At 38.9% G+C, this 144,179-nt stretch overlaps 4 protein-coding genes and 1 long non-coding RNA gene across 5 annotated transcripts; 3 read left to right on the top strand and 2 right to left on the bottom strand.

Annotated features, from left to right (window-relative positions):
• Positions 1–475: 475 nt before the first annotated feature.
• Positions 476–16,846, top strand: ivns1abpa (influenza virus NS1A binding protein a). Its single transcript, XM_053322623.1, has 15 exons — positions 476–683; positions 6,148–6,444; positions 6,653–6,787; positions 7,525–7,694; positions 7,795–7,870; positions 7,992–8,165; positions 9,818–9,943; positions 11,552–11,662; positions 12,213–12,354; positions 13,032–13,256; positions 13,576–13,697; positions 14,766–14,892; positions 14,999–15,130; positions 15,236–15,409; positions 15,610–16,846. Exons 3-15 carry the CDS (start codon positions 6,677–6,679, stop codon positions 15,870–15,872), a joined length of 1,953 nt encoding a protein of 650 aa, XP_053178598.1. The 5' UTR covers positions 476–683; positions 6,148–6,444; positions 6,653–6,676; the 3' UTR covers positions 15,873–16,846.
• A 2,793-nt stretch (positions 16,847–19,639) lies between these two features.
• Positions 19,640–38,972, bottom strand: swt1 (SWT1 RNA endoribonuclease homolog). The gene is made up of 17 exons (XM_053322606.1): positions 38,852–38,972; positions 38,610–38,682; positions 38,135–38,208; positions 36,772–37,984; positions 36,475–36,604; positions 35,702–35,803; positions 35,378–35,569; positions 34,548–34,641; positions 33,624–33,865; positions 33,058–33,206; positions 32,618–32,756; positions 30,294–30,433; positions 30,003–30,130; positions 29,478–29,624; positions 26,376–26,442; positions 26,216–26,283; positions 19,640–19,905 (listed from the first exon to the last, which is right to left on the bottom strand). Exons 2-17 carry the CDS (start codon positions 38,676–38,678, stop codon positions 19,809–19,811), a joined length of 3,051 nt encoding a protein of 1,016 aa, XP_053178581.1. The 5' UTR covers positions 38,679–38,682; positions 38,852–38,972; the 3' UTR covers positions 19,640–19,808.
• A 6,603-nt stretch (positions 38,973–45,575) lies between these two features.
• anos1b (anosmin 1b) lies at positions 45,576–96,109 on the top strand. Its single transcript, XM_053322620.1, has 15 exons — positions 45,576–45,902; positions 57,801–57,848; positions 72,368–72,430; positions 73,143–73,350; positions 77,066–77,250; positions 79,355–79,484; positions 82,701–82,794; positions 83,324–83,561; positions 89,053–89,191; positions 90,779–91,021; positions 91,934–92,028; positions 93,087–93,249; positions 93,722–93,954; positions 94,651–94,794; positions 94,965–96,109. Exons 1-14 carry the CDS (start codon positions 45,690–45,692, stop codon positions 94,789–94,791), a joined length of 2,193 nt encoding a protein of 730 aa, XP_053178595.1. The 5' UTR covers positions 45,576–45,689; the 3' UTR covers positions 94,792–94,794; positions 94,965–96,109.
• LOC128362022 (uncharacterized) lies at positions 87,467–92,808 on the bottom strand. Its single transcript, XR_008321609.1, has 3 exons — positions 92,693–92,808; positions 88,067–88,158; positions 87,467–87,953 (listed from the first exon to the last, which is right to left on the bottom strand). It is a non-coding gene; the product is annotated as an uncharacterized LOC128362022 (long non-coding RNA).
• Positions 96,110–99,970: 3,861 nt separating the features above from the next.
• On the top strand, positions 99,971–106,986 carry senp5 (SUMO specific peptidase 5). The gene is made up of 9 exons (XM_053322631.1): positions 99,971–100,920; positions 101,400–101,505; positions 101,758–101,905; positions 102,538–102,585; positions 102,783–102,860; positions 103,558–103,695; positions 104,896–104,979; positions 105,387–105,437; positions 105,522–106,986. Exons 1-9 carry the CDS (start codon positions 99,978–99,980, stop codon positions 105,630–105,632), a joined length of 1,707 nt encoding a protein of 568 aa, XP_053178606.1. The 5' UTR covers positions 99,971–99,977; the 3' UTR covers positions 105,633–106,986.
• Positions 106,987–144,179: the final 37,193 nt, after the last annotated feature.

Genomic DNA, 144,179 nt, shown 5'->3' on the forward strand with positions numbered 1-144,179 from the left:
AACACAAAATTGAACAAACCAAAACACCACTTTTTTCTTTCTTAAAATGTATTCACAAAACAAATAAGACGATGTCCACTTAGATAAAATAATATGATTGTCAGTTTAATTTTTCAGTTCAACCCCAAAAAAAGTCACTCTTAATCCTCCATAAGAAAAAATGTATATCCGTCAGAGCAGGGGAACTGATAGTAGTGCTATTGCAAAATTAAAAAAAATTCAATAGAACTGCGAGCAGACATTTCTGTCATACCGACACAATCCAAACAAGACAGTTTCCCAGCGGCCTCTGTGATCGTGGATGTGATTCACCCACATTTACTGTATCACATCCTGGATTTCATCATTTCCACTGTAGTTTAAAAAAAGAAAAGAAAAGTAGGCGGAATAGGGGAACGCCCACGTCGCCTACGTCACACGGCGTGGCGGACTCAGAGCTTTTGTCGGGAGCGCGCTTTCCTCCGTCAGAGCGAGCTCAGACCGGGAACGGACGTGCATCTCTTGTGTGTGAAGAGAGAGAGAGAGAGAGCAAGAGAGAGAAAGAGAGGGGAAACAGACACACTACTGCCAGCCCCACAAACCGTGCCTGTAGCCGCGTTGCGTCGTTTGCTCTTTAACCAGAACCAACCGACTCTGAATTCACATTAAATATGTCTAATATCATTTGTTGTCAAACGCCCCAGGTAAGACCTTTTTTTGTGTCATCTCTATTGATATTTGAAAATAATAACGTCTTTTTTGGACATTGTAATGGGTTAAATCTGTTGTCAGTTCTAGTTTAAAACGTCATTCTTTAGATAGAGTTGGGACATTTATTTCTGGCACTTATAAAATGAATGTTAGAAGATGTCTTTGGTGGAAACGCCTGGAAATGGCTCCACATCCATGTGGCGCGGACAATGTCATACACGCACGAACCGAGGCTTTCCGCATTACATAGCATATCTATTGTCGCTGGTATTTGGCTATTTTAACTCAATTGTGAAGCAGCTTCTTGTGTTGAGTGTGGTCAAGGAGCTACCATGGTCCAGTTGAATCAATTTAACCCCCGGCATGGCGCTCTCATGTCTCCACCGTCGTGTCTCAGCAGCAGGTTGTGTTACCGTAGCTTTGTAGGCTAACATGCACTGAGCAAGCCAGACCACTCCTCTGATTTGTGAAGCTAAAGTGTGCGTAATAATCCGTGTGAAAGCCGACTTGCAGACAGGCGGGTGGGCTCTTGTTGTTTCGTGACCCACTTTCAGATGGCGGGATGTATGCACACAGACTATATGACTTCTTTGGCACACCGCCAGCAGTCATGGCCCTGGCGCATAACCCTACTAGTAGTCAGAGGAGGAGAAAGGCGGATGAATAGGCACGCATATACTTTAGGTGTCCAATCGTGCAAAAGACTTGCCCGCTTGAGGGGGGTGGGGGGTGGCAATGACAGGGTGGGTAACATACTATGGGTACACCCTGTCCTCTACTCAGGATTTATAGTGCCATATTGTCTCAGATTTTAGGGGCTTTTTTTTGGCTTAAGATTGATGCCTCGCTGTTGCGCATTATTGGCTCTGCTTGTATCGATTGTCTTGTTTAAGTGTTGAAGGAAATAGTCTAAGCCGATTCTTAAATGTCTTTATTAAAGTATATAATATATAATGTGTGTCGGCTGCAGGTTGTCTCAGTCTCCACATAGTATTTGACCTACTGTGCTGTTAATCCGATTTTGAAGCTTGACAACCACGTGGAAAATTTCCCAAATAATCCAGATTGATAGTTGTATAAAGAATAAAACATTATGCAGGTGCTTTTAATGCTTCTGTACATTATTAATAGCCTTACTGCCGGTTTGATCATGCTTTTTAGCTATTCTCCTTTGTACTTCCTTATATGGTGTAGAAACCGCTATTGGTTGTCTTATTTCGCATAAATTATCTTCAATATTCCTCATTTTAATTGTAATTTAATCTCGCTTCATTTGAGATATTATTACGTGTTATTGCTTTTGATTTTATGTGTTAATTAATAATAGACACACTATCAAAGCACACGTTTTTTGTTGTTGTTGTTATTGTCGCACCCTTACAGATATTTCCTTTGCTCAGGACTTAAATTTAAAGCAGTAAATTTCCACACAGTTATAGACTGGGTTAAATATTCTGCAGTGTCTCTTTTTCGCCACCGGAGGGGTGTCTAACAAGCATTGATTGTTCAGTGTCAGGCCTGCACTTTTGTGTCAGACTAATCAGAGGAAAAAATTGAGAGTGTGTGAGAGAGAGAGAGAGAGAGGGAGAATACATTAAGAGCTGTCCTCTGTGACAAAGTTGGGAACAATCTCACTCTTTCTCTGTCAGGCCTTTGTTTGGTCGTCTTTGTTCCCTGGTTGTCAAGCATATGCACATGCATCTATCTACATTTACGCTCACAAAGTCTGCTTTTTGTTGTTGTTTTACTTAATAAACTTCTATATTCTTAATGTGGGCACTTGTTATTTCTGCAGGAGCCAAACTTAATTGCTTGATTGCCATTTGCTAGTTTCCAGAGCCCTAATGGTGTAAGATGTTTATCAGTTTCCAGAAGATTGTTGTTTAAATCGCAGCTACGATTAAAGGTGGGCGGATGTGTGTGTGTTTGTGTGTATATTAAGGCAGAATTATCTGGAAAGTTGAGGGCGTGGCATGCCTGAGCAGTGTGTTAAAATACTACCGCTAAGGTGGAGACAAGGGGGGGATCGAGGCAACAGGCGAGCAAGTTGGATCAGGCCATGTGGAGGAGTTGAGCTTCATAAGGAGGGTCTTCTGCCAGATGTTGCATAACATAAAAGTGGGTCAGTGTTTCCTCCGTCCATACACACACTACACACACAGGGTGAATTATAGTCTTTGTTGCCAAACCCTGGTTTGAAAATGTGGCTCAGTGCAATATAAAGGCTACATTCTAGCATGTGCCATTGTGGTCGAGCATTTACCCATAAAAAAAATCTCTGGCAAATCTCCAGCAGTGCTACGCTTAGTACTTTTACACATCCGCCTTTCACAGCATATATGCATATTTGTGTGTGTGCTTGATACTGCACACTATTAGCATCTTTTGAGAATAAAAAAACAACTGGCTCCGAAACATCACGACTGACTGCCTGATCCAAAACAATACATTTTTCATAGTTCCTCTTATTCCATCTCCGCCATCAGACTGATATAATATGTGTACAGTTTGTCCTTTTTGTCTCTTTTGCGTTATACTATGCAGATCATGCTTTTTGAGCAAATTGAGTCAAATGCAGCCTGAGACTAAGTAACTGGATCTCAACATTATTCAATTCATCATCATTAACCAACATAATTTTATTTTTTCTCTGATATGTGGTTGAGTGTTGTTTTGTTTTGTTGAGCTGGCTAAGTGCACAATTATATTTGTGCTCTGTGGGTTATTTTTAATGCTTAAACGTACATTGTAGTTTCACACGACAGACAAATAATAGTTGCCTCAAATTAATTTGTTCAATGTGGAAATGGTAGTCTGTTTTGCTTGCTTGCTTTTGGCACCTTGTGTTGTTGAACCAGTCTGGCATCATGAATTTAAATGTTTTTATAGGGCTAATTTATTGAATGGGTGTAGCTGAGGGCAGTTCATTTCTAAGTGCTCGGATCTCTTACAATGCAAGCACTTTTTTTTTCTTCAGTCGAAGACAAATTTCCCCGAAATATCTTATTAAAGCAGCTTTCGCACACGGCTGTGGGTTTGCAGTCTTGCAGTATTGAGCTAGTAGATAACTTTAGTCTGCATTGTACTTGTGGTTTGTGCAGAGTTCAAACAGATCTAAAAAAAAAAAAAACTGTGTGTATATATAAAGCTCCTGCAAGGTTAAAGAATCACTTTATAAGGTCTTTTTAAAAATATTCTCATTGTCTGACTAACTTGTCTCTTTGCATGTTTCTTTTAGGAGTAGCTTGCAGTTATTTGTTGCAGGACTTTTGTGCTTCAGCATTGACAAGTTCTTTGTATGTTATCTAAAATCTGCAGCAGGTGAAGCAACAAATGCGTTATGTGCTCACCAGTTGAGTAACAGCTGTATAAAAATAATTTGTCACATTTCTTTATTATCGTCACAAGAAAAAGAAAACATAGCAATCTAAAATGAATGAATGAATAATCACGAGTCAGTTACACACTCCGGAGCTGGTCTCCTTTTGTAACTACTGGAGTTTACAGGTCCGCTCCACTAACGTAAGTCTCTGTCACAGCTTAGAAAGTTCAAAATATACACTTTTTTACATTTGAGAAAAAAATGGATTAATCATGAATATAATCATCAGATCATTTCATAGCTACAGCCCTAATGACAGATGCAGATACATTTACTGTGTCTGCTATTTTTTTTTTTTTTAGATTAGATGTGTTGTATATTATAAAAACCCACGCTATTTTTTTTTTTGCCTAATCTGCTTCAGCTCACTGTGCTGTTTGAGAGACAGATGGATGGGTGAACGGGTGGGTGGGAGGCCATTTGAAGCATCTGTATCTGCCAAACACATTTATATTTTCATGCTCCTATGGTGTAAATGCAGATATAACGAAGTATATTCTTTTTTCTTTTCTTTTTTTAACACATAAACTAAAGTGACATTGTTTTTATTTAAAGTTGTTTTACCCGAATAATGGCTGTCAGAGTTAGTTTTCAGGCAGATAGAAAGTATCTAGAAATGAGTACGTAAAGGGAACGTCCCTGGACCCCTTATTTGTGGTGGGTTTTCTCAGTCCATTAACCTTTTTAAATAATGTTCTGACTCATAATTAGTCTTTACAACAATTCACATTCATAAATTCCCCATCAGTCATTAATAACTGGTTGATTAATCCTTTAGTGAAGCTGTGAGAGAGCAAACAGAGTGTATTCTGGTTATCAATGGGGGAAAAAATATATTCACAATCACTATATTATGGTACAGAAGAATATTTAAATTTTTTTCATGAACGCCGGTCAAATTTGGTCATTTGCATACAAAAATGTGTATCAGCTGCTGCATTGTATTTCCATTTTTTTGTATATTTGCGGTCACATTGGGAAAAGTCCACCTAAAAGACATGTACGTATGTTTTATGGCTTTTTATGGCTCTCTAATTTAGCAACGGGTCAAATTTGACCCTGAACACTATGTAAGAGTTTTTAGCCTTTATCTGTTTGTGTCTCTGACCACTCACACAAAACTGGACTACCCAGGAAAGCTCTGTCACATGGAGTGGATATGATTTCAGACTGGGGCAGCTGCTGTCTGTCTGTCTCGTCCTCGCTATCTCTCCACGTGGGATAGTGATAAAACAGCTGGAAACAGATGGTAAAATTCAAACTTTTTAAATAGCAGAATGAAATAACCTGAGATAGACAGATACAGCATGGGGATGATCTCTATCGGATCATGTTTCATGGGAGTGTTGGGTGGCATTTGTGCGCCAGGGAGAAATGGCACATTTAACTGGCTGGTGAAACGCAGTCTCAAATTGTTCCCTCCTGCGCTTTCCTTATAGGTCAACGCTAGTATGAAACAGTTCCTATAGGGTGGAGCTAGTTGGAGGGGCTTGACCATAAGGTTTAGCTGGAGTGGCTGGCTTCAGAGAGAGTGGAGACGGAGCTGAAGGCATGAGACAGATTAAACAGTCTCGTGTGGCCCACTGGGACGTAGCAGCAGGTGTGGAGATTTAAAGCGCTAAATGGAGGGTATCGTAAAAGACGAGCGTGTGTGTGTGCGTGTTTAGCCACTAAGTTATACCACTGTGTGTATTTTTGGCGCCCAGTATATTGGGATAAAATGCTGAATTCAACGAGGATTATTTAATCAGCTGAAGTGATTGTTGTATCCTGAGTCAGATCACCTTTTTTCTTGAATTTTGTGATCATGTTGGGAGTGTGGAAACATTGTGAGCTCTACTGCATAGTTGGAAAATGACTGCCAAATGAGTTGGAAGAGGAGGGAAGGCGGTGTTGTCCTTTTGTTATTCCGTGTGCAAGGTTGCCTTGACAGACACGTGGAACTGACTCATGCTAGCAACGCAGTAGTTCGAAGAACAGACAGCATCTGTTTCAAAATGAGCAGTTTGTCCTCTCTCCTCTTATATGAAACAAAATTAATGTGTTTTTCTCTCTTTTCTTCTTTTTTCTTTCAGGTTATAATGTATGACCAACAGAGAATAAGTACAACTCTATAGCCAACGGGTTCCCGAGGACTTGATTACAGTCGCTTCAAGCCTGATAGTTTGTCGGTGCGACTGCTTTCCCTCTCCCTTCCGCTCACGCCCGTCTAGTCAACTGGCATTTCTTCTGACAACCCCCTTCCCCAATCCCTCTCCTCGGGTGAAGAAGATCAGAGTTTCCCTGTGATCTCTGTCTACTTTGCCTATTGCCTACCTTCGGTTCTACTGTCAGCAGTGGTGCTCCCCTGGATTTGCATTATTCTCTATTAGGTAAGGCCACGACTAATGCATACGACAGATTATAATGCACAATGCACATTAAAGGCACCTAATCCTAATCCTTTCTCTCTGGTCCTCAATTAATAATGCTAGCTGTTACTATGTTGCACAGCTGAAAGCAAGTTGGACAGAGTATGCTGGGTGTTAGCCTGACCTGACTTGGTATAGATTTATTCATTTTTATCTGTCTTTTCTTCAGACATACCAACAAAATTCAACCAAGATGATTCCAAACGGTTATCTTATCTTCGAGGATGAAAGTTTCCTGGATTCCACCGTGGCCAAAATGAACGCTCTGAGAAAGAGTGGTCAGTTCTGCGATGTTAGACTGCAGGTATGATGCAATGCAAACACACACACATAGAGACAGCGAAGGGTACAGTAGGGGCTAAAATAACAAACCTGTTTTGGTATAAAGAGTACAATACAGTTTGAAATGCACAAGATATCAGTTCAAACCGGGGGTTGAATGTATTTTATATATCGAATTTTGAATATATATATATATATATAGCACAGTTAACTGGGTCTAAGGTATGAATGGTATGTTTTTTGTTCAAAACCCATGTGAGTATCAAACTTGGAAATGAGAAAACAACATGAGTGTTTCCTGTTGTGACACATTTGTGCAACCTATCAGACTTTGACATTGCTTCTGAGATAGGAAACCTGGGAGCTTTTAACTTTTAATTGTCAATTTTTAGTTATTGATCATGTTGCTTTTTCAGTAGACATGGCTTTTAAGGACATTTTGACATGTTGTAATGGGAAAAGCACAGGTGCAGATAATAAAATATGATAGCTGAATTCCATTTAGCTGCTTCGGTTTATGGTTCCTGCCTGGTATAGTGCATGTTGGCTCAGGGTCACACTGTCGAGGCGTACTGGGACACTTGAATATAACGGTCACCTTTAATTTTACTAGTCACATCTGTGCTTTTCCTACAATTAAAGTCAAAATGTCTGGTGTGAAAAAGGCCTGTTGTCTCTGATTTAAATAATTATCCTGGATTTATTTCTTTATGTTCCTGTGAGCCTAAAATAATTATTGTTTTTATTTTATTTTACCAGGTGTGTGGTCATGAGCTGATGGCTCATCGTGCTGTGCTGGCTTGCTGCAGTCCCTACTTGTTTGAGATCTTCAATAGTGACATTGAGCCTCATGGAGTCTCTCATGTCACTTTTGAGGACTTGGACCCAGAGGCTGTGGAGATCTTGCTCAACTATGCCTATACTGCCCAGTTAGTAACCTTTATGGCCTTTGACCTTTTGCAGTGTTTCACCCAGAAACTTTCGAAAATGATTGACAACCTCCTTTTCTATTTTGTGTGTTTAACCCAGGCTAAAGGCAGACAAGGAACGTGTCAAGGAAGTTTACTCTGCAGCCAAAAGGTTCAAGATGGAGCGAGTCAAACAGGTTTGTTTTCTGTTATCTGCCTCCATTTAATTCCCCTCAGAAATCCCGGGGGACCTCTGAGGAGTATTGACTTGATGATGCATGTTGTAAATAACTGTCATATCTCCTACTCACTCCTCAGATTTGTGGTGACTACCTGCTGTCTAAGATGGATTCCCAGAACGCCATCTCCTTCCGTAACTTTGCCAGCTCTATGGGAGATGCCAGAGTTTTGTCCAAGGTGGACGCCTACATCCAGGACCATCTACTGGAAGTGTCTGAACAGGATGACTTCCTCAAACTTCCCCGCCTCAAGGTAAAACTCGACTACCTTTTTAAACTTGCATGCATGCTAGCTTGTTTACTCTTTAATCAAGATGTCTGTACAAGTATGTTATCAGTGTTGCCAGAGGCTGCAAAGTAGAGAGGTTTTTGTGGTCTTTTGGGTGGGCGTGACCAAACAATCCAATCAAAAATACATGCATACATTATCTGCTGATATCTATCTATTGCAGGGAGTTCCCTTTTCTAGTCCCTATTTGCTTTTTGCACTTAAACTAGGCAGTAGTGGATTTTTTTAGATTGAATAACACTGGATTAAAGCTTTGTATTTTTAACTTTCTGACTTTGACATGAGCTTAACAATACTTACGAAGGTGTGCCTCCTTACAGATTTTCCTACAGCTAAAGCCTACTGAGGTGGATTTAGGGCAGGGGACTTAGAACATGTTCAATAAAGGGCCTGGCGTGGGTGGGTTACAGTGTGTGTCAGCTTTAGGTTCAACCTCAGGACTTAATCTGGTGGTTTCCCCTGGTCCATCTCTGGTTAATGTTGTGTAAACCTGTATCCTAATGGGCCTCCCTTTTCATGTTTTAGACCCATGATTTAGAGTTGTATAGGAGTTGGGCACAGTACTGAAATGATAAGTCAATTGACAGAAATACATCAGGGATTTTTATTAATTTATTTACTAAAATAACCTAACTTTTGTTGGTTACAGATTTGTTGCTTTGTGGGGTTCACATAATCTCATTGAATACCCTTTTTAAAAAAAATAAATAAATAAAAAATTAAGGTTTTTTGATTGTTGGATATTAAAAATCCTTGTGGCTTCTGACACTGACAAAAAATACTTAATTGAAAATGTATTCATCCATTGGTTATCTGTGTAATTTATAAGTAATCTCCTAGTTGGCAACTAAAAATATAACTGTTAATGTTGAAATTCTCCTTATTTGTAAGACAAATCTGTATTGATCATTATGGGAGACACTGACAGCTCTGAGTTTTTTGACCACTTAGCCAATTTGGTGCTGTCTCTATTGAGAGATTTAAGAATTTAAGATAAGACTAGACATGAATTTGTAAACCCAACCTGAGCCAAACAATTTGGTGAGTGTAACCCTAACCCTAACCCTAACTAAATTCCTGTTGAGACATTTGAAATACAATTAGTCCAGTGATGAATTCAGCTTTGGTTAAAGTTTGCACCTGGAGCGTACTGGTTTAATATGTGGCGTGGGTGATTCCCCAGCAGTTTACGATAATACTAAGATCAATCTTGTCAAAACTGAGAAATTGTATACAGGCAAAACAAACAAACAAATGTGTCCAAGGCTTAGGTAAATGAATACCTCCGTGTGTACACACACGGCAGAGCAGAGACAATGAAGCACTACAGTTGATGACAACTGCACTCATAATGTTAATGTAAGTGCAAGAAAGGCTTTGCGAGTAAAAAGCCTAGAAGGGTACTTCAGTGATAAAAGATATTGCAGGAATATAATCTGTAATGATAAATGTTTTTCTATTGTCACACATTAGTCATCATATTGAACAGCCCTTGCTACTAAGATCACGGTTTCCAATGAGCAATAAAAGCTATTGTATTCATTTCCTCAGTTATGCACTTTATTTCTACTATGCATGATTTTAACACTTGTTTCCGCCGCTTTGTGTGTTTCCAGTTAGAAGTAATGCTAGAAGACAACCTGACACTGCCCAGCAATGGCAAACTTTACTCCAAGGTGCTCAACTGGGTGCAGCGTAGCCTTTGGGAGAACGGAGACCAACTGGAACGACTGATGGAGGAGGTCAGTACCAGGGCGTACCGTCTAAACTCATTCTTACCCTTCCCCTTGCCCTTCTTCTGGCTCCTCCTGTTTTTGACGTTAAGAAGTCATTAAGGGGGCTGAAATAGAAATAGCATGCCACTGTCATGCTGCCATGTCAGGATTGTTCTTTGTTTTCCTCTGATTTGTTGAGGTTTTTGCAGTAAGAAACTGTACCCCTGAACCATACTACAAATTAGAGGTGAGCCAAAAAAGAGCTGCTGTTTGCTCATGTTTTTTTGTTTCAGCTGTTCTCCTTTTGGGTTATTGTGGTTGATTTTTACATACAACCCCATCTTGAGTATGACAGTGCTCCTCTCCTCTGAAACACAAAAACAGGTTCTCTAAGGTCTGACCCTTGATTCTGCTGTCTCACTGCCACTTTACTATCTGAACAGCTGCGTGTTTGTTGCTCCAGCACTAACAGGCCCTCCTCCCCATTGATTTATCTCTCCTGTAGGTTTATTAGCAGCAGCAGGAGACCCGACTGAGGAGCCAGGACTGAGCCACCAGGGTAATGAGTCAGAGAAAAGAGAGGGAGAGCGGAGAGGAGCACTACTGCCTCTCAGCAGCCTCTCTTTGCAGCCAAGCAACACAGTGCTCCCATCTGTCCATGCCATTTATACAGATGCTTCCCTATTTTGCATTTACAACACATTTTAGCAATAAATACATCTAATTGAAAGCCCCCTTTACTGCACATAACAATACATGCTCATGCAAATACCTACTTATCCAAATACCACATTCAACAACCACTCAAATTAGGCATTGGACAGAAAACAGCATTGCACATAAGCGCAGGGATTTTCTCTGACAAAAATAATATTTCACTGGCCCACAAATTAAATATTAACCCTCCAAATGAAATTGAAATATTAAGCAAATATTTTTCTAAAATGAGAAAAGTCTTCTACTCTTTTTTCCGCTTTTTTTTTTTTGCATAATTTTCCCCAGAGACGGTCAACTGTCTGACAAATAGTTTCTTTTTTTCTGGCCTCACCAGAACAGACAAATGTGGGTTTGTTTTTATTTCCTGTTGGATGTAATCTATAATTGGAAAATGTTCACGCATTAGCTTGATAGTTAGCATTTCTGTTTTGTCATCTGGACTTGACTGCCAATTGTGGCTGCCATCACAATGACCAACTTCTTCAGCTAGAGGACCAGTTTCCAAGCAGCAGAGGTGAAAAGAGGGCAGGCCCCTCCTTTTCCTCTTCTTCATTCTTCACAGAAGATCTTTCCAGATGCAGCCTGTCATTCTTCACCAGCCCCCTCTTTTTTTTTTTTAGATGGAAATTAAGGGGAGCCACTGTCACACGCATGGCAGATACCTTCTTGAGCGCAAACATTTAACCCACTCTGTGTGGTGGCAGCAGCGTGTGTGTCTTTTTAAAGGAAGCTTTGCATCCAAGCGACTGAAGATCCAGTCCTTCATCCCTTCCCCCCTTCTTCCTCTTCACAGCACTGCCCTCCCTCTTCCTCCTCCTCCTCCTCCTCCTCCTCCTTCCTCTACCCCTTATGCAGGGGCTCTCAGTGTGTTGCTATGGAGACAGCCACATGGGTGTGTTGTTCCTGTTTGTCTTGCAGGTGCAAACGCTGTACTACTCACCTGACCATAAGCTGGTGGATGGAGGGCTGGTGATTGAGGGGCACAGTGAGGTGTTTGGTGGCGAGGAGGACCACCTTCAGTTTGTGCAGGTACTCAACAGCTTGTGCCTGGCTTCACCGTAATGAAGTCTCTACCACATAGTGCTTGGCAGTTTGTAGCTTTATTGTAGAGCTTGTGCCAGGCCATGCATAAAAATACTACACAGCTTGCGCCTGGCTAGAAGTAGATATGGCTCATTTAAAGCCATCATTTAGCCACAATGAACATAACGGATTAGGAAGAAATGAGCTATAACGCCTATGCCTTCGAGCATATATTAAACCATATTTTGACTTTAAGCTAATCTCAAACCAGCAGGAAAGTGGGCAGTGATGACTGTCTTAGCTTTTTCTTCTCGATTTTGAGTTGTGACTGAACTGTGTGCTGTTAGATTTTGATGCAGACTGGTCTTGGACTTTACTTTGCAGTGCTGTGTTGTTGGCTTGTACTCGGACAAAGTTAATGTAGGCCTATAATGTCAGGTCTACATCAGACCAGATTGATAAAGTGTAGCAAGGAGGTATGATTACCTGGTGTTGTTGGCCACTGGTGGGCCTGTGGTGCAAGCTTGGCTTCTGTAGCTGCACTGTGCTCTTGCAGAAGAAACCCGTACGGGAGAGTACCCAGAGACAGATGAGCTGCAGCTCCTCAGGAAGCCTGTCGCCCTCCAACCAAGCAGCAAATGCCCCTAAACAGACCGCCAGGAGAGAGTGGAAGTACATCGCCTCTGAGAAGACTACAAGTAAGTGTGTTTTATTAACTGCATGTTATTTGTTACAGCACAATCACAAGAGCAGAGGACTTGTCAGTATTTGTAAACACAGAGATAGAGAGCGAGAGTGCGCAGTGGTGGCACATGTGCTTTGCTGTTTTGTAATGATTGGACTATTTCTGGTTTATAGTCTGTGTATAACAACATTTTTTACGTTTTTCGATTTAAATGAAACTTTCAGGGTATGTTTCAGTTTTGTGATCATTGGAGTTTTGTGATCATTGGCTCAACAGTTGTTAACTTTGGTCTATTCATGTTCTGGGCCATACCCTTTTGAAGTTCATTGGTCGATAACTTGAAAACTAAGTAATAAATCAACAAGCTTTATGCAGCTTTTGATAAACTTGTTATTCTCATGGGAATTGGTGCAAACATTTCTGAACAAGAAAAGTAATAAAACGGCACAAAAATAATATGGTTTCAGTCCTTTGGGCTTGAACCCCTAATAAGAAAGTACAAACAGAGGACAGATTCTCTGAAAATGCATACCCCACCACATATTTCTAGACAGGTTTTTATGAGTGATTCTATACATTGTTTTATAGGAATATCCTCCATAGTATACCTTTTTTTTTTTTAAGTGAACTTTTATTAAAAAGAGTTTATTTTCTCATGATGTCTAATAACAACTTTCAATCTTCCCTCAGACAACACCTACCTGTGTTTGGCTGTGCTGGACGGGATGTTGTGTGTGATCTTCTTGCATGGCCGCAGCAGCCCTCAGACCTCTCCCTCTGCCACCCCCTGCCTGATGAAGAGCCTCAGCTTCGAGGCCCAGCCTGAGGAGCTGGAGGAGCACCCGCTCTCACCCATGCAGTACGCTCGCTCTGGCCTGGGCACCGCGGCCCTGAACGGAAAACTCATTGCGGCAGGTAGGTCCTCAACAAAGGGTTACAAGTTAACAGTAAACATACAGACATATAATTGGTAGACATACATGGAGGTTACATGGTTTGATGTGATGGTAGACCCAAAGCCTTAGTCTTTAGTGAAGCATGGATAAACCATGGATGAACAATTTAATCTGTGTATAAGCATCTTTAATTTTTGCCACTAAATGTGGGGATTATTATTATTATTATGTTTTTAAAAAAAAAAAAAGGGGGGGGGGGGGTATAAAGGAAACACTATATCATCAGATGGACCTCAGAGCTCCAGTGTATAACCTTGATGGATGTTAATGTTTTGCAGGAGGTTACAACAGAGAGGAATGTCTGAGGACTGTGGAGTGTTACGACCCCAAAGAGGATCGCTGGACTTTCATCGCTCCCATGCGAACTCCAAGGGCTCGCTTTCAGATGGCTGTGCTTATGGTAGGGCTTCCTTTTTGTCTTGATCTCAAATTGACTTACTAAAACATTTCTGGGTTGTTTTAAATCAACACTATATAATATCAAGAAAGCTAAAAAAAATCTATGAAAGTATTATTTATTAACTGGATCGCCTTCTGATTGTGAAGTGAGTCATTTTGCGGAGGTTGTGTTTCTAAATTTAGCTAAAGGAGACCGATTATACTTTTCCTTATTTTCTGACATATATATATACAATGTTACAATGTCGGATGTTCATATTAAATGTGGCCATGGTTTCAGATAATGAAGTAAATATATGTAGAAGTAATCCCTGGGAGCAAAAAGCATCGGCTTCAGACTCTCTGAACACTTGGTTTCCAACTGTTTTTTTCCACTTTCAAACCGAGCTGAAATAAACTTGTGACGGATTTCTTTATATGGTTATCTGCTGCAGTGCTGCAGCTGCTCTGGGTGGAGATCACTGCTCTGCTCTGCTAACATTATGGCATTTCTGTGGCGGTTGTACTATTGCTGCTCGTACTATTCCTCCCTGCATTCATTTTAACTGAGTTGCTGAAATCTTTAGATCTTGTTGTGTCAACCGGTTTTATTGGAAGAATAGCACTGCTAATGAAGCTCCACTGAAATGGTCGATAAAGCCCCATTCCTTTCTTGTAAATACTCAACAATAAAAGTCTCCTGTAATTTTGTCATATAAAAGCTTTTAATTTGAAGCAGGAAATGTTGGGTTTCATCAGCAGTAACTTAACACTACTCCTGATATGTGCTGCTATCATACAAGTACTGAGAGCTGAACATAAGGGGGGGGGGGGGGGGGGGGGCTTTTTAGGGAGAGGACAGAGGGGAGGGGAATCCCAAAATGTTCTGTTTAAGAAAAAGGCAGAACTTAGGGGCTGCATAAATGAAAATATGGAGCTACAAATGAGCTTAACAGGTCCCCTTTAACTGAATATATGTAAGTCTTTGTAGTTCTGAGTCCACGAGGCAACCAAAATTAAAATGTAAGTGTTAAGTAGCTGGTTGATGTTGGTTGATTATCTAATGATTTGTCTATTTATAACCACACAGGGTCAACTCTATGTGATTGGAGGTTCAAATGGACATTCTGACGAGCTGAGCTGTGGGGAGACATACGATCCACACGCTGATGAGTGGGTTCAGGTGCCAGAGCTCAGGACAAACCGCTGCAATGCAGGTCAGCCTTGTGTAAAGATTGACTTCCAGCATCTCTAACTAGGAAAATGTTTAAATTAGGAAGTCAGGCTGCTTTAGCTCATTCTTCCTTTCATCTCTGTTTTAAGGTGTCTGCTCCTTGAACAACAAACTGTACGTTGTTGGTGGGTCAGACCCCTGTGGGCAGAAGGGCCTGAAGAACTGTGATGCTTTTGACCCTGTGACCAAAACCTGGTCCAACTGTGCCTCCCTCAACATCAGTATGTGTCCACACAGTTATTTAACCTTCAGAATAAAACTCAAATGTTTTGTCAGAGGCAAAAGGGAAGTGAAGAGTTGTACTTATAAAGTGACTTTGTTTTCAGGGAGACATCAGGCAGCACTGTGTGATTTGGATGGCTTCATGTACGTGATCGGAGGAGCGGAGTCGTGGAACTGCCTGAACACTGTGGAACGCTACAACCCTGAGAACAACACCTGGACCCTGATAGCCCCCATGAACGTGGCTCGCAGGGGGGCCGGCGTTGCTGTCCATGCTGGTAAGTCAACAGTCACATGGTATAATGTGGGAACAGTGGAGCCAGATATTTGTTTTGGAAGTGGCAGCTTCTGTAACGTGTAAACAGTACACAGACATGTTGTGTAGACAGTCGTGATGTCGCCTCGAGATAAAAACATGCATAATAATTTAATGAAGGTGATTCACACAATGCTGATGTCTCTTTCTGTCTCTGTCCAGGCAAACTGTTTGTCGTTGGCGGCTTTGACGGCTCCCATGCGCTCCGCTGCGTGGAGATGTACGACCCCGCCCGCAACGAGTGGAGGATGCTGGGTAGCATGACATCTTCACGCAGCAATGCAGGTGTGGCCATGCTGGGCGACAACATCTACGCCGTGGGCGGCTTCGACGGAAACGAGTTTCTGAACACGCTGGAGGTGTACAACCCAGAGACGGACGAGTGGAACGACTGCACCAAGGCCCTGTCTCCCCTCTCTGACTGAAGAGGGGGGAGACGGGGAGGAGGTCGGCGGAAGGGACGAGGGGTCGCGGAGTTTCACAGTGCTTCACCTATTTCCAAACTAACAGGCTTAGTGACGTAATCGTGTTTCGTGATGTTCCGTGTGTGTATGAGCGGATATGTGTGGGTGGGGAAGGGGGGGTTGACGGGGATGAGGGGTCTTCAGTGAAGACTGGCTTATATTTTGCGGGTGGGAGGGGTGGGTGGGGTTGTTGCCCAAAACAACATGACGCCTTTGCATATTGCATACAATGTTTTACGTGCTGTACATATTTTGTTTCTTCCTCATTTTTTGTCATATGCCAACATTTAATACACATTTAGTGCTTTTCTTTTTCTCTTAGAGTTGAAAGGTTTGTCACTTTTCATTGAGGGTTTTCAGATGAGCTAGCTACTATTCGTCAGTTGGAAGGTAGCAGTATGGGGTGTTGACGAGTGACTTTTGGAAGTTCAAAGTTTATTTAAGAATATTTCTGTTGTGGAAATGTAATTTTTGCTCACATATTTAAAGGTCAGTGGTTTGAAGCCTTATTCAGAGTGCGAGTTGTAAAAAAAAAAAACACCTGTCATGGCTTTTTGTGTCATTTAAACAAGCTGAATTGCTTTTTGAATCTTAAATGATGGCCTTTTTTATATTTTTTATACACTGCTGATTTACCAATAAAATTAAAAAAATAGTAGCAGACAGCTTAAGTCAATGAATCTAACCAGTGCCAGTTTTAGTTACCTTTTTGTGCACACACCACACACGCACAACCATGCTTCTGCTAATCTAACTTTTGTTATTGTGATTTAACTAATTGATGTATGTAGAGATGCAGTTTACTGAGAATCCTTTTTTTTCTCTCTTTTGTGTTTTTAAAGTGTCAGGCATTGGCAGATTCTTCTGGAAGGAATGTTAGTGAGAAAATGATCACATTTGTAACATTTCTTAATTAATAAATCATTTAAATCTGATTTTTGTCTCCAGCACTTTTCCTCAATACATCAAGTGAATAATATGCATATGAACGTATGATGATGATAGTATTATTTAAAATTGTGCACTGCTTGCAGGCTTTTACAGGTAATATTCAGGGTGGTGGCTCTATCCAGAAGTAAATCAGCAGCTCAACTAACTGCCACAAGTTTGGACTAAATTACCAACAGCTGAACCACCGATGCTAAATTTAGAAATGACTGCCACCTTGTCTCACTCTTTCCCTGCTCGTAGTGTGGAGTAATTACTGTGTCCTGGTCTATGCTGTCTAAGCTTCCATTGCCACCAGTTTCCTCTGGGACTACCACGCTAAGCCAGGTTTTTTCCTGCTCCTGTAAGTGTCTTTCAAGGGAGATTATACTAAGCTGGCTAACAGACCTCAGCAGGAAGGGACGACGACGACGACAATCAATTCTGGAACGGGTTGAACCGGGACCAGCTGGGCAGGCTGCATCTGCATGACCCCAGACATCACCGGCAGTCAGAATCTACTAAATCCCCCCCCACCCTGCGCTTAGTCACATTCAGCTCATTCATAAGTTAGCCTCAGATAATCTCTGCTGACACACCTGACAGTCATGGCCCCAAAAAAAAAAAAGGCAGCATGTGGGCCCTGTGCTACCGGAAACGGGGACTAAATACTTTGATACTAATGAGCCTGTTATGTTTTTTAAATTTTTCTGGCTAAATCTATGCAGACTGACACCCAGACACTCTTCTGCTTTACACAGTAAATTAGGAACATTACAAGATTTTGCAGCTTCTTTTTGCTTTTGATTTGTACCACTCAGAGCATGAGACAAAACCAAAGGCATGATCTATTAACATGGATAAGCAATTACACAGAGAAGACTATAATATATTTAGCTCTCTAATTCTTCCTGTTTCACAGTTTACAAACCACATTTTGACCAGGCATTCTGAAAACAAGATATGAAAATGCTCAGGTGGTTGTTGCTTCACTGCACATACATTTAAATTGTTAGTTGGATATTTCTGAGTTAGCATCTGAAACAAAAAGTCAATGTCTGAGTCCAACATTACAACTGAACAAAATGTCCAGTAACAGGACTCAGAGTTCAGATCGTCATTGGGCCCAGTTATTTGCCCTCTCGCCCTCCCCCCCTCCGGCTCCTCCTGCATGACGTCTGATCCTTTAGCCTATCTGTGTGTCAGAGCAGCAGGTGTAATCTCAGCCTGCCTGCTGGCGTCACCTGCGCTATAATCCCCTTAGTCACCATACACACACACACACAGGCACATGCATTCACATTCAGGCTGTCAGTTATGATCACAGCAAATTTACTGTACTACTCTGGTTTTTAAGGATTTTTGTACCAGACAAATGAAAGCTGTACGGTTTTGAATCTTATCTTGTTCGCTGTGCGTCCTAACAGGCTGAAACTGTTTGGAAATCTCTTTAATTCACCTCTATGCAGAGATCAATGGAAGGAAATGCAGATCAAAAACAGACATCTATAATAAGATAAAGCATTTAATTTATCCTTGTAAACAATAAACTCTTTTACATCAAATAAATATGAGTTCTGAAATTATGTACATATTACCAAAACTGAGAAAAGCTGAAAATGCAAGTTCAATTTTTGCCAACCTTATTAAAAATGTTGTTGACTTAAAAAAGAAGTGGATTGTGAAAACAGGAAGCTCATGGCATAGTCAGATATGTTCACAGTTTCCACTGCTAAAAAAAAGATTATGTAAAAGCATGCTGTCCATTAAACAGTTTTTGCTTCATTTAGTTGTGTGAAAATAGAACTACAGTATGACTAGTGAACCTTTTAACATGCAAAACAAATACTGCACTGAGAGCCTTCTGTTTTTCAACTTGGTATGAAGCTGCATGCAGCTTCTTCCAACTCAAGCTTTTGGTGAGGTTTAACAAACATAAATACATATTTTAAAGGTGTCCTGTGGAATATTATTGTAAACAAACAAAACAAAAAGTTTTGTTTACATGAAATGTTTCAGACTAAAACAATTTGTGTATTTTTGAAGTACAAATAAGTACAACGTAGTTCCCTCCATACAAAACATCTGCAAAGCCATTTAAAAAAATGGTTTATATACATGCTAGTTTTACATAGTTGGTTCATTATTAGGCTTCTGTGTGTCTCAGGTGCATACATCTGTGTACAGTACTTGTATTTGTGCACAAAACCAACTTAATGGGTACTAATTGGTACCAATTAAAAATAAATACTTGGCTCCATTGCACTACAAGTGGTCAAAAACTCCACAGGACACTTTAAATATGGTCTAATTTGAAAATAGTGAACTTATCCTTTTAAAGAAAGTGCAACAGACATTAAAATAATGTTAATTGTAGTCTTTGTTTCTTTTTTAAATCTGTTGTCTGGGTCCTTCAGACACATTCAGCCCTAAAAGATGAAAAAATAAATATATAAATTCTATGTATGCCCAAAGTGTAACATACTTAGTTTCAAAAAGTAATTTCAAGTAGTAATATAACATTTTTAAATAGCATATCATATATAGAAAAATATTGTGATTCAACATTTTACGTGGATGAATATTTACAGATTTAATAATCTAAATCACACTTGAAATACAGAAGAACTGTAATAGCAGTTCAACTATGATTATTTGTTGGGAGGTATGAAGACCAAGTGTCAAACAGCTCAGTGACTGCTAGAGAACACTGAAAGCAGAACCTGGTGAACCTGAACTACTAGTGTAATAGCACCACTAAAATTATCTTTTTTGACTATCATTCAGGGAAACAGAATGTTTCTGCCACTGAACATATTTTTATACATAAAAAATATAAAAGGGTAAACAGGGCCTGTAGCAGGAGGCATGCTCAAAGCAAACATCCCTTTAACTTACTTTAAGTAAAGGATCAACTTTATTCAAGCATTTTGTTTTGTTGGAAACCTCTGGAGACTGGTCCAATCAAGGCTATGTGTATGTGATCTGTTGATGTGTAGTCTCAACACAACGGTCCAGGGCCTCTTTTAGCTCCATTAACTGCATCCCTCCAACTCTCAGCTTCTCCCTATGAACACACATAATGAGATACATGAGATACAAACGGAATAAAAAGACAGACAGAGAGAAGGAAGAGAAACGTTCAGTGTGCCCCTTGTATCAAACATCATATAGAAAACCTGCACATCAAAAAACACCATATCAAAATATGAGTCTCATACTCATACTTTAATCAGGGTTCCCATGGTCATGGAAAACCAAGAAAAGTCATAGAATTTCACATTTTCATTTTCCAGGCCTAGAAAAGTCATACAATTTTGTGTTTGAAAAGTGATTGCACCCTTAGTGTTCAAGGGTCAAATCTGACTTGTGTTTGAATTAATAAACAGAAAAAAATTTGATCTATAACCATAATATATGTGTACTTATTTTAATGATTTATTTACCTTAGACCACATTATTGCTCACAATGAACAGAACAGAGAAGACTAACGCTGAACAAAATCATTCCCAAAATAACTGTTGTATTTTCTTATACATTAAAAATGATGTCTGTTGTGTTATAGAGGGGGAAATGCCATATGACATAATGCGTATACTTTTCTATGGAAAAAGGTGAAAAGTGTTTGGTATATAAGCTTTAATTCTATAAACAACACTTTACTTTGATCAAAATGTGTTTTATTGTATTCAGTTCTTGTGGAGCATGTAATCTGAAAATTTGAAAACAAAAATATATGTTTATCTAAACTTGAAAATAGGTCAAATCTGACCTGGACATAACAGGATGGTTAATTTTGTGCCTGTAATGAAATTATTTAAAGGTTATGAACGGTCATGGATATAACATTTTGGGTCTTTGAGAAGTCATGGAAACGTTTTGAAGTTTTGTCTGTGGAAATGTGTGGGGAGCCTGTTTAATTTAAATCTACTGATGGGCTTTAATAGAAACAAGGACCAAAAGGCTGGTTGGAAAGGAAATACAAGCTGATATTTGAACATCAAATTAGAAAATAACTACTTTTTTGCTGTGAGGCTGAAGGCATTTGTATGTTCATCTGTCTTTAGGTGCAATGGCAGGTGGAAAAGTTTCTTGTGCTGATAAGAGATCCTCTAATTAACAAGAACACTACTGGCGGTTATTTGACTGGATGTTAGTATGTACTTTTACATGGTCAGCTCATGTTAGCTGGACTAGAAGATGGGAAGTCTATGCATCAGCAGTATTGCAGATTTTAGGAAAATGATCTGGCTGGGCCCCAGAAACAGGTGTAGCATTCTGTTCAAAATACCCCTTGGGGAAATACTTTACATGCTAGCATCACTACATAGACCGGTCCCTCAACCACTGTGAATCATCATCATACCCTGTCTTTTTGAATGCTCTGTTTGCTGCTTATGATGATCCGAGCTTGAATTAAACCATGTATAGAGACAGAATTCCTGATTTGATTCATCTCGCATTATCACTGGACAAGCCAAATGCCCAGAAAGCACTAAAAGTAAATATACTGTCTCCTCTCCAGGTGACAGCAGCTACATATGACAGTGTGGCCCAGCATTGCATAAGTTTTATTATTTGATATTTTCTGCTAACATATTTAAGGTTTTAGCAAAGGCCAAAATCCTGTAGGCTGGGCTTCTGTTTAACACCCCGAAGAATCCATTTATATCAAATGTTTCACATCTTAAAAAGTTTCCAAGTTTTAAACACAAGTTTTCCAAGTCTGTCCTAAAACACCAGTCAGATTTCAGCCTATCCTTTAAGTTTACTTCACTTGTATTATCTGGATGAACTCAGATGACGCTACAGGCATGTGGATCATGTTCAGCACAGAATGTCCGTAACAGACAAAAGAGCTTGTGTGTGTGTGTGTGTGTGTGTGTGTGTGTGTGTGTGTGTGTGTGTGTGTGTGTGCGTGTGTTTGTGTGTGTTGCAGTTTCCAGAGTTCATAAGTGTCAATTCCAACTATGCATACACATTTCCCTCCAGCTGAATTACATTTTTCTGATTACAACACCACACTTTTCCACGTAGTTACAAATGCACAACTGAAAGAAACACACAACAAGTGTTCACCATGAGCACAAACGCACACACAAACACACACAAATTGGCTGCTACAGTCTTGGCAACGGCTACTTAGCGGCGGAGACACTGAGGGAGCTTGTTGCTTGTTTGTTTCCTCCTCTGCTTTGTTTCCATTCAATCGTTACGTAACCACTGGGAGGAGAGAATGAGGAAATAAAAAGACCAGAATTTTCCTGGCTGTTGACGCCTCCTCCTCCTTTCACCCTACAACTATCCATCCGCTTCCACTTCTTCATCCAAGTGTGAAGCTGTGTGTTTTCATAACCTGTGTGGAAACAGCAGGTTGTTTCACCGACTTTTCACTCTTGCCAGGTTTCATGGCTACTCTCAGGATGTGTTGGTCTGGATTAGCATTCCAACATGCTCCGCAGACAGAGAGGTTGTGTGAAAGGCTTCCTGTCAACGTGTTTACACGGACGAGTACGGACTCATTAGTGTGACACGCGGGTCACGTCAAAATGCAGCTCTGAACGCAGTCACACAAAAGTCGGAGTCACTGACCCAGATCGACAATGTATACACAAAGAGGGAGAGCTGTGCTGCTGCTTTCTGTGTTGAGTTACATAACAGCATATATGTGTTTGACAGGTAATTAATGGATATCCCCAGGAGACGGTAATGATTTGCACTGCATTGAACACAGAACCACATGATATGCAGCGATGACATAACTGATTAATGTTCTCAGCTCCCAGTATGTTGTTAAGTGTAACAGGAAGTCCACAATTGGACTCAGACAGATCATCTCCATGGCAACCAACGTTTGTTCTTCACAGTCGACTGTTCAAAATCGGTTTGAAGAAGAAAAAGAACAGTGGACTGAAATGTTCAGGAAGATTCTCATTTACGGAATATTATTGATTGGCTATCTGGGAATGTTCACACTAGTTTATTTATTTTTTAGCTGGACTTACACAAGCCTTGAAATTTCCTCTTTATACTTTCCTTGACGTACTGCCAAAAAGCACAAGCAAATATTAACAGCGTGTCCCTTTCTGTCACTGCACATGTTGCGCACTAACTGTGCTGTGATGGCGTTTGTGTAGAACTCTTACAGCAAACCTTGATAATATGGTTTACATAAAACTACGTCTTCTCTAAAAGTCAGTTGTTATATTTGTTGTTAATTCAAATTTCACTTGGAAAGTAAAACATTGACCTTTCTGAGTGTGACTAAGCCTTGCATGGAGGCTAATGAAGAAATGCCAGTAAATGATATCAGAGTGGCACTGGGCTCGCCTGTAAAAGGTTTGACAAACAAAGGCATGCAATGTGGTTTGATGCAGTCCAATTAGTACACGATGAAATATTATTATACGCCAGTAAAATAATGGTCTAGTAAAAAGCTTTTCTATTCTTTCCATCTGTTTGAAAATGGCTCTATTCAATTCTTCATTTAATTGTTGGAAAATAAAAAGGGCTGAACTAGTGAGAAACAAAGCAGTTTCTCTTCAGTGTAGCTTTTGAATATAACGAGCAAAAATTAAAATAATGGAAGACCTTAGGCTTTCTTTTTGATGCAACTATGAAATAGCAGGACAGCGTTTTCCCTCTGATCGGTTTAAGTCATATAAAACCAAAGTGTAAATATTATGACATAAGATAATACCAAAGGGGCGACCGCTAAGGATCAGGAGCTTGTTTGTCTGAGCCAATGGATTACATAAGAAATGATACGCAAGTTAAACACTCGTGTTAACTTGTATTCACATACTGTACATCAGTGCTGCCTGGACAGCTGATGCGTTTGTTCTCACCTATCAGCTGATGCAACCAACAGCTGAACTGTGACTCATTAAAAGTCATTTGTCAACTGCAAAATCAGGCTTGTGTGTTTGTACACAGCACATTGTGTGAATATGGAGATATCTGTACACATGCACGTGTTGCTGACACTGAAAGAAGTATGAAGAAAGAGACTCTAATAGAACCAGGGCTGCTAATATTTAAATAAGTCTTGGATCTGAAAGTCTACTAGAAGAAGAAACACAGAAACATGAAAACAACTTGCTTTGTTGCTTTTCCTCCCACTCTCTTAAAGATACAGTGAAATTAAGATGGCATCCAGAAAAGGGATTATGCAAACATACAAGTACATGCTTGTCATTCTTGACAAAAACTGCAATCCAGTTAGTGTGAAATATAATACTATAATCCTTCCTAAACACAGTATATCTTTGCCTCTGTATGTTTAGAACCAGCTAAAAACTAGAAGAAACATGAATATAAATGAAATAAACATCTAAAAGACAGACCATTAAAGACACTGATGAGGCTTGTGAGGTTTTGAAATGTTCCTGTTCTTTACAGGTTGTTGTGTAACTGGTAATTCTACAGTTTGTAAAATGAAGAATCTCATATTAGAAATATGATATTGGTCACTTTTTCATTTGTTTATTTTTAAACCAACAGGTCTTATCATAAAAAAAAGAAATCATTTTTAATCTGCCATTTGTAAAATCCTGAATCTCCGGAAGTCCGGCAGATTATCTGCTATTGAGGCGCGTTTGTACTGAAAGCTGCCCGTCAATGACTGTTAATGGTCCTGAAAAGGCCCCCCTGAGGCTTTATATAACTCATGACATCATACCGCCACTGTGTGCACAGATATCAAATATTTAACACCAGGGATAATGCACTCGCTAAGTAAAGGCTTAGATCACTTCTCAGTGAACGTAACAAATGAAACATTTACAAACACAGTCAGCTTAACTACGTTACTCAGCGGTGATCCTTTGTAACAAAAGCTGCTGATGCGACTGCCAAGAGCCCGAAAATCTCTTCCACGAAGTGACACAGCAGATGTTGTCTTTAATATCAAATAAACCTTTGCTTCCATTTGCTTTATTATTCCAAGAAATAATGTAAATCTGTAAAATGTAGTTAAGTATTTATTTGGTCTGATGATCAAACGTCTCCACAATAAGAGCTGGAACGATGGACTTTGTGTTTCTGTTTGTTACTGATGCCTGCGTTCTGGTGCATCATATTCTGGTTCAATGTAAGTGACAACGTAGTTAACATAGCAGATGAATGTCCCCAGAAAGTAAAACCACACAATATTAAAAAGGTGATAAATAGAAGAACACAGTCAAAAATAATCAGGATTAGGAGGATAACCGTGTATTTTTATGTGTTGTTAAAATTCAGTCTAAAGACAGGAAAGATAATCTCAAAGAAGGTCTGCATGTAAAGCCTGTGTTACATGAGAGACATGAGAGGGCAGAGGTCATTTAGTAGTCCTATATTCAGCCATTCAGGTAACACTGCTGCAGATAAATCCCTCCTCCTTCCATAAGATACTTACGCAATTTATATATAACGAGATAACAGACAAAGGTTTAAATAAGCTACATAGATAAGCTAAGAGAGATGACATCAACAGAAGCTGAGTCAAGAGACTTTAACTCAGCTCAGCTCAGTACGGTAGATAAGTCAACATTTAATTTATGTTACAAGAGTTGATAGCTGTCTCTTTAAAATCAATGTTTAATCTCTAATCTTCAAACAAAGTCAGTTGGTTAAACAAGTAACTCTAGTTCACACTGCCCCTACAAAAATGACTCTCAATGCAGAACCAGCATTCATTTTTGTCCATGCAGCAGGGCGATTATGTTTCAACAGCTAAGAAGAATGACTGATAACTGCTTCAGGTAACTACGTGTAGGCATTAAAATTCCCTTTATGTGCCAGCCTGGTCATTACTGTACCGTGCCTAGTAAATTATATACAAGTATAAAGATCTATTGTGCGTTTCTTAAAGACATATGCTATAAATGAGTGTGGGAGTTGTTTGGAGTTGTTGGCATGGCCACCATCATTGTTAGAGCTCTTCTGGTGAAATTCATGGGGAGGGTTTAAATGATGGAGCAACAGTTCTGAGACTGAAAAAACATAGCACTTCTACCTGCCTAGGCATGCTGCAACAAAGAGCGCGAGAAATCTGAGATCCTGTGAATGTTTGATTTGGCAACTGAACAGAAGCAGGCTGTTGTTAAAGGCATATACATCAAACTCAGTATATTCATTCATCTCAGTAAACCTTATTTTAATATGTTTAGCCTCTATAAGAAAATGAGAATGTAATAGGTTTGTCCTGAATATTATCTATTATCATATTACCCAATATTGCTAAGATTCAAGTGTCAAGTAAATCCAAAAATCCCTTGAAAGGACGAAGGTCATAATGTGACAGCAAAATCATATGCTCTATAATATGCACAGATATAGTATACTGTATATGGCATTTTATGTGTGTGTGTGTGTGTGTGTGTGTGTGTTTTACCTGTAGTCTTGTTGTGAGAAACAATCAAGTAGGTCTTTGGCTGCAAATCGGGAATCCAAATCAACAATCTGAAACGCAACACAAGAGCTGAGCAAAAACAAAATAACTTTAATTGTATGCATTTTTTTTTTTAAACCAATATTTGTGAAAAGGCACCAACCTTATTAGACTGGATGATATCAAGCAGTGTCTGCACTTCCTCCAAACCAGGAGCTGAGGACAAGACACTGGGATCAACCCCCCCAAAAAAAAGAAAAAAGAAAAAGGAATTATTAGAGATGACCTCTCTTCCAGGTGAAGCTTGAAAAGTTGTTTGACATTTTAATAAGGACCTCAGTACAGCTCGGGCCAATCCATTCTTTCACCTTTATTTGTAAGAACCTTTCATTCAGTAAATATAAACTCAATGTCATTTTATTCTCCTGAGAGTAAAAGCATTTTTAGTGTAAGTGTACTTTATGCAACATAGAAATTTGTTGAATTTCTTCCTATACTGCCACCCTTTCCACCCTCTTCAAGATTCGATTCCTTTCTTTCTTTAAAATCTTTTAAAGAAAGTGAAAATCACCCCCATCTCCCTGGCAGTAAAAGGAATGAAGAATGAAGAATGGAGAATGGTAAATTAAGCAGAGTCGTGAATTATCCATATCCAGTGATGTGATCGCAGAATGAGAAAAATGAGCGAGAGGGAAACGGAGGGAGATAGCCAGTATGAGTCATAGCTCTGCTCCAACACGCGAAAATGAGTCTGGCTGTCTCCTAGGCAACTGTACTTGAGCAGCCCAATACACACATGCATGTGCATGGAATAGTGCGCGTGCATGAAGAAGCACACACACAAAGTATACACAGTGAGCCCACATTCCTGCAGAGAAGAGATGAAGGTAGCATGGTACAAAAAAGCTGATTCTAAAACAGTCGCAGCTGGAAAGATGTGTAACACATCTGCCACGTTCATAATGTGCTAATGCAATAGTGACACAAACGCATACGCCCAGTAGCTGCAACCTTGGGAGAAAAACAGGATCTGAAACATATCAGATTTTGAAAGAGGACAAAGTTGCGGCAGAACTTGTCAACGAGTTACAAAGATTACAAGTTACAAAATCACACAAAGACCCACTTAAGAAGCTGCTGGTGCTCCATCACATGACAGTCATTACAGATAAACATCCTGACACTGAAAGACTCATAACAATACATTTCAATCAAATCAAAACACATTCATGAAATTACAAACCATCAGGTGATAAAGTACCAACATATTGAGCATTCTTTATGGCACAAACAACAAACAGGAGGCCTCTGAGAAGGAAGTGGTGATAAGGTGCACTTGTTGTGATATACAGCACATACATAGTGTCTTATGATCTGAAAGGTCTGTTTTGTCCGGTTTAAAGCGATTGAGCTCAGAACACGCTGTACAACAGAAAAACAATTTCCCTTTGTCTTATCTACACATACACTCGTCTTATAGCTACTACATTATTGTTCAAGTACTTGTAAACATTTGTATGTGGTTGTACAGGATCTCCGCCCTGCCGTACATCCTGTGTAAGCAACAGAGTACAGATTCAGGGGGAACCACATCTGACTGAGAGATAACACAACAAAGCGGCAGCAGAGGCTTAACACAGGAAATAAAATATGTCAAGATGTACCATCATGAGTATTTTGATCAATTATTAACCACAGCAGGATGACACGGGGATGATCATAAGCTGACATTTCAAACAGACTGTCTTGGTTGATGTACTGAAGTGTCCTGCTTTAACTAACAGAGAGAAACTTTATTCAAAATTGCAGTTTGAATATATCACGTCTTGAAATGATTCATATAAGAGGTTGTTTGTCATGTGTGACAGCATATCACAATCAAAGAAAAAATATAATATTGTCACCTAATGTCAAAATCTATCTCTCTCTATCTATACTGGTTTTGAGAGTAGGAGTTCAGAGTTCAGAGACAGCTGGATGAAAGCTGGATGAAAGCTGGATGAAAGCTGGATGAAGGATGTCAGCAGACACTTTTCCCTTTGGGTGGCAGGAGTTTATAGTTACCTGCCCTCAAAGAGACCCAAATGTCACAATGAATTCCACCAAAGATAATAATAAGCTGACTCTGACTGGACATTATATTTTCTTGCTGTTTTGTTTATATGTACAGTAGCGGTGAAGTTTGAACACACAAAGAGAGAAAATTCAACTTTTTACCCTCCCGAAAGACAGACCCTGCTGGGAGAAGATAACAAGATTTTGTTCAATGTAACAGACTTTTTACTTTCCTTTTCTCTTTTCCTTTATGTCATTTTGAAATTGAAAGAGACTTAAATTGTTTTGTGTAATATTAAGTCAACTGAAAAAGCTCAGGATTACAGGATGGTTTTCTGCACATGCCGTGACAGCTATCCGAGTCATCACCAAGTGAAAGGGAAGTTGGAAGAAGGATGTGACTGCATACAATTGATGTCAGCTTGAGAAACGCCATGATATCATCAAGTTAATGAAGAGAAGTTAATAGAGCATATAATCCATAAAGTGCTCCACTGATATGTCATCTTGCAATGCAACACTATCTATTCTTTATTGAATTACTTCAAATCTGTAAGTCTGGTGTGAAATGTTAAAAAGTTTGAATATTTTCAGAAGCCAGTTCAGGCACAAGGGAAAGCTGGTGGGCGGTGAAGATGTAACTTCACATATTTCTTTACGAAAGCTCAGTGAGAAACTAAACAATGCTACGGTTCTACACTGTTTGTTGCGTAATGGGAGAGATGATAAGTTAGAAGGTCAAACAGATTACAGCCTGAACAACAGTGCAAACCAAACAAAGCCTGAGAGTTATAAGAACATACATTGCAGACACCTACATAACAAGGGCAAGGTAAGGAGGTGGTTGGTAAAGGACAGGACAAGGACAGTTTAAAGCAGCTTCGTAAAGAGACTGCCTGTTGAAACATAATGTGAGACACACCTGTGAGAGCACGAGGAAGGTTAAGTCAGAGGGTTGGAAGTTGTGTGGAGATTGGAGATTGAGATGGAGGGTGTTCACAAAGAAGCAACAGTGACCTAACAACACATAGATTCCTGCTTTGACTCCCTCTCCAGTCATTTTCTTATGTTTTAAGACCCAGACTCTATAAACACAAACTATGACAATAATTGACTAAATACAGAATAAAATTGACCTACCGGACATAGTGGCTAAGAGGTAAGCACATTTGTTTAGAGTGGGAGCAGTGACATGAGTGGGATGAGATACCTGCTGAAGGCTTGGAGCAGCTGTGACACCATGGAGGACAGTTTTTGCAAACAGGCCACGGCATCCTGTGGTGGTGGAGGACCTCCTGCTGGTTGAGCAGTCTGCATGGCGTGAGGGTCAAAGCCCAGAGCTTTGAACACTTCAAAACTGGAACATGACAGAAAAAAATGACCTCAGGGGTCAGTGGAATAGAGAAAACTAAACGTGTTGTTTTATTTATACAAGTTCATTCATGTAACCATTTATTGTTGTTTTAAATGACATTTTCTCCCCATTTTGCTCCCTACTCTTTATTACCAGCACATTTTTCAGCTTTCCTTATTCACCATAAATTATGCATTAGCATGAAACAACAGCTTTTGGATGTGTGTGCTCTGCTCCTTTAAAAAAAAAAAAAAAACCCTGGACAGTTTTCAGTGAAAATCAGCAACAACACACAATTATTTTTACAGTATCTGCAGTATAATCTTGAAGCCTGTAAGTGGAAGCTGCACACTGCATCCATCAAAAATCCATTACACTCACCTTATTTGACAGACATTAGACCAGATGTTCTCAAACAGGGCCCACACTTCCTGGTGAGAGAACTGAGTGGACGTGGATTGTTTTTCTTCATCTTCATCATTCATGACAACATCACATGTAGATCCTCCCTACGCAGACAGATGTAGCCATTATTCAAATTGAAAAACATCAAATAAAAGGTCATGTTTAATAATAAAAACATCCTGTAGTCTTAGATATTGTTGTTTTGGGATTCATTATAAGAGTGACCAGAGGTGGGATAAAAAAAGTGAATGAAGTACACTCGCACACCTGAGGTTGTAGCTTATGGAAAATGTTGTCCATTCTGGAGAGGGCACTGGGAACATGGCTTGAACGTTTTTCAAATGCTTCAACAAGCTCCTTAGCTTCTTGGAGGGCGGCTAACGTAGAGCTACAGTCCACTGATTTACCTGAGAGAATATAGAAGATACAAACAGCATGTAAAAGATAAGGGACCAAGATAGGTAAATGCACACAGACGCACATAAAGGTAGATTTAATACTGGCACTGTGCAAGCACTCAGTTGCCAGTTTAGGTAAAACTAATGCTTTTTTTTTGGACTGGGGCAGACAAAAATAAACACCTGAGTATAATGCAATTCAATTTAAAAGCATTACCAACTATAGGCATTAACAATTAACATAATGTTGAATTAGAGCCTCTCTAAAACAGTTTAAAAAAATAATAATTACGACCTTACTGAAGGTTAAGGTTTTTCTGCAGGGCTGTTGTATTGACTGCATTAGGTTTAGCTGAATGTATTTAATCACACATAAATAGCAGACATATGAAAATGAGGTAGTAGGAGGAGGATGTTTTGTCTGTGTAAGCTTGTGAGAAAGACTGTGAGACACTCTGGCTGACAACAGACCTGCTCAAACTAGATGTATGTGTGTCTCATGTAGAACTTTCTAGACCAGTGAAACCTGTACAGAACATGCACGACTTACGCTGAAACATGTGCATGCATCTGCATGCCAAGTATGCAACACCTCAACATGTTGCATAATGCACACGCAGCTTTTGCAATAGGGTTGAAAGGATATTTTATGGACTTGCATTCATTGTTTCCTTTAACCTTAACTATATCAGCTGCATACCTATCTATAACCCTTAACCTAACAAAACTGAACACTAGCACTTCAGTTCAGCTTTTCTCACTTTTTAGTGGGCTGTGAAGTGCCTGTCCTCACAAGTATAGCTACAGCTGGCTCTACACACACTAACAGTCTGCTCAGTGGAGACCAGAAAATCGCATGCAGTACTTTTCCACTCCTAGATTTGTACTTAGCCTCACATACAGTTTATCCCTCCTTCCTCCTCCTCTTGCTCAGCCTACTCTAGCTGTCCTGGCACAGAGCCAGGCTGCGTGGGACCAAGCAATCGAAAAATCATTCTTGTGAACCAAGGACACACAGAAAAAGGGCAAAACTCCATTGTTTTAGCTATTAACATTCCTGGATGGATTAAAAAACATTGTGCCACTGGTGCAGCAGTCAGCCCCACAAAGATGGACAGAGAGAGAATAAGAGGCTGACACACACACACACAGGCACACACTCAGCACTGTAAGCGTAATGTAATTAGATCCAGTGATAAGATCCAGAGAAAGAAGTGCTGCAGAGGGCGACTCAGCATCTTTCTGACACACATTTGAGTGTCCTGTTTTAGCAGATGACCTAATTATGCATGTAGTTCTGTAGGGTTCTAGCGCAGTGCGGGGCAGACTATGCCATACCCCACTGGAGCAGGACTTTTATGTGGGGGATGACTCATTATCTCATCACCACTGTCCGGTGAAACATAAATCATTTTTGGATACAGTTCTGGGACATTTGATGATCTCATTTATCAGTTGTGTGATTTTTCATATCATTTCAGTTTATAGCCTTGAAACTGTTACAGTAGAACAAAGAATATATTCACATTTAGAGACATAACGGAGCTCAGTTTGGCCATTTTCAGTACTGGATTTTTATGCTTTTCATATCTCAAGTTTGTTATTGTCTTTCAAAATCTACTGATCGCATTCAAAGGAAGATTAAAATCAGCTGATAGAAAACTGGCAGCAAATGTTGTCATCTGCAGTGTATGATGATATCAAGCCTTTCCAAATCCCAGCAACAGAGAAATAAATAAATAAAACATTGCATGAGGTTAACATATTGAGAGCTTTCGGGTGATGCACACATCTGTAAATAAATAAATGAATAAATAAAATATGTTATGTTGGTTACATTTCTGACCTCTAGTAGTGCTAGAGGTCAGGTTGCTTGCAAGAAAACTGCACAAGGCATATTTAAAGGTGAAGTGTATAGAATGTAATGGCATCTGGCAGGACAGATTTGACAAGTATGTTTTAATTACTGCATAATCACCTGATATAATAAATGTTGATGCCACTAAATCCAGAACACTGGTCAGTCATGGTTGCTACAATATTTCTGACACAACCCCAAACATTATTATGGACATTTTTAACCAAGTAGAGTCCAAACTCTGCTTATGTGGAGAACCCCGCCCACAACTTTTTTAATATATGTGTGCATTAGAAGACATAATGAAACAGATGTTAGCACTACCACCTACATACCTGAGCTGAAGAAGTTGATGAGATTTAAAACAGTTTCTAGCATTTTCCGTGGGACAATGAACCCAAAGACAGCTATCCAGTGTTTTTTCAAACACTGCAGGACATCTTGCAGATTCCAGGGTGGTTTTACATAAAGTATCTGGTAAAAGAAAAAAAAAAAAACCCAAATACCATCAAAGACTTTCATAAAAAATGCAGTGTTCAAACTGAAAATCATTCTGGCCCATCTGACCCACCTTCTAGAAATTTCCATTCAAAGCACACACAAATCTGATCTACAGTAAGATGTCTGAGCAGATCTCACTGATTCCCACATTTATAATATCATGTTGAGATGAAACCTCAATGAATACCACGCATTAGTCATCAACACTTCATATTAAAATATAGCCTTTATGTGTATGTATGAGATTATGTGAAATTCCACAACACAATTTTACCTCTTGCCAGAGGTCTTCGTACGCAGCCTTCATCTCCACCTCTAGCACATCGGACAGCACCTCCCGGAGGCAATCTTCTAGCTCAGAAACACATGTGCTCAAGTCCCTTTTCTTCCTCTCTTCATCCCCTTCACTGAGTGGCTTTCTATCTGTGATCAGTAACATAAATGTATATGAGAAGAGGCACAAGATGCAGGAGTATAGGCATGTACTGTACGTGCAGCAGGAGCACATGAATGCAATATACACTCTCTGCATTATGGTAGTGGTTTCATTAAAAATGTATCTTTCAGCATCTGTGATACTAACTGTATACAGAGTAGGTGAAGTTTTCATCTAATTTTCTTCAAGATTTTTTTTTGTTGTTAAAATTGTTTACAAATGCAGAGAAGCTCTCACCCAAATGTAATATGGATGGAATTGATGTGAAGCAGAGAAAAACAGGAAAATAGGAAGTTGTGGGTGGAAAGTACACTGATGGTATGTGCTGTTAATTATTGCAACGTGATGGAGTACGCCAAGCAATTTCCTGTTTTGCATGAAGAACACATTCATCCCTGGCTCACCTTTCTGTGTGGCTCCTACAGAAAGGCTTGTTCTCTCTTGACTGTGTGCCTGCACTGGTATGAAACTCCTGCTCGGCATTGGTGATGGGACCTGGGAGCTGATGTGAGGCGGCGTGGGAATCGGACTGTTTTTAGAGTAGGGAGGGTCAAGTCTCGATCCCCCAACCTCTGCCTCCAGGTCATTCTTGCTGTGGGCCTTCACCCCACTCAAGAGAGCTTTACTGCACAGGTTTTTATCATTACTAGAGATGAAAAAGGGTTAGAAATACTTTTTAATCAGGAGTGTCTAAATAGAAAACACACACACAGTTAACATTTAAGGAATGTGAAAACAAGGTATAATGTGTTGATTAGTGAGCTTTGGAGGTGCTGGTAGGTGAATTTGGTTATCTTTGGACTTTGGTGCTAACTGTTTCTCCCCCATTTCCATTATTGATGCAAAGCTACACTAACTGACTGGTGACTGTAGCTTCATGTTTAGCGCTCAACTATTCATTAAACATAATCCAATCACATCCCTTTTGCAGCAACCACGAGGTTTGGTGACTAACACTAAATCCAAGCCAAGTCCCTGTATAACACCTATCCAATGTCTGACAATTGATTTTTCCTTTGATTTAGCTAACGTATCAATAACAGACTGTGAAAATAAAGGCAGACAGAGAAATAGGTCAAAAGGAAAAATAATGTAAAACAATACAAAGGCAACACCTATTGTGGGCAAGAAAAAAAAAAGCCTAAACTCAGAATCCCTTGTTCAGCACATCTATTCTTACCAAATTACTCTGCCTGGCCCTCTCTTTCTCTCATCCCAACTGGAACTATCTGGCTGAAGCCACTCACAGTCACATGCATGTGCATTATTTGCAGAGGACACACACTCTGCAGCAGCAGCAGTATAACGAAGGGGGAGGGGGAACTCACGTGCATAGGATGAGTGCACACTCTGGGTACAGACTCTGGTATTGCAGGCAGCACTGCAGCACTCGGTCATCATTATTCTCAGTATTCAGACCATCTGGGGACAAGGAGATACAGACAGAAAGACTAAATGACAGGAGTGACAGAAAGGAACGTGACATTCCATTAAAGCGCATAAGGGTATGTTTAATTCATGACTCTAAAAGCACATGGTAAGTGCTTTATTCAGTGTATGACACAGCACATCAGGTCCTTTTCTATTTTATAGACAAGAAGGAAGATACAAAGTTGGAGAACACAAAATGGAGAGTTCTTTTCCAAGAGATACAATAAATTAGAAATCGGAAGCAATATCTTGTTTCTCCTTTATTTCACATCTTACTGAAGAGATCCTACTACCACTCTTGGAAAATTCATATCTGATCAATATTAAATACAGCTAAGAAGTGGGTTACCTTAGGCATGGCTGCTAACCTGCCCTTGAGATGCACACCATGCATACGAAGATGAACTATGGAGAGCACAGCATAGTGCTAGTGCCACCCAGTGGCTGTAAAGTGAACAGTCAACCATTTACTAATAAATAGCTTGACAGGCACATCTCTGCCATTTCTGGATCCATATACACTGTTCTTTAAAGAAGAGACAAAATCAGCTCACTAATGGACTACAAAAACATGGCTTTGATAGGAAAATAAATCATGTAAATTCATCTTCATATAATATTTTAGAGGCCAATGACCAGGCTCAGATGTTGTATTTTTAACTAAAAATGGTAACACATTTTTACTATGCATCAGAAATGCAGATATTTTCCTTAAATCAGCACTCACTGCTACTCTGGGTGGCCTGCTGCATTGACTGTCCCCAGAGGTAAGGATCCCGGCTCTTCAGAGAATTGTAAATGTATGAGATGGCGGGACAGGCCAGGTGAGCCACAGAATCTTTCAGGCCTCGACCCTTTTTTAGTGAATCCAGCTCCTGAAGCACCACCCAGGGGATCAGGACAACAGGGAAGCCCAGGGCTACGAAAACAGTAAAATAAGAGAGAATGGTATGATAACTCCATATTTCATAAATGCTCACATGGTTTTCACTCCACCATCCTGCTCAACAACAAGAAGATTAACATTAAGTATAAAAATCATTTTAACCACCTCCAAGACCGTGAGATCTCATCTTTTTCACATAATCCAGATGACTAAGGAGAATGTTGGTGTCCAAAATGAGGATTAGGGCTTGCTGAAGGGGTTGTTTGCCTGTAAAAAGACACGTTCATGTTAGATTAATTGCTTATTGTTGGTTATCAAAATTAACAGGTGAATTAAGTATATTGTTTGCAAAATACATTTATTTTACTTGTAATAATGGTTATTATGTGGGATGAAAGGAGCAGGCAGACCATTAGCTGGGACTTAACCATTCATATAGCATTCATCAACAGTAGATTCACTGTCAGCTGTGTATTTCTGGGGTTAGTTGGCTTTTGTGGATTACTTGTTTTTTTTTTCAAATGTCACAACTTGTATGATGTGGATCCATTTGACTAAAAGTATAATGTCATGCATGTTAACAGTTCATAAAGACTGAAATGATGCAATGCTTAACATGACACTTTTTTTTCTTTTTTTACATTTTCTATGGGTCTCTTTGATATTAAAATCATATTTCATTCTCAACTTTTCCAGAATGGGTGGGGTCCCTGGTTTATTTTTGGTGACCTGAAACCTGAAACCATATAAATGATCTCTTCATTTTGTTGCCTGTACCAACTCAACAAATTATACCTTATTAATTAATACTTCAAATTAACATTTTGAACTTAACTTATAGTCCTCCATGTAATAAATTGAGATCGTATTTCACAAAAATCTGCTATTTGACTTTTCAGTTCAGATTTATCACCTTCCAGGAAAAACAAAAAACTCACATAGTGTTTCTGTAGCTCCCTCCTCAGGGGGGTCTATGTCCATACAGCTGAGTTCACCATAGCTCTGCATTACATCAAGCTCCAATCTCTTCTCAGAGCGAGCAAGGTGAAGCTCTTCAACCAATTGCTTCTGCAGACCAACAACATTTTAAAACAAACAAAAAGCAACAACAACAACAAAACAACTAAGCAGTTAGCCATTTTAACCACTGCATGACTAGATTTCTGTCATGTAAAAAAGAAGAAAGGAAAATAACTCATGACAACTAAGACTCAGTTCAGTTCAGAGCATCTTACCTGGTCATAACATGGCGCAGTGTCTGTATTACTCGTAGTTGGGAGTTGGCCTGACCAAGATGGCCTCGTATCTTGCTCTTCACTTGGAAAAATAGGAGTAACATCCAAACTGTGAACCTGTTTGACAGTTTCCTGCTTGGATTTGTTCACTGAGGCCACAGAGTTTGAAAGCTCAGTCCCATGTCTGATATTTCTGCTTGTTGAAACAGCATCACTACTTTCAACTCTGCTATCAACTGGTAGTGACTTTAATATTTTTGGTATCTTAAATTTCAGAGGCAGACGTGATGTGAAAGAACACATTTGCTGCTGGGTGCATGATGATTTAGCTGTCTCATGGGACCCTGATGTGGCCTTCTCTGGGATTGAGGTAACATTCTTTAACACGTTTGAGCTCCTCTCTGAGGTAGTGTACTTGGCTGAGGTGGAAGACTGCTTTTTGGTAGTAGCAGAAGGAGTTTTTGCTTCTAAATAAAGGCTATTTTTGTCATTTAAATCCTTTTCTTCATGCCCCTGGCCCATTTTCTTGACCAGCTCCTTTCTCTCCTTCCTTTGAGAGTCCACGCAGACAGAGGAGGTCTTGTTTGATTCCCTGGATTTGATAGTGTTGCTGTGTTTACCAGTTCTTGGTGGTTCCTCTTCTTTGCACTTCTTTTTCAGTGCATTCTGCCTCTGTTCCTTTTGTTCAGAGGAAACCAAACTGGGACTCATTAGCAGCTTTTTTAATCTTGATGGACTCCTGTGGGAAGACTTTTCATTAGAGCTGCCTGTAGAGGTCCTTTCTTGCCTCTGAGGAACTGTACCTGTACTGCCGATGCTCAGGGATATGGATGTGCTCCTTCGCACAGTTTTACTCCCACTGGCAATTGTACATTTCCCTGAAATATCACGCTTTGCTTTACCAGAATAATTATCTCCATAAAATGGCACAGAGATATGTTTTGATTTTGAGCATTCCCCTCCCTTAGTAACAGGTTTCTGGTCTGTTGCTTGCGTTTTTGGCAGTCTGTAGACAGCCTTTTTGATCTGACGGGTGCTTTGGGAATCCTCTTTAACAGTATGAGAAGCACGATCTTTGTGTTTTGTTGCAGAGCTGCATTGGGAATCCTCTTTAACAGTATGAGAAGCACGATCTTTGTGTTTTGTTGCAGAGCTGCATCGGGAATCCTCTTTAACAGTATGAGAAGCACGATCTTTGTGTTTTGTTGCAGAGCTGCATGTGGAAGACGACAAAGAATATGACAGTCAGAGATACAGTAGTAAAAAAAAACCCATCAATTTGAGTGGGTGGTACTCAATGAAGCGATAATCTTACTAATCATTACTGTAATTGATTTTAAAGGTCAAATATATTGTATCCAACCTCTCCCGGCTATATTCATGTTTCTTCCTCTTGTCACGCTTATAATGTCTGGTTACATCTTGTTCTTCATGTGCCTGCAATAATGGAAAATAAACATTAAATCTTGTGTAAGCTGGGTAGTAGATCCTGACATGAAGATATATACAGCTAGACAATATAAATATGACCACTGTCAGAGACCAAATCATTTATACCATGGTGGCTCTCCCTTTTAAAATTTCCAGTTGTAGTATTTTATTTTGTAAGCAATGCTGCAAATGAATGAACAGGACTGTTTAATATCGACACTAGATTTTTGCCTCAGCAGCCGAAAACAGAAATTCCTGCCTGGTTATCATTTCTCAATTTAGATTCATGAAAATGAATGCTATTAATATATACATTTATATCACGTTACATAACTTTATACAGAGTATAGAGGGTTATAACCACATTGCATTCCTAGAAACAACAGCTTTGAATGTACTTTCCTCACCTTCTCATCTTCTTCACTGGAGGATGAAGACGACTTCTTGCGCCTCCTCTTTTTTGACTTTTTTGACATTTTCCTATGGATGTCATTTAAAAAAGAGCACACATTAATCTTCAGCTACTATGCACAATATGTTTGTCTTTATCTATACCTAAACATCTCTTGATAAGGGGAATAAGGTAAGAAGTAAGTAGAGACCACAATATATTAAAAACACAAGTCTATAGATGTGTTATTGTTAATACCGTAAGCAAGCTGTCTTTTTTACTATCTCGGACGTTCTTGTATATTAATTAACTGGAAAGAAGCAGCTATAGTAGGAATAAATGTGTAATTGCCAGAGTAGTAAATCCTCCTGTGTCATCGACCACCTGTTTTCCAAAACATCCGCTAAGTTTCCGCCTCGTGTTGTTGTTCTTTGGATTTAAATGACAACTACAAGCATTAGTGCCACCTACTGGCCTGGAGGCGGAGTGCACTGGCATGACAAGAAAAGATAAACTAATTTCTCACTGTTATCTAGCATATTGTCACGTTTTATTGCTGATTATATTTATCCTCACTTTAATTTTGAAAAGATCGATTGTTTGGTATGGAAGGACATTTCTGCCAATGTGATGAAAAAAAGTAAGCCATTATAATGAGAACATTTTTCAAAATAATGACTTAGTATCTCAACATAACTACTTAGTAACTCAAATGAAAGACTTAATATCTCAAAATAATGACTTAGTATCTCAAAATAATGACAAACTATCTCACAATAATGACTTAGTAACTCAAAATAATGAGAAACTATCTTAAAATAATGACTTAGTAACTCAAAATAATGAGAAACTATCTTAAAATAATGACTTAAGATCTCTTAAGTCATTATTTTGATAGTTTCTCATTAAATTGACTTACAGGATCTTTTTTTGTCATCACATTTGCTGAGATGGGCTTCAATGGTCGGGCTTGACTGAAATCACTGCTCTCAGTATTATTCAGTTAATTTTCTTATCATTGTGACCACATTTTATATTATTCACAAATCATAATTCTTCAGCAAAAAGCTTAGCTGATTGTCCATATTAAACTTTCTTCCATATCTTGAGTGTATAAACCAAAAAATCCAAACATCAGGTGCTCTTAAATTTTTTGGCATTTTGAATTGCCTTGTTGTTGAAAGATGCTATAAAATAAACCTGGCTTGCCTGGACAAATAAACAGTCGTAGATATACATAAAAGAGTAGACAGAGCAGCGTTATTCGAGTATCAGCCTGAGTTGGTTACCTTGATCTCTTTACACAAACATACACAGTCAGAACTTGATCTATAAAACTGCATGTGTTGATTGTGTATTAAACACAGTAAGCAATTTCCACAAAGGTTAAGGTCAAGGTATAGGAAACTCCTTTAACCCTCACATAATGTTCATATACCGACTCATAATTAGTCTCCACACCAATTCACATTCATAAATTCCCCATCAGTCATTAATAAATGTTTCATTATTCTTATAGGAAAAACAAGACATTCACGATCTCTATTTTATGATCTAGGAGAACATTTTATAGAATATGAAGAATACAACATGTTTGAATGCTGATTTTTGAATTTTTTCTTAATAAACACAGGGCAAAATTGTGCATTTTGTACATTTACATATATACTGTGGGTGACATTAGGAAAAGTCTGACTAAAAGAAATGTGTATATGGTGTCCCTTAATAGACCCTTAATAGTATGTAAGGGTTAAAAGAAGAAAATCCAAAATCTCACTGATTCCATTTATATGTGAACATTTTCTGGGTTGTTTAGTCCTCCATGACTGTAAACTGAATGTCTTTGGGGTTTGGACTGCTGGTCAGGACAAAACAAGACATTTTGAGGATGTCACCTTTGGGAAACCATTTCATGACATTTTATAGACCAAACAACTAACTGATAAATCTATAATGAAAATAATTGCTAGTTGGAGCTCAACTTCAAATGATATTCGGGTCGATCCATTGTTGGTTGCAAAATAGTTGTGAGCTGTTGGCGACTTGATATCATCCTTTTTACTTCCAACAGCAGCCTGGTTGGACAACTATATCAAAACTTTTGGATAAAGGGCAGGAAAATTCTCATCATGTTGAAGCAGTGTTCTGTGCTTCAAGGGAAAACTGGATTAACATTTACAGAATGATCCCATTCTTACCACATCAACAAACCATTGCCATCATTTGCCCATCCAGACTGGGCTAATTCAATTTCAAGGCTAAGCGATTTAAGCGCTTGTAAACCTTCAATTGACACAGATAGTTCCTTTATGAATTAATTAATAAATGACCTAATAAACACAAACATAAACAACAATGGATACAAATACATTAATATAATCTTATTGTTATTATAATAATAAGATTATTATAAATGATTATTCCTATCTATCTATCTATCTATCTATCTATCTATCTATCTATCTATCTATCTATCTATCTATCTATCTATCTAGGTTTTTATCTCTCATATTTGTTATTCTGCTGTCCTATACTATAGCTACAATATATCCCAGTCCTTTATGATACTGACGTTGCAATTACAATTGTCTGCCACATAGTGTCAGTGTTGCTCCTTTCAGAAACACCTTGCCCCCATCACTTTTGACAATCACTGTATACCAAACAAACATAATAAACCACCTTTAAGTCCCCGAACAAAAACTTAAGAAACAAGGCTGTTGAAGACTTTGAAGGTGATAGAAATCAGACGACTAACAGATGAGCTGCCAGTTGTTCCAGCTGTAGGGAATAATCTCTGACCACTTCAGTAATCTTGGACAGGAATGATAATAACATGTAGGGATTGTGACAAAAACAGTTAAATACAGCAGGATTCAAAAGATGACAGAGTTCGGATTAGATCTCTGACATGTTAAATACGTAAAGACTATATTTGAAATTGGAAACAGCTTCTCTGTGTTGTAGTTCATAGAGATGGTTAATTCTTAGGGTTGAGCTGTGATTAAAGAAAGTGTTTATGTGATGTGCAGCGAGTTGTGATGATGGTCCAGAAGTCAGATCTCAAACAGACCGATTCATACGATTACATCATTAAAGGGCTACTTGTAGCGGACCAGCTTACCTTATTAGCATTAATCATGAAACTCAATATTCTCTGTGAACATTAAATAAAACAGAGATGAAACACATGGAAATCTGTCCTCATGTCATCCTTGGTGAATAAGACCAGACATAACAACTAGACATACTACTGCCCACACAGACTGATTCAAACTAAACAAACGTGCTCAACCCAATCTGACTGAATTTGCATTTTGTAATCACTTTATTATTGTATTTGACTTGATGAAAGCTTTTTTAGATGTGAGCAACTTTTTAGATGTGTTGCCACTGTTGCTCATGTGGGAATGTTGGGTCTCTTTAAAGTTAAAACCTGAAGAGTTCGGTTTAGAACCTGCTCTTAAAGTGCCTTGAAATAACTCTGTTGTGATTTGGGCGCTATACAAATAAAGATTGATTGATTGATTGCAATGATACAGAGGTCTGTGACTGAGCCAGAACTTACAGAACTTGCTTGGGGTATAAAGGTATTAAATCATGGTGAAACTGTCCAGAAATAGTCTTGACAGGTTTGCTGTAGCAGATTTATTCAACATCGGATTCAAATATTCAATAGATAGTTGAAAATAACTACTTTCATATTACTTGGAAATAAAAAATATAAATAGTTAAATACTTGTTTGGATTAACACTTTTATGGATTAAACAACCAAGAAGTGTAAAACATAGTTAAAATCAACATCACTTTGATCAGCTACAACATTAAAATTTTGCATCAAAAATAAAAATGCAGTCATAAAATCAATACTGTACACTCATATAAAGTTGAATTAATAATGCTTATATTTGTGGTGTTTAAGTACATCTTCCTGATAATACTTTTGTTCATTTTTGAATAACAATTGCGTAACATGAGGAGATTTTAGGGTTCATTAATGTTCATTTATGATTCATGTAGCTTAAGGGAGAGGTTCACAATTTTTCAAGTCCGTCTGAAAACAACAGTCAGGTGCCCAAATAAACATTGAAACGGTTTTTGCTCGCACTAATCATTCCTGCTGTTCATACTGACCTTTAGGAGATCTTGTCCACATGCGCTTTTAATTTTCAGTGATCAGGGACAAAATCTACAGTCCTAGTATAGATCAAAATGTGTTTATAAAAGTTTATCTAAAGATAATATGAGGCTTCAACTGGATGAGTCAGTCAAATGAAGTGGATATCTGCCACGGTTAGTCTTTTGTAGTTTTTTTTTTAAAATCCCTCTTTGTTTCTTGACAGACAGTTTTTCATGATGGAGGATTGTTACAAAATAGAACATTTGGCACCATCACTACTGTAACTTAAAAGATATTGAATTTATTTGACTAATTTGGATGTCTTAAGCCTAATATAAGCTTCAAACAGACTTTTAAATACATTTTTGGACAGAAGAAGGGTAGTGGATTATGTCCCCCATTACTTATATTTAAAGTGCATTATGAAAGAATCTCTTAATGGTCAGTATGAACAGAAGGAATGATTACAGCAGGGAAAATGTGTCAATGTTTGTTTGGGCACCTGACTGTTGTTTTAGGACACAAATGAAAACCTGTGAAACTATCCTTTAAGAGCAGAGCTTCTGCCAAACATCTGTGTGCCTCTGTCTGTCTGTCCCACTTTCTGTCTCTCCCTCTGTTTCTCCAACTTGCTCTATTCTTCTTTCAAGCCAATTCAAAGACATTTGGCTTCTGTTACGTGTGTGTCTGTGTGTGTGTGTGTGTGTGTGTGTGTGTGTGTGTGTGTGCACGTGTGCTTGTGTGTGATGTTTGAGTATGTGTTGGGGAGGGTCTTTACTTCACTAATGGTTTGTTCAGAAACCTGAGCAGGGTGTTTTATGAAAATATGAAAATATTCTTTCCGTCATTTACTTAATGGGTAACTACTGTGTGTGCATGTGTGTGAGAGACAGGGGGGTAAAGAGTGTGTGGATGTGTGCACATGTGTAAGAATTGATTTTACGCTTTCTGATTTAAGGACTGCCAAGGTCCTCTCAGGTCAGGTATGCACACACACACACAAACAGAAGCTTTGTACACAATGACAGCATGACTTCACGCACATTACTTATTCACATTTTGTCTCATAATGACTTTGTATATCTCTCTCACAGTAGTAGCAGCAGTAATGCAGTTCTGATCAGAGTATTGTCTAGACTAGTAGATCCCAATCTGGTAGTTGGCAATCCCAAGGGTCCCAAAATAAATATGTGAGGCCACGAGACGTATTGTAATGAGAAATAATGATTTTGGACTTTTGGTGGATTTTTACCTTTCTTTTGTGAAATACTAAATATGGTGACCTCCCCTTCAGGCCTGTAGAAGTCTTTCAAATTGACTAAATGACTCATTTGGCTGATCTGTTCAAAACTTGTGTCCACACTGAAGCCATCATCTATGAATGATACAAAATTAGCAGCTGATGTCTTAATTTTGAGGGTTTACAAGCCATAACGGTTGGGAACCATATACTAACCTACATTACGCAGGCCTTTCCACAGTATATGAATGAGGAGCCTGGTTTCCACTACAGGGCCAATATCTTGTCCTGCCAGTACTTACTAAATATTTATATGACTTAATTTCCCTAAATCAAAATATAGGTGATTCTTTCTACAACTTGTTGCCAACAGAGATGACTCCTCTGCTGGTTTACAGTTTCATATAAACAAATGTGTCTTCCAACTCTGCATCCTAAACATCTTGACAGTGGCCCCACAACTTTTCAACACTTTTCAGTTCACTGAAAAGTGTTGAAAAGTGGTGACTAACACACTGACTGGCTCTTTGACAGGCACCTACCTCAACACATTCTTCAAGTCTCTTTCCCATTAATAAATACTATTTTATTAGTCTGCTCTAATAATTACCCTTGGAGAGGATTCCTAGACTATAAAGAAAAGTTTGTTTTTCAGAATAGTAATGGTAAGTGTTAATAGGTCTGGAAGCTGCCATGCAAAGCATTGGGCTATAAATGCCATCTCTAACTTTACTGCATGGTCTCCACTGATATTTTATACAGTTTCAGCAGCATGTATGTTGATCTTCTTCAACAGACTGTTTCTTTCTGTCTGTTATCTCCAGAACTGAGTTGATCCTTTTTTTTAAATTCTTTTTTTTACTTTACTTAAAAAAAAAAAATCTGTAGCCTATAGATGATAAAAAAAGAGAAAGCTGATAAAGGTGATGCCAGAAAAAAATGTATGATAAAGTGATGATAAAAGTAATAAAAGTGAGAAGGTGAAAATAGGTGAGGATAATAATTCACAGTTCTGGTATCAGCAAATCAGAAATCAGAATTGTCAATCAATACTAAACACAGTTATGTCAGTATAAAATGTTGTGTTTCTGCTAAAATTCACATGTTAATTTATCAAGATGACTCAGTACTACATTAATCCCAGAGTCATGAGCCTAACATGCATTGAGGAATACACATTTTACATTTGTGAATCAAAGGAAAACACAGGTATTGGATCAGGAATCAGCAGATTCTTTAAATTAAGGTATCAGAATTGAAATTAGAAAGAACAAAGTTGGATCAGTGCTTCCTTGTGTGAAAATCATCAAGATAACAATTACGATGATGACGAATAGTTGCATGAACACCTGTGATACAAATTGCATGAGGATGAAGGTGAAGATTAAAATGAGGAAGATGCTGAAAAACAGTATTGTGATGATGATGATTATGATGGAAGTGGGTAACTAGATGCATACATGTGGTGGGAGAATTGGTGTGAGTGTCAATAATGATGATGGTGATGATTTTGAGGATAGTGTCATGTTAGATGATGAGAGATGAAGACTCTGCGTGGCTGCACTTGTACCGGTGGTGGGAGTGTCCGCGAGGGGGGTAGAGCCGCTCCACTCCCTGCTCGCGAGCAGGCAGGAGAAGCACGCACATGCTTCATTTCTGAACTTAAGGTCGCTCGAGCCGGAGGTTGACGCTCTGGAGAAGAAGGAGAAAACTCTGCCGTTTTAATTGACCGTAAATGATATATTCTGTTTCGTACATACATCCCGGTGCCATGTCAGTTCGTCGGGCCGGTTTGCTGCTCCTGTGCGCGGTGTTGGCGATGACGCGTGCTCGCCGGAGTTCACCGGAGCAGGAGGATGTTCAAGAGAAAATCAACAGCGCTAGATGCACGTCCAGGTGTCTCACTCTGCACATGACTCAGCTAACCGCTGCCTTCAGACACATCCAGGTAAATGTCTGACACATTATGTCCCTCATTAAGAGCACCAACTTACCATCTTATTAGGCAAATTGATGCTGTTTGCCACTTAAATCCATAATTACATTAGTTTGATACATAAAATAACGTTATATGACCCTCAAAGGTGTTTGTATTGCGCAAATGTAAGCGCAAATAGGCTGCATAATTTTAGACTAAAACATAAACTCTTGCTTTAAAAGGTGCATTATATATTCTGTAATTTTACAGGCCAGTTGCAGTTACTACCTGTATTGTTGAAAACACACACTGCAACTCTATAACTGTTGATCCATATAGTTCAGTGGGATTCGCAGGGATTCTGTTTACAGCAACAACATTTTGCTTATTTGTTTTACACTCAAAGCAGCTTATCCTAAAATATTTCACTGGATGATATTGGAAAAGTGAGCTGAAGTGGAGAGATAGAAATGAGCATCTTTAGTCAATCAGGTGCAGCCAGTATTTAAATAGCTGAAATAAAACTGTGGAATTTAAATTGAAATTATTTTCACACAGAGTAGTAACACACAGACATAATGACTTTTAGGTGTATTTGCAGATCCAGTAGTGTTCAGTTTGTGATTTGTGCGTGATGACGGCGCACAGTGATGGATGTGACCACAGGCATTTTCGTCAGACCTATGACATGAAAGTTTAGAGGCCTCATTAAACTCAATTTCAAGAATACTAAACTGCTGTTATTTTCTATTCTGATTGACACACCAGATGCACACACACCTATGATGACCGTTTGTAGTTGTGCCATTTTTTGTCTGTCACTCTATGTTGCTTTCTGAAGAAAATATATTTATTCATTTTATAACAATGTGGTTTCTTTCAGATTTATTTTGAATTTAAAAAAAATATGACAATGATTTTAGGTCAGCTAAGAGATGTTGTTGTTATGCACACTGGAAAAGCACTTAAATGATTAATCAGAAGGAAAATTCATGATCTTGACTGTGTTTTTTCCAACATGGCTTTCATCAGGGTGTTTTGGACAAATGTTTTGATCTTGCTCAGAACTTGCCCTGTGCCAGTACTTAAAGGGGCAAAGGTAGACTGAAAATGTTAGGTTATTAGCTTATAGTAGTTGACAAAATTGCTCATCTTAGTGAAATCGCTGGCCCATGCACTGAAGCCTTTGTAGTGAGGAATGTGAGATTAACGGGGACATTAGGACGTTACCAAGTACGAAAAGCCACTTATCGTTAACGGCTTCAACATGTGCATGCTGTGTAGTGGGTGGGAAAGTCATTAACCACAAAGTTCAGCCCCCATGGCTCTGAGGTGTGTAGAAAAAAGTGTATGTATGTGTGTGTGCATGTGTGTATATGTGTGGGTTTGCATATGTTCATGTATAAAACGAAGGTTTGGTCTGGTCCTCGGCCATCCAGAATATACTCCCGCCACCTGTGCATTGGGTAATGAGGGTGGCCCCTGGATGACTCTCTAGCTGTAAGATGTGGGTGTGTGTGTGTGTATGTGTGTGAGTGTGTGTGTGTGTGTATGTGCGTCTGTGTGTCTGTGTGTCTGTGTGTTGGGGTTTCTGGAATGGAGGTGTGAGAAAGGGAACATTTGGTTTAAACTTTATGAAGTGGAGTGCAGTAGTCAGATGTTGAGCAAACAGCAGCGATGGAAATGAGACCAACTTACTGGGAGGTAGCAAACAAGCCAGGCATTCATTTTCTACTTGGGTTACATGTTAGGATGTGGACAAAATGTTGCATTCCATTCTGATATGACTCTTAAATTTTTCAGTAAACATAGCTTGTGTGTGTTCTTGGCTTTAGTTGGTGTCCATGGTGTGTTTACACCACCAGGATTTCCTCACTCTGCCTGCTGACATCTGCAAACATACCTGTTGATGAAATATTCCAGAATCCAGAAAAGGGAAAAAAAAGGTCATTTATAGTTTGTCGATTATTTGCAGTAAATGGTCCATGTCTGTGTCCGAAATCACTCCCTATTTACTTTATAGTGCACTGTATTTACCCTCCGCCATTTTATTTTTGATTGTCCGAGTGTGTAAAATAATCCAGTATGTAGTGTCCTCAAAAACTCCACTATGGAAAGAAAATGTAGTAGAACCATTGCATGTCCACTCACTAAAGATCCAGTGCAATTTGTCATATTTTATGCATGCAATAATTACCATTGTGCGACTCTACTATTGAGGTATTAAGAGAGATTCAATAATACATAAAAGTACTCTGCAGCTGATAGTGACGACATCTCAGATTGCTGCTCAATATAGAGTAAGCTTTAAAGGACCAGTGTGTAGGCTTTAATGGCATCTAGTGGTGAGGTTTCAGATTGCAACCAATTGAATACCCCTCCCCCCTTTCAAGTGAGTAGGAGAACCTAAGGTGGCCACGAAACTTGCGAAAAATGCGAAGGCCGTCCTCTAGAGCCAGTGTTTGGTTTGTTTGTTCTGGGCTAGTGTAGAAGCATGGTGGTGCAACATGGTGGGCTCTATGGAAGAGGACCCATTTCCTATGTAGATATAAAAGAGTCATTCTATGGCAATGAAAACACAACAATTTTATTGTCAGGTGATTATACACTATTTAAAACATACTTATGAATAATGTATTCCATTTCTGCCAAGTCCATTCTGTTAGATGCTACAAAATGTTACATACTGCATCTTTATTATACAGGAAGTAGTGAATGAGTGAAAGATGGAGAGTTTAGTGATGTGCTTCCTCCTAATATCTAAATTAGTTTTGATAATTCAACTTGTTTCCAACCTACACATCTAATTTGTTTTTAGTTTTTTTAGATTTCAAATTAAATGTAATGACTTCATAAATTTTTGCTTTAAATTTTATTAAATTAAGTGCAAATTAGTTGGCTATTAGTGAATCACTCAACAGCAAATTCATCAACAGTAAGTTTGATTGCAAATAAATAATTAACAGCCATCTATCAAGCACACATGTCAAACTCTTAAGTTTGAGCCTCTGTAATAAGAGTATAGTTTTGTATCATTGTAAATTGAATACATTTGGGTTGGATAATTTATCTGTCTCAACAGTTTGAAAATGTCACCTCAAGATCAGTGAAACCTTGTAATTATTTTGCTTTTTTTAAACATCACACAATATAGATCAATCAAAAATGAGAGCGAGAGAGAGAGAGAGAGAGAGAGAGAGAGAGAGAGAGAGAGAGAGAGAGAGAGAGAGAGAGAGAGAGAGAGAGAGAGAGAGAGAGAGAGAGAGAGATTGATCCCTAATTAATTAATTTAGTTACTATAAGCTGCATCTCAATTCAAATATATCTCACAGAAAGAAGTCAGCAATGGTTTGAATTGCAGAACAGGACTAACAGGAAAGGACAGTGCTAATGTGTTACTCAGAAAATCATTTTAGGATACAAATTATGTACTGAAAACATTATATTGTAATATATAAGTAAAAAGAGGCTTTGAGCAAACAAGAAAATAAGTTTTGTCTCAGCCACATCCTGGGAAACAGCATCACTCCCTGAGCCTATTATAGGACAGTGTAAGGGAACACAGAGTGATTGATGGGTGGGGGAGTCCGAATGTTAGAGCATTCAATTATTTAAGGAACATAATGTTTAAAAGAAAAAAGCCTTTTGATAACAGCTCCACTGACTATAACATCAGCAAGGGCAAATGGAGCTTTACTCATCCTCCACTGTCACCACAATCAGACACAAACACACACATTGCTTCCTCTGGCTTCATGTTGGTGAACCCTGTGTTTTTGGCTCCTTCTGTCTCAGTGTGCGTGTGGCTAGTGTGTAGCCACTAGAATGTGAGTCACCAGTTTTCTATTTACACCTCTCTTTATGCTGCTTCCCTGGGTTTTCCACTACTTTCCCTAGTATGGTGTCATAGCTTAATTATAGCTCTTTGTGTGTGTGCACACATGAGCATATATATGTTGTCATATTCCAAAATTCCTCCTTGATGTGAACTCCTAAAAATACAGGGGGAAAAACGGCGGACTAGCCTGCAGAGTTTAAACTTTTTGCACATACGTCGTAGATTAGATTAGATCGCGTGTCTTAAACACTCACAGGTCTGTGGTGCTGATGAGCGGATGGTTTGCGGTTCAAGCTAGGGCCGAGGGCCAGTGTGTGCCTGAATGAGCTGTCTGTGTGAGAGAGAGAGCGTTCATGTTTACGTGTGTGTGCGTGCATGTGCGTGTGTTTGTGTGTCCAAGCTGCTCTGCGGTAGGTAGCACTAATCAGCCCAGAGGTCGGTCAGCGAACCAGTCACGCTCTGAAAAAGAGCAGAGACAACGGTCAGGTCAGGTTGCACAGAGATAGACGCAAAGATAAAGGCAGGTAGACAGACTCGGTCAAGCATGAAGACGGGCAGCGGGGAAAAAGAAAGACGGCAGGTAGACACACACAGACAGGTGTGATAGACATATATGAGGACAGACATCCTGACAAAATCATACACAGGCTAAAAAGTGGACTGATATGAAGGCAGACAGGTAGGCAGAGAGACAGGCATTGGGGTGGGTGACAGCAGGAGACAAAGACTTGTTTGATTCGTTCCAGAGATATCATGCCTCTTTCTGCTGCTTTGTGACTCCCTGTCATTTGATCGGTAGAAGCAGGGATAGATGGTGAAAAATTTGTGGGTTGTGTAGGACTGACTCTCACCTGAAACCAGGACAAGAAATTCCAAGACACTAAATCACAACTGGAATGGCGAGGCACCAAGCAGTAAGGCTTTGTTCTTTCAGCCACAGAAAGCGAGACGGACAGAAAGACACTTTTTCCACATGAGAATGGATGTTATACCTGATCACTCAGCAATTAGATCCATTCTTCTTCTTGTCGGTGACTATTTTTCTTGGTTGAAGCAAAACTAAACTTGATAATTTCAAGTATTCTCTTCGTTGTTGCTGTTGGAACTGAACCGAAACAGAAAGACACTTGCCGACCTAACAGTTGAATGGGACGAGATTGAGGACCATTATAACAACCACGTTATTGTGATGCTTGTTGTTTACAGGATGTGGGCCACCCCAAACACCAACATTAACACACATGCACAGACGCACACACACACACACACACACACACACACACACACACGCACACACAGACGCACACACAGACGCACACACACACACACACACACACACGCACACACACACAGACGCACACACACACACACACACACACAAACACACAGACGCACACACACACACACAAACACACAGACTAATTAGGGTCTTCTGTCGGGAATGTTTAGACCTCAACATGGGCTTTTTGGGAAGAACTTTATATTCTGTTGAGTGGAAGTTAGTCATGTTGCAGTCACATCTGCGTGCACACACATACACACTCACACACACTGTAACTGTGTTTGCTTCTGGTCATCTGGGGGTGATTAATGCCTTGTATTAAACAGACTTTCTACTGCACCTCACCACAAACACTGACCACCACACACACACGCACAGAATATGTACACACACTTTCTTTTTCTGTCCCTCTCTCTCTCTCTCTCTCTCTCTCTCTCTCTCTCTCACACACACACATACACACACACACTTTTTATCGCTGCATCTGGCAGAAGTGTGATTTATATCTCACTCTTTCAAACACTAAAGGGTGTGTGCAGCTGTGCGTGTGCATGCTGATTGTGCACATATATCTGTGTGTGTGTTTTTGCGCGTACGTATGCGTGTGTGTGTGTCCCTGCTGCTGCATCCAGTAATATCAGGTTGTTATTCTTTAGCAATGATTACTGTGGACTCAGCGGCCATCAGAGCCATGTGGAAGTCCTTTAGTGCAAGTGTTTCTTTTCATTGTGGGTCAGTTCTGTTTCTGACGGGTCTCTCGTGTCTCAGGCTCAGAGATTCTCTCTCGGATCCCAGGCAAAATAAAAGTTTAAGACCTTGTGTTTATAGAGTAGGTATAGAGCCATGTGGAAATCCGTCGTTAAAAATGAAATGGGGTTTTGCACATTTTTGTTAAAAGTCATGGATAAAAAGCTGGGCGGAACAAAAATTCTCTTAATATTTTTCAAACATTGTGTCTTATGAGAATTACTACATGGATTTGATTTATATAGGAGCTATAAAATGCACAAAAGCCTTTGGACCAAAAAGTTTCGTATGTCCTTGGGTTTTACATTGAGCTTTGCAAATGAAGACAACACTTACAATTTTCTACACAACCATTACTGAGCCACAATAAAGGCGTTTGTAAATTTTAAAATGTTCTTCCACTACGTATGAACGTACAGTATTTAAAGTGGGCTTTCCATTAATAAAATAACGCTGACGACTAAACCCCAGCCAGACGAGCAGCAGTCACCAAAATTTATTGTATCCTGTTTCACAACTAGTATCCACCACCTCTCGCCAGTCTCCTCTCTGCTCCTATTAACTAATATTTATTTCCATCTTTCACCTTCTTTTGTCAGTCTCCCTCTGCTCTTTTCAACTTCCTCCCTACCTCCCATTTCCTCTCAGTCTCCCACATCCAACTTGTCTTCTCTTCTTCCAATCCTCCCTCTCCTTCTCTCTTTCTGACTTTTTCAAAATGTGCAGCTGTTTTGCCGCAGACAGACACACACACACACACATTCTGAGACCCCATGAAACCCCACTTTGACCACTGTTTAATAGCCATACGGCACACAGGCCCGTCTAAGCTGCCGTGATTGGCTCTGACAGCAAATGTGTCCCATGAAATTGAGTTGGGATGAGTGTGTGTATGTGTACATCCAAATGTGTGTGTATGATTGTGCGTGTCGGGAAAGGGGAAGACAGTGAGAGAGAAGGAAAAGATGAGAGCTGAAGAGGGGTGACAGAGAAGGGGGGATGTTATGACGAGGAAGACAGAAAAAGAAAGACAGCGTGAAAAAGATTAAGAGAGGGGATGAAGATGTGAGGCCAGCCTTGGTGGAAATCTGGAGATGTTTAACTGGCTTCACGGTCCTCAGTTCTTTGAGTGAAGCATCTACAGTATTTCATCACAATGATTTTCAAGTCCTCTCCTGTAATTTTTACAGGAGTTGGCAGCACTGTGGAGAGACTAGACAGAGAGTTGGAGGGTAAAAATCAAAGGCAGAAAGAGTGACAGAGTGACCAAAGTAAGGGCTAATCTGGATGAGTAGCAGAAGGAGGAGGAAGTAGGAATTTAAAGTGTGCGTCTGTGCATGTATTTTGTGTCTATGTATTCAAATCCTCTGACTGTTTTTTCCTCCTCAATACTCAACATTTAAAATCCACCCTAATAGAAGGTCGGGTACAGGCAACTGGCAACTTTAGAAAGACATTCTGGGAAATGCAAGGAATTTGTTTGAGAAGCCAGAAGTACTAAAAGCAGCGAATTATATCGCTCCATCAAAAAAAAAAAAGAAGAAAAGTGGACATTATGAAATGAATGCTCCATATGTATTTGAAGTGGAATTTGCTACAGAGTGGCACCACAAGTGCAAATTTTGCAGTGCTAATGTAAATTAAAGTTACCCTGTGAAGTTTTAGACCACTGGTAGCACTATGGAGCAATATTTTTATGAGTGGGTCCTTGTTTTGTTAACCTGATGCCAAATGGTTACACAGAACCATCTGAGAAATCGTCCAGAAAGCTGTTTGTAAAAGGCACTTTCAAAAAATACTTGTCAAGTGATTGGATGAACCATTTGTCTATCACTATCCATCATCTATCTTACCATGCGATGATGCGAGGCAGCTGTATTCACAATGATGATTGGCCCGAACTGCCAACACAAGTTTTTAATTTGAAGCCATACAAGATGGATTGTCGCATGATTTTGCACATTCAGGTGCCTCCCAAGGTAATCGTTTTCTTTCTCTTATGCACAAGCATAAGGACACACATGCATGCGTTAACATGTAGTTGTGTCCCAATGTTTTTCCATAATTACACTGATTGACAGGTGGGGGTAATATGCCAAGGAAAGCAGCAAAACACAGTGAAGAAGAAGTAAGTAGTCAAAAAATCTGACTTACAAATGACTTACAAGTGTTTTCAGTATGTTTGTTAGGCCTCTTGGATACGCATAATGTGTACAGAAGAACCCCGCAGGGCAACTTTAAGTATATAACAGTATATTTTAACAATATCCAGCAAAGCACATTACAGTTAAACATGTAAAACTTTTACTTCTCTTGATTTCGTTCTGGACTCATTTACCACATGACCACATCGCAAAGGAACACATATTATGTTGTTGAATGTCTGCAAAAGTTTGTCTCCCAGAAGTGAAGCTGGTGAAACTTTGGCGGGTGAATTAATGTCTGTTAAAATTTTAAGCACAGATTAGTAAAGTTGTTCCTGACTGTGTCATTAAACAGCATTAATGGGAGGAGAATGTGATTGCCTCTTAGCTATACCAGCTGCTTAAAAACATTTGAGAGCGAAAATAACTCCTCTATTTGTGTGAATTACACTGCTACTAAAGACCTGTATCCATGGTGACTCTGTCACTTATTGTGCAATCAGCAGCAGCACCTGGGCAACCGCACTTTTGGCTTGTCAAAATTGCCTTTTAAAGAGGAAAGACAGGAAGAAACATAAAAATAGTGGGCAAAGGAGGAAGGTGTTTTTTCTGTGTCTCTTGAGTGATACCATGACACCCGTCTCTATGTTTCTTCTCTTATCCATTCCTCTTTCCATTCATCCTTCCCCACAGACTTCTTACTAATCTTTTCATTAGGGGTTTAACCAATGCTTTAATCCTCCACTGCTTTCTTCTTCTTCTCTCTCCCGGCCACCTTTATAAGAGGCTGCTTTTTCTGTCCCCAGTATTATCCCTCGTAACAACTAGCACAGATTTCTGTTAAGCCAATGGTGTCAACCCCACTAGTACTCATTTAGTCTTAAAGGCATACTAACACTTGTAAGTAATACACTTTTTAAAATGTATTTACCAAATTTCAAGTTCATAGAGAGAATTTCTCTGTAGACATTGTGAAACTCAGCCACACTCATTGTGTCTCCTCTCTGAAATCTGACTGCCTCTTCACTGCTGCCAACAGCTGGATGACTGAAGCAGTGGTGAGCAGCTGAGCGGTGGATATGGACAGTTGTGAGAGTATGAGAGGAATGAGGCAAACAAAATTTGGGGAGAACTTGGAGCTCTTCCCATTTTCACACATATTCTCAATTGCAAATCTCTACAGAAAGCAGGCGAGGCCGATGATTTGTCAGTTGTGGAAATGTGCAACACTTGTGAGAGGAAGTTGTCCCCGTGCTACAGACTCAAAGCAGCTTTTAATCACACTTAGACCGTTCAAGCAGCGCATCTTTAAAGTATGTCATAGTCTTAAATCCTTGCCGGCAGATTACAGTGGCAGTGCATGGCTGTCCAAATGACAGTAAATACTTCACTACTAGGCTTGTAAATGACATAAATTTCCAAATTTGTACGTTGAAATCCAATTTGACTGAAATTGCACCTGTTTTGAATGTTAAGAGTGAGTCTCTAACCTTTAATCGCAGCCCTTTTACCCCATTTCTAACCCCTTAACCCCACAATGCTAGCTAAAAGTGTGTGTGTAGAAAGCGATGAACTTGGTTCAGGCTAAATACAGCTCACTCAGGAGAGGGTTTAGGAGTTGTTAACAGGGCTCATCCCACACACCCACACATACTGTACATGCACACACACACACACGCACACACACACACACACATACTGCACTTGCATGCACACACACCTACACATAATGTACATGCACACACACACACACACACATGCAGACATGCTCACACACACACATACACACACACACCAGAGGTTCAAAGTCTCTGGAGGGACACACACATGACAACAGGCCGCTACACAATGTGCACACCCCAGTTTTCTAATGGCTGTTTTGATGTTGGATGATGGCATCATGATTGTGCCGATGATGACAAAGCATTTCAAAGGGAAGGTTGCCACACTGACTATTTAACCCATGCAAGTTAAAACAGCTGGCCCGGATTTCAGCCTGCATTTTAAACCATTAAAATGATTAACAATCTCCTGAAACTAAAAAAAAATAAGATATATTCCACATTAGGAAACCAACAGGGCTAATGGGAAATAGCACTAAAATGATTAACTGATTAATCAACCCATGGAGTGACAGAAAAGTAATTGTTAACAGATCTGATTATTGGTTAGGCATTTAAGTAATTAAATTAAGTTTAAGTTATTAAGCAACCACACAGCCATGCCAGCAGCTCTGTGAGGCTGCAATTAGGCTCAGTGGTGCTTTAAATGCTCACATCAGGATGCTAACATGCTGTTTAGCAGGCATAATGTTTTACCATCTTAGTTTATTATGATAGCAGACTAACATTTGCTCATTAGGACATACAAAAACAACAGCTAAGGCTTATAGGGATATCATTACTTTTTCAGTTACATGTATTTGGCCAAAATATTAAGAGATTTACCTGATGACAACTCTAGATGCCTGTTTTCAGCTTTTCCTTTATCCAACTGTCATGTGAATTTGTAGTGAAACTTGGAAATGTTGCTAGAAATAAAATATGAATCAGGTGTGCTTCCAGCTGGGATGAAGCTGTTAAAAATGTCCAAACCTGAGCAGTGAGCACGGAAACACATCAGTAAGACACCAGACTGAATCTCTCAAGACATCATTAATACTGAGTATGTTCAAGTCTTTAGTACAGACACACATGGTCCCCCCAGAGTCCTGTTGACTTTGGTGATCTCCTGACTTTCCCTCCACTGCTTCCAGCAGGTTGACATTTTTGCTTTTTAGTGACATGTCTTGACGGCTGCTGGATGGATTGCCATGTAATTTGTTGCAGTTAGACATTCATTGCCACCTGCCATCCGCTGGTCAAGGTTTTCACTTAACTTGTGAAATATCGCAACAGACATTCATGGTGCCCAAACAATGAATACTAATAACTTTGTTGATGCTCTGACATTTTCCTCTAGTAAAACCATGAATTTGAAATCTGGTTTTGAGTGAAATGGTTCAATAATGAATGGTGTTTATAACGAGGTACCAAAACTTCACAATGATGTACTGTAAGAAAACCTGAAAATGTTGAGGGCTGCAATTAACGATTACTTTCATGATCGATTAATGATAATTTTTTTCAATTGTTGATCAACCATTTTGGATCAATGTAAGACAGGGAAAAGCAGAAAATACTTACATTTGAGAACCTGAATGCATCAGATTTTTCACATTTTTGCTAAAAAAGGCCTAAATAATTAATCGATGATCAAAATAGTTGCTGATTAATGTCCTGTTGATCAGCTAATTTGATTAATCATTGCAGCTCTATGCAGGTCTACGTTACTTTGTGTGATCAATGAATAATAATAAGTGTGTATGAGTATCACTTTGTTCTGCAGCATTTTATTAATAGAATAAATAAAGATTTTCAAAGCTCGGGAGACTTTTGGTGTTGGTTTGGTTCATCTGCATTTATGCTGCTGTGGTCATATGACGTTTCCCTCTGTCACAGTGGTTATAGCAGCCATGTTTACTGGTGGTCTTGACTCACCAAGTAGTAACTGTATGCACGCACACACACTCACATACACATGCAGACACACAGATACACACATAAACATAGATCTTACCAAGTGACGTGATCTCTGTCTGGTTCAGAAGCCACAAACACAGTATGTTAAGTCATTTTGCACCCGGAGGATGATTATGTAAATAAGAGAAAGGTTGAGTGTGTGTGTATCTACATGACAAGTTTGCTCTGGTTATGTCATTTGGTCAGCAATCTTTTATTAACAATATTTTGCTTTCTGTCTCCCTGTCAGTTACCCTGAACACAGTCAGAAGTCGTCAAACACATGATTTGTCTGTGAAAGATTTATTTCCTTCTCTGTGTTTGTTTTAATCCTCGTCCTTTCCGTTTTACTTCCAGAGTGACCAAGTTCTGGTTTGGTGTGAAAACCACAGACGCTGCGCTCAGGTAAATACACATACACACAAACATGTACTTCTATGAGAATGTTGTACTGACTTGAATTTACACAGTCATTACTATAACCATATCCTAAAACCAAGATAGAGGTTTAACACTTGTTAGCAGCAGTACATCCGACTTGATGGTGTGTGCCAACAGCCATGATTGGTCTTGTTCATGTGTAGTAAGCTGATGAAGGTTCTCCTCCTAGTTTCTGCATCAGTAACTCTCACTGGTTAATTAAGACATTTTAACCACTGGTGGTGGATCTTGAGAGAAAGCCTGTTATGTCCGCTCGGTCAAGCAGCTATAGGATTCCCCAGAACAATAGTAGATTTACCAGTGATGAATACTTGTGCAGAGGGAAACTGTTCATTTTAAATCTGTGCCAAATGAGGCAGAAGTCTGAAATGTCTTGACTCAATAATTGTTAACCTTACGTGACAGACAGATTTGAACAAATAGTTTTTTAGATTGAAACTTTTGTATCTTACCAAACAGCTGTAGTGTTCTTGGCCATCACAAATATTAAAAAATAATTTTGGATAAAAGCATTTGACAAATGGCAAAATGTTAACAGGTGTTGACTGGCTGGCTGGCACATTATTACTATTATTAAGTATTTTGTTTAACACTTTGGATTAGTGCACAAGATATATTAAAATAAAAGCAATTATCAACAGAAACAATGTATTTCTGCTTCGTGCTACGTCACCTGCTATCTGTCACTGGTGTAAGGGACCAAATTACATGTTGAAATGCAAACAAAAAACAATAAAAAATTGATGCTGATTTGTTTTTGCTTGTTGTCCGTGGCAATAAGAGAGGTGTGATAATACACAATAATGTATCTTGTTTCTAGAAAGTAATAAACTTGATGCACAATATAAACAGCCTCTGTCTCAAGGGGCACAGGGACAGAGTCACAGAGTCTTCTGCATCTTTCCTCCCTTCACTTTTCTATGGAATCTTTACACTCACCGCACGACTCCTGTAATAGCAAAGGTTGTGTTTTCAGTTAAAATAATGTCCTCCACTATATCCCCATTATCCATCCTCCCTGGAGCAGAAATTAGCCCCTGTTTATTCACTTAACACTGCCTGCCAGGAGGCTTTAGCATGTGTGTGTGTGTGTATGTGTGTATGTGTGTGTGCTAATTCATTGTTTGATTCATGAGTAGTTTCCATCCTGATTATTTTTAGCTGCCAGTCTGTCCACTCTGCAGCAATTTCAGTTTGGTACAGCTTTCTGGTTTTAGACTGCTGGTCCCACCTCAGAGTCACAGACAGTGGGTGGATAAAACACAGACTGAAGCTGGATCTCCTTAGTTTAATGCCAATGATCATGTTCTAAATCAGAGAGGCTAAAAGGTTGTCAGGGAAAATGTATTAAATATTGTAAAAAATGTAATCATATATTCACATGAGAAGGAACGCATTTTTTAATTTAAAAAAATGACATTTGAAATACTTTTATGGACTAAAGACTGATGCCATTCTCTCTGTAGCCAAAACATGCCTGTGAAATATCTGTCCACCATGACCTTTTACTTACAGACTTTAACTTACTCAGTATTAATGATGTCTTGAGAGATTCAGTCCTGTGTCTTATTGATGTGTTTTCTGCACTCTTCGTTCAGGTTCAGACCTTTTTAAAAGCTTCAACCCAGCTGGAAGCACACCTGAGTCGTATTTTATTCCTTGCAACATTTCCAAGCATCGCTACAAATTCACTTGACAGTTGGATAAAGGAAAAGCTGAAAACAGGCAGAGGGAGCGGGTTTTTTTTTTTCCCCTCTGCAGCGCATATCTCAGTAGAGTGTGTGTTGAGGTCAGCAGGGGTTAATGTCAACAACAGCCAAGAGCGTGTCCCCCCTCCTCCCCCAAAAAAACCCCTACTACCAAAAGGACTGTTGCAGGGGATACCACACTGAGCGAAACATCAGACATCAGCTTTCAACTATACATAACCCCCCACCACCTCAAACACAAACACACAGCTCCTTTGACCTTATAACCAAACTTTTCTCTTTCATTTCTTTACTTGTTTCCTTCCATTGTTTCTACTCCTGGTGTTCAGTGTTCAACAAAGAAACTGAGGGAACGAGAAAGGAAAATATTTTCTAGATTAATAGTGTGTGTAAACTTTATTACCCTGGCTTTGGGTCTTGCTGTTGTACATGTGTGAATACCAGTGTGTCACTATGCTGTAACCGTGGTCCAACAGCAGTCTCAGAGACTGGCCAGTGGGGGCTGGCTCTGCATAGACCACAATTTTCCTCTCAGACAGCCTGATACTGCACAGACATGCACAGTGTCTCCTCTTGCTTGTTTCAATTGCAAACTTGTTAGTTCTTACCATTTTACAGTCTGTTGAAAGTGGATACAGTACAATTTGTAAAAGTCAGTGTGGCATGCCAATGAAAATAAATTAGAACAGAAACAAACGTGTCCCGTTCGTCAGCAATAATTGCCAAGATTAATCAAAATAACGAATTACACAGCAGAGGAAGTCCAACGCTGTTAATGCTCCTAAGGTGTGAGTATTTGTTAACGCAATATGTTTGGATCTTGCTGTTTTTTTGTTTTTTTTATTTGATTATGCACCTTGGGAACATTACACAGTCTGCACAGTTCACTTCATTATTGTTTTATTAGGCTAACAAAAGTGCCACATTCTTCTCTATTCTGTTCTGCATTTGTTCTAGTAACATATTTGATATCAGAGGGAAAACCACAGAACTAAGGGGAGACAGACTAGAGTATCAGTTGAATTTGCTTAAAAAATAACGAAAACATTCCCTCATAAAAATAGTTGCATATTCATTTTCTGTCCATCGGCTAATCAGCTACCAGTTGCAGCTCTAAATAATATATTAGCAGATTGCTATCTCAGCAGATTTCACATAAACATTTGACAATCAGGAACCCTTAAATATGTGGGGTTTTTTTTTAAGAATTGTGATAGAAATGTGTACTGAGCAGAGTATCATACAGTAAAAAGTTGTTCTTAGTGCTTTCTGTCCATGTTACGATGATAAATATATCTTTGCTAATTCTGTGCAGCAAAATTCTTGTTACTTCTATTATCTGACATACCCATTAATGCCAATATCTGTCAATTTACTGCTCTAATAAACAGATGCCAATGTCTAAAATTGGCAAAATTTAAGTCCCTTTCACATATGCAGTATTTCCCTGAAATGTTCAGGAACATTTCCTGCATAGGTCATGTGTGAATGGGAACAGGGATGGATGTTCCAGGAAATCTGTACTGCCAAGATCGAGTCACATTTCTGGGAAAATGTTGTTACGGCTGTGTTGTTGAATGAAAGCAGTAGCATTGCATGTAAAGACTTATGTCCTTCTGATGAAAGATGCTTTCACATGGACCGATTGAAGCGATCTCAAGACTCAACGATGTTTCTGAAGACATTTGAGGCGAGAAAAAGGAAATGCAGTAACAGAATCGTGATTCATATTTGATCAGCACTGCATAGTTTGAAGGTTTGATCAGAGTTTAGTGAGTTTCGTCCTTTTCAGTTATAGGCGGTTGGCATCTGTAAGTGTCGGATTGCTGTCATCTGCTGGACTGTCCCTTGCCTCATGTATATCGAGGTTGCCATGGCATGTGTGCAAAGGTACAAGATAGAAATGTTCCTGAATGTAGCAGCATGTGTGAAGAGCGAAACTTACCAGCAGTGCAGGAAAGGTTATCCCAGTAATTTACCAGGATCTACATGTGAAAGAGGCTTTAGATTCATGTCAGGAACCATCTGATCACCATCTGATCACCAGACATTTGATGCCAGCTTTCATTACTTGAGTTTTTGATGATCTGTGCTACAGAGACATTTCATTTGGTACCAAAACAGTATTGAGGCTTGATAACCAGTTCCAGTTTTAGACCATTTTCTGTAGTACAGTAAAAAAAAAAAAAAAAAAAAAAGAGGGATTAGAGGGAGTGGAGTCCCCCAGTCATTAGCTGTTGATCTGTTGGAGTAAAAAAGCACTCCTCTGCACAGTTTGATTTTTTAACTTTTTCTCAGGGGAGCCACATTTTTCTTATGTTTATAAAACCAATTTTAGGGCTATTAGTACAGCAAATCTAGCAAAATGTGACTTGGTCTCAACCTACATTCCACTGCAGGATCTCATAAAGTCCTTTGGCAGTGTAACATGCTCAATAACGTTTGACAGAGTTTTACTGAATAATTTGGGGACTCATATTAGTTTTCCCTCAACTCCTTTTTTGGTCATGATCCAGACTTTGAGAAATGCTGATCTATATTTTTCTCACCCAGTTGTAACATGCATAACACATTGTCACACACCCACACATACAAAATGGTGTGCTGTGAAACTAAAGGATTACTTGAATTTTCCCACGTCTTCTATTCCAACTAGGAAGCTTCAAACTTGAAATGATTTGTTTTTTCATAACAAAATGTCCAAAAACCCAGTTATATGAAAAATGAAATTTCATTTATTGTCTTTAATTTATCTTCAGTTTCAGAGCCCTGTCAACATTTGTTTATAAAATGTTAAACAAAATCATGTCTTTTAACCGGACTGTATATACTGCATGAAACCTTTGATTACATGACCTCCTCATAGATAGGAGACAATTATATAATGAACAGCGTTGAAGATTAAGTTTACATGATGAAAGAAAGAGGGAGGGACAAAATTAAACAGACAAAGGTAAGCAGTGTCATAGACTGTGCTGTTTTATCTGTTCCTTTGTTACATCAATGCCTAGGGTCTTACTATTGAAGACACATGCACACAGACACACACCCACACACAAACACACACACCCACGCACACACGCACACACGCACACAGCAGGCAGATGTTGCACCAACACATATGGTTTGTGTCACATCATCAGTGGACTCTCTCATGGAAACACACATGGGAGTTGACTAAAACTAAACTACAGCTCTCACTCAAATCTTCCATCTGTCTATTTCCTCCTTCTTTTATCTCTTTCCTTCTCTCTCACACACTCACAGATCACACACACGTACACACACACGCGGAGTTGTAGTAGTAATGTGTACCAGGTGTGTGAGGCAGCGGGATGTCCACTAACAAACAGGTCTCTTAACTTGGTTTTAAGAAGTTTGCATTACTTGTAATACCAGCTGGAACAGTTCTGCATGTTTAATGGCCTTCGATTTATAATCTGTAGATGTCACCTCATACTTATAACTCACAATATGAATTATATTTTAATTACCTGTGAGTCAATCTTTCCATAAGCATACATTATAAGAGGCTACCACAAAAAGCACTTCTACTGTCTGATCTATAGAGGACACACACACACATACATAGAGGATAGGAATGGTTCTTGTGTAACCCCACTACCCCATTTATCTCTCTCTATAAATATCTCTATAAAAATATCTAAGAGAAACATGAATATATTTCTGAAGAAAAATATTCATCCATCATTTTAGGTTTGTGGATGCCACTGTGTTGGAGATGTCACATATTTCAACTCATCCTTGGGGTTTCTAAAGCGTTCCCAGGGCAGGTGAGATATATAGTCTGTCCAACATGTTCTTGGTTTTCCCTGGAGTCTACTTGCAGTCGGACATGCTGAAAAAACCTCTAGAGGAAAAGCGTTGTAATCCTTACAAGGCAAAGGAGCAGCAATTCCTTGCATGGTGTTCATCAACTTATCTCGAATAGGGAAGACCAGAAGCAAAGAAATTGCTCACTTTTCGCTATGGCACTGGCTGGCAAGGACACAGCTATATTTACAATTTTATCAATAAGCAGTATTGATAACAATACTGCTTATTGATACTGATACTTTTTGATACTCTTATTGATACTACTCTCCATAATTGGTCGAGTGTAGGCAACATTTTCTTAAAAACAAAAGCCAGAGACCATATTGTATTAATTTACTGTGAGTTGTAAATTTACCACTTCTGAGCATAAGGCAGACGATAATATTATCTCTGAGCCTGACAAGCCCGGGCAAGGCTTCTCTTCCGCTGGGCAGCCCTCCTGCTCCTGCCTTTGTCTCAGGCTCACCCTGGTCGGCTCCCTCCTCCACCAGCTGCTGGCTGTATGGTGCTACCTTCTTCTTTTTTCTATTTTAGCATTAAGGTGCATTACTGCCACATAAACCAGATATGCTAGAAGAAATTAACATTACAGAAATACAGATAGACTGTTTTTGAGGAGTTGATCAGTATTTCGGTACTGGTTCTCGATACTCATCCCTGTAAGCATTTCTTAGCAACTCTTGTGTTAGTTAAACACTTACTGCTTTCTACAACAATTTACTGATACTTCGTGCCAAGCCAAATTTCTTTTGTCTTTGTCCTTATAATCTGGGTCTTATAAAAGTGGAATTCTTGAATTGGCAACAAGTATTTTCTTCTCCACCTACATCTTCCCATGGCTTCATGGTCCACCAGTAAGCCACTTATTCAATTTCACTGCATCATTTCCAGGTGAATTTGCAAGTTCCTTTCAACCTCTTTCTTTTTTATGTCAGTCCTGCATAGCATGGATTCCACAATGCCTTGCAAAGAGATTTTCTTGGCCCCAAAGAAAATGAATGAGGGTGAAGGTGGGCTGGGCGAAACGGACAAAGTCAAATATCACAATATTTTAGACCAAATACCTCGATATCAATATTGCAACAATATGATAGAGATGGCTGTTGATGCTTTTAAATACTATGAAATGTTTGATAAATAATCATCAGTAATGTGGATATAGTGACAAAGTGGGTAAAAGGTACATACAAGAACAGCTATAACAATCTGTTAAGTTCAGAAAATAATATATTTTACTGTAATGCAGCTTTAAAACCAGGAAAAGACAACTCTGACATAATGCGATATTACGATATCCAAAATCTAAGACGATATCTAGTCTCATATCATAGTATCAATATAATTTCAATATATTGCCCAGCCCTAGGGTGAAGTTTGTGTTGCATCACTGTGCATTCAGTGGGTCATTCAATGCATTATGGATTGTAATGTTTTCTAGTTTAGAAAAAAATATTAATCAATAAATTGCTAGTGTAGCTGCAGATCCTTTACAGCACAATCCCATCCCCAGATCCATGTGTTTTTAATGTGGCTATTATTCACATTGTTACCATGGCAACATTAACTACTGGAGAGACTGTTGTTGATGCCGAGTTCATGCATTAGCCTTACTCTGGAGAATTTGCTATCATCTCCTAAATCACAGATATAGAATGTGTCTCATTTTCTCCAGTGTGAATGTAGTTGTAAGCAGAGTCGGATTGGCCATTGGGAGAAATCTGGGTGGGCCGGTCGCGCTGTGGTCCGCTTGAGCATCCCATTATACAAAAACAAGAGTGAGAGAAATGCGTTGTCGGCCCACTCTGATTATGCACCCCCCTTTGTGTAATAAGTTTGAGAACCCCTGGCATAGAGCTACTGGAAAATCTAGAGCTTTGCCTTCAAGCTCAACCATGTGTTCACCGCAAAAAAATCTGGTACAATGCTTACATCACTACAGACACTGCATCGACCACCCCGTCACGCTTCATGGTTCTGAATCTCACCTCTGTTGTGCTGCTCTTAGGTGAAAATTGAGTGTTGGTTTGAAATGAAATCAACACTCACAGTGTTGTGATCAACAGGTAGGAAGAAATGGATGAGGATGAATCAGTTGGACAGAGCTCCAGCAATCAGGCATCATCATCTCCTTGTGCTACTCTGAACCCCCTCTCTCCCCCCTTAGATTTTAACAGCGTTCATTATCACTTCACTTGCACAACCCAATACAACAGCTGCAAAGACCAGCTTATATAAGCTTGCACATCTTTTGCTGGCATCATTTGAATCCTGCTTCTTTCTTCTACTTTTCCCACAGTCATTTCTATTCCTTTTGCTGTTCAAACTTGTCCAAAAGTTTAATATGATTTCTGGTTGAGATACATTACATTTACTGGGCAATAAGTGGCTATTCTGTCAAAATATTGTCAGAAATTTTAGTTTATGCTCCCACAGCAAAGGGATATACCAAGTATCAAAATCTGGGAGCTAATAGAAATAGCTAATCTGGTAAACTTCAGCATGTTTTATAGATTTTAAAGATTTTGACTTCGACCTGACACCAACACATCAATGTCTTCATGGTTCATACTTCCTTCCTTTCTCTGTCCAAAAATCTTTATTACAGACCACACAATTTAGCATCCTTTAGTAGCTGAGTTCATTTTTAACAGAGGAAACACAGAGAGAGAAAACTGTGGTAGAGTTTGGTTGTAGGCTAGTGTGGGTGCATGTGGTTCGAGAGGTGAAGAAGTTAACCACTGAACTATCTTGAGGCATTTGTCTTCCTTTTACTCACTTTCCTTTGCTCTATTCTCTTTCCTGATGCCTTTCCACTCCTTCCACAAGCTGCCGACATAAGTTAGCTCTGGTTGTGTTGCATGTTTTTCCAAAGGCTTGGCTAAACTCAAACCTGCTTTTCAAAGGGATTTTTGGAATTTGTTCCGCTACTTTTCACTCAATTACCACAAAGCCTGAAGTGTGTGTGTCTGTCTGTCTCGGTGTGTGAGTGTGTGTGCATGAACATATGCGTGTGTATGCATATTTGAAATATAAAGTATAAACATACTTGTACAATCTGAACAATGCTGTAGAATATCATGTATTGTATGAGTTCAAGCGAAATTAATCTCCACCAATTATTTATAATTAAAATGTCATGTACTTTGGACATTGTTGAGGAAAATACTTTCACTCTTTTTACTCTATAGATTTTTAGAATCATAGATTTTTCAGTGCTCATCTTTTTCATCCATTGCACTGTATGTACAATGGAGTACATATAGTTCAACCGACTATGAAGTCCAGTATTACATTAAATGCAACAGTAGTGCATGTAGCATTGTAACATGCTAAACCCAGTAGCATCATCATTCATCATTTATACATTAATTTTAGGCAACAGTATGAACACTGGGGAATAACGGTAGCCTGCAGTTAGTTTAAGTTGAAGTTGGTGAACATGAAAAAGCAGAAAATGACCACAGCGTTATTAATAATGTCATCACATGTGATTTCATTTAGTATGGTATTTAGGAATATGTTAGTTTTTTTCTTTCAAACTTTCTCTAAAGCACATTTCACATATGGGGCAGCTGTGGCTTAGGAGGAGCGGATCGTACACTAACTAGAATATCGGTGGTTTGATTCCCAGCTCCTCCAGTCTGCTTGTCAAAGTGTACTTGGGCAGGATATTGAACCCCAAATTGCTGTGTGTGAATGGGTGACTTAACATTAGAAATATTGTAAAGCATTTCAGATAACAAGGTGTTATCACTCCTGATGAGCAGGCTGGCACCTTGCATGGCAGCCTCTGCTATCAGTGTATGAATGTATGTGTGAATGGATGAATGTTGGCATGTGTTTTAAAGTGCTTTGAGTGGTTGGTAGACTAGAGAAGCAACACATAAATGCAATCTTTTTACCATTAATCTTTTGGAGCAGAAGAAGATGAAGATGATGCTGTTTTTCACATCAAACAGTGCTTCCAGGTTTTCAGAATGGCTGATGGTGGCGGATGAGAAAAACTGAAGGGAAATCACTTTCAATCTGTTATAATGTTCCAGAAAGTGTAAAGAATCTCTTACAGAAGAAGAAAACTTCATACCTGTTGCTTTGTTACAACAGAATACAGTTTATGATTAATTCATACTGATACTGATACAAAGATGATGATTGAAAATCCTAGTAAGCAGAAGCTGTCATTGACTGCCTGGTCAGATCTATAATCTTGTCCACTCATTATTTGATCAGACCTAAACACTTTGCGTACTGTACGTAGAAAAGGTAAAATAAGGACCTGAATTACTGATGACAAACCAAAGACATAAATTAACATAAATAGTCTTTCACGTTGCACCCACTGAACTAGTGACCATATGGAGAGTGAGCACATCTGGTCTGTGGCTGTCTTTCTTTGTCTCTCTCTACGAATTTCTCTCTGGACCTGTTTCACTGTTTGTCTTTCATCTCCTCTCTCCTTTTCAACTGACACTCACTCCTTTCCCCCCTCCATCCTCTCCGAAACCACATCTCTCCTCCCTTCCTTCTCCCGTTTCCTCTCCTCCCTCTTGCTGAGTGTGGCTGTCATCCCTCTACCGTGGCAGGTGAGGCCATTAAGCAGCAGGAGAGCAGGAGGGCTGAGAGACAAGGTGTGTGTGTGTGCATGTGTGAATGTGTGTTTGTGATTAATTATTATACAGATACTTGAGGAGATCCTCTGCGCACGTTCAGGCATATACACAGTGATTAATCTTTGCTCTGTTGTTACAGTGTGTTGGTGTGTTAAACAGTAACACCTCTAACCTCTGACCTGTGCTGTGTCTACTGCTCTCTCTCTCTCTCTCTCTCTCTCTCCCTCTCTCTCTCTTTTTCACTCACACACATAACTCATCATGTCACCTTCAAGGCCGAAAATCTCCGTTTGTCTCTCAGCCCCTCTTATACAAACACAGTGCATGTACTTTAAAGTGATTTACAACATGCAAGTGATATTTGAGAGTGTAAGGTGTATACTGCGTACATACCAAGAGTGTTTTCACTCAAATCCATTAGCCTTGTCCTCCCCCTCTCCCCCCTCTCTCCCATTTCTCTCCGTACTGTAGGACTGACCATCTTTAATAGTGGTGGAAAAGGAATTCAGATTCTTTACATTAGTAAAAGTAGTAATACCACATGTAAACTACAAGTAGAAGTTTTCATTTAAAATCTGCAGTAACCAATTTTTTTAGATCACCAGTGGAAGAAATGTGAAAGTTGTCGTTCATATGTCACCCAACTCATCAGTCTTTTTGGGGATTTTAGCATCTTTCAGCTCATTGTTTTGGTTTTGGCTCATGAGTTGACCGCATTTCAATTTAATTCAACATAACTTTATTTATCCATGTGAAGACAATTGTATGTTTTGATTATGTTTCATTGTTTTCATCTGTGGCATTTCCAGAATCATCTGTTTTCAGAGAAAAAGCTCAGATGAACCCATGTTTGAAAGATCAAAGTCAGTGAGCTGCTTAATATAGTAGAGAGTGAATATTGCTCTTAGATTAATTAGGTCCAGAAACATGACTCTATTTAAATATGGATGTGGTTCATTATCTGCTGACTGTGTAAATACAAAAACGATCTGGTAACATGACATGGTGATAATATGTTTTGCTGGCCTGTCCCCAAGTGCACTGCGGCCAAGTGGCCAAAAAGTAAAAGTACTCATTAGCCAGAAGAATCCCTCTGTGTGTTTCTATATATTATTTTATTATAGGATCATTATTACTGATGCATTAACCTGTAAGCAGCATTTTACTGCTCATCAAGGTGAAGCAAATTTTAACTACTTCATATTTTTTATAGCTGTCAATTACCTATCTACCAGCACAGAACCTACCTGAGAGAAGGCAATTATTACAGATACTAGTGATATACATGCCTGAGAAACCAGGACACTGACCCCTTCTGAGGTTTCATGAGCTCCAGTAACCAATGAAACATGGGTGAAGGGGAGATGCCCACTTGAAAACCCAAAGAAGCCTTTGGGTAGACTTTACTCTAGGGAGGGAGAATGCCAAAGGAGGACATAAATCACGTTTTATGAATACTATTTTTTGCCAAAAGCATCAAGAAGTACATCCAAGAGGGCAACATTTCAAACTGGTCAAGCAGAGAATGCGTGCTGTATTTTCAAATACACCAGGCTTTGGTTTCAGTTCTAATGAAGTGCAGCCACAGTAAAGACAATATTCCTATGTTTCCAACTTAGGATGCCCATGCCAGTTACATTTATATGTTAACACAGTCCCTTCTAGTCTCTTATAAATAATTCTCTGAATATTGAAGCTTACACCAATGCCGTTTAACCCAAAGACAACTCCTAAATTCTTACAGACTCAGTAATGAACTTCAGTAGAAGAGATGTGTTTGCCTTAGCGAAGAGACGAGGAGGAGGAGAGGCAGGGAGATTAAGGGAGCTATGATCGGAGATGAGGCAAGAAAGGAGGCAGAGAGGTGAGACGAAAGGTGAAGGAGCAGAAGAGGAGGAGTGATAGGGTGAAGACAGGAGACAAAAAGAACAGAGGATTAGAGAAAAGGATGGAAGGGGGAGAAAGGAATAAGGGAGGGTGAAGGACGAAAGGAGAGGAATGAAAAATTAAACATGTCTGTAACTGATCAAAGCAAAGGACGAGAGGGGGGAGTGAAGGGTGGGCTGGGTTTGGATGGAAGATTGAGTGGAGGGGGTGTAAAAAAAAAGACAATACTTTCGTTTGTGTGTGTGTGTGTGTGCATGTGTGTGTGTATATATATATGTGTGTGTGTGTGTGTGTGTGTGTGTAAGGTGTTTTTGGGCAGAATCTGACAACCTTAAGCCCTACGCAGCACGTGGTTAAATGAAGACACCCATGGGAGCTCCTTGAAGAAACACATCACACTTCAGGATCTGGTTACAGTAGTGAGTGTGTGTGTGTGTGTGTGTGTGTGTGTGTGTGTGTGTGTGTGTGTGTGTGTGTGTGTGTGTGTGTCTTACATTATCTCTGTGTCTTCTCATACTCCTTCAGGAATGCACCAAAATGAGCAGTAGAGAGGAAAGGGGAAAATAACTTAAAGTGATACTTCTTTCGAAATGTATCTTTTGTGGAGAAAACATCGGCCACAAATATGACTATAAAAAGTTAGTAGTTTGCTTCCTAATGGAGCATAAAGGCTGTGGTCAGCTTGGATTCATGGCGGTTATAATGGATTTAAATGTGACAAATTTCATGGCAGCAAAAGTATCAAATTGTTCAAAAAAGTGCTGCATGTTGTAACACTTCTGTTCATCCTCATGATAAGGGCGTTCCAAAAAATCATATTTTTGCCATGTTGATCAAAGGAAGAGCAGGAGATGGGCAGTCTCACATGCATGTAGTGGTGATTTTAAATACCACTTAGACTGCTTGTGATGTCTAAAGGGCAACCAGCACACATTGAAGTGTCAACCCACAATCAGCTCTTCTGAAAAGCAATAATTATATGACATTTGGTCCCCCAGTCTGGTGCAATGACTACTTTTTCAGTCTGTATGATGTGTCTGGTATATTCTACGTCAGATTTGATACGTCTTCCACTTCAGCTTTGACTTCTAGCTTTAGTCATAATTTAGAATAATCCACTAAACATTTGCTGATCAAAATATACATGAAACTACAACATGAACTTCTACAGAAAGTTTATAACATATGACACCAAAAGGGGATATATTCGCAAATAACAATATGTGACTAACTGGCTTTCACAGCGTGCGAACCAGTGCTTGACATGCCTGCTCACAAACTGAATTGAGGATTGAGGCTTTGTAATAGGCCATATTTTGGTAGAAAAATGTGAGTGTTTGGAACATACTGAACATACAGATGGACAACAGAGAAGGGAGTCGAGTTGTTTTTCTGGAGGTTTTGATTTTATGATGTCAGTTTTGAAATCCTTGCATGAATCTAAGCTGACCACAACCTTTGTTTTCTGTGGAGAAAGAAACTGCAACTTTTTTACAGTCACATCTCAAATGTAGGACTAGAGTGGCAACTGTAATACTGAAACAAGAGATTTAAGTATTACTTTAAGCTAAACTAAATTTATTCTTGATTTAAGTTAAATTAACCAACTGTACAACATTAAACAGCAATCATTCTTCGTGCTGAGAGACCCCAATTTATATCCATCAAGTTGCAAATCCAGCCACATATGGTTTCAACTGACTTTAGTTTGTTGAGTCTGTATGAATCCTTGTTACAAGTCACAATATAGTGTTCATTTTAAACATTAAATTAAAGTTTACATGGTCTCTAATGTAGTGCACAAGTGTGACGATAATCCTAAAAGCCTGCAGTTGTCATGTGAAAAATAGTAAATGCACCTTTTTTTATAACAGCTGAGATTGTTTCCATCCAACAGTAGCCATTTATTTTTATAAGTTGAGTTTTTATGCCTCTTTGTCAGTTCTGTTTGTTCCCCTGGAATCAGTGTGATGGAATAAATTGGAGAAATGATTGAAGCCAGGCGCACTGGGGAGCTGAGGGAGACAGACGGACAGACAGAGCGAGAGAGCGGAGGGGGTGAAGGTTGGGGGGTGAAACCGCAGTTTTTATATGTTGTCTGGTTTTAATTTAGTAAGAGCCATCATTCACCAGTTCACTGAGGTGGCAAACCAGATGAGTGCGAGTATGTGTGTGTGTGTGTGCTTTTAAAAATGTGTGTTTCCCTCTGTGCTCTCTACCTACTTAAACACTGAGATTTATGCCACTTTATTCATCCTTGCTCATCATTGTTTTGTATTACACGTATTTCTTCAAACCTGGACTACTTTTAAAGGTGCTGATGTACAAATTTTGTTCTTCGCTTATTTTATCATGTGTAATGAAACTGTCAGCAAAGTATAAATTGTAAAATATTTTCCTGATTGTTTTCAAAGCCTCATTTGTTTCTTTTTATCTGTAGTGCCTTCAGCCATGCAAAGAACTGTGGGAAACCAGGAAGATGCTTTCTCCAAAGACTTGTGAGGTAAGAGAGAGTATCGTGTGTGTGTGTGTGTGTGTGTGTGTGTGTGTTTGTGTGAGTCACAGTGTCACTTCTGCACTAGAAACTTGCTTTTGTTGGCACAATGAGACTTGAGTTTTTTAGTCCGTGTGTGCCATGAATTAAAATTCTTGTGTGTGTTTATGCAAGGTTTTGTTTGAGTGTTATGAATAACATATTTGTATGCTTTTGGATGTATACATGTGAGAGTGTGCACCAGTTTTGTGTGTATTTTGTACGTGTGTATGTATGTGTGTGTGGCCCTAAATGATTATTTGCAGAGCCAGTCACTGCGGTTTTCAGATAGATTAGTTTTTCATCACAATAGCTGAAGCATGTTACTGGCTGGATGGCTGACTGGCTGGCTGGTTAGGAACACAGAGCAATTCAGAGCTATTAACTAAAGCTTGTGTTTACATTTAGCTGATCTGCAGCCATGTGCTCAGATGCAAATATACACACACACGCACACAGTTGTATACACATGTACTCCTTGTGAGACCAAATCTCAAGGGCTGCTTTCAAAGACTCAGTAGGAGTTTACCAAGGGAACACTTTCACCTCTGCTGTGTTTTTTCCTGTCCTCTTGTATGTATTTGTGTATATTGTAATAATAACCCCCTCCTCCTCCTCCTCCCCCTCACTTCACCTCTTTCATATCCCTCTATCTCTCATTTACGTACTCTGCCTCCATCAGAAACAGACAGAGTGTGTGACGAGCAGGGAGTTTTTGGCGTCTTTGAGGTCATCCAGACAGGGTGACTGCCCTCCGCCTCAGCGAGCAACCGGATTTGCCGCAGCCTGCGTGGAGAGCTGCTCGTCAGACCAACATTGTCCCTCCCCCAGGAAGTGCTGCTCCAATGGCTGTGGACATACTTGCCAAGCCCCAGCCAATCTGTATAAAGGTAAATGTGACTCTGTAACAGCTGGTCGGCTCTTGTTTGTAAAATCCTGACAGTTTTAAGTGAGAACATCTTTAACACTTACATACACTTCATATTCTGACCCTTCACAGTACCCTCTCATAAATAGCCTCTATACCAAACTTCCACAAATCTGTTTTCTTTCATAAATACCTAATCTTTCATTCGGAGAACTTTGTTTATGGTGGAAAAACATTCACAATCACAGTATATTATGGCTGTACATTACATAAAACAGGAGAACACGACAGCCACCATGAATTCATTGAATTGTATTGGATGTGATGAATGCAACAACATTTTTAAATGGTGATTTTTGATTTTGATATAAAAAGTGTAAATTGTGCATCAGCCCCACTAAAATTAAGTTTCCATTTTTGGTCATGGAAACAGTCATAAGATTTCAGGCTAAGGCAATGGTGTGTAGGTGTTTCTACTGCTTTCAGATGGACGGATAAGGTTACAGTAAGGGTTAATGAAATAATAGTTTTTTGATTGCATCAAGTCTGGCTCTGGGCTACTTAATATGATGTTGATAAAGGAATTTGATCAGTCCAATGCTTGCACACATTTTAATTATTAATATAATCAGGCTTTTTTTCTTTTAGAAACAAGCTCTTTTCTTGTTACTCATAGCACTGAACACGTTTTTGTTTGGGAGGAATGTACTTCCAGTTTTTGACGACTAACTAACTCTTGTTCCTGTGGTGTTTAAATGCATTAACAGTGAGTTGCTTTTGGTCAAAAATGTCTGCCAAATAAATTAAATGTAATTTAATGTGATAAAGATCATTAAATACTGCCTGCTTGATTGTCTGGAGTCCCAGAGGGTCCCATTGTGGTTAACAGCTCCATCTCGAGTCTGTGTGAGGGCTAGACAGGAACATAAACTGCCTCACATGCCAATTCAATTCAATTCAATTCAATTCAATTCAGAACACTTTATTTGTCCCTGAGGGGCAATTTAAAATGCATGAGGAGCAGCATAATTTTCAGTCACCGTCACAGTCAAAGTGTTCTGTGCTTCATGGTAAAGTGCTGTGTGCATTCAGTCAGTTGAGGGGCAATGATGTTGGGACAGGGAGGGTTAGAGTTCAGGAGCTGGACTGCTGTGGGGACAAAGGTGGCCCTTCTCCTTTGTGTTCTGCAGCGTGGACAGCACAGCCTCCGGCCTGATGGGAGCCACTCAAACACTGGGTGTAGAGTGTGTGAGGTGAAGACTCATGTGGTGAAGACTGGACCACCATCATAATTAAATACAAAGAGAGAGTGGGGTGAAATGCTCGGATTTGTAAATTTTGGGTTGACAGTCTTTTGTTATGAATATTTACACATATTTTTTTATTTTATATATTTATTATTTGAATGAGGGGGCAGTATGTATTTAATCCATTACAGTCAAAGTTATCTTGTACTTGTGAATTGAATATTCTGCCTTACTGTCCAGTGTGTCAGTGTCATTGCCAACTGAGCCATGTTCAGGAAGGGCATTCAACAACTTATTTCACTCATGTCCATGATGTTAGATTGAAATCTATACCTTTTAGTATTATATTGGTTTCTTAAAACTGCCCATATTTTACCTTAGTGCATTAATCATTAAAATAATTTGTTATATCAGATGGTTTGGTTAGAAACTTGTTATCCAATTCCATAACAGAAGGGCTTTCAGATTTCTTTGTCCCCCTTATTTCATTTGAAGTTCTCTGTAGAGCTTTACTATTTTGTTTTACAGCAGAGGTTTTCAGAGGAAGTCTGAGACTGTACACCTCCCCTCAGACAAAGCTTCTAAAAAAAGGTGCCCCATCACCCCCCTTTAGTTTACTTGCTTAGTTTTGCACAATTTCTGGATGCCTTTGGGATCATGATTATGTTATTTGATCCCATTGACAGTCAACAACTGAGCCAAGATAGCTTGATATTGATGTTTGACATACTTCAAACTAGACCAAATACATAAAATATGTCTGACTGTAAGCATTTATTTGTTTCTGACTCTGAGAAAGTGGGAGAAACAGTAAAATTCCCCAAAACTACTGCATCTCTGAACTATCTCCAAATCAAATTTTAGCTATTCTATTTGATCTCCTTTTGAAATAATGTAATAAATAATGTAATATTTTTTTCATTTTCATTCACATAGCCTCCCCTGAAACTGTTTGTTTTGTATTCTTTTATTTATTTATTTTTATTTTGTTGTGTCACTTGGTTTCTCAATTGATTGAAAATTTGTCAATATTCTGTCCTCCACAGAACTTGACTTTGTAGATTTGGCTTCATCTCTCTTCTTCATGATATATTCTAAAGACTCACTTTACCAAAGAGTTGATCTGGGTTAGGCAGTACACTTCATGGGAGCATGTTGTTAGACAGTCCTCATAAAAATATGTAAAGAAGCCTTTGGGTCCTGACTAGTATACGCATCAACCCAGCTTATATTTCTGACATCTTCCAAAAAACATTCAGAGGTTAATTTCTTCCATGTTCTTGTATGAGTAACTTTAACAGCACATTTAAGGATTTTGGTTTTCCTGGTAGTTGATATCATGTTATGGTCACTGAACCCTACAAGCAGAGAGACCGGTTTAGTGCTGCGCTCAGGAGCATTTATGTAAATGTGGTCAATGCATGTAGCAGATGTACAGCCAGTACTGTTAGTAAAGACTCTGGTCGGTTGAGAAATCATCTGTGATACATTCCAATGATACCATTTTCTTTTTTATTGGATATTGACTTGCAAGGCAGTTGATATTCATGTCCCCTAGTAAGAAAATTTCACCATTCACATCTGCAACTCTGTCAGCTCACATAAGTCATTCAAATATTGAGTGAGTATCAGTTCCAGGAGGTCTGTAACAACAGCCTATCAAGATTGGCTTTAAGTGAAGACAATGAAGCCCATAAGTTATTTGGCATGAACTCAGCACAAAGTGTTGCAGGAAAACTATTTGTATGTATGTATATATATGCATATTCTGGATGATAACATCCAAGTGGGTCTCAGACACAGCCAAGATGTGGATGATTTTATGCTGACTAAGATATTTCAGTTCATGGACCTTATTTCTGACAGATGTTCAGATGTTACATCATAAGGCCCTTTGTTGGAGATGTTAACATGTTAAATTTCATGATTTGAAATATGTCTTCACATTTATGACATTGTAACAAAATATGGTGACATTCAGTAGTTTAAAAGAAATCATGGAAAGTAATAAGGAATAAGATCATTTGTGTGGTTATTTTCAAGTTATCCGTCAGCGATAGAGATAGTACATGGAATAATCCTTCAACCATGATCCATTAGTCTCTGCAGGTCATTCAATCATCAAACTGATCCAGTTTGTTGATGTGTCTGATAATGAGAACTTTGTCGATTCGTTCAAATGAGTGAATACTTTGCAATTTGCGTTCCAAGTTGCCTGGATCTTATTTTGTTTTCTTAATATGTGTGCTTTCCTGGCAAAGTCTATGTTCTTCTTGGTGAGGTGTTCATTGATATACACATCAGTCCCCTTTAGTTTCTGTCTAATTTCTTTCTGTTTGTGAAGCCAGTAGATCATATGTATAATTAAATGTTATGGATATGAAGGTGTTTTAAACATTGTATCAGTTGGAAGGCTTCTCCACATGCCATCTATCCCACCCATTGTTAAAATAGCTTTTAAGTACCAACCACTTTTTTTTTCTCTTGCAGGCGTTCCTCTGAAGCCTCGTAGAGAGATGAGCTTCGTGGAAGATTTGGAAGGTCATGTGAAGGTGGTGTGGGTGTCAAAGTTCAATGTCAGTGTGGAGCCAGTCATTTACATGCTCCAGTCCCGCTGGAACATAGGCATTCACCCCAGTGAAGATCATGCCTCTCCTTGGACCACCGTTGCCACGGTAACTAACAGACAGCCTTTTACCCTGGGTCTTTCATTGAGAATTTGTAGATTTAAGATACTGAGATCATAAAGGGGATACTACTTATTGATTAAGAAGTTGATTAAAAAAATATGTTAATTAATTTTTGATTGTTCTGTGAGTCATTTTCTCACATGTGAAGAGATAACGTCCCGCTATGTCACCCTCTCTACACAATAATTAAGGGATATCAGCTGTAGAGATGTTGGTGTAACCCTAACCCACATATATTACAACATAGTTCATTCTGTTGAATCAGAAACTTTGACAGTAGTAATCAAAGTTATAAAAATCGTTCCCTGTGACTTTAACAGTGGAACAACGCCACAAAGTTTGTAACATATCTTTACCTCATAACTCTCCAATTTGCCTCGAATGATGAAACTTCTCAACTATGGAGATGGATGTTAGACTCTGTTTCCACCTCATCAGTCTGCTGCCTTGCTGTCTAAACCTCTCCACCCCAGCCAGCCTCCCATTCTGCCAGGGTAAACTGTATGTGTGTGTATGTGTGTGCATGAGTGAGTGTGTGTGTGTGCACTGTACGTCCACGTGTATGTGCCTGTGTGAGGTTAGGTAAATAAGCAGAGCTTAAAAAGGAACCACAGGCAGCCACAGTCGTTCCACCGACTGACTCTGAATGACTGAACGCTCATTATGGACTTAAATAGATGGCAGCTCGTGTCTGTGAGTGTGTGTGTCTGTGTGTGTGTGTGTGATTGTGGATGAGTGGATTTTAAGCAGTGATTACATTTGCACTGTCGGGGAGACAAAACATGTGAATCTTAAGCAATTTTAACCATAATTTGGGCAAATCATTTAATTTCACTATTATCAGATGGAATTCCAATCCAACTGTGTTCATTTGACTTTCCAACTCATTAACTTGTGAAACTCATATGTCTAAAAGTACACAAGGCTGTCATCCTATTGCAAGGAAATATATTATGGATTTATGAGATATGACAGGATATATGACCAGAGTGGGTTTGGACTGTGAAGTCTGTTTCTGTTTACAATAACAGTAATAAAATCATAGTAACAGCAATTTCAGTATTACAACATATAGGACTTGGTATAATGTTAACTATTCAGTTATTGTCATTGGAGTAAAAAAGTGTTAATTAATTTGCATTTCTGAGATTTCAAACCATATTCTGCAAAAGAGTTTTGACTTTTTTCTCATCCAAGGATCAAATGAATGTAAATGTTTAATATTCAAAGGTTGTAGAAACATTGTGGAGTTTTCTGGCACACCTCACCTACTTCCAAAGTGCATGGAGAAGGGGAAAAAGTCTGAAGAAAAATAAAACTCCAGCAACACTTGTAATATAGGATTATTTAGACCAACGCGTTTCGGCTTGTGTTGGTTCCTGATGAAGGCCGCAAGCTGAAACACGTTGGTCTAAAGTTGCTGGAGCTTTATTTTCTTCAGACTTAATATTTAAAAGTTCCCTGTGGAGTTTTCTTGAAAACAAACCAAAGTTATCTTTACCTTCCCCTTTTACTCACCAAAATGCATTGTGTACATCCTTGGGAACTATGAATGTGTTTAACGTATTTCCTTCCTCGTAAAATATTTGCACAATAGGTTGTTTAAAAAAAAAAAGGAAATCCTGTATTGTTTACAGCCATGTTTACTGGGTTGCAGTATTCTTCTATGCCTGTGTTGGTGCCTTGCTGTGTTTTTGACACTTTATAGCCACCTGTAGAGGAGTGCAATACCATAAAACAAATGGTGGGACGGTGTATCATATCACCCATGTTCACATACGCGTTCATGTGTGCGTGCACATTGCAAACAAAACAGGGGCCCACTAATAAAATACTGCTCCATTGTGCTATGAGATGTCAAAAACACAGCAGTTTAACTTGGTGAGTTATGTAAAATTGGACATCATTAAAACATATGCCATCATTTAATAATTGTCCACAAAAGGAATGAAACCTGTCATATATTGTTGTATCTGTTAGATAAAATAAGTTAATTACACTCTCAATGCTCAAAGCCTTTCATAAAAAGTATTTTTCTGTCATCCACCTGGTTTGTTATTAATACATGTGACATAATTGTACTTGTTAGACCCTCTCTGAAGATGTGGTTCTGTCAGATCTGAGACCTCAACGTTGGTACCAGTTCAGAGTAGCAGCCATCAACAGCCACGGCAGCAGAGGCTTTACCACACCCAGCAAACACTACATCTCCAGCAAAGGTACTACTAACATGCTATAAACACATACTCTCATTTTCTTTAGAGAGCTGTTATGTATGTCACAGAGAGAGTGATGATTCCTCCTGTTTCCATAACCTATCTGTGAATTTTGATATTCTGTCATGAGACACTAAGCAAAACACTGATTCCTGCGTTCCATTTGTGTCATTTTAAGAGAGATATTACACCTCTCTGAGGAAAAGTCAAAAACCCGGGAACATTTCCCTTCCTCTCCTTCCCTGTTCTTTCTCTCTCTTTCACTCAGAGTTGATGGATAAGGTACACACAGCAGGAAAACCATCAGACAGTTCATAAAACACAGACAGGAAACAGAAAATACACACAACTGCATGCGCACACATTCACATATAGTGCACAGACACACACTTATATACTCACTCAGTTGGTTTTGTGCCAGAATAAAGTCCCTCATGGGTCAGTGAGACAGGGTGAAAGTGAGAGTGAGACAGAAAGTCACACACACACACACACACACACACACACACACACACACACACACACACACACACACACACACGGTAGGAGGTCCTAGCTTTAATGCTTAGCAGACTCATATTGGTGTTTCGCCAGGATTGGCTAGTGATATGAATCCCCTGCCAGGATTGGCTGGAGCATGTTTGTACGTGAATAATGACTTCAGGTTGGACCGAACTTTGGAAAATGGTTCTTTATCAGTTGAACACTTTGGGGAGATTATGAAGAGGTGTCTGAGATACCATTTTCCACCTCTGCATCAACAGAGCAAATGGTGGAATTCTTTATGAAACGTCCCTGGCAGCTCATGGTGCGTTACTTTGCATTTTGGGAAGTGTACCTGTTTGTTTTCTTGCTGAGACTCAGATGAGAAGATTGATACCACTCTCAGATGGTATCAATCTTCTCATCTAACTCTCAGCAAGAAAGCAAATAAGCGTATTTCCCAAAAGGTTGAACTATCCTTTAAGACATGATGTGTGTATGTGTGTGTGTGTGTGTGTGTGTGCTCTTGTATGTATTTTAAGGCCCTGGGCTAAAGGTTAAAGACACACACTTAGACATTCCAAATACCATCTGATCAGAGTCAGAGTCTTGTGTTTCCAGTTCATTAGTCTGATTAGTCAGGGGCTGTAGGTCAAGGGTCACAAATCAGGAAGCTGGCAGATGTCAAGATGTTGAGGTTCCTCCACTGTGACCTGGTGCTAACCAGAGAGAAAATCTGAGTTTGAAGATCTCTTTCCCGTTCATTTAGATGTAAGTGTTTTGCAGGACCTGCCAGCAGTAATTACAAGAGAATGTCTGGATGAGAAAACTAATCTTAATGTCTTCATTTTATGAAACAGTGGAGTGAAATCCAGCTGATTGAAGGAGAAACAGGGAGAGAAAAATGACTCAGAGAAGAAGGTGTGTTTTGGTTCTGATCAGGCAATTACTGTTGGCCCAAAGAGACACACTGCTTGTTCCAAAAACATACTAAATGCATATACATGCACACACAAACAGGCCAGGTCTTCCAGCCCTAATATTTTGCTATAACTTTGATCTCTGCATCTGGAGCGGCCAAGCACAGCCTGGGGCCCGTGGGAGGCCTGCCATGGGGGATGTAGTTCTAATCAGATACATTTTGTAGTTTTAATCAAATACAGCATTGGGGTATGAGGCTCTAATGAGATACAGAGCCAGTGTTGAAAGAGCGATGACCCCAGGATGTCATCTGGGAGGCAAACATTGACTAGTGGTGGTCGTCTTTGGTCTGTGTTGTGGTAGCTACTGAAAAGGTAGGCTTCAGACTTCTCCAGTATCACTCACCTTTGATGCTGTAAATCTAATTGGCTGAGTAGACCTGACTGGGACCAAGTGGAAATTAGCCTTTTCCCCTCAAATGGCTTTTGTATTTTGCTCCGCTGCAGCACATTAAACACTGAGTTATTAGGCAATTTAATAAAGCTGGTGGACGTCCTCTGCTTTGTAAGAATTGGGATCTCAGCACCAGTCCCTCTTCACTACATAGGACCAAATGATTTAGTGTTTTTATTTGAGATCAAGATTGCAGTTTTTATATGTCAATAGAAGTAATTTTAATCTGAAGTTACAGCCAAATTTAAGGTGAACAGCATCTTAACAAGCTGTTGCAAGTGAAAGCTTAACCATTGGCTATAATGAGAACTGTTTATTCAGCTGGAGCTAATTAATGTTAATTTTGTGAGTTGGCAATACAACAAAAGTAATTAACTATAGGCTGTCATCTAGTTGATATGCTATACATGTCGACATCTGTACTATTTCCGCTTGGCCAATTTTGTAATTTTGTTGTAATGAACCAATAAATATGACACCACTTTTCAATGTCATAACTGTCACGTTGAATGAATAGATTGATGAATTAAGGTTTTATTATTGTGTCACATGTACAACTATGACCGCACTGCATAAGCTTACAAGCAACAGTAGAAATACTATAAAAAACAAATCCAGAGTGCTGCATGTACATTTTCAGAAAATCTTTTGCTCCGTGAAGACCTGTTAGGTTCCGAACTTTGTATTTTTCAGTTCATGATAAGAAGACTTTGGATCTATAATCCAGTGTGCAAACACTGATTTTGTTTTGGTAGAACAGAGGGTGAAGTTGTGACAATGTTTGATACCATTGTATCTTGTTTAACTCTTACATACTGTTCAGGGTCAAATTTGACCCTTTTCACATTTGAGAGCTGTAAAAATGCTGTAAAACATTTATTTTAGCCAGACGTTTCCTAATGTGACCCACAGTATAGAAATTGGAAATAATATGCATGATATTCTATTATTAAACTTTCTAAAACCAGCATTCAAGCATGTTGTAGTCATCATATTGTATAAAATGTTCTCCTGGATCATAAAACAGCGATTGTGAATGTCTTTTTTTCCATAAGATTAATCAAACGTTTATTAATAATTGATGGGGAGTTTATGAATGTAAAAATATTGTAGACTAATTATGAGCCAGTATATGAACAGTATGTGAGGGTTAATACTATGCAGTACAGACCTGTAGCTTAATTTATATTCACACTTTATATCACAAAATTTGTCTTGAATTGTCAATCCTGTCACTATCTGACATGATGACCAACAACAAATCTGATTCTCAGTCATCTGAAACAATTCTAATGAAAATGTATCCTTATGATGATGATGTTATTTTGATAATTGTTTGTTTCTCTGTTCATCTCGCTGCAGATCCCTCCCCTCCAGAACCTCCAATAAATATCAGAGTGAGCAACCAGACTCTGGACTGGACGGGTTCACAACCAGGGTCCCAGCTCACAGACAGGTATCTAAATAGATGAAAGATAATTCAATAAATCTGTTTGTGTTTTTCCTTGCTGGGTAGTTGCTATGCATCGTTTCAACGCTGCAGGCTGCCGTTGTGGACAATCAGTCGTAAATTGTGGTCAGGTGGATAGTCAGTGCCTGTGTGATTGCTTAGCTGCATACACATTACAGTTCATCCTTGTTCAATCATATTACAGCATCTTTTCTGTTTGTGCAGTAACAGTAACAAGGTCATATTAAGTTCAGCCCACATCTTGGATCAGCAACAATATTCCAATAAAACCTTTAATAACAGATGTGGGCACAGAAATTGTAGCTTACATAGAACATGATGAGGAAAATGTCTCAGCCCCTGCTGTACTCATATCCAGTAAATAAGAGATTTAACACTGAAAACAGCTGACAGACAGGTGGAGCATCAATTTTACAGCCACTCAGTGGCATACGTGGAAGGAAATACTGCACTTTCTAGTTAATTAAAATGAATTTGTTGATATTCATGCTGACTTTGTGCTTTCTTTTCATAGGTCAAGGGGAAATGAGGTCACTGTGACAGTCTTAATACGCTGGGAACCTCCCAGGGAGGGTGACCTGCCAGTCCATAACTACAGAGTCACTTGGATGTCTCGACATACACACACAGCACACAAACGCACACATTCACTGCATGCACATACACATACAATGCACAACAACATGCACACACGGCTTACACACACACCAGAACAGGGTAAAAAGGAGAGCAACAGCAAAGTGACTCAGGGGGTAAGAAGACTTTCTGTTCATTTATTTACACTAAACAGATAACATAGTGATGGACACACGTGCATAATAATAATCTCAATCAGTGATAGTATCTCATTCACATCTAATTACAATACAGTCTTTACACATTGTTCAAAGGCTTGCATGCACACACTCACACATTTGTACTTACTATACCTTTTAGGACCTGAAAATCTGATAACCCAACCCTCTGTCTAACATTAAAGGTTGAATATGTAGAATATTTATTAAAAGCTATATTTAAAAAAAAAAAATAATACAGCCACGGGGCGTTTTGAGGGGTACAGAATGAAAGTATTGCTTTTCCATAAAAAAACATATTTAGTCTGAATTAATATTTTTAAATTTTTTTGACGGTTCGACAATGACGTTCTGACACGTTCTGTGTACATTGTACCAGCCAATTGCGGGTTGCCAGGGTTGTCTGTTGTTCCAGCGCAGCTACTGTAGGCTGGCACTGGGTGAAATGGAGTTGTAAACAAATACGGCCGTGTTGGACTTACTAAAACCAGCGTTTTTTGCTCTCAAATACAACTTTTCATCACAAAACTTCGAAGGTAAGACAGAATATCTGTTAGTCGCTGTAAATAAGTGCTTGTTTACCTTTGTATTCTTTGGCTGCTGGTTCACTGAGTTTTTAGCGCAATAATAGTGGTACTGTTGAACTCGCCAGGGTCTTAGCTTTCATATGAGATGCTATTTGTTTGTGTACCATGAAGTATCAAAACGGTAGAAATGGAAATGTGGAGAGTGGGTTGACTTTCTGACGCTATTCGGATTTTGACATTTGATCATTAACCTCTTAACGCACGCTGTTCCGTTCACGGGACGGGACGGATGTTAGGAGGTAGCCACACGTTCTTCTGAATGTTTTAAACACCAACCCTTAAACATATATATTCATGCCGTACATTGTTGGAAAGCTTAGATTGTTCTGATTCATTCAAGACCACTCACGACTTATATGGTTGCTCACAGCCGTAATAGTATTAGCGATTAGCTCGGCTAGCCACTCAGCTAAGTGAGAAAAGCTATAATGCCTACATACCTTCAAAGTCTTCCCTTTATCCACAACGATCATCTTATGACACAGGACTTTCTGTACAGCTCGCCAAGTATCCATTCTTGTGAAATATGAAATCCGTTTCCATAAAACCGGAATATTTTCCTCAATATGTCAACATGTATTTAGTCCAACACATAATGTATTAACACAAATAACAAACCATATACGGTCCGTTTACGTCATTTCCTGACCTGCGCGTCCATCTCAGAGTACACGTGACTAGATGTTTACGACCGTGAGCCTCTTCTGCTTCTGACGAAACCACACACAAGCCAATCGGTGTTTAGGATTAGGCAGTACATGCAGAGACATTGCTGCTACTCCCACTGGCATTACAATGTAATGTACCTCGGTGGTTTCAAGTCAGTTACAGCGAGGGTATGTTCGCTTCCTGTTTTCAAAATAAAAGCACCAACTCTATTGTTATGGTTTTCTTAATAATAAAAGGCAACGGGTGTTTTATTTTGTGAAAATGACCGGAAGTGCGTTACTCGCTACGGCTAACTTGAGTGGCTCCGAATTCGCAGGAACAAAACTTTAAGCAGATGTTATTTGCACAAATTAGCATCACATTGTGGATCTAAAGGGATACTTTCTCACCTAAAAAGGTTAGACATGTGGATAAAGTTGTATATTTACAGAGTTAGAGCTCAAATAAAATCCGGCACCGGACCTGGCAACCCGACTGCTGGAATTACTTTTTGGTTGTTGCGACTACGATCTCGAGACATTAGATGGCGTTGTTCTGCTCATTCTACATATTCTACCTTTATATAACTCTTTCAGACAGAAGATGTACACGTGGTGCGAGTCTACTCAATATATGCATGTCCCATATTTGACCCCCCTCATTTGATACAGCTGTCAATCTGTTTGTCACTGTTAGCTGAGGCTCCAGTCTGCAGAGTAGTTTCCTACATTTCACTGCTAAACCAGACAATTAAATTGCACTCTGAATAATTACCGTCTCAATTTCACATCTCTTTCTTTAAATAACTTACAGTCACTTTCTATCTATCTCTCTTTGCAACAAGTCAATTAAATTATATTTTAACATTAGTATCACTAAATACATTTCCATTCCTCATAGCAATGCCAGTGCTGGCCACATCCAACTTAACTCATGAGGGGGGTTGTAAAGACCACAGAAGCGGGTTTGATGACGTTGGTTTGAATAAGTTTCAACATAAAGCTGTTTTATATTTACCCCAAACAAAGTTTTAAAGGATAGGTTCACAATTTTTCAAGTCTGTCTTAAAACAGTCAGGTGCCCAAAATAAACTCTGACATGTTTTTTTTTTTTTTTTGCTGTAATTATTCGTCCTGTTTGTATCAGCCCTCAGTCATAATGATATGGTGGATATCCTCCACCATATCTGCCTAATTAGTTTTTATGTTCATCTAGGCACCTGTTTTGAGACATATTTTAAAAGCTTTGAGCCTGTCCTCTAACCCTAAAGCAACCATTTTAGAATTTTGAATGAAACTCCTTAGTCTGTAGGTAAAAATCATATTGGTCCTTACAAAGGTTGAAATACAAGAATGCAAACACCACAAACACTACTGATCTGTAGCTGCACCTGAGATATTTTACTAGGCTTTTAAACCCATGAACCACACACGCGCGCACACACACACACACACACACACACACACACACACACACACACACACACACACACACACATTCCTGTTTGTACCCTGGTTGTGATTACTGCAATGATTTTACAGGCCTCTGCAGTGCTCAAAGAGAACAGGTCCTGTAAACAGCTACTGTGTGCAAGTAGTGGTTCAAACTGAAATAACTGATTTAATTTGCTCATACACAGCATTACACAGGTAAACAAGAAACAGCACGTACAATTGTAATCTATTATGCTCACACTTAGCACTCTTTTAATATATATATTCTTAATAGTAGACCTTAAGCTACTGCAATTAATTCAGTTTAGAGAATACACAACTGAAACACCTGTGGCCAATAAAAAATCATACAAATAGGAAATGGGAATACTAAGTGGAACTATGGCATCTTAAATTCAGGATGTGGATTTATATAATGAGCAAAATATAATGAGGTGATGGCCACTAAAGTTGATTAAACATGATTTTATGGTTATTATGGTTGCAGTTTTCGAGAAGCGGTTTTATGGAGTTGCATGCTGATCGTATGTACATGTATTTTACTTTAACTTATAACTTTATATGTATAAGTTCACATGTTAACTATTTTCAATCTGGTTTTGACATATTCACCCGGAAATCATTGTCTGGCACGCTCGCTCATTTCTGAGGTCTTTTGCAGACATTCTGTGCATATGTTCCTTGTGAATCTGAAAATGCAATATTGTGCTCAGACAGACATACCATTATCTTCATGGGACATAACTTTGTTAGAGTGCTATGACAACATGTAGGCTTCACAGCACTGGAATAACATGACAACTTAGCCACATAGATTGATTGACAACAGGCTCCATAGCTGTCCTGCATTTGGATAATGTGTTTAAGTCAAATCAAAGCATCAGGGAACGGGGGCCTTTGTGAGTGAGTGTATCAGTTATCACGGCTGTAAAGCATAAGACCTGTGTGAAACTAGTGTTATATGGTTGATATTTTATGTTGAATCAGAACTATATCTTCCAACTTAACATGCTTATGTGGTGAGAAACATGAGACCAAGCGAATTATGGGATATGACGTTATTTTACAGTGATAGAGTGAGTCATTGCTCTCTCATTGTTTGCTCAATTCACAAAGAAACTTCTTCTTTCATAGTGTATGCTTGAAATTATAGTTAATGCAGCAGTGACAATTAAGAGGGTGGATCTTGCTATTATGATTATAGGTGTGATTATGATGTTAAAAAAAGCAACCAAGCAACCAAAATACCCATAATCACATCAAACAACACATATTACAGCTTCAATGCAGCAGTTATGATTTCCCATGTATTGACTGAACATTTTCCTTCAAATTTGTTCAACATTTAGAAAAAAACAAAACGTTTTGATAAAAGCGCTCTTCGCACAGGATCCCTCCACTTAAGACCCACTTAACTGCTGAAGAATGATGTGAATATTCACTTCAAGAAAAGAGAAAAAAATAAAAACATAAACATCAGAACTTCAAGGTTTTAATGCAAGCGCACTCATATGGTCCTAGCTATCCTAAGTAGTGATGGCGATCCCAGACTGAGCCTGGTGGAGCCATTTATCTGTAGTCTGGTCCTCTGTTCTGCTTGGCTGGGAGGCCTGGAATTTAAATGAGGCCCCCTAAATAGTGTTCCCTACTTGCAGCTGCATCTATGCACACACAGAGACAGTAGCATCACAACAGGTAGGAAGCAGAAGAGCATAGTTGCACTGTTAAAACGGTCTCTCATATCGTGGAAAATTCTGTATATTTTATTGCTCACCATTAAGATGATACATTCCCTCGATTTCTATATAACAAAAAAATTGTGTCAGTCAGGAATTTATGCAGGACTGGAGGGTTGTAGCATTAAACCTGTAAAAAGTAAAACGGGAAATTAGAGGAAGTATTCAAACATGGAAAAACATCTGCTGAATCAGCGCTTTTAAATATACATCAGTTTCTTACATATAATGTCCTCTGACATTATGCACTAAAATAGAAGTCCAGGCTTTTCGCCCTGTGTGTCACAAATACCCCCACACACACGTGCGCGTGTACAGCTGTACAGACCATATGTTTTGTCTATCTTCAGCGCAATGGAAACACTTCAACCCCATTTTGTCTGTAGGTCAAGAAACTGCTTTTAACTTAACTTTTGTCTCATTCTGTCACAAGTATACATACATATACAAACACACACATACACACACACACACACACACACACACACACACACACACACACACACACACACACACACACAGGCACACACACAGACTTGTTATCATCCAAGCATCTCTTTGTTGTGACTAGCTCGGATCCACACAGACAGACAGAGCTGATTGACTAAGAGCCTGTTAATTAGCTGTCAGTCAAGCAGCAGGCTAATGTGGAACAGGTCTGGATTGTCAGTCACAAGGCACGCCACATACAGTACGCCTCTCAGGATGATGATGATGAGGATTATGGTGGCAGTGAGAACGATGATTATGATAATGATGGTGGTGGCTATGGTGGCAATGTGGTTTCTATCACAGATTATATAACATTTTTTTTAATATACTGCCTGCTTTAGACTAACAGTTTAAAGTGATTGGATGTAAAGAATTTTAGACACAAGCTCATCAAAGTGACTTGATTGATGTTTTCAGTCAGATTCTAGCCAGTGAAAATAAAATCTACTACACTATTACAGACTGAAAAGAATCCAAGAAAAAACTGTTTATTTATGGTCTAATCCATCCCATTTTGTAAATTATGTTATAGGCGCAGTGTGAGCTGTGGCTGCAGGGTTTGCTGCCCGCTACTTCTTACTTCCTGTCTGTCCAGACAGTGGCCTACTGGGGTCAGAAGAGACTGAAGAGTCCCAGAGCCCAAATTGTTTTCTCTACAGTCACTCATACAGGTAAACGAAAAACAAACATCTTCTTCACAGGGCTCGGTTGTATGACCTAATATTTACACCATAATATATTTATTTATTTTTATATTTATTTGACAATAACATTGGTTATCACTGTATGTATTTCTCACAATTTGAGTTGAATCTGATTTAAGAGTAAAGCAATTGAGGGCTGGGTTAGTAATTATTTATTATTAATCTCAACTATTAACATGCTTTAGTGTGATGAGTGAGTTTCATACATGGTTGAAGTATCTGAGTGTGCTTGGCTTCAGTCTGCATTACACCTTCAATTTTGGGTGAAATATTGTGGTTTTATATTGCACTGTTTCCACCATTTCCTGAAAGCAATCTCTGTCAACACTCTGGATTAGCATAATGTTTTTAGGTACATGACATGTATAGATGGTATATGTGCAGTACTGAAAAGTTGCCTGGATATATTTAACTTTCAGGAAGAAGCACACAACTTCCAATAGGTGTAGTGTACAGTTTTGTCTTGTAGGAATACAAATAGTAATAACAATAAATAAAAGTAAGATGCTTCTTGCCAAGTAGTTTGAACTGTAGATGCACCGTTTATGTTGCTGTGATTCAACCAAACAGCCATACCACCTTCTGTAGCAACTGAGGAACTCAATCCTAAACATAAAGTCTCGTCCATATTTCTGAAAATTTTATTAACTTGCCATGCCATTAATAAATACTGTTTATGTGGCCCACAGCACCCATTTGTTAACAGAGCCATACATTATCGAGTTAATGATTTTCCTGTTAGTTCAGAGTTGGTGCGTTTGCTGAATGTCAGCATATTCTGTCTAACTACAGCTGCACTTTTTAAACACACTGACTGTTTAGTGGAAAGCGGTGATGTTAAGGGTTGTCCAGGCAACAGAGGTATTTATAGGTGACCTGTCGGTCAGCTCAACAGAGGATTATAGCCAGCTGCAGCTCAATTATCAAACCTCATACCAACAATGTTATATGGAACATATTACCATTTATAATTTAGAAGTATTAATTTTTGACACAATCCATATACAGTATTAGTCTGGTTTCTCTCAGTGCTAATGAGGGCCAGTTAGGCCAGATAAAAGCAATTAGTGTTCCTGAGTGAATTAAATAAATGGGAAAGCTAGCCACCAGCTGCACTCTCATCACCACTTCATGGTTTTCCTGGCATAATATATAACATTTATGAATTCCATGTGCTGTATAACATATATCAAGTGAGTCATATAATGTATTCTTGTGAAGCTGGCATTTTTCAGAACAGCTACTGCTACTGCTACAGCTATGCTACTTATTAAGTGCAAAATGGTTGTTGAGTGATTCAAAAATCAGTGAATATCACTCCTGCATCCCAACTTTTTGTGTGGGTTTGTAGAATGAACATTTTCTGACCACATAAAAGAGAGTTTGTGTGGATGAAACAATGGTTATTATTCATAAGCTTTGACATTCACATTATTTTTTATTTCATGCTGTCCTGTTTGTTTTCATTCCAAAGAAATGCCTTAAAATCTGCCAAACTCCATATTTTAACATTTATTATTTTTCTCCTCTCCTCTCAATCCAACTCCACCAAAGGAGAAGACTACTCCAATGAGCTCCCCTCTTCCTCCTCCTCATCTTCATCCTCCCTTCCCTCATCTCCTTCCCTCTCATCTTCCTCTCCTTCTTCCCCAGACCTCCCACTTTCATCTTCTCTCCCTCAACCTGAATCCCCCCTTAACCCCGTCACCCCTGGTGACCTACGCCTGGAGGTTGCTGCCCCTCATTACCATAATGATCAGCTGCAGGTCAAGGTGTTCTGGAAATGGTCTTACCACGGTGAGTTGATTTGGGAACACTTAACAAATTAACAACACCCTGACATAAAGCCCAGTGACACACTGTATATTATATTGGACTAGAGAAACAAACTTGGCTTGATCTGGCTCCAGCAGGTAGATAAGTACATGAAAAGTGAAAAGGTACATGTTCCACTTGCCCTTATTGTGAGTCTTTCTTTATCTACAAAGAGCACTGTGCTTTATTGATTGATTTATGCTCAACTCTAGCATATTATAGGAGAATATTAACAGTTTTTTTAACCTGAAATAATGCAGAGAGGAGTTTGCATGGGTTCTCTTGGTACTCCGGCCTCCTCTCTCAGACCAAAAATGTGCAGGTTATGTTAATTGGTGACTCTAACTTGTCCGTAGGTGTGAATGTGTGTGTGAATGGTTGTCTGTCTCTATACTGTATGTTTGCCCTGTGATTGACTGGCGACCTGTCCAGGGCGTATCCCACTTCTAGCCCCAATGTCAGCTGAGATTAGCTCCAGCTCCCCGCAAGAAAATGGATGGATGTAATGCAGAGAGGTTGGATGTGTTTATTTGTTTGCATACAGCCCCAACAACCTGCAGCAATAACATAGGCAGACTGTAGCCTGGGAGGCAAAAAAACTCCTTGAAGCACTACTCACTGCTGCTCCTTTAGCGTATTGCTCTGAGCACATGGTAGTAATTGAAGGGTGCTCAGATGAATGTATCAACTTTTTTATGAACTCCTCTCTTGTGTAGATTTTGGCAGATGGACAGTCAGAGGACAATGTTCAGAGATTTTTGAAAGAAAATCAATCTGAAAGTACAAAAGGGAGAGGACAAAAACAGGATTTTGAAAAATGACAACGAAAATTACACCCTTGCACATTTCCACTTATGCACTGTGTCTGATCTCTTATGTTTTGTTGTATTACAGCCAGACAGAGACACCCGGGTCCATACATTTTGCGGTGGCGTCCACATACCTGCAGCACTAATATTACAAGCACAGAGAGAACAACAACTGTGCAGGTATGTCTACCCTGGGTGTATTTTATGTGTCAGCGTGTTCGTGAAATAGTGTACAGGTGTTTTGTTACTCTGTGAATGTTATCATTGTGTCTCTGTTTGTATTGGAGATCTGATTTCATCACCATAACTCAGACCAGTCTGGAATGCTCTCATCCTCTGTCTGTGTATAACTTTGTCTCTCTGCCATCATCTCTCCCTGTCTCTGTGACATATCATAAATCTGTCAAACCATTGTCTGAAATATTCCAGATTTCTGTGTCTGTATTTGTCAGTTAAACTTGGCTTTTTTTTCAAAAGAGACAATCAGTCTAACCTTCATATAAACTACTGTCTCTCTCAACCAGCAATTTCTATGACACAAGCCAACACCAGAGTTTGTAGCAAGCTGAGGTGTTTGTGGATTGTCTTCTTGAGCTTGTAAACGTGTAAAAAAATGTCAATGTCATCTAAACAGACTATACAAGACTATATAAGTGCTATATAAGTGTGCATAATACACAGATAACCGCTGTACAGTATATGTCAAAGTTCAACTGAAAAATGATTGATAGGGAAACATCCAGTAACGACCACTAACCATTGTGGTGAAAAAAATATAATTTAAATCTACATTAATCCCATATTCCCTTTGAAACAGCACTTTTTAAGAGAAAACTGAACACACCACTGTTGTTCGACCGGTGACACGTTGTCCAAAGTGATCACAGGCCTACTGAGTTGATAAATATCAATGTGCTTTGTGCAATTTGTTGAGGTCACAGAACATGTTGTCTGTTCACTGAAGTTCAGGCTTTTCAAACTGTTACGCCATCTCTCACCATTGGAAGCTGCCAACCTGAAAAGCTGCCAAGTACAGCTTTAAACTGGTGTTTATTTCAACATGGAGCTAACAAGCTGCTTATATGAGACAGGTTCCCAAACAAAAAAAGTGGTAATGTGTATATTTTCAGGGACCTTGTAATAGGTCAAATTTAACAAGCAGCTGTGTGCAGTTTACACTATAATATCTCTTTAATCACAGTTTTTATCCTTAATCTGACTATATTTCCTTCCTCCAGGGTACCCATCACACCATCACAGGTCTGCTCTTTGCCTGTAAGTACCGGGTCACTGTGGCATTGCAGACTGACCTGGGATCAGAGGCCGTTGCCTGGGTTACAACCCCGACTTGCTCCTCCATCACCGTCAGAGGAGGCAAAGCTTTGCCCTGCAACACCGAGGGTAGGAGGAACTAAATCAACACACATACACACACATGCACACACACAAACACACACACACACATGAATGAAGAGATCTACTGACCTGCTTTAATCCTGTAAACCCTTAAATCCTTCATTAAGAACTATTTTGTTTCCATTTGTCTCGTCTTCTCTTGGGAACATAAGACAGCAAACACAGAACTATACATACACTGAAACTCTATATATTGTATCACAATATTCACTACTAGTCTTCAAGGTTTCTTAAGCAATGGTTTTTATGCGTACAGCCAACCAATTTAATGCAGTTGATGGTTGCCTTCACATACTTGTCTTTTATGGCTAATCACTGACTTAACCCTGATTATGGGATTTTCTACAGTTTATTAGTGTGATTATTTTAGGATAAAGTCATTATTAGACCTCCTGAGAAATAATTTAGAAACGTTCTGTAAGTGAGGGAAATGTTCTGTGCATTTTGTTTGTGTCAGAGCGCCTCCTGGCAGGCAGAAAAGTGGTACTGCGTCCAGAACGGCTGACCGCAGATTTCAAACAAGTGAACGGCACCCTGCTCACCACGTTTCGCTGGAGGATGTCCCAGCATGCACTGGACCCGGCAGCTGTTGAGGGGTTCCAGTTCACCTGGACGATGCAGTCAGGGGTTAACATGGCAACTGAAGGCCAAGACGACACTCTTATCTCTCAGACGCAGACAATCGCACCGGTGAGACAGAAAGAGAGGTCTAAGCAATGGCAGCATTATCAAGTATTATTTGTGTATGAAGTTCTGTCATTTCACAAAAGTTGAGTAAAAGTTGTAAAATAAAGAAACATCATGAAACAGCATTTACCTACAGTAGACAAGGTGATATGCTATATTTGTCTTGTCAACAATTTCCATGAACAGATTAAAACCAACAATGAATTGACCTCATTCCTGTGTGGCACAGAGCTTCATGATTAACCAAAAACATTTAAAAACATATCAGTGAGTGACATTGTTGTTCTGGGTGACATATTCCTTTGTTATCATGAACATGGGAACTGTAGTTTATATTGAGTCAATCACACATGCACTGTGTTGTTGCTGAAAATAGAGCACCAAATGTGTGAATGACACATGAATTTGAATAATACAGTGCTATGGAAATTATTTTGCCTCTTTCGAGCATTGTTGGTTTTAGTCTTTTCATGGGATTTGTTGGCAATAAGAAAAATACAGAATATAATTATCATTGTCCTGTAACATATATAGTTAAGTTATTTTTATTTTTTCCTCATTGAAAGACTTGTGTAGAGGAAATAATGTGCGTGTGTGTGTGTGTGTGTGTGTGTGTGTGTGTGTGTGTGTGTGTGTGTGTGTGTGTGTGTGTGTGTGTGTGTGCGTACATCTGCATTAATCTTGTTTCTCACTCCTCAGTCTCAGCGGTTGGTGGTAGTTCAGGGTCTCCAGGGTGACAGTGTTTACCAGCTGCAGCTCCAGGTGTTAACAGCAGGGGGCACCAATGGCGCTGCAGTCTCAAAGACCATTCACACCCCAGTGATTGATTCCACACAGTGATAGGTATCATTGCACCTTTACCTAGCACACAGTCTATTCAAATTCAATAGTCATACTTTTATTCTGTTACTTTATCAAATCTCTTACATTCCTGAATATTTTGAGAATATGTTGCCATGAATGGATAAAACTTCATCATCTGCCCGCTTAATCATGCCAATCATCTCCTACAGGTCCCAACCCTACAGTCCCCATCTGCTACACCACTGCCATCTTCACCAACACCCACTTTTATACTGTCTTCCAAAGTGCAACAAGGTTTCATCACAGTTCAACTTCAAAAAATGTGACCAAAGCTGTAAAATATAGAAATGTCTTCTTTGTAAAGTTGATCATTTGCTAACATGACAGGTATTTCCTACTCATATTCTGTCTCTCTTATACTTCAATCACCTTTCCAACATCAGGAAAGTTGTGCGCTTGCTCAAATGAAATAAAAATGATTTGTATTTCAGTCATGAATCAGCTTACCCAAGTCAATATTGTTTTGTAAAAAATGTAAAAGATGTCAATTTAAAAAGCTCTCAGTACTCACATATAGTCTCAACAGTGAAACTTGTATCTCTGCACCACACTTCTTCAGTTTTTCATTAGATCTGCAGCATTTTTCTAAAGAATTCATCATGGCATTAGTACCACAGTTAATACTGCAGCATTGCATGACATGTATATGAAAAGTGCTTGGCTGCATATATTCATGTTCAATGTTTAGATTGGACTAATAAGGTCATTTCTAATCACTTGACATCACTGGAGCCAAATGACACATGTAAAGAGACATTGTATGCCTGTTGTTTATCATGCAAGTAGAGAATAATATAGCACTGACCTTATGTACAAATAGAAATGTATAGCAATAGAATGACTGTGTTTATTTCAATGCATTATCTTTGACATCAGTGGGTGTGTATGCTGAAGCCTTGAAGTAAGCTCAGATATATTTGAATTTTTTCATTTGATGTTTTAAAAAAGCTTATTTCTTTTTTGTTTTTTGTGTTAACTATAATTTGTCTGAATTTGCTTGTTTGATACATTTTTGGCCTGCTCCAGCATTAATATGCATCATGCTTCACCCAAACTGTGATATGTGACATTTCCACACAGTTAATATAGCTATGCCTGTGTCAATTTGTGACATTGATTTGAAAAGGCTGATAATTATTATGTTAATATGCCCTTTTTAATTACCCTTGTTTTTGTTTACTTTGACATTTTACTGTTTATAATTTTGTACTTAATTCTTTTACTCATTGACAGTTAGTCTTATTTATTGTTATCCTGTCTTTGTTTTTTGTAATTAAATGATATCAAGATACAACATACGTGTTTTGTCTCAGTAATCTGGCAATAAGTATATGGTTGAAACAGGTATAATATTTTAGCTCTGATCTGAACATTTTCTCTCTCGTGAAATTCAAACTTTAGAAACCTTACTGAGGCTTGTTATGAGTAAATGACAGTAGTGGGGTCAGGGTTGTAGGTCCCTTTAAGGACAATGAGATCACATATACATTATGTGTATTTTATAAGCTACATTGATAGTTAGTTAGACCCATTTTTGAAAATTTTGAATAGTTTTAGGCAAACACATAAATGAATAATTGATTTAGAACTTCCCTGTCAGAGTTTAATCCTGGGTAGTGCAAATCAATTTTTGAACAAGCATTTGGAAAATAAACTACAGAACGTATGATTTAAGTCCTCATCTGCTCAGAAATGGGGTTTTTAGGCTTGTTCCTTCAGATGGATGTTTGAGCTCTATTGCTAAAAATATGTATGTGCAAAGTTTGACACTTAAAAGCTGGCATTTATCTGCTGGAAAATGAAACGTTTCTTTGTTGAAGTTACAGGGGTGTGCCCTATAAGCATGATTTTGACATCACAAATATTTTAGAAGCTCCATCAAATAAGCAACTTACACAAGTGTGATGTGGAAACATGAAGCCTCCGGTGCACACTGAGATTGGACTTTACAGTGAAGTAGGAGACATCTTCAATGTAGGAGACATTTTCAATGTTGATTGGTTGTCTCTGTGCCTCTCTCTTCTCCCGTTCTCCCTCTTCTCTCTTTCTCTCTCTCTCCCTCAACCCCAACCAGCCAAGGCAGATGGCTGCCCACCTATAGCCCAGTTCTGCGCATGTGGGAATGTTGGGTCTCTTTAAATTAAATTAAAGGATACGGTCTTGACCTGCTCTATGTGAAAAGTGCCTTGAGATGACTTTTGTTGTGATTTGGTGTAGAAATAAAGATTGATTGATTGATTGATTGATTGATCTTGTCAAACATTTAAAATAAAAAATGATTACATATTCATAGAACCTGGATTTGTAATCACGGAGAAGGACGAGTTTTCTCTTTCAACTTCTAACTAAGCAATTGAACTGAAAATAAAAATAAATAAAACATTTCAGACAAATTAGTATTCAAAGTAGAGTATTTTAATACGTCTTAAAAGTGTCCGGAGATGATCTTCAATATAATAAATAAAATACGACAAATGTAGATAAAACATTTTAGAGGGTTTTGTGTAGTCAAGCTGCAGGTGGGAGTAAAAACCCAAAGGGTCTTCGGGAGATTATCCGGAAACAGCCGAAATTGACCCCGACGACGTGACGCAATCAATGAGCGCCGCCAGTTTGGATTGTTGTTTCTTCAAATCGTGGTCAGACGAATCTCAAGTTTGTTTTTTCACAGACAAGGTAGTGTATATGAATGTTTATCCCTACTGTTAGTCTCAATTTTCATCGTATGCTTAATAACAATACCAGTAATGACTCGCAACTCCTTCTTTGTTCTCAAACGCCTCCAACTTCCTTCTGAAAATGGAGGAAATGTTTTGTAGCCGCTGGTTTGTGTTTTCGCCTCTTTCTTTGGCTGCAGATAGCTAACTTAGCTAGCGTCAAGGGAATGATTAACTTATGCATGAAAGAAAATCCATATTGGACATACTTAAATGAATTGATGGTCCTGTGAATCCGTAGAAGATGGGCGAGTAGCCCGGTTAGCTTAGCAAACGCAAATCTGGTTTCCTTTTTCATTACTTCACGCTAACTTCATTAACTTAATGGACTTACAGTCGCGTGTAATGTGTCAATATACATTAAATGTTTGCCGCGTAGAAGTGTTGTTAAATGTCGTAAGACTACTTCAGAGAGATGGGTTGCACAAAATACCAATTAGCACCTTTTTATTTTGTAATTAGGATGCATTTGCTAAAGAAGTCAGCTACCTGCAGGCTAAAACATCAAATGAAGGGCAGACCGCATTTTATCAGCGAACCACCTGTTAATTGAGGATCAATTGATGAACTGATGCTGCACAGTTGATGAAATACAGAATCCTCCATTAAACAAGTCTAGTTATATTTTTATCTTCCTGCCTAACAGTGAAGAGTAATGAGAGATCAGTGGCATATGGAGATACGAATAGAGCTAAATCTACAGTGAACATGGAAAAACTCATTTAGATTCAGACAGTGCCCATGGTGTGTTTACTTGGAAATGGGGACATTTGTGGTTCACATCTGTAATCATACATTTAGATGAAACTCCTTCAGACTATAATCAAACCGTCCTCAGTGGGAATTGTAAAAATGAACCCCCAAATCTTACATAGGACAGGATTTATATTATATTCCAATGGTTGTGGACCACATAGTCAGGACTGCTTTCACACTTAAGAGACAAATAAAGCAGAAAAACATAATTGTAAATGTCTTCAAGTCATACATTGTGAAGCGTCAGATCAGGAGTGCTCTTTTGAATTTTCTTCACCACAGTTGTAATATTCTGTTGTATTTCAGATTCATTTTAGATGCTGCTATTATACTTTTTGTTGATTATTCAGGTATCAATATTTAATACACTCAATTCTGACATCCATCGACTATCGTATACCTTATCATAGCAATATCCAACTGACCATTTTATTATTTTTGTTATAATTATTTTTGTTTATATTTGTGTTAGTTTATTTAGTTAATGTATATAATTTAACATTTCTTTTACATTTGTACCTCATCTTTGGCTGCTGTAGCATTTTAATTTCCATATGGGATTACAAAAGTCTCTATATATGTAATTCCAGCAGCAGTATCATAACTACAGTTTGGCTTTTCTTAATCGATTCAGATAAGAAACAATCTGCAGATATGCAGCTGCTGCTTTTTCTCTGGGTTCTTGACTTGCTTGTGAACCCCTTTGTGACAATTCAATTATCTAGCTACCTGGGATGATTTTACTAAGAAATGTTATTGATTCTTTTTGTCTTTCCCTGTTTCTTTCATGCTTCCTTAGCACTTTTTCTTCTGTCTCTGATTAGGAGACCATGGTGGTGTTATTATTCCAGGCAAAGTCTAGCTACCACTGAGGACCACTCAAAGTATACCTCCCAAGTTTACGCCTGCTGCCATCAGTAACCTGTATGGTGGGAAAAGCTTGAAAACAAACTACTTTTCTACACAAAAAAGGTGGTTGACAGAAAAACACTTGCAAAGAAGAAGTGACGGGATTGAGAAAGAACACACCGCAACACTTAAAATTCAGCGGACCAAAGGGGAGGAGGGGACAAGAGTGTGGAGAGAGGTGTTGGGGATGGGGCTGAAGAGCCAAAAGAGGACGTCATGGTTCACAGCGACTCCGCTTCCCCAATGAAAACACCACTATCAGTATCACCTCATTTAACGGCTTCTGCTACAGCACCTCCACTTGTGCCTCCCCCTTCAGATACTACTGGTCAGGATCTAACCCAGACCCCGGCAAAACTCCTCACTTCAGACATTACCTCCAACGCAGACTTGACCCAGCCCTCTACACAGACTCTTGCTGATGCTGAGTCCCCTGTTTTAACCCTAGGAAAAGCACTTACAGCTAACTCAAGCCCAGCATCAGACTGGACCACCTCAGAGACAACAACCCCTGCTCAGGCCACAGCCAATGGACGCACATCAGGCAGAAAGAGGACTCCTAAGGCTTGTGACTGCTGTGGCCCAAACAGTACTGGGCACAATGTCAAAACCCCAGTCAGAGGAAGGGGAAGGGGGAGAGGGAAAGGGAGGGGCTTTGGTAGGGACTTCTTGGACACCCCTACAAGGAAAACTGGGGGCCAGCTGACACGCATCAAGAGCTTTGATTTGACCAAGGACATGGTAGAGGAGGAAAAGGATGACATGTATGAGAAGGTGCAGATGTCTGTATTAGTAGCTGATACTCAGTCACAACCCCCTGTTACCCTGCCTGTCGATACCTCCCTGCTGGATGGACCAATAAGGAACTGTGTTGCTCCAGAGAAGGGGGCCATGCAGAAAAATGAGGACATGTCAATAGAGGGTTCAGGGGACGCTGGCACAGGAGTGAAAGAAACTGGGGACAGCAGCGATGTGGAGATGAGGTTGCTGGGGACGGCAGGCAGGAAATGGTCAGCGGTTAGAGGCAGAGGAGGGAGGGGTAAGGTGGGAGCTACGTTTGCGTCGAAAATGGAAGTAGACGTCGGAATGAAGATGGGCTCTGCAGGTGGTGTTGTCGGTTCTAAGACAGATGCCTTAACTGAATCAGTGTTAGCACATGTGCACAAGGAAAACAAGGATGCAGAGATGGAGCATGAAGAGCAGAAAGACTCCATTTCCGTTAAATCTCCGTTAGGAAACGGAGATACGATAAACCTGTCTGAAACAGAACTTGAAGGGGAGGACAGCATGAACTTGACTAAACCAGAAAATGGAATACTCCCCATTTCAGGGCAGTCAGGTTCTGCTTCAAGCCCAGGAACTCCCCAGGACCTCGACTCTGCGATGCAGGTGGACGAGACTCCTGACAGAACAGACTCGGTGTCCTTACCGGAAACTCTTTCCAACGGAAACGCCACCACACCAACAGACCATGACCACAGACCCACACCTACGGAGATGGAAACGCTTTCTTCTCCAAACCAGTGTCCGGTTTCAGTGAGCAGCATGCAGCACAGCTGGGCATTAAGAGATCACAGGCTGTACTGTGCGCCAGGGACCTGGGAGAAACAGCAGGTGGAAGAAGAGTCAGGTACAGATCAGTCAAAGGAAACACACGGAGGAGAGATGGATGGAAAGATGCTGAATAATGAAAGCCTGGAGCAGCTTACTGATATGGTCCACGGTAAGATGTGTTTTTGAGCCCACCACATAAAATATATATCATCATCCCTCTGAGTTTGTTCAAATGAAAGCAGTATAAATCATTGATACAATACACACTTACTTGAACTAATGATAGCTTAGTTAAGAACTTCTCTAGGATATTTTCTTATTTCCAGAAAAAGAAATTAATCATGAAATGGTGAATAGAACAGTTGTAGGGAATATACACAATAGGAATTAGTATTTTCAGTATTTTTGATGATGAAAAAAAGTTAGGATTTGCTGTAGTGGGATAGCATCTTAGTGGCTCCAGTATTTTTTTTGTTTTTTTTACAGGTCATGTGTATATAGTCAGGACTGCAGTGTTGCCACAAATAAGTCAAAATTGTTCCAAGTCCAATCAAGTGGTGTGCAATTGTGTAAATATAATTTGCCTGGTTAACTAGACATAATCAGTAAGTCATGTTATAACTTGTTGTGTGATTTCCTCTCATTTAGAATTTCTGGAGAGCTTCTATATAAAATATGGCAGTTTCATTCCTCTGAGTGAGACAGATGTCCTGGAGTACCTGAAGAAGAACGGCAACTGTGACCTCAGCAACAAGTTAGCATTTAAACACACACACACACACACACACACACACATATATATATATATATACATTTTGTCTAAATGCACCTGTCTGGATATTAATGAGGCAATGTTGAACACTGTAGATAGAATCTCTACTATCTCTAGCTATAACAGAGGATTTTACATGAATCCAGTGATAACGGTGAAACAGTACTGTACATACAAACAGCAGAAAGTCAGTTAAATGAGGCTGCATCTCTTCTGTCGATGTGTTTGCTTTAGGGGACTAAACATCAAAGGGGAGATGACTCGGTACAGGGCAGGGCTGGCCTCTGCTCCTATTTCGGGCTTCATGGTGATGTATAACAAACACACACTGAGCCTGGAGGACCTTAGCACACTGGAGGAACAGAACTGGCTTAATGACCAGGTAAGGAAGTACAGAGAGTGAATGCTTTTTTTCAAGCAAAAAGTTCCAGGAACTATGGAACCAGAAGAACTAGAAGTCCCTGTTGTGCTATTTTATGTTTCCACTGTATCTGAAGAACTGAACAGATTATGCAAATTGGACCCATGACGAATTTAAAAAACGTCAGCATTTGAAATGCAGTATGAAAGGAAACAGAAGAGTCATCCTGTTTTTACTGTTGCTTGATGTCTGACATCGAATTAATAAATGAAAGGGATAAATGCAGAAGAGGAAAATAAAACTGAAACTCATGAAGGCCTGTTTACACAATACACCATCTGTTGGGAGTTTGATGGTTATTAATTTCTGCTTTAGAATGTTACTGCCACCAAACAATCAGAAATAAAGACATTCACTGTTCACTATGTGAAATGCAGGTGGAGGAAATTAGCCCCTCAAAAGGTTCTTAGTCACGTGGGAAAGTTCCCAGAGAGAATAATACAGCTTTGTACAGCAATGCAGAAACCTTATCATAGTTTTCTCAATTCTCACTCTGTCCAGCTTTTAGTGAGGATTTTGACTTTTGATTCAGACTCAGACTGAAACCCTTCTTCATTTGGCTCCTTGTCTGTGTGTCTGGCTGTGTCTTGCAGATTATCAACATGTATGGAGAACTGATTATGGAGGCAACAGAGCACAAGGTAGGCGTTCAAAATGTTGTAGCATACGACTATATATATATATATATTTTTTTTTAAAAAGGCCCACTGTAGCAGTCTAAAATTGTAATGGATCAGCTCAAGGTCCCAGAGATAATATTTAGATTCTTAGACATTTTTTATTTTATGTTATTAAATTGCTAAAAGACTAAATGTGTTTTATTATTTATCTCTTACAGGTTCATTTTTTCAACAGCTTTTTCCACAAGCAGCTGGTTGCCAAGGGTTATGATGGTGTGAAAAGATGGACTAAAAAAGTAAGGAGGGAGGGTGGAACAGTTTGGATATTTTTTTTTTTTTTTTTTAAAGGAAGAAAAAGGTCTGTATACTGTGGCTCCCTTAGATGTAATTTATGCATCTTCAGACTGATGAAGAGTATGTAGCCCCAAACATCACTGGTGGATGTCTCATTAAATTGGATCTAAGGGAGCTACAGTGTGCAGACCTTTATCTTTCTCTTGTACATCATGTCTTTGGTGCAGCACCTATTTGAAGTTTATTGGACGTGTGCATCTGCTACACTTTTTGATACAGTCTGGAAATGTGTAATTTTTCAGCTGTTTTGACAGTAACTATAATAGCTGCACCTCAATATCATGTTCTCAGCTTTTAATCTGCTATCATTTCACAGTTAATACAGGAAACCAAATTTGGCCTGCTAACCCCTGTTGGCAACCACAGTCTAAATTCAGTGTGCTAACTACATAAAAGCATTGTCTAGTAAATGGGTATTGTAATTCTTGTAACCACCATAACTTATAACTTTCAAACCACTGCACTGTTTCAACCTGCAAGTAGAGGAAGTTGAACACTAGTGTCAAACAGAAATGCTGATGAAACATTTGTCTTATATAAAGCAATAATTGTCTAACACTTGGACTGCTGTATTGAGGAACATTTTGTGGCTTAAATATCAAATTTGTGTGCATGTGTGTGTTTGTGTGATTATTTCAGGTCGATCTGTTCTCCAAGTGGCTGTTGCTAATTCCCATCCATTTAGAAATCCACTGGTCTCTCGTCACAGTTACTATGGCAACCAAAACCATCAATTACTACGACAGCCAAGGCATTGTCTTCAGACACACAACAGATGTGAGTGCCTCTGTGCATACGGTCGTTCTTTTACTCTTTTTTTTGTTTCTGTTTGTTTGTAGATTTTGAAAACGTCTGTAGAGCAAAAGACTGCTAATGAGATTTGATCATCACTAATCCAGGTTTCCTCCTCTCTGCCAGGATAAGTCATTGGACCATCAATTTCTGGCCAGAAACTAGCAAGAATAACTATTATATAACTAATTTCATTGTAGGTTGTTGTGAACCAGAACAAAGTGCACAGACTTTATATTAGTAGATAATGCTTGAAGACAGTTTGGACAGACTGTTTTCTTTTGGTTTGCTGTGTTTAATCAACACAGTTTGGGAAAGTTTCAATACAAATGTCATCATTTATGAAAATGAATGCAAGTAAGTGAATAGTTGCTTTGTCAGTTGATGGTGCACTGAAACTAAAGAGGAAAGAACAGCTTTGATGCAGACGTGCATATACTTGTGTAATGTCATCACTTAAGAAGTTTGACTTCATTACCTATGCTATTAACATGCTATTCTATCACACACCCTGATCATTTATTGTATACAAATTCAACACATCTACAGCCAACTTGTAGCTGTAATGAGCAGTTTCAAAGTCTGGTGTTACAGACGGGTCATATTTTGCACTGCCTGGACTGCTAAAAAAAACACATACAATATGTTATTTATTAAATCTGAAATTGCATTAAAATTCACAGAAAATGTTTGGTAAAAAATATATAAATACAGTAATTATTTCACTCTTATAGTGGAAACGTAAATGGGAATGCCCACTCAGTACACACACAGTGTCTTCCTATCAGACTCGCTCACTTTTAGAGCATGAAAAACTGTCCAGCTGCTGCATGACAAGAGCTCTGAAGGAGTAAGCCAGGAGCAGAACTGGAGCTTCAAGACAAATAAGACCTGCAAGTCTCATCAGTAAAATCTATGTTAGATCACATGGGAAGAAGTTTATAGAAGGAAATGGCTTTTTGCCACTAAAACATTTGCTTCCACCAAAAAAATGTTTTTAAGCTACAAAATGATATAAGAAACAATTTACCTGCCTTTAACACAACTTTCCTCTCTCTGTGTGTGTGTGTGTGTGTGTGTGTGTGTGTGTGTGTGTGTGTGTGTGTGTGTGTGTGTGTGTGTGTGTGTGTGTGTGTGTGTGTGTGTGTGTGTGTGTGTGTGTGTGTGTGTGTGTCCTCCTATCAGAACATTATGAAGTACCTTCAGTCTGAAGCTCGAGAGAAGAAGCAAACAGCTTTCCAGAAAGGCTGGAAGATCACTATCATCAAGGTAACTTTAAAATCTATTTGTAATTCTCATATGGTTCACATTGTAGCCTGAAATAATTCATAATGCCCAGCAATGTGGATGTTGGTCAGCTTAAAAAATGAATGCAGAAATATTACTGCTAAGTTGATTTTAATAAACATTCAGACGTGAATTGTTATCATTAAAACTAATATTTAAAGGCTAAATAAAAATGTGGAACACTGACCGCTTATTAAAGCAAATGGGTAAACCGTTTTTGGTTCAAATGTTTTTATTTCTATATTTATTTCTTAATCTCTCATGTCTCACTGCAAAGTCAAAGAAGTAAAACATAAATACATACACTGCACACACACTGTTCAGTCCATCAGCTACAACTGAAATGTGTATTCTGGCTCCTTGCTAACTGGGATTTGTTGACTCCTCAGGGTATTCCTCAGCAGAAAAATGACAGCGACTGTGGAGTTTTTGTCCTCGAGGTGAGACATTATTCTTTCCCACCTTTCCATCCTCCCCGTACTGTCTTTCATTCATCACATTGTCTTTCTGTCTGTGTCTGTCAGTACTGCCGACGTCTCTCGGTGAAGCAGCCTCTGCAGTTCAGTCAGGAGGACATGCCTCGCATCCGCAAGAGACTCTACAAGGAGCTGTGTGACTGTCGCCTCAACGATTGAATTACTGAATAACAGCCACCTTTACTCACTCACTGCTTACCTGGTTACATGAGACGGTCTGTATAAGCCTGTTTTATTGACAGCCTGTTTCACTAGCTAACTCACAACCTGACTGTTTTCCAGGAAGTCACAACTGCCTGTGTGACTGACGGCAGTGGTTGGTCACTTTTGAGTTTTTGTGACTGAGTTCAATAACTGTCTACTTCAGCAGATTTTTACTTGCAAACTTGGAAAGAACTACTGATATGGCCCCCTACTGACAGCCCAAAATGCTGGACACGTACACTTCAGGTTGCTTTTGCTTTCTACGTTTAGCATCCCCAGCAGATTTCAACCAAACAGCCAGTTGTAAGGACATGGGCGCTCTTACTTGGACTTTATAATGCAGGTGTTGGACCAGCTCGGACCAATACAATGGACTTTTCCTTCCAAAATGGAGTGGCCTTACATCCCGGACGGCCATTTTAAACTAAGTGACATTTTTAACTGTTTATTTTATGCTGAATTTAGTAACAGCATCATGGTTACAGTTACAGTTGTTTTCTAACATGTTATAAAGCTAGGAAGTGCGATTCAGTGGACCAGCTTGTTCACTTAAAACTTGAAGGTTTGAGTTGGTTTTGTTCTCTTGGACTACAAACATTTGCACGGTTAGAGGCCTACCCATCGAAGACTTCAGATTATCAACTGAATGTACTGATGACGTCTTCTTCCAGGCTGCCTCGCAGGGTGGTGACTTAACACCGTACAGGCTAATGGCACATTTTGGCTGTGGCTTGAAACAGGGATATAATTTTGCAAGTTAGTTTTTGTTTATTCTTTGAGTGTCAGGTTTTTTTTGTCAACTTACTCCAAATAATTTCTTTCTCAAATTCCAGTTTTCCCACCACATTATCCCGTGCATTTTGTTTTGTTTTGCTGTGATCACATCCTTATTGTAGGTTTTGCACAAGCATTTTTTTCCCAGTTTTTTCAGCTATAAGCCATTGTTTGATAACAGTTTGTTTGACTCCATCAGTTTGTCATGCTAGTTATTAAATTTCATGTTAAGCTGTACAGCTAGCTGCTGATGGGAGGACCACAGTTCTTGATTTTTAACCAACCTTACACTGTCAAGACAAACTTCTTCATATAGATGCATTAACAGATGCAGAAAGACTTGGTTATAGTCTTGATGTTGAAACAAGTGGACCTCACTTATTTTCTGTCCAGCCTGGATTTTGTTGTTATATTACCTTATATGTATTTACATACTGTATTGTACTTTTACTTGCCAACTACTGTACATGCTTGCTTTGGCTAAAAACCACAGTGGTTTATTGACTGTTTTTATTGTTATTAAAAGGCCAATACTGCTGGGAAGTTTGTTGCAGGTTTTTGAGGAGTGCAATACAAATCACACAAATGCTTAATTCATAAGGAAACATGGAGGCAACGTCATGCAGTGACAGGAATGGTGTCTTCGCTCCACTTAGTAGTGATAATTTAGTTTTTGGGGGCTAAAAATTTCCATTCTGATCAAATCTTGTGCATAGATAACCACATTTATCCAGCAGCGCCTTTTTCACGTTTTTCCTCTTTCAGATGTCCTTGAGATCCAGCTCTGATAAAAAAATAAATAAATAAATAAAAAGTCAGAAGAGGCATTGACTCACTCCTGATATCAATAACCTTCAGGGGAATATACAATATACACTTTATATGAGCGGATAACAGAAAAGACTTTCGAGTTAAATTTGTTCTTGCAAAGCAGATAATGACTGAGTGTGACTTCAAAGTTAATTTTATCTTGTTATCAATCCTCTTTCCCATCAAAGTTAAATCAAGACAGTCTAAAGAATTAATCTTTTTTTTTCCTTAACTGGGAAATCAATTTTTGCACTTGATGAAGAAAAAAACTGCAGTATCTTATTGGTTTGTAACAGATCAATGTACTCTTGTTGAGCTTAATTAAATACTGCATTACTACAATTAACCAGAAGAGGGGGGCCTACATTAGTTATTTTCATCTTGCTATACCTAATACCTTGAGTGTCTTGCTATGGGCATCCCAACGGGAACACCTACTGACATGGGTGCTTAAGCAGTGCCTTCTGGGTGAGGGATAGTCTAGTATTCATTATGCAGGTTGGACTGCTTAAATGCTACATACTCTAATGTCATAATTAGCATTACACAGGCCTGTAAATTAGTTGACCTTTGAAAAGCAGGTTTATGCTAATTATGTGTATTACGTTAAAGCAGATTCCAGTTTGAGATGACTTTTTAGATGCATCTTTATCATTCTCAGTCTGTGGGGAGTGCTTTCTTTAGTTTTGCACAGATAAAACTTAGATGCCTGCCTGTTTGGTTTTTGATTCTTTGATTGCATTCAGTACTGTGTTTCATATTTAATCACATCACCTGAAAGAGCATTAGTATAATAGTATTACTAATTACTGTGGTACTTAGTAAAATAATGATACATGTATCAAATGAGACTAAGTCTACAGCCATGTCAGCAGCTGTTTGGCAAATATGTTTTTGATGTTCACCTTCATGTTATCATGCTAATGTTCTACTTAATTGTTTAATTAGTTTTTACAGTATTTCATGAACCGTATATTGGACAAATCCAATCTATCCTAAATAGTTAAGCTATTTCAGCCCTCAGTTTAAGGACATCATTTGTGGTTGGCAATAATGATGTGAAGACAGTTTGGACATACAGTAGTGGTGTCTGTCTTCCTCTCACATCAAATCTAATTCAGCAGGTCTCATTTCAGGCAGGTTAAGTGCTGCTAAGCCGTCCTTTATCTCTCTAATGTGGAGAAAGGATAATGGGATAAAAGGCAGGAGAAAACGGCTATCCTTGTGTGTGAGAGTTGGATAAATGCTGGCTAGTGCACATCTGATCTCATCCTAGCTGGACTTGTCCTCTGTCTTTCTTTCAGTCCACTTTCCTCTCTGTTGGCCCTCTTGTCTTCGTGACGCCTATCTGTCTGGAGCCCCCAACTTCAACTACAGCTTTGCTTTTTCCCGAGGGAAATTTTGTTTTGCAGCCAGGGCTTAAAATACTCATAAAACATAATATACTGAAAACATCCCACAACTAGGACAATAAAACCAAAATATAACTCTGATGAATAACATATCAGGGCCAAAATAAAGTCACTGCTTCTGATGAATTAAATTGGACACCAACAGAGTTGTTCCTGTCAGCCCGGCATTTTAAAAGAATAACAGCAAGAACTTGTCCAAGTAAAGTGCCACAGAAGTTCAATGAGAGCCAGCTACATGGAAACACCTAACCTATTGCGCTGGTTTCTTGGCACCAGATCCAATAAAATCATTGCTGTCATCTTTATAAAAACAATTTATGAATGAATTTATGAATTTATGAATGCAATTCTTTCACCAAGCCACTCCAGACAATATAATACAATATCATTAACAACAGAGGCTCTGTTGAAGCTTGTTACAGGCCATCAGTAGATATCAAAACAGAAACTGATCCCAGTTAGAGTAACCTTTTGTTCACAGTTCTTCATTTGTGAGTGACTGTAAAATCTATGGTTCTGTAGAGACATTTAACATGATTAAAGCCACTTTAAGAAACATTTAAAAATGTATTACTGTAGCGCCCCTTAATGGTGGTACTAAAAACCACACCGTACCTTTTATTGACTGTTCAATGTCAAGACAATTTACTCTTCTCTCTGAAATCCCCCATCCTCTCATTCACTGCTCCTCGTATAAAAGACACTCAATAATTTACTGTAGTGAGGAGCAAATTGGCATTTTAGATACTTGTGAAATGAAATTATAAGATATCCACAACAGGTGTGGTGTCACATGACTGACATCTAAAAATGCAGTGCATCGTGGGATTGTTAGGGAAAAGGTAGCACACATGAATATTTGTTGGTATTATATAGTAAACAAAATAAAGTGGTGTGCGTTAAATGTGGTGCACTATTTAGTAAACGTGGAACTGCTCTTAACATAGACGTTGCTTCAGCTGTATAACCTGCATACCTGGGCGGGTGGGGGTGGGGGGTTCAATAGGGGTAAACCAATTTGCCACTGTACAACTGGTATGACAGAACATTCTTCAGTCAACACTGGAAAAATGGCTTGAAAACAGAATAATCTATGGCCTTGCAAGGGGATGGAGGTGTGCTGATAATAAATAAGAGGCTGAGGTTTGGTCCCTCGGTGCCTCCTTGAAATATCTTTTAGCCTTCTCAGTTTCATCATGAGGGAAGTGGGCGCTACTGGCTTGTTTTTTTTTTGAGAGCTTTCGGGTCCTTATTTCATAAAAACGGACAAAAACTAGAAGTAACTGAGTAAAAGCAGAAGTGAATGCATTCAATATTGTGTAGTCCTCAACTTCTGTTTTCCTTGGTCACTATGAAAGCACTGCAGCTCTATACGTTTACGTCTGTCAAGTTATTAATCACTAAGGAAAAATGAACACTATATGAAAGTATTAAATCTCACATAGAAATCTATTCAGGTCATCTGGCAGCTGCTTAGAAGAAAAACCATCCAGTGAGATTATGTTATTACCCATATCATGAGAACGTGCCTGTCATGCTTTTCATTCCAATTGAGATTATTACTGCTAAATTTAAACTGAATCTTAATCCTATATCGAAAGGTTTGCCTCGCCACATTCTGTACCAGCATCTTTGTTTTCATTAGTTTGAAACCCTGTGGCTTTTTGTTTGGATAAAGCATTACTGTTGGCCACACAATACTTCTTTCAGTTTATTAGATGTGTCTTTAAAGATGGAGCCGGCTGCACAATGGAAGCAACCCTGCAGGACATCTTGACTAGATGTCTCAACATTTTCTTTGTCTGAAACTGACCCCATTGCTCTTGGGAGCTACGAGAGTCATGCTCATACAGACAGTAAGTTGTAATAGTCTACTACTCTCAATTATTTTATTCATTTCTTGGACTGTTGATTTCTTAATTTCACTGATTAAACTACTTTACAGAAAGGGAATGGGAAAGGGAGAAGAGAGGATTGGCAGGAAGAGCGGGATGAAGTGAAGTGCGTATAAAAAGAGGGATTTACTTTGGAGAGATTGAGAGGGAGGCCAGGAAGGGAGGATCAAGTTCAGAATAGGGGAGAGAAGAAGAGTTTGCCTCTTAAAAGGACATTGAGATGAATATGGAGCACAGTGAAGGAACAGGATTAAGGGATGAGGGAGGGAGATGGACGGTTTGGAGGATCTGAGGAGGTCAGTGCTTCAGGAAGTATGCAGTAATCACAGATATTAGTCAGAAAGCTAAAAGGGGATAAGAGTCTTTGCAAGTAGTTATGTAAAGCATAGCTGAGGCTATAATAAAGGGAGTCAGATAGAGGTTGGTGAATATTCAAATATGACACTTTTCACAGTAGCCTTTTCCAATCCCTTTGCAAATCCCACTTATTTAACTTACTGTCAGTGATGCAGAGTAGAATAAAAAGATAAAAAGGTGAACGTATACTGTAACCTTTAATCATAGCAGCAAAATTTCTCTTTTCCTTAAATACTCTCTACATTGCCTCGTTGCTGTTGTTCAAACCATAATACAAATGTCACATCCTTTTGTCATCTTAGATATTAGAATATTATATTAGATATTAGAATAAACTCTAGTTTGGAAATTAAAAAACGTGCTGCTGTATGCACTTTACAACTTAATTATTAGTTAGTATTAATTCAATTAATTAGTTAAAACCTGAGGTGGTTTATCTGGGTTGTCTCTAGCTTCATACTAGATAAATTGCACTAAAGGTAATCTTGAACTTAGATATTTCTTATATCATATGGCTCTTTCAGCTTTTCAGTGTCAACTACAAATCATCCTAAATATTTATCATGGGGAAATATTTCTGATGTTCCTGCTGGTACTCTGTGGCCAGTGACATCATTACTTAATCACATTCACATGAACCAAAACATTCTCAGTAAAAGATAGAGAGATAGCATTGATATGAATAAATATACAAATACAATTCTTATATGAATCATTTGGTCAGTAGGTCACAAAAAGCCAATATATTCTATTTTATTATTATTCTATTATACACATATTCCAAAGAGCCTTTTTTCTAAATGTGCAGAAAAAGTGGTCGTAAAAGTAAAAGCTAGTAACTGTACACATCCCAGCAGTGTTTACTTGCCCCCTCCTTGCCGAACACTGCTGAACTCTATTGGCTCATTCACATTTATGACACTGAATGAGGTCTTTCTGATCATTGCTCATACTTTTTTTCCATTTAAGAGACATGTATCTCTCATTTCCAAATACTTTAGCACAAGCATTAAAACAGTCCTTAGCTTCACATGCTGATATCAGCTGGCTGTTCTGCAACAGATGGACATGTTAATCTTCCTCCTCATCCCCTCCTCTCACCAACACTTCTATCATTATATTATGGTGTCTTTGCTGTTTACCAGAAACAGCAGATTTGATGCATATGTGCATTCATGAGAACAACATAAACACCAAAATGAGCCAATTTAATTGAATCTCACCAAAGTTAAACTCTGCTGATTTATTTAGTGAGTAGGAAGAGAGGAAGTGGTCAGAGTGACCTTTTTCTTTCATTAGTACAATTAGACATGGTCCAGAAATGGTGATGAATTTGATGTATGTAGGGACATTGGTGTAATTAAATATTCAGACAAAAACACTATAAACACTACAATAAAAATACAACAATAAAAAGGTGGTAGGACTTAAATAGAGGACAGAAGCTGGAACATGAGATAGTTCTGTATACATTTTATATTGGTATGTTTCTGTATATGTGTTAAAGTATGATGTGTAAGTGTATTATGTTTTCATGTATGCGTGGTTGTGACTAAGGGAATGATCGTGTAAGGATTAGAGTGACTTTTGATGCTGTTACATTGAGATAAGAAGTTGTTAGGTAATTAAATCAATCATGCATCACAGCCCGAAACCAGTAACTGCTTGAAATTCAAGGCACGATTTAAAAGATCACTATTTTGCTGAGTGCCATTGTGTGTTAATTATCAGCTGGAAACGTTATATATGTTGGACCTGTGATTATTAGATTCCCCCTCATACTGTGTATTAGTGGCTGAGCATCAAAGCTTTTGGTGATTGTCACCTTTTAAGGTTGATATGGCAAATATGTTAGCAAACAGTTGCTTCTTTGAGCCCTGCTTGGTCTCTATCAACTCTTGATAGAAATATCTGAATCTTAAGCTGCTAAATGCTCCAACTATTATTCCTTTGTTGCTAACTTTATCTGCTATTTGGAAATGTTCAAGTAGTGTTAAGAAACAGAGGGTTTGATTGCGCTTATTATTATTTTAAAAAGCTGAATAGCAACTTGAATATCATGTACTCTATATTTCAATGTATTAATTATTATAAGCAGCGTATTACATCTTGACATGTTATTATTAATGACATTAAACCCTGTTATTACATTATGATACAACAACACATTAAGAGGTGTTCACTGCTTGTTTTCCTTTTTGAGTAAATCCAGACAACAGGGAAAAGGGAAGACAGGCAGAGACTCTCTAAGCAGGTTAAATGGCCTGTTATTAACCCCATGAGCTGCTGTTGTTGATGAGACACACACACTTCACTTTACTGTACCCCCGTCTTCTCCATGTCCCCAGAGAGCTCGATGTAACCTTCCACTTCCTTCCTCATCGCCATGACGATGCCCTTTGGGTAAATCAAAACAAAGCTAAATGTCTCTGTCATCATAGGGGTTCATTCTACAGGTAGCTCTTATTATTTAGTAAAACAGACAGAAGACACTGACAAAATGAGTCCTTTTTCTAAGCAGCTGTAGCATATCCATTATACTGCATGATTGTTTCTTATTGAATGGATTTCTCTTCAGTTTTAGTTTTGTTATCACTCATTCAGCTGAGTGTGGTAAATGTGGAGGTGGACTTCATGTAAATAAAACTACAGGCTGTAAATGTTCACTATAAGTAACTAGACCAATAGAATTTCAAAGCATATATACATTGTGCTGTATTTGTTAGGTCCCTTATTGACATAATTCATTTTTTATCCACAAAATCAAGCAGCTATAATCCATATTTTATATGTATATAACAATGGATCATGTGACATTGTGAAAGGATGAGCTTGTGATAAAAAACCCAGATAATTATCATCTGACTTTGTAATTTCCCTCTACTCTATGAACTTTAGTGTCTTTTAGCTCATTGTTTTGGTTTTCTGTCCTGTATGTATCCACATTAGGCAGTGCACATGGTGGAGCATTTAGCAGGTTGTAGCAGCTACAATAATTAGTGAGAACAGTCCAAAAATGTATTTACTCTCAGGTGAAACTCAGATTGGTCCTCATAAACATATAAGCAAAAGAACACACACAGACACACACACACAAAAGTATTTTTTATTATTATTTTTTAAATATACCAACGCTGCCGTTAACAGCCCTGTCTCAAACTGCAGTTTGCAGCGATTTCTCTCAGAACACTCATTACAAAGAGGATTCACCACAGCATTTTTAATTCCACCCAGGGAAATTTTTGCATGCAACCAAAGTGATTTGCAGTGGAGACTGTAATGCTTTTAGCTCTCATGGTGTATTTGCATTGAAAATGTAATGTTCCTCAGTGCTTTTTCAGCAGGTTGCCTCTGGGTTTCCAGAGAGTAATGTCATTATGATGTGTTTGTATGAACAGAGACAGAAAAAGTCAGAAACAGCAATAAAATGACCAGGAAATGTTTCAAGACAGGGAAACAGCTGTTGTGTTGATGTTGCAAAGCAGATCTGGTTGATTATGAGATTTTCTGCCAAGAGCATTGGAGGGGGGTTGGGCCTTTTGTCCTTCAGCTTAAACGGAAATCATGAGCCTCTATTTCATGGCTCAGTGGAAGAGAAATACACTGATATGATACAACCAATTGTCCTGCAGTGCTGGTGGAGCATTTGCAGTGTTAAAGGATAAAGCGGTTGCTATTTCATCTTCTTAGTATAACAAGCAAATAGTTTTTTTAGTGGCTCAAAGCACTTCATACCATTGCATTGGGACGACATTTTCCTTCATTACTATAAACTAGTGTAGTTTATTCCTCTAAACTAACCAAAAGCAATGTAAATAAGGAATCTGAGCATGCTCAGTGACATCTGCCCAACATAGTGTCACTCCAGAGATTGAAAATGCATTTGCAGGGTTGTCCAGATTACAGTAAACTACACTGGCCATGTTCATTCTACACACACCCTTAAGAGGCAAAGACTAAAATAACACAAACTTTAACATAGTGGCTGTGACTGTCCCCAAAAGACACTCAAAACCACAAAAATAAAACCTTTTCCTGCATACATTAACAAAGGTAAACTTCTTCAGCATTTTAGCAAAGTGATCAAGAACCCTAAACTGAAACAAATTAGACCACAGACCCCCGTCTGATAAGAGTCTTGCTTCAAGATATTATATTAAGGAAAGTGTATAAACCCATTCCCAAAGTAACCATACATTCTATCATTGTGTTACTTACGGATAGAATTATAGTGAAAATAAATTATTCCACTTTTTGCTGGGGACCCCCAGGAACCCCCACACTTTAAGCATCACTGTTTTGATGCACATAATATTTTATATATAAAAAGAGTCTGCCATTAAAGAAATATCCTACGGAGGATTCTCTTTGGTACAGACATTTATGAAGATGAACATATATGGACATAAATCTGTTAATATTTCATAGCTTAGTCGCCTAATGCATTCTGCACACAGCCCTAAATATGGGTACTGAAGGACACTGTTTGTTTGTTTGTTTGTTTGTGTGTGTGTGTGTGTGTGTGTGTGTGTGTGTGTGTGTGTGTGTGTGTGTGTGTGTGTGTGTGTGTGTGTGTGTGTGTGTGTGTGTGTGTGTGTGTGTGTGTGTGTGTGAGTGCTTGTGGTTAAAATTACTAGAAGCATGTTGGTACACTGTAGGCTAATGCATGTGTTTGTGTTCTGCTGTGTGATTGTGTTTTTTCTTATTTACAGACACATAGTGGATATGTGTCTGTAAATGTATATTACTGGTTTTATGTTGTTTTTTGTGTGTGTGCGCACGCAGGTGTGCAGTTGACTTTGTTTTGAGGAGGAATAGCCTCAAAAAGACAGCATTTCATGTAATGAGTCTGACTGCATGCCCTTACCACTGAACTGTGTGTCACTGTGCGCACCTGGACCTGTCAACCAATTTTCCACTGATTGGTGATAATAACCCAGTCTACCTCCAGGATGCTCCCTCTCTGATTGCAGGTCTGTTAAAGTAGAAAGGTACACACACACACACACACACACACACACACACACACACACACACACACACACACACACACACACACACACACACACACACACACAGCTGTAGAGTCTCTGTGACTGCATCTACATGGGTATCTACATATCATCAGTATGGATGGATGGATGGATGGATGGATAGATGTCTCTCTCTCTCTCTCCCCCTCTCTCTCTCTCTCTCTCTCTCTCTCTCTCTCTCTCTCTCTCTCTCTCTCTCTCTCTCTCTCTGTGTGTGTGTGTGTGTGTGTGTGTGTGTGTGGCAGGCAGGCCTGCAGGAGTAGTGTATTTGAAAAGATTTCATTCCTATATTTAGACTGGGCTGGCAGAAGACAAAGAGATGTGGAGGAAAAGCACTTTATGCAAAGTGTGCATATGTGCATACAGAGGCAGTGTTATGCTGGTGAGTCATGTCTGGAGATCATGCTGTGAGGACCAACAGGTTAAATTTGCAAGGAGCGGAGCAAGATAACAGTGTGTAGGCAAACCCTCTCAGCACGCCTCGCTCACTGTACACACAATGAACAAAGACTTGATCTGCATGTGAGGAATAGTCAGTTAAACACATTTATTTTTTTCTCTTTTGGGAGGAGGGTGCGTTTTCATATAAAACAATATGTGTGACTGTTTTACCATCACAAATGTTGGCATGGTCTAAAGATAAAGTGATGGTATTATTTAATATGTTGACCTTTATCACAGTCAAAATGTGGCCCATTCAGGCACCACGCAGAGGGAATTATGACTATAATCCTGAAGAACCCAGCATTCACCTGTGACAGTAGCTTGCAAGTTTGCTGTAATGCATCTGCTCGGCCAAGTGGCTTTCAAGGTCAAACTAATCTTAACTGCTGAGCAAATAAACCACATTATAAAGGTGCTTTTGTGTATTTGTGTCAGACAGCTGAGTGAAAACAGAAAATATTTCTCTTCTTGTCAACGGCATAAAATATTTTTGTAATTCTATACAGGACGATTGTAAACGTGCTGCCTAGAAACATGAGGTTTTTCCATCTAGACATGGAGATGGTTTGAAGTGTGATGAACTTTGAAAGTACATGTAAAAATAAGACAGAGCACTGTATGGTATTCATGGGAGAATTTGACCAGAGTGTTAGTACAATCAGCAGTTGGCAGAGACAAATCACTGTACTAGAAATGCAATCAGTTGTAGTGTGAAATAGTGATAGTGTTATGTACTCATGTGTTATGTGTGTATGTATGTGATTGGTTTACACCAATAGAAAGACAGGGAAGGACATCTCTGTATTTTTTTGAGTATTTGAATTATTTATTACTTGCTGATTTTTCTGTGTATGTTTCTGTTCGTGTGTGTGTGTGTGTGTGTGTGTGTGTATGTGTGTGTGTGTGTGTGTGTGTGTGTGCGTGCATGCATTTATGTGCCCGTGTGCATGTGTCTCAGCACCCCTCTCAAACTACCAGATGGCAATGCGTCCTAATCATGGTTGTGTTATTTAAGTATTAAATCCCCCTGTTGAAGAAACCAACACACACACACTCTCATATACACACACACTCTTGGCAGTCTTCCCATTTGCTCACCTTCCACACAAGTACATACACAGACAAACACCAAGGCACACATACACACACACACACACTCTGCACACTTAATGTCAGTAATGTCCTAATCCCAGCATCACACACACGTCACTCACATCATTAATTAAATGCAAAACAAACACACATGTTGTGGATTGGAAGGGGTGGGTTTAGTGGGAATAAACAAAAAGCAGCGGGTATCTCAGCCCAATTAGAAGTACCAAATGCAGCATGTCATAGCTTAAACAAATACCATTTGTCATGCACAGTGGCATCGTCTTGCATCAATATGGAACAGTTCAATTCTCATCTGTCTTGGTGCCCAGTGATAGCATTTCACACAGTGAGCAGAAGAATTATGTTGGTGAAATGAAATCAGCGTGGAAGCATCATGAAAAAAATACTGGTTCCATTTTAGTAGAAGTGGTGTTTTAATCTGGGTAGCAGAGTCGATGAGCCTTGAGAATTGATTTGCATATTACTATGTACAGATGTTTTAGTTTTACTCAGTACAGGGGCGTTAAAATGTGAGATCAATCCACTGAGATGCCATGGAAGGAAAAGAAAACTATTTGCATGCAGAAACATCACTTCTGTTTTGTTCTCTTTTCAATTCCATGTAATCATTTTCTATGATTGTAAATATAATGCAGCTCAGTTGCAGAATATAAATAGACCTAAATAGATTCACTTCGTCTCCATCTGTTGTCACATACAGTAGAGGTGATATTTACATTATAGCTGATAAATGTTTATCTCCTGTAAACATGGCTCCTCAGCCTATGACTTTATTCATAACAGTATGACAGCTAAGGTCCTTACAGTGTAGTGCTGCATATCTCATCCGTGTATGTGTTTACAGTCTTTGGATCCACAAAGGGAAAGGTAATCACATGTACACACTCAGATAATAGGATCTCTCCCTGTGTTCTCCTCTATCACTGTGAACTGGATGCTCACACTCACTATAGAATGTCTGTAAAGCCTGTGCCAGCAGGAAGCAAGTGTTGTATGTGTTGTAGGTATTTTCTTACAGTAGTGCCCAGAGGCTCCGATAGAAAAGTAGGAAGACTGTAATACTTGAGGGATTCTGCTTCATAGAGAGACAAACCAAACACACCTCAGGCTCTTTGGCTTCAAGAAGATATTTCACTTATGTTCACTTCTTTTTCACATTGCCTCTGTCTAAGGTGTTCTGTGGACAGCTGCCGGTTCAAGTAAATGTTAGCATAACTCATTTCCCCAGTTAAAATAATCATACTTGAAAACATATAAAACATGGATTCTGGAGAGAGATTCAAATTAGTTTCAAGGGTTTTAGAAGCATGCAACAATCTTACTGCTGTAGATCTCATTCATATTTATGCCACCATTTTCCTAGCCCTGGCACAGGAAGATATTGTCCCCCTTGTAATCATGTCATGATTGTTTTTTCAACTGGGGAAATTTGAACTGTTGGAAAGCAAAAACAATTCAAAGGCAGCACGAAATAAGGTCTATCAGGAAGATCCTGCAACTGAAAAGAAAGCCACTCAACAGGAAGTCAGATAGGTGGAGAACACATAAAATGCAGTCGTCTTGTTAGCATTACGCAGCCGCTCGTATCATCACCAGAACTCCCTCTATTGAACACTTCACTCCTGCCCTGCAGCAACTTCACTGGCTCCCTATCAAATCCCGCATTGACTTTAAGATTCTACTCCTCACGTTCAAGATCCTTCACAACCTGGCACCATCATATCTCTCTGAACTTATTCACATCTACACACCTTCTCGAACTCTCCATGGTTTCAAGAGCCTTCAGCCGATCTGCCCCCCGCCTATGGAACTCTCTCCCACCAGACATTCACACTTCTGACTCTGTCTCCACCTTTAAATCCTACCTGAAAACGCACCTATTCAGAGTGGCATACTCTGTCTCACACTGACTATGCAATCTTCGTTCTTGTGTATTTATTGTACTAATGCACTTTGTAGTCACATTCATATTTATTCTTTATCTTTGCACTAAATGTCACCTGATTTATATTGTTTGATGCAATGTTGTTGTGTTATATGTGCCTTGTAAGGTGACCTTGAGTGCTTTGAAAGGCGCCTATTATTAATAATGCATTATTATTATTATTATTGTTATTACTACAAGACCAAGAGGATCAGCTGACCAAGAAAGTCAAGTTGACCATGAGGGAGGTAGTCGTGGATATGCTCTCCAGTGAAATTCAAGCTCCAAACACTATGACTGAATGTTCAAAGTTAGCCGTTACCAAACTTAACCAATACTGGGAGACTGGATGCTACAACAGCTAATATGAGAGTGGTCAAACATGATGTGAGCAGCCTCCAGAGGGATGTGCTAAATCTTTGTGTGAAACAGATCACGGAGATGCAACACCTGACTTGTTGGCCTAGCTTAGTCAGCAGAGGGTGAAAATGCAGTTCCTACAAGAGAATTAACCAGTGTGGATCTGCTCTCTTGTGGGGTAGAGAAGACTGAAATTTAATTCAATGGGCCGTATCTATACCATCCAGGACAGACCAATTGTATCTGGACACTCATCTTTCAATTACTTAGATATCAGGACAGAAAGAAAATTCTCAGGAAGTTTATGTCTGTACTCTCCATGGTCTCCATGCTCAGCAGCACCCTACAATCCCAGCTCTCCATACCCCACCACATCAGCTGATAAAGAAATCTCAGTGGATACTCTACCCAACTCAACCTGATTCAGATAGCTGACTAATTCAGACCGGTAAGAGTAGGCTGACGTAATTTAGAGCTGAGGCTATTAAACTTGACTGGAACAATATTTGAGCACATCAACTCATTCACTATAGGTTTGTGAATACATTTTATGCCACACCATACAGGCACTTAAAAAGAGCCAAGCAGTCTTATCCTGCGTGTCATTCCCCCCTCTCTCTGCCTCCTGTTTCCTGTCTATCTCCACTGTCCTGTACATTAAAGGCAAAAAAGTCTGAAAAAATATACTTTAAAAAAAAAAAAAGCTAGCAGATAGTCTAGGAATGCCCTTTTGTATCTAACCTGTAGTCTAAGGTGGCTAACTTTCTTGAAAATATCCTGGGATTACCAACCCTTAAAAAACACCCACCTGGAACGCCCTGGTGGTCAAGAGGTTAGAGTGCATGCCACGTAATCACAGTGTCCCTGGTTTGAATCTGACTAGGGACCTATGCTGCAGGTCATTTCCCTCTCTCGCTCTCTCTCCCTGTTTCCTGACGGCTTCTCTGCCAGCTGTTATCTATATAAAGAAAAAATACACCTTAAAAACAAACAGCACACCTTAATTTTATTCAATTGTAGGGCGTTCAGTGCCGTTAACGTTGGTGCCATTTGATGTGGCTATGGAGGCTGCATGCATACACGAGCACTGACACTCACACTTATTCACAGGTTGGGGAAGGGACCTCAGATGTTGGGCTGATGCCAGCAGTCTTCTGGTGTCATTTATTTTGGTCCTCCTTTGTTGGTTGGTGTAATGTATTTGTTTTATCATCCGCAGCACAAGTGACCTGCCAGGCTGATTTATTGAGTGGCAAAGGTTCAATGGCACACACGCACACACACACACACACACACACACACACACACACACACACATACACACACACACACACACACACACACACACACACACACACACACACACACACAAACACACACCACACTCATTATCTAGTGTCTTGTTCTTTGCAAGGCAATGGTTTGTGACAAATTCAATAAAACGTTGGTCACAAAAAAACATGATGAGAGATGAAAGAGATATTTAAAAAATGATCTGTGTACTTTTACTGATTGCATATCCCAAAAGGAACCTAGTTAGCAATTGGTGGAGACTTTAAATATGTATGGATCAAAAGTAAAAACATTCTGAGGCTTTGAAACATTATTTCAATCCAGAAATACAAATTAAATCAGTATTTCAATTAATTACAGCATGATTAATAAATATTCTCTCCCAAGCCTCACATAATAATCTTTTTATATGTGATTCAGGCTAATCAGCAGTGGACAAGGCAGAAATGGTGTAGTTGTAGCCTCTTGTAAATATTACTGCAGACAGATAAGACCTTCCTGGTTTGCTGAAAAGTACATTAAAGATGTGATAGTTGTCTCTACCTTAATATAATAACATTTTATGAGCCCCAGAAAGAAGCAACAGCAATAATGAAAGGCAACAGTGCACCAGATGCACTATTATACACGCATACAAAATGGTTCTGTAATTGGCAGCACAATAGAGGATTTTAAAATGAGTCTCCTCCTTGTAACATCTTACCACCTCATTTCTCACAATGCTAAGCCAATACTTTATTTGCATAACTCGGCCTTAATGCTAAGCACTTTTCTTTGCCACACAAAAAGAGGCGTGATACTCAACACACAAGGTTGAAAGGGTCAGTTAGGTTGTTTGCCAGAAATGAGTAAATAATGTTTTCAGTCAATAGGCTGCTGCATTGTTTCTAAATCCTCGTTCAACAGAAACCTCCTCTTCTGGTTGGTTGAGGAGATTAGACATGCTTTGTGGTGGCAGAGAGACAAGGGATTTGCAAACGAAAAAAAAAAAGAGGGGGGGAAGACCCAAATCTCTGCGAGGGACAAAAAAAGCCATAAGGAGCTCTAATATATTAGTTAAAAATGTCTTTACACAATCAGTCACAGGCTGTCTCCTTAAATTTAAACTCTAAACTGTAAAAACAAAGCAAAACATGTTTTCATATCTTAGTTTTAAAGGAGCTTTGTGTGGCTAAAATCTGTCCGTTCTAATGGATTGCAATGGCACACAACTACCATATCTGAATTAAAGTAGAAATTCATGACATGACTAAAGCACTTCAGTCAGAAATAGCATTCAAGGATACTTTTTATGCATCACTTGTATTTTGCCCACTGAAGAGCAATAGAGGCCTAATAAAGATTCAAATGTCCTTTTTTGGAGTGACAGAGAAACACAAACTCTAAGGCATGTATGGTTTAAACATGGCTAACATATGCACTTTAATCCCCTTTGATTCTTTTTTGACAGTTTGCAGATTATACATTTGACTTTTAACTCCATTTTCCTGTAACTGTTTGAAGGGAAACACTGCAAGAAAAGCTTCACTGCAATCCCTATGTTTAATGTAGGTCATTAAATGTGAGCTCCAGTGTATTAAATGTAACAAACTATATATACTTGAGTGTAAAAGTCATTTTTAAAGCTGCAGATTCATTATGGTCTGTATTTCACTAATTCTGTTCCTGGAAAAAAAATCAATGCAGAGCAGCAGATTCTCACAAGACTTGATGGAGAGGGACAGACTGGAGACAGCAGTTATCACACACATCATGACCTTGTGTCACATTGACACACGTACGCACAAACACACACATGACTCAGTCACAAGTTTATTCCTGAATATGAGAACTGACATTTACAAATCATAATATATGAACTCACCAGAGAGAGATTCTGCCTTTTTTCCACATTATTCTTCCTCTTGTTGGTTCAGTACACTTCTAAGCAACATATTATTTACTGCAACATGGGAATCTCTTCAACAGTCATTTGTTTTCGTAAAAGGAGGCACTTGTAAAATGTAGCTTGTGGGAATTCACTGAGCTCATGTTGCTGAAAAGTTAATAATAGTTCTTGAAGTATTTATCATATTGTGACTCAACAGGGGTGAAATAGAGATAAACTTCATGTGCTCACAATCATGGTATAGATCTCACTTCTCAGATGTGTGTTATCTAGTCTAGAGATATTATCAATTACAAGTCTAAGCAGCCATCTGATACCTTTGCTGACTGTCCATTTTAGTTAGGGAAATCATTGTTTAGTGTGAAAATAAGTAATTTGATGATGCTGGTGTCCAGTGAATTAAATTGTAAAATGTATAATTTAAATGAAACTTCAGTTCTCTTCACCATAACACATGGCAAAGTCATTTAGCCCTATTTTCTGCAACAATATAGACAAATTCATTGTAGAGGCAGGCATGGTTTGGTTGGAGAGAGAGGGTGAGCAGAGCTGGCTCAGCAGGAGCAGCGCCAGGTGAGTTGATTGGCACAGCTGGGCTAAGTTGTCTAATCAAGCTCTCCTGTTTCTCTGCAGTAATGACTGGACTGAGTGAGAGCTGGACAAAGAGTGATGGAGCGTTGGAGTAGCAGAAAAGACTGAAGAGCTTTAAGTTTGTATTTTGTATTAAGCCGTGTGCCTGAGTGTCGACACCACATGGGAGCTGTGTGAGTTTTGATTAGTTAAATAAAAGGGTTAATTGAACTCTGTCTGTGCTCTCTGCTGAGGGAACCCACTGTGGCAGCAACTTGTGCCACAATCACTATAGACAAATTGAAGCAATGACTGTGAAAATGTTACTTGGACCAATAAATTACTTCACCATATGTACAAAGACAGCTTAACTGCTTTGAAGTGAACATTCCAGCATTTTGGAAAATTATCTTCTGAGTTTGCTTTGAGATAGATGAGGGAATCTATCATCAACCGACATGTGTACAGTGTAAGGCCTACAGTTACGGTAAGGCTGGGAACGAGGACAAAACCTTTGAGAAAATGTGAGGTCACGCAACCCTGCTCAAGACAGCCATATTTTTTTGTTCAAGGGATTAAAAAAAGATTAGTCTCTGAAATAGTTTGGATGGCTCAAGTTCTTGTTTTGTAGAAGGATGAGACACAGATCTTTAAGGCTGCACTGCATCAGTTTTTACACTTTCAAACTCTCATATGCTCTAGGTAGCAAATAGGGCATAATTTCAGACAGTCTATGTTCTGTAAGGAGGTAAAGCCTTGCTGCACTCACATCTGTTATGGTGTAAAACTGTTTAGCTGCTCTGCTGTAACATCCAGGGTTGATTGAATGTTGCATTGTAGTAATATGCGTTTGTAAAGTTACCTCTACTTCCTTCCAGTGATGATGTCAGATTGTTCGCACATACCCACAGATAGCTGTCTACTTCATAGCCTTTGTTGCCAAGGTTGTTGCTAAGGTTATTTTGAGCAGAGAATGAGAAAAGAAGTGAAATCCTACTTCTAATGTTTGTAAAGCCTCCAGATTTGAAGTGGAGTGCAGAGTGGGCTCATTGGGAGGGGGAGCCTTAAAAAGACAGGAGCTATAAAACAGACTGTTTCAGACAGAGGCTGAACTGAGTGGCTACATAAAGGGCTTGTCTGAGATAGTTAAGGAAGTCTTTGATATGTTAATCATACAAAGATATAGTAGTATGGCAGGCCAAGTGTTTCCCTGTGCCTTCAGCCCGTGTGCTTAGCCAGGCTAACACATCCTAGACCTACTGTGCACTGAAATACAATACCAGACAATCGGAGATCCCTGCCTACCGAAGTCTGGGGATTTCTAAATGTACAATATTTGAACTAATAAACCTACACCCCACATTTTTGTCAACGATTGAAAATTAGGCTCTCCAACCATTCTCCTCTGTAGTGAACTGTATGTCAACGCCCCAGTGTGAAGGGCCGCTCTAAAGACTTTGGATTGGTTCTGCAATGCATACTGGTTCTTATTTTTTAACTCTTTAATTGTTTCCATTCAGCTTTAACAAGAAAAACTGGGTGATTTTACTCGGTCTCTGAAGCAGTTCAAGATTGATCTGTATATCTACATATCATGTCTTTGGGTAAGGTGGCAAACAAGCTATTTCCAAAAATGTTGCACTGTTTCTTTAAATCATGACCAGGCGTCGAAATGTTTTTCATTCCTGTTTATTTTCTCTTGGAGGCATCTTTCTTGAGTTTACAACTATAGCTATAGCCTATAGGCCTATTTTAATATCTGACATGAAATTATTTAAATTACCATTTTCTTGAAGCTTATTTGTAGATCACACTCTGTCAAGACCATCTTTGCTCAGTTTCAAGTCTTCCTTTCATTTGGGCTTTATGGTCTGTGATTTCTGCTTATAACATGACAGCTCTCTGGTCCCAGTTCAGACTCAGATGCTCTGATCGTCTCTCTCTCTCTCTCTCTCTCTATCACTCGCTCTCTTTCTTGCTGCCTCTCAATTGGTCCACACTGCTCGCCTGCTGAGAGAGGAGGGAGGGATGGACGCAGAGGGGAACACTGAGTTTTAAATGCGCGAAAGCCCCTCAACCCCCTCATACGTAAAGCTCCTTGGTCATGCAAGGGAGCGTTTGTGAATGGTAAACCGACATGCAACTGGGACAAAAGAGAATCAGTTTGCTTAACGAGTCAGTTTTGTGTCAATATTGTTTCAGTCTGGACAACAAGAAATCTTAGATCATGTGAGCACAAAACGACCGGAGAGTCTGGATTACCCTTTTCGCTGTTCGTTGGGCAGTGTTGTGGAGTATCCCAACAGAGGATGGCGAGAATGTCCCGCTGATACGGAATAAAAAGACAGTTTTGTGTGTGTGTGTGCGCGCGCGTGCGGTGACAGTAGCTTCTACAGCCTCAAAACAACGCGCAAAAGGCGTCGGGATTCCCTTTGTCCCCACGTGTGGATGAGCTGTGGAGAAGACTCAAGGTAACCAAGACGCATTTGTTTGTAGGTTATGTCTAACCGGATTCACTTTTCCGTTTTATTTGCTGAACGAGCGTAGCCTGTGCTTTTTTCCGATCCTCAATGTAATGGTGAAGAATGGGGCTGAATGTAAATTGATTTTTGTTTTTTAAAATATGTGCAGTGGGTTTTGGGCTGGCTTTGTTTGGCACCTGTCATCGTTAAATACACAGACAAGTTCAGTTTAACCCGAAGCTTTGACCTCAGGTAGTTTCCCCTTTCTTTTATTTACACTGGCAGGCTGTAAAACTCAGTCTAGTCCACTTAATCTTTGAACCCTTAAGTAAATTATAATAATGACTGAGTGAAATTAAATAAATGTATTATTAATAGGCTATGAATCATACAGTAATGTTTCTGTAGTCATACAGGAAAACCTAATGCAAATAAGTCCTTCCTTGTGATATTTTAAACTCTGAAATATTGACATAATGGTAGCTTAAATTGGCTCATTTGTGCCATTACTGTCTTTCATTGGGTAGGTTAAATGCCACATTTCCTTTTAAATTGAATGTTAATATAGGCCATTGTAATTCACAGAGCTCTAAGAGATAACAGTACACCTGTCCATCAGCATAAGAGGCACTGATTTAATCAGACATGTCAAGAGTCATATTTCACAGCTGCCCTGAAACCTTGCAGGAAAATGCTCATTGAGACACACTTGCCATGAGGATGCTGCCTGATAACTCACACAGGTTGACCTGGCCTGCTTTAAACATTATTAGAAGCAAATATACCCACATATTAACTTATAAGTTACAGTTATAACTCATATTAACTGTCCATTTCTAACACTTCAACCTTGCCATGATTGAACTGAAGTGTCCCTCTTTTCAATGATATATCTCCTTTTTTCCTAAATTTAGAGGGCTTTCAAAACGTCTGCCTATCACTGAGCTTGGCTGCTTGATATTCAGTGTTGCAGAGAGCAGCAACTGTCCTGTTGTGCTGCTTTTCATCCTGCTGAAGTATTTTTCACATCATATGGCCTTGCTATTGAATGACAGACGTTGCAGATAAAGAAGCATGATATTGGTTAGTCACTATCTGCTGAGGTGGTCTCGTATTTTCACAAATTTGCATTATTTAAATTTGCAAATGAGGTGTCAGGAAGAGCTTGGTGTGCTGAGAATGTTTGTAGATCATGAACTGGAATAGAGACTTGGTACAATGGGAATTCCTTGTAGGTTGGAAAGGCAGTGCGGGGACTCCCAATAGTGACAGATCCAAACCAGCAGGGTATCCTGCTTCGTGAACGAAACTGTGAACAAGCATAAAAATCAGTCTGCTGATGAGCTAGCTGGCAGGCACGTTTCCTTCCAGCGTCTCGATTTTTCTCATGTCTCTCTCTTTTCTCAAGTTATCCATTATCTTTCTCCCTGGGATCTGATTCTACTCCATATAAATACTTCAGTACTATCTTCATGCTCCCCTGCTTGCTTTCCTTCATGTCTTTCACTCCTCTACCTTTAATTCTCCCAGTGCTTCTCTGATGCATGTCACATCTTCAGTCGTTGCTTCTTTCTTCGTCTCACAGTCATTCCCTCCCCGAACGGGAGAACTATGTAACACTGTTCTTCCATACCAGTCGTTCCATCCAAAACTCAGGGTCTATCGATCTGTTGGCTTACAGTCCGTGTTTAAATGTGGAAAACCATTGATCCGTGGCAGAGCTCTTAGCGGAGAGGCACCAGTATACACAGTCCCACAGCGCATGAGTAATTGGGTCTAATTCTGAATGTCAAGATTGACTTTTCCTATTTACAAATATTTAATTGGTATCATTGTGGGGCTGAAATTGGTAATACTAACCCACTTTTTGTTGACATTGTAATTAAGCACTCCATGTGGGCAGCTTGACTGCATTAAAAGTGTTTGTGGTTTTTTTCTGGGATACACAGTGGGCTCTGCATGCACATTAATCCTTTGGGATATTTATTGGAGTGATCGTACTTTCTGTAATTTCTCACTCAGTATGTATACTAGCAATTTGGCTGCTTAGAATCATGGACTTAACTGTACATCCATGCAGTAACTGGTACAATTTATGTTTGCAACTTATCATGTATCCAAAAACAATTTGCCTTTCAGTCACTGTCAGCTGCCATTCTGAGATATTTATTTAAGAAAACAGTGAGCTGTCCTCATCTTTTTGTATTTGTATCCTATATCTAATTGCATTGAGAATGTACAGAGAGACATTGTGAAGAAGAGACAGACACGAGAAATGGCTCCCATGAGTCAGGGCAGACGCACAGTAAGTTCAGAGGTAACAGCTTGATTAGGCCTGGACACAACAATCCAATTCCAACAACAACTAGCTGTTCAAATCACAATGTCTTCACCTTCGGTAGAAGGGAAAGAACAGCAGCAATTAGTAAATAGCCTCTGAAAGTCAGACTACACCATTTGAACCTCCTTTTTGTAATGTGATTAAGTTTGGCTGGACTGATACCTGTCAGAACAACCTTTGGGTTTTTAGATGATAGTGTGACTCAAGGGACCGCAGAATCCCCAAACTTTGTTAACAACTATTTCATCTACAGTAAGTGTTGCTTATGCAATGGCATGTCTTATTTTTAGTCCCAAATGTATTCTTAGATAAAAGACAATAGCTATAAATATGTTTTTGAATATGTATTGTGTTTTGTTTGAAAACCAGGGGCAAAGACCAGTTACAGCTCGGTGAGTGGTTAGAGTTGGTGTTAAAAGACAAGGAGAAGGTTAACAATCATTTAATCTATATCCTACTTGAACTTCAGATTTAACTTTGCTAGTCTATAATGAAATAAAGGCTGCCATTATGAGGATTGACCGTAACTGCAACAAGAAGTCAGACATACTTATCCAGAGAAGATTTGCTAGGTATATGTCATTTTTAGGCAACACCTTACTTTACACTCTTTCAGCAGCACACCTTGATACCTGGAGGCTACGCAGTATTATGACATTGTTCCCAATGACAATTTGCTGACTCCATCTGTTCTTTATCAACAACACCCTGCTGCACAGCTGCAATATTTCATACCTTGAGGCTGTATATGTATACTAATCTACAGGACCAACCACTACATATCTTTGGCTGTTGTTGAGGCAGAGGAGGAACATTTCTTTTTTCCTAAGCTGACACAAAATTTGAGTCACAAGCCTACTCATTTATCTTCAGACTGCCCAGTCGGCTACTGCCACTCCTTGTCATCTTGAGCTCTGTACTCATCATGATCAGTTTTTCTTTCTGTGCAGCCCCAACCCCCAGTCCCTGTCTGTCACTCAGCCAATCCCATCTTCCTGTCATTTTAATTCCAATACAGATTATTTGAATATGCAACTCAATTGCAGTGCTCAGTTTTTCTCTCAATTTTTCAGGTTATGATGTTAGTATTTGCTACTTTTTCCAATTTTGTTATGTTATGCAGACAAATAAGGGATATTGCCAAGCGTGTGTGTGTGTGTGTGTGTGTTTGAAAATGCCTATTCATGCTGTTATTTTTGTCCGGTCATCATGAGTGACACCATCACTATATTCGTCCTTGCTCTTTTTGGAAGTTGGTTTAATACTCTTGGCAGATTCCCCAGACTGAAGGGACATCTGCTAGATATTCCTCAGTCAAAGAGAGGATTAAAGAATAGAATGCAAACAGGTAAAAGTGATGACATGCCAACAACCAATTATCCATCTTTTTGGGAGTTTAGAGGGGGAAGATATTAGACTTGTGTACATAAATTCGTGATTGCATGTATTTTGTAACCACAAAATGTCAGCTGCTGGTGAACATCTGTGTTGTTTTAATGATCACAGCATATAGTGTCAAAACTATGTATGGTTTTGAGCCCCCAGTATGCATACTATTATTATTATTTTACCCATGATTCATTGATATGTTCTTGCCTCAATTTTTCTTACTCTGCAAACAAAATTAGAGCCTCATTAGACCATGCATGTGTACAAATCATTAAACATACCACAGTCTTAAAAAATGGTATAGTCTATATAGAGCCCCAATTATTTAAGAAATGATTAGGGCTAAATATACAACATTTAGAAGTGTGAAAATTGCCAATAACACACAATTTATTTGCTAATTATAAAATGAACAGTTAAGATGTAATGTGTAAATAACGTCCATAATTGTAACAATTCCTTAGATGGTAATTAAAAGAGTGTATTTATTTTGTTTGCAAAGTAGGAACATTTTTGAATGAGGCCCATTGGGATCAAATGAGTGATGCATGCTGCTGGTGTATGTGTATGAGCCTCAAGGTACTGTTACACATAAGAAACAGCATGTCTATGTGTGTGTGTTGATTATGTATGTGTGATAGCAGTCCTGCATCTCTTACGATTCCTGTTTTATCTAGAATGAAATGGTACAATAATACATCTCTGTTGCTGAAAAGGGATAGTAAGTACTTACATCAAGTGCTGATATTGTCAGCCAGAGAAATGTCTCATATCATCAGCTGGCACAACTGTAGTACCACATGAAGTATGTTCAAATTAAAACCTCCTCTCTATATTATTAAGTGTAAATTATAAAAAAAATAGAGTTTTTCTCTCCCCTTGTTTTTGTGTCTGGTCAGTGGGGTAAATATATTTCTTGGTGTTGTTAGTCATTTAATTTCCCATGAGCACAAGGGTAATAATGGGTCATAATGCAAGTGCAATATAAAAATCACATGACACGTGTTTAGAAATCAATGTTAGATTGATTTGAACTTTATTTAATTCAGGGTTATGATAATAATAATCCATGAATATCTTGGCTGCAGTGAGATTTGCTACCATGTCTAGATGGACTCAAATGAATGAGTTTTTTGTTTTTTGACTTTTAAGACTTCTTACCCTGCGGCTCCTATTCAAAAAGCTGAAAATTAAATTCAAGTCCTGCTGGAGTTAACATACTTTTTGGGATGTGCTTTTTGAAAGGCAATCAAAATATATTTCCATTTTATTATTGAAATATTATGTTAATGTATGCTGGGTGCAGAATAGACAGTGAAGTATGCCCAACGCAATGCCTGCATCTGGTCCACCAACAGGAGGCTTCAATTCAATGTCAAAGGCACATTCCAGTTTGACAGGTGAATCACATTAATAATAGCTAACCTTTATCCCTAGTAGATACCGTGATGACATGATCTGTAATCTTTTCAATCTGATGCAAACATTTCAGGCAAGACACATTCAGTGGTAGCAGTAGTAGCCGTATTTGATGGGATTGTGTGCTTTTTTTAATGTCCACAATGAGGATGACTTGGTAACTGGGATGATGATGCAGTCCAAACACAACAGTGCCAGGAATAGCAGGAGCAGACCCGAGGGAGTAAACCATAGCTGGGTACAGGCATTAAGAGGCTAGGGCTTCTGAAGCAGCAGTATATGGGACAATGGCACCAAAATCTACAGAGCCAGGAGAGCGCAGCAGGACCAGAGCCAGGAATAGCCTTCCCCCCCTATAGGAGGGTAGAGATCTACTGGGCTGGATGTAGAGGGGCTGGAGGGAACATCAATGGACCCGGGGCACGACAGACAAACACAAATGGGCCAGGCTGTTATAATGTTGTAGATTAGTGGGGCATAGAAAAAATGCTAGCTCATGAATTGAAATAGTTTGGGTGTAGAAGGTCACTGAATTAAACTTACTGTGGTCTGTCACTGCTAAAGCATTAGTGTATTTAGGCAAGGTCAATGAACCACTAATTAGCTATGTATATTAATAGGAAAGAGCAAACCACACACTTTAGCTACAGAGGACTTTTCTAGGCTTTAACTTTGGTACATAGTAGATGTTTTGGAAGGGTTTCCCAATGTGAGTTTGATAAAGCAAGTAAACTTTTTGTCTTCACAGGTTAATTTCTGCTTAGCTAATTGTTGCTAGTTCAATTTGTGCAGGCGGAAGTGAACCAAAAACCTGGACAGGTAAATGCAAGGCTTAATCTTTACAACTGGTCTAGAAATACATTTGGAAGAGTTAGGAATAAATGCAAAAAACTCCAGAAAATAATAAAATTGAATTCAATAAAAATGAACTGAATTTAATTCACCACCAGCAGATTCTCTGGTAATCTGCCACTGATGTTGTGTTTCATTCATTACAGTAGGTTGTCTAAGCAAGATGTTTCAAATAGATTTAAATGGATTTCTCTTCAAATTTAGTTGAAAATGTAAAGGTGAGACTGGCTGCAATGAACGTAATTGACACACACTCTTAGCTAGCCAACTTTTGGTCACTGCAAAATTGTTCTATGCATATTTATTAAGGCTGCAACTAATAATTATTTTGATTATTGCATTTACAAAATGTCAAATAGTGAAACATTTCCATAGTGACGTCTTCAGATGTCTTATTTTTGATAAGTCATCTGAGGACATTCAGGTTAGTATTGTTTGACACAGCATTAACTCATCACATTTGTGAAATTAAAAACTGCACAATATGTTTCCAGTTCATTTTCTGTCAATTGACTAATCGATGAATCAACTAATTGCTAGAGGTTGTTATTTAATTATTGGTTTGTATTGTAAATAATAGACATTTTCTTCCAACAGTATAATCTATTTTGATGTCATCCCCTCATGTTGCCTGTCATTTCACATGTAATGACTTTGCTATTTGTCGTAGTTTTTTCTGATCTTCATTTCTCTCCCCTTGTGTCCATTTATAAATTTCCACATCCATCCAGCCATCGTTGCATCATCTTCAGTGAGCACTTTTAAGTGGGCTTTCACTTGTCTGGTCGATAGAGACATGGCAGGATAATGCCCACAGCTCTGTAGGGTAAATGGATTGATATATAATGGTGGGTATGTGGTGGATCAGCAGTAAGGGCAGATACAGCCGTGTATGCACATGCATTAGTTTGAGACAGAATTTTAGGAATAAGTGGAGAGTAAGAGGTCGTCAGCCAACTAATTGCAACTATGACAGTCAGAGCACATTTCGTGATAATTGGATTTTTGTGGCCAAACTCTCCTTTGACAGAAATATTCCCATTTATTATTGACATCTGCAAACCTTAATTATTTGAGGTCTAACTGAAATGACATTCTGCTGACCACTAGCATCACATCTTAACATCATGTCGGTTCTCTAATATTTGATTGGAAGATTGTCTGACACTTGGGAGGACATTATTTTCCTAATCTAATGGTTCTCTGCTTGCACACTCAATAGCAAAAATGATGTGGTGAGGACACAGAATTGGACGTACTGGACAGGAATTGGAAGAAAAACATCTCAAGTCCTTGGACGGGTTGATTGTAAATGATGTGCCACAGGTGTTCAACTTCTGGATATGAAATGATCTTAGCCGACACTGTTGCTGTGTAAAGAAAGATCTGGGGTGGGCTGGATCTCGCTTTGTTCTGCATTATTTTTAGATGATGATTTGATTTGACATTTTCTGCCTCCTGAGCATTTTTTAAAAAATATGTCATATTTAGACACATTTGTAAGGCAGCAGCTGTTAGATGCCATATTTATTATACTCTCCAAAAGACGATTTCTAGCCCATTTTTATAGGTCACAAACTGTGGGTGGTCCCATTTATTGTTCTGTGAATTCAATTCTATTCTTGTTTTTTGCCTTCATTTGCTCTTCTTTGTCTCTCCCCCGACTCTGACTGTCAGACGACTTATGAATATCGTAAACCAATGTAAATAATCTGGGCTATTAATTTAATCAGTGATTAAACAAAAGAACGCCCTCTGTCTCTCTTCTCGCTCAGTGACTCTGAAAGAGTATTACCCTTGCAAAGCTTAAGCTGGCAGAAATGAATAGCTCGAAAAGATGAGCTAGATAATTGAGAGTAATTAACATGCCAAGCGTTCAGCTCGTGTCTTCGTGTATGTTAAAGAGAAGCGGGGGCTATTGCTGATGAGCAGATTGAAGGGTAGAATTGGGATTGTGTTTGTATTAAACACACTGGTGATTGACATCAAATGTATTATATTATATAATACACTAATTATTATTTTCTGAATTTCTTTTTAGACCTCTAATATTAGATTTTTGTGAAGTTGTCTGTGGTTTGAAATGCTTGTACATAAAAATCAGCACTTTTCTGTACTTCAAACTCAGTGCGCAAAATGTAGCTAGCTGGATAGTGCATTTAGGAATTAATGGCACAGAAAACAGTAAAAAGTAGGTTGAAACATTAATAAATGAAATTGCTGAATGCTCTGACAGAGAATGTTGGGTCAGATTAGTTGTTAGCTCTTATAATAAGGGTCCTGGTATGTGCACTGGCATGGCTTACCAGCACACCTCAATGTAACTGAACTGTCTTTGATGTTATTGGTTACCTCCCTGGTTTTGTTGCAATGACACAGTAAGAAAGGTCCATTATGTTTGTGTCAAGGAGATTTTTTTTGTATCTAGGCAAGAGTTCAATTGACCTACTAACCAATCGTTACTCTTCTCTTACTCGATGTAATACCTTGGTAATCAATATTTGATGAATACCTACGGTTAGTCACGGTCTCTGGAGACACTTTCAGACCGAGTCAGTGATGTGGGATGTTTACTCTTGATCTTAATGGGTCAACATGCAGCCCTGCTTCCGAGCAGAGTTCGAGGGTTAAAGGGCGGCCTGACACCTCTCACCTTTTGTATAAGAGGGTGAACACGCAGTTCTATAATCACTATAGGATTATAATGAGGTTATAGGGTCAAAACAGGGATTCTATAGAATTATTGTAGGATTTCCCTCTCAATCTTTAAGCCTTCTCAATCATAAATGTATGGACCTGTGGTATGGAATAAAGGAAAACTCACTGGTTAACTCTTAAGAAATCATAAATTGCACCACCTCAACTGCACCATGATAAACATTTATTTTGAACTCTCTTTAGCAAATGCAGTATATATTATGACTCAATATTTTATCTGTTGTAATTCTTTGGTTTAGCAGTGCATGGACTTACAATTGTGGACTTGGGTTTACTATGAATGGTGACAAGAAGGGATTAACCCATGACATCAGTCTGATATGATTGGGTCAAATGCGGGATGATCCCATATACATAATCCCAACATAAACATGTGGATTGTGTGTGAAAATGGCATGAGGCAGTACTTTCCATCTGAAAGGGTGTGCGTGCATGGAGGGAGAAATGGGACAATAGTCTTCTTTGCTTCATCCAGTGTCATTGCTGGTGTGCATTTCAGTGAGGTTTTTGACACATTAAAGTCCTCATTGTCACTTGATTATTTGACCTTTTACTGTGAGGCAGAATAATGTATGTGCAGAGTTTGACACTAAAAGACTGTTTTCACATTCATCTGCAGTTTCTCTGTGTCTGCTGAAAATCTGAGTTTGATGAGCAGGATTTGTCATGGCACAACTAATTAGGACTCCAGTCCAGGTCCAGTTTGCAATTTCTTTAAGTGTGATGTGTATACTTGAAGCCTCCATTGCCATTACACTGAGAGTAGACTTTGAAGTGAAATAGAAAACATCCTGTGTCCTGCAGTTAAACATTTGAAGTGAAAAAAATCTTCCAGCAAGGTAAATGAACTTTTGTAAACCTTTTAATATTCAAAGAAAAGTATTTTACTTTCCTATATTAAAACATGTCTGAAGGGGATCTTTAACTTCAATAAAGCAATCAAAACGTAGCTGTAGACCATCTTTCATACATGTTTCATGCAAGTGCCTGAATACACAGAAACAATAAACCTAGCTATAAGATTAAAAGGTGAATACAAATTATATAATAAAATATATATGCCTTGGTATTGTACTGTTTAAGATGCATGTTACAGCAGCATCCATGCTTGAATGCTGACAGTGGACCTTTGTTGCATGTCATGCCCCATCTCTGTTTTTCTGTTGTCTATCTACTGTCACTGTCTAATAAGGTTGTAAAGTCCCCCCACACCCCACCAAGAAATATGTAAGATATGTGTATGATGTTCTGTCTGAGCTTTTAATGGGATGACATGTCAAAATATTGTAGCATTTTGCTGTAAAAAAGATGAAAATAGTATAAAAGTAAAGGCTTAGACAGGCTAAAAATATATTTATTTTGTTTATACCCAATTGAAATCCATGAACACAACTCTGGAAAAATAGAAGTCTAATAAATTGCTATCTAATAAAATTAGTTGATCTAATTTTAAAATGTTTATTTGTGGTTAATTCTATGTTTGTGTCTGTGTTTGTTAGAACATATACCCTCTTTCTCTCCCTCCACCTCCATTTTTGCTCTTGTTTTTTATAATGAACAGAGTTGATGTAAAGTCCCCACTCAGAGTGTTTATGCTCTTTACCACATGCTCAGTGGGAGTGCAGCCCTCACACTGATTGCTCCTCTTCATTAGAATAACGCTGCTTGAAGGAGCAAATAAAAGAGGGATGCTGGGCTAATCAAGTTTTTTGTTAATTGTCTTCATAAGAACTTATGAGAAAGCACTTATTTTTCCATAAGCTGATTTCCTGAAGACTTATTCAAACAGGGGTTGCTAGGCAGACTGATGAGTATGTGAGCATGAAATGACAACATTCATTTCATGGTGTGAAAAGGGAGAGAGGAGAGTGTCTGAAGGAGAAACACAATGAAGAGAGACATTGCTCATTAGGAACTCCCTGAGCTCCAGTTTTCTCTCTCACACTGATGATGATCTCTTTGGGGAAGAAAAACTAAGTCCCCAGACAAAGTGAACCAATCTCTGGAGCCGGCAGATAATACTGATCATTGTCGAAGGTGTGAAGTTGCTCTGCTGCTGGTTCAGGACCTTTCGAATTCATATGATGAAAGTTTTTCAAGCCAAATACTCAAGTCTAGTTATGTAGCTGGGGTCCTTCTGCCAAGGAGCACAGAAGAGGCTGAAATAAATAATATGCACTGAAAAATCTGTAAAGATTAGTCTTGGGCTGGGAAAATGTGAAAAAATCCACAGATTTAGAAAACAGGTGCAATGAATCTATTTCCACTGCACTGACCTCTCACTCTGTGATTGTCTCCTTTTCCTATTCTCATGTGGGAGGCTTTCAGAGGCTGTAGGCTGCAGAATGATGGGAAAGTTTCACATAAATCTGTCCATACAGAAATGAAGCATTTTCAGTGTGTCATTCTTTCTTGCAGGAGAAACTGTTTTGATATTCTTTGTCATTGAAGTTGTGAAGAATAAAATGAGTAATAAAGTGAGTAATAAAATGTTGAACATTGTATTAAGTCCTGCTTTGTCTAATATACATCGTGATAATGTGTGTAACTAAAGACATTGATGCCTTACTCAGAAGGATGCAAATAGTCCCACAGTTTATTTGTTGTAGCCATCACACATTCTTTTTAAGATTACCTGGCAGTCACTGTGATAATTTGGCAGAGCTGTAAACTCTGTCCTCATGGTGTTTTGGCATTTGATATAAGCTGTCAAACTCATGGATCTATTACTCAAACTGGACTTTAATTCATTGTTATCATAACTGGGACAATAGCTTTATGATTGTGCCTATGTGGAATTTATAGTCTTCACTTCACCTGGGCAATGTATTTTAGATGAATGAATGGAGCTGAGCTTTAGTGACTGGTGAAATCACCTTTTTTGTGACTGTATTATTTTTGATTATCAATTGGTAAGCTGATCGTTGTCTTGAAGTCTACTCATTTTGTCTTTGTGAAAAATGCATGTTTCCCACAGTCAAAGATGATGTGTTTAACCACTTAACACACACCCCTGTTTTTTATGCTGTTAGCCTAAACGACATGCCCAAGTTGTGAGCAGCACAGATCCCACATAGTTTGAGACTCAGAGATGTGTCTGGTATCATTGGAAAGGAAACACTCTCAGGATTCTTGTAAAAGTGTCTGTGTGATTCTGTGACTTACTGACAAAGAGTGGCAGAGGTTACAATGATGGGGTTGTTTACTCGCCCATAGGTTTGCCTTTACAATGACATGTGTACAGACATTCAGGGACCTCTCAGCGGGATATAGACACAATGAGGTCGCAGCCACATGGCTTCATGCAGTCCAAATTTGGAGTCAAAAGACCAAAAGATGAATTTTTCAGAATTATTTTTCAACAGGTATGTCCATGTGTTTTCCTCAGGTCCTTTTTGGAGACTCCAAAGCTGTATAACCGCAATCATAACTTCACATCCCCTTTGCCTACAATCAAAATCTTGGTCTCTAATGAAAGCTGACGCCATATTATTATTATTATTATTATTATTACATGTAACCATATTTTTTGTTTGGCCATATCTATCTATCTATCTATCTGTTTATTTTGGTATAAGTCATATGTTAAGTCGAAGAAGAACCAACCGTGTACCAAAATGCCGAGTGCGTAATGATATATGGTTCAACTCTTTTACGCACCGGGCGCACGCCGGTTACGCTTGGTGTTTGTTTATGGACAGCCAAACCTAATAGCTTAGTGTCATACAGGTTAAAAGGTTATCAACTTCATTTCATCGAATATTTCCATAGGCTAGAACAGCAGTCAATCAAAGCCATGTCGTCATTGTTGTCGGTCACATGTCCTCATTGGCTTTGGAGACATGTACTGCCTAATCCTAAACACCGATTGGCTTGTGTGTGGTGTCGTCAGAAGCAGAAGAGGCTCACGGTCGTAAACATCTAGTCACGTGTACTCTGAGATGGACGCGCAGGTCAGGAAATGACGTAAGCGGACCGTATATGGTTTGTTATTTGTGTTATTACATTACGTGTTGGACTAAATACATGTTGACATATTGAGGAAAGTATTTCGGTTTTATGGAAACGGATTTCATATTTCACAAGAATGGATATTTGGCGAGCTGTACAGAAAGTGCTGAGTCATAAGATGATCGTTGTGGATAAAGGGAAGACCTTGAAGGTATGTAGGCATTATAGCTTTTCTCACTTAGCTGAGTGGCTAGCCGAGCTAATCGCTAATACTATTACGGCTGTGAGCAACCATATAAGTCGTGAGTGGTCTTGAATGAATCAGGACAATCTAAGCTTTCCAACGATGTACGGCATGAATATATATGTTTAAGGGTTGGTGTTTAAAACATCCAGAAGAACTTGTGGCTACCTCCTAACATCTGTCCCGTTCCGTTAACGGAACAGCGTGCGTTAAGAGGTTAAAATGGCTTATTTGTCCGTCTTAAAGTCAAAGATATTCAGTTTACTATCATGACAAAGAAAAACATCAAATCACCACACTCAAGAAGCTGAGACCATCACATTTTGACTACTAAAATTATTATTTGATTATTATAATAGTTAATTTTATTTCTGTATATCAAGTAACCGACTAATTAACTAATTGTTGTAGCTCTGTATGAATGTAGTACTACTACAACTACTGTATTTCCCTGTTGTCAGGGTCAAAAGTCAGAAGTCAGAGTCATCAGCTCTAATAGAAACAGATTAGTACACAAATAACCCTGATATAATTTTACAGTGTTGCTCCAGTGTTTCGACAGGTTTGGGATACTCATTACAAATTACAATCATGGAGTTGATTTTATGCCAATTTAATGTTTTTTTCTGTGGTGAAGAAGACCAAAGCCTTTACTGTGTGGGTGGTACATTTTAAACTCTTGGCCCATAATTACTCAGTGTAGTGACTTCCACTTAGAACCTAATCTAAATATCCTGATCAGGATGCATAAGTCTTATTGCAGCAGGTGTGACATAACCACTTTGGTTATGATAGGACCCTACGACTGTGTTGCAGTCTTAAAAGTCTAGATTGACTGCCTGAAACTCTTATTCAAAACTACATGGAAAAGAAAACAGAAAATAGACAGATAAATCAAATTTGTCCCCTCCACAACAAAAAATACACAATTCCTGCTGTGGAAGACTGTTATGTAACTAACAGAAAGCTGACAAAAAAGGTGATTTAAGACAAGGTTTACAAAACTGTCATGTGATCCCTGGAGGCTTTTCAAGCACCTTCGCCTGGACATCTGTGTGCTTTAAACTGGATTAGCTCTGGAGAATGAGTAGTGGGTAAAGAGGATTCAAATCATAGAGCAATTTTTGGAATGAATTTATTTAAATGGATTTTTCTTTAACTCTGGAGGATGGAAAACAAAATTGGTTTTCTGCATTTGGTAAATTGTTATAATCAATTCTGGTCAGCCACATCAAAAATGATTATATGGTGCTATTACGGGACTGCAATTTTCTACCTTTTTACTGAACATGTGGTTGAAACATCTGGTGTGCACACTGTATGTAGTTTGACCTTTTTTCATGCTGAAACAGTAGCAAGGGTGAGGCGGTTGTATGGAGATTGAAATATGCCAGCAGACAGACATTAAAAGCAATCAGCAGGGAAATTTAACTAAAAAAAATGTAATTACCCATAACATTTGAAAAACCCTCTTTTTACATTGTGCAGAAATACAATAAAATAATAATAATGTATTCTGTTGTGGTGTGATAGTTCAAACTATTTTATGAATACAGTGTCAAAAATGTTTAATATTTGTCTGACAAGCTGCTTGATGGCTGATGTCTCTGACTACCAGATGAAATTATGAGCATGCATCAGTCACACAACTGGAACCTGCCACTTTATAAAGAAGATGAGATATTATTAAGCTTCTCAGTATCAGCTTGAGATTCTGCTTCAGTTACCCAGTAGTAAGCCACTGCTGAAACACAGTCACTGGGTTAAGTAGTTTGCTTCGTGTTTCTGTGCTAATTGGTGATATAAGTCAACCTCTGAGCAGTATTATAAGCAATACTTTAAATGATTAAGTAGATTGTCCATTTAAAGATGAGAGCAATTTGTCTCAGCTGAAATTGAACCCAGCATTTGTTTATTCTTAAAACAGAATTATTTAACAAGTAGAGGGTGAAAAAAATAACTGCTGTTACTGTATACTGTATGATGCTGTTCACTGATGTGGGGTGACTGGCTCATGAACTTCATTGTTAGCCATCCCTTCACCATCTCCTCTTTGTTCATTTTGTTGATAATACAGAATCTCTTCAATATCTAATAATCTAAGTTAAGTGGCCCAATACTGTATTTGATTTTTGCACTAGTGAGCTAAACCCGAACCTCATATTTGTTTTAAGGACTGGGTTTTTACAAAGCCTAAGCTAGCATGCAAAGGGTTGCTCTGTGTACACTCATGTTGCATTTGATGTGTTTCATTACCACCTTTGATTTTTAGTAGGGCGTAATTCTCTTTCAAAAACACCACTGGGCTTTTTAACTGGCCAGATTGGTTGCCACACAGAGATTCACCCCATACAGACCCATAATCAAGTTTTAAACTGCTAATAAATAATAACAACCTGATAAAAAGCAAAGAGTAGAACCCAAACAGCTGATAAACCGACAATTTCAAGCTATAACTTAAAGTCAGGCTACAGTACAACTTGGACCAGACGATGGACAGACTGAGAGGTAACCAGGCAGCTGCTAAGATCCTGTTTCTCTTTCTCTTGTCACATGTCCCACTGAGCCAGTCAGTCAACAGGACAGGCAGGCAGGCAGGCAGGCAGAGAGCTTGTTATCTCTGCTCTATTAGGCTGATACATGACATGCTCTGTTGAAGCCCTCTTCCAATGATGTTGTTGCATGTGAATGTGTGTGTTTGAGAGGAACAAGATGAGATGTGACACAACACCTCATCACATTTTGCCATAACGCCTACCTGAAATTGTCTCCTGTGCAACATTTGAAATTAAATACCTGTGAACTGTAGTCTGGGGAATTGGGTGTTTTTCTAGCTATTACTGGTTATGATTGACTGCCTGATGGATGGAGAGAGGAAATGGTTGCCGTACACTTTGGTAGAAATTGATAGAACCACTCTTTAGTTTGCAACTCACACACGGAATTGGAGACAGGGTTAAGACTTTGCTTTCTAACCAGAAAACATAGTCAGTAGCACTTCCATGGGCAAAAACACCTTGTTCAACACATGTTAAAAACTACGATCTCCTGAAAAGCTTCAGATATAAATCATCCAATCAATAAAATCATATTTTTTTTCAAAAATCCTTTTTATTCAAACTGCCTTTATCTCATAACTTATTTATTATTGGTTACTCTTAAGTACAATACAATGCAGTGTATTGTATTATTTGATGGTAAATGTATAGTGCCTTTCTAGTCATTATGACCATTCAAAGCGCTTTACATTACAACCCATTCACACACATTCATACACTGATGGCAGGGTGCCAACCTGCCTGTAGCAGCCATGGCTAGAGAGACAAAAAAGTTAGGTATAGCAGCCATGTGCCAATCTGGGGTGCAATTAGGATGAAATTGCCACCTTTCTGCAGAATTGAAGCACGTTGATGCTGGTGTTTCTTGACGAGTTGAGATGTCAAGATGTCGCTGGTGTGTGAGTTTACATAGAAAATGAGGGATGTTGATGTTTTGATACAGGTGAGATGCTGCCAGTGGGTGTTGTCCTTTAGGATTTGTATTCTCACTGTGTGATGTCCTGCTCCAACATCTGTTTTAAAGGGGAACCTATCACATTCTGGTTGTAATGATACCATATAATGGGATCATTTTGGCTGGAACCATCTTTTTTTTTTAAAGCCATCTATGATGGCACTGCTCTCCTGTTATGTAATGGTGCAAGGAAGGTTCTCATAACACACATTAAGCCACTTCACACCAGCTGAGTATCACCTTAATGCTACAGTTTTGCAAACCAGTTGTATCCTTAATGGTCTCTTTCTTTTACACGCATATACTAGTACAGTAATAATAGACTCTGCACTCTCCAGATCTCATGACACCTTTGGGATGAGTTTGTATGAGAGTTTTACAACACAAATAGTCAGCCAAAAGATAAACAGAAACTGAATGTTGCGTTACCAGAATCTTTCAACCAACCCAAATCATCTACGTAATGAATTCTCCTCCTATTATGTGTGACATCTAAAGGAAGGAGGTCAGGGTGGGTGGTTGTGAGCACGGAGCACACAACTTTAACTAATGTCCTACTTACATACATACTACATTTAGGCTACTAAAACATTTAGAAGTTTTTAACAAATATTAAAAATCTGAATTTGTCAATGTTTAACCAAGACCGCATTAGTGCTTTGAGTTTTATAAACATTATCATAAGAACATCCATCAAGTTTTAGGTTCCATAAACTGATATAAACAACAAATTAAATATGTTGACAGCGAACATTTTAGAGACATTTTGCATTGACAGTAAGCAATTTGTTATGTTTGGTATACTTGTCCTTGTAAATGTTATGTGATATGATGTGGGTTGAATATAAGCATAGTTTTTAGGGGACAGATTTTCTGGAGACAAGAGTTTGTCATATCCAGTATTAGCAAAGTGCACTGCTAAAACTATCCACAGTGAGAAATTGTCCTTCCTTTAGAAAGTCACTTGGAGAAGATTGTGATATTGTGCTCACCACATCTGCCATAATGTCAGTATGACCACAAGTTAAAGGGAAGGAAATGTAACAGAGAGCTTTATTATTTTAGGAAAGCACATGACTATTTGTCCACTCTGACCACTGGTGACTGTGTGTAACTTAAACACACAACCATTAAACACACAAAGATGTCTCACCCATGCTCTGTGTGTGATAAACACTTTATTTTTGGATTGTTTTCATGCAGAGAGCATGCGTGCGGTGGTGTGTTTCGTGGTCATATCTTTTGGTAATGTTTGTGTGTCCTGTCTTCTGTCTTCACACCTGTCTGCCCTAATGCTGCTAATTAGAAGTAACACAGACACACACACGCACACACACACACACACACACACACACACACACACCATACTCCTCTTTAGTGCCATTGTGCTTCATCCCCTGAGGTTACAGTGCTAATCGTTGTTCATAAACTGATTTCTACGTCTGTGCTGCTGAGCAAATCTGCTCTGAAACACAAATTTCCTCTCTACTCACTAATTATCTGCTAATGGTGATAACTGGAACTAACTGTCATCCCTTCAGAGAGGCCTTGCTACTATAATCATTTCCTCCACAAAATATAAAGCACATATACATCATATGTAAATCTATATCACTGTAAGAAAAAAATCCCGTTAAATACCAGTGGGCAGGGGGAGGCAACAGATCATTAGAAAAGTTATTATGAAAATTCAAATAAACATCCAAAGCATAAGTGGAAAGTATTCTCCTCTCTCTC

Source organism: Scomber japonicus, chromosome 7 (assembly GCF_027409825.1).
Source record: "Scomber japonicus isolate fScoJap1 chromosome 7, fScoJap1.pri, whole genome shotgun sequence".
Lineage (NCBI taxonomy): Eukaryota > Metazoa > Chordata > Actinopteri > Scombriformes > Scombridae > Scomber > Scomber japonicus.

What these genes read in the sequence shown, in the direction of transcription:
- ivns1abpa (XM_053322623.1), top strand. Translation starts at nt 6,677, where the DNA reads ATGATTCCAAACGGTTATCTTATCTTCGAGGATGAAAGTTTCCTGGAT. An exon ending in TCTGCGATGTTAGACTGCAG is followed by an intron (nt 6,788 to 7,524) that starts GTATGATGCAAT and finishes TTATTTTACCAG; the next exon opens with GTGTGTGGTCATGAGCTGAT. An exon ending in CGGAAAACTCATTGCGGCAG is followed by an intron (nt 13,257 to 13,575) that starts GTAGGTCCTCAA and finishes AATGTTTTGCAG; the next exon opens with GAGGTTACAACAGAGAGGAA.
- swt1 (XM_053322606.1), bottom strand. Translation starts at nt 38,678, where the DNA reads ATGTCAAAAAAGTCAAAAAAGAGGAGGCGCAAGAAGTCGTCTTCATCC. An exon ending in CATGAATATAGCCGGGAGAG is followed by an intron (nt 37,985 to 38,134) that starts GTTGGATACAAT and finishes TTCCACATGCAG; the next exon opens with CTCTGCAACAAAACACAAAG. An exon ending in ACGAAGACCTCTGGCAAGAG is followed by an intron (nt 32,757 to 33,057) that starts GTAAAATTGTGT and finishes TTCTTTTACCAG; the next exon opens with ATACTTTATGTAAAACCACC.
- anos1b (XM_053322620.1), top strand. Translation starts at nt 45,690, where the DNA reads ATGATATATTCTGTTTCGTACATACATCCCGGTGCCATGTCAGTTCGT. An exon ending in CTGCCTTCAGACACATCCAG is followed by an intron (nt 45,903 to 57,800) that starts GTAAATGTCTGA and finishes TTTTACTTCCAG; the next exon opens with AGTGACCAAGTTCTGGTTTG. An exon ending in TTTCTCCAAAGACTTGTGAG is followed by an intron (nt 72,431 to 73,142) that starts GTAAGAGAGAGT and finishes TGCCTCCATCAG; the next exon opens with AAACAGACAGAGTGTGTGAC.
- senp5 (XM_053322631.1), top strand. Translation starts at nt 99,978, where the DNA reads ATGTCTGTATTAGTAGCTGATACTCAGTCACAACCCCCTGTTACCCTG. An exon ending in TGGAGGCAACAGAGCACAAG is followed by an intron (nt 102,586 to 102,782) that starts GTAGGCGTTCAA and finishes TATCTCTTACAG; the next exon opens with GTTCATTTTTTCAACAGCTT. An exon ending in TCTTCAGACACACAACAGAT is followed by an intron (nt 103,696 to 104,895) that starts GTGAGTGCCTCT and finishes TCCTCCTATCAG; the next exon opens with AACATTATGAAGTACCTTCA.